Genomic DNA, 144,179 nt, shown 5'->3' with positions numbered 1-144,179 from the left:
GTCAGATGGGTCAAGGGCTGTGGGTTCATCCCTCGACAGGTCTGTGGGTCCCTCATTGCATCTTGGGATCACACCCCAGGTCCTCATCTCTGTTAAGAAGGAGCCCAGTCAAGACCAATTGGGAAGTCAGCTAAGATTGTCCCCCAGTGGTCAACTTGGATCCTGCTAACCCAGAGTGGCTAAGTGATGCTGTAAAACTTTACATCAGAATAGGATAGGTCTGCATGGTGCACTTGCAACCATGGCTGATCTCAGACTCACGGCAAATCTACCGCCAGACTAATCCAAGGTCACTCAAGTGGCAAGCTGGAGCCCAAATCTTTTGACTTTTAAATTCCATAATCTTCCCATAACCAAGACCTACACTTCACAATGGGAGCCCTCATCTAGGCGATAAGCTGTGAAGTGATGCCTGAAAGGAAGAAATCCAAGTGTAACAGGTACTTAAACTGCTTTTGCTGAAAAGCATTGACTCCTCACTTGAGCCCATGAGTTAACTAAAAGCAGGAGAAAAGCTTGGCATCCCCAACTCCATTTTTTTGTTCTAAGTCATTTACTTTGCAGTTACCTTGGGTTCCAGGAAGGACAGAACTGATCTGTCCTCATCATAACATCTTTATGATGAGGGACTGAAACTACCCCTAAGGAACAGCAGAACCACACAGGACAGACCACCCCCAAAATGAGGGTAAGCACCTGGAGCTGGAGTAATTAATTGCCAGCATGCTGGAGAAGGAGTGATCATCTCATGGGAACCAGATTACTCCCCTCAAGTGATGACAGTGATTACAACTTCTCCAGAACTCTGAGAACAAGGACTGAGACGCTGGTCAGCCAGAGTCCACCTGACCAATCTGACCACCAGAACACACCTGTAACTGGGACTGTTTAATACTTATTAATACTTCTCACTCCTGCCCTAATTCATTGTCTATTTAACCCAAAAGCTCATTTATATACCCTGAAGATGGCTGAAGATGAACTGAAGTGTTATCTTCCTGGGGCTGCCCATGCTATGTAATAAACATCCTTTCTGTGCCCTTTACCATGTCTCTTTATTTGGCATATAGGGGGAGAGTGGTCAGACCTGACATGTGGAATCCCAGGCATTTGGGCCTGGGGTCTAAAACTCTGGTTTCACAAGGACTCATTCAACCCTATATCCCACAAGCTCTGTGGCTACAAACACCTTGCTGGGCAGGGGTGGGTGATGAGCAGAAGGATAGAAGCACAAATAAACACAGACAGCTCACAAGGAACTTCAGTACCATGGCAAGACAAGGCAACACTCAAAGGAAAGAACGGTGGATTCTGAGGCCAATGATCGACAAAGAGGGCCTCAGAGAGGAGATGGCATTCCAGTTCCATAGGATAAAGGACAATGATGAGGGACAAGATGAAGACACTGAGAGGCCTTGAATGCCATCCTCCCAGAAGAAGGCAGCCATTGTGAACCAAGCAAGAAAAGATTACGGCCTAAACTGGGTAGTGGCAGTAAGGCTGGTCGAGCAGAGAGAGGAGCTCCCAAGGTGCCTCCTACATGAGTCTAGGGTGTCAGGTTGAGTAGGAAGGGAGGACACAGCCACAATCCTTTTGTGATGTTGTGATATAATTAAAAAAGAACTCAGGGAGGAGATGATCTTCACTCCCATTTCCTGGCACAGAGCCCCTAAAACCCCTGGAAATTCCTGAGTAATAGGAGTACTAGGAGCATCTTTTGTTCTAATACTTGGTCTTTGATTCTGGCTCCTAACACAGAACTCCTTAATCCCTTGGAACTTCCTAGGTGGTAGTAGCATCTTTTGTTCTGAGGTGGCTCTGGGTAGGGTCCTGGATGGTGGCTGGGCACAAGCAAAACCAAGGTGAGATTAACAGCTTGGGACTTGTGACCCTCCCCAATCCTCCAGGAAGGGGAGAGAGGCTGGAGACTGAGTTACTAATCCACCATATCTATGTGAAGGAAGAGTCCTTGACTATGGGGCTCAGGCTGCGGAACACATGGAGGTGTTGGAGAATTGGCCCAGGTGGGAAGACCCACAGATCCGGTATCAGAAGCAAAGTGGGGTGTGAACAGAGGCAAGTGAGTGCTTCCTATACCACTGCATGCTGGCAGTGATCCTAAGCTCGCCCACTCCAAGCAGCAATGATTCAGAGCTTGTGTTTGAATAAACAGGGGAGACTGTGATTTCCTCCAAAAGGAAACTTCCTAGAAAAGTAGTACAGAGCCTGAAACTGCAGCTTCTAGAAAAGACCATGAAGACAGTAATTGAGTATGTCTAAAGTTCACCATGCAGCCCTTCATAGAGCCTCGCATGTTATCTCAGGGCTGATTACATGTACTTTTGAGGTTGTTCTTTTTGGGTCTGTCACTAAGTTACATATTTCCCTATCTTTAGTTTCTCCTGCCAAGTGGCCACCAGTGTACCTGCATTATTTTCCTCCTTCTCTACTGGATCATTTCCTCTAGCAAACAAATGCTATAATTTCTTTTGTTACAAAGAGAGAGAGAGAGAAAGAGAGAGAAATTAAGCTCTCTTGACCCCATATTCCTGCCCCATTTCTCCCTTTCTTTTTACAAGAAAACTTCATGAAAGAAGTATGTATATTCACTGTGTCTGTCTCCCTTTCCATCTCTCCAGGCAGATTTTCATGATAAAACCATTGGCCAATACCCCTGGGGACCCTGATGTTGCTAATCTGATGATTGGCTCTCAGCCCTCATCATACTTAATCTGTAAGTAGCAAATTGGACTCAGGTCAGTGGCCTTTCCTCCTAAAAGCAGAGAGGAAGGAAGAGTTCCAGGAAGGAGGTCATCAGTGAGGCAAGAGTGACCATATCTAGAGCCCAAGGGGAGAGGCTGGCCTCAGGCAGGAGCACAGACAGGTCATTCCTACTTGCAGGAGAGAAGGCAAATGCATGTGAGGGGAGATGTGACCAGGGGGCCCTGGGGAGTTCTCTTCCACTTGTTTTCAGATTCTCATGGAAATAGGAATTAAGGACATTAGTTGAGAATAAAAAAGGGGGAAAAGATGTTAGAGGTTTGAGAGAAAAGGTATGAAATAAGCAGTCTAAGAGAATTGACAAGAGACATAATGTCACCAGGCAGCATTAAGGGCCAGTTGAGTTAGTGATCATCAATTAATGTGAGACAAATCAACATATGTACTATTTATTTACTGCCGCTCACCGATTATCCCAAACTTAATGGTCTAGAACAGCAAATATTTATTATCTTACAACTCCTGTGAGTGAGGAATTTTGGAGTTGCTCAGCTGAGTGGCTCAGAATCTTTCAGGAGGTTGCAGCTCTCATGGGTGTTGGTGAGGGTGTCAATCAATGGATGGCTTGGCTGGGGTGAGAGATTGTATGATGAAGAAGACTCATACACATGGCTGTCATAAGAGACCTCAGTTCCTTATAACATGAGGCTCTGTGGGCTACCTGAGTGTCCTTGTGGCATGGAGGCAGTCTTAGTTCAGTGCAAGGGATCCCAAAAAACCAAACAGGAAAGTCCAGGGCCTTTACTGGCACACAATTACTTCTGATTTATTCTATTTGTTGAAGCAAGTGGCCATGTCCGGGCCACTCCCCACAGGCAAGGACTCACCTCTACCTTTAAAGGGAGGAGAATCTGTGGGCACAGCTTTAAGCTACTGCAGACTTGATGGTGCCAAGCCTCTCATAATCAATCAGAAGGTGAATTCTGCTGAATTTTGACTACTCAGAACTCCAGCAGCTTCTGCAGCAGTACATGGGGGTCCTGACACTGTGGCTCTCCCAGTAGCAAATTTCACCTGGTTCCAGTCTTTATCATATGGCCTCCTAAGACTACTCATTGTCTTTGCCCTGGCACAACTTGGACTTCTCCATGGCCTGCCATGACCTCTGCAGTGCCAACTCTGCTTCATGACTTATCAAATACAACTCTCACCACTAAGTAGCAAATGCTTCCTTTGTGTTTCTTAGTCAAAATTCCCAAGAGAGAGAATGGAATTGGCTCAGCTCCCTTCTTGAGGCAGGTAACACGGGTCCTAGGTCCCAGACCAGGCTAAGGGGTTAGCTGCTGTGGAACAGAATGTCAGCATGTATCCCTCAAAGCCTTCTACCATTTTCATGCTCCCAGGCTTGTGTGCACCCAGTCCCCACAGCCAGCCCTGCCTTCCTCTGTGGGAGGCTGCACTGATGGAGGGTTGTTAGAGCCACTTTGTCAGCCATCACAGGAGCCAGAATAGGCTCTCTAACCAAGGGCATTTGTCCCCTCAGGGCACTTGGTGACATGCCAGAGCATAACCATGACATGTTTTCTTGGACTGTCAGTTTTATTTGAAGATTTCTTTAAAAGAAATTAAGTTTTTAATAGAAAACATAAAGTCTCCAGACTCTATTGTCAGATTTCTCCATATTTGCTCTCCTCCAAGTTACGATTTTCCTCTTCCCTTTTTACTAGAGAAATTGTGAAAGTAGAAAATATGCAAATAACATGAACTAAAGCACATGAAAATATAAAAAATAAACACAAAGAGGCGAATGATAGCCCCTTCCATCCTGAAGAGTAGGGAGTAGAGGGCATATAGAGAGATGTAAATTGTAGGTGATATTTTGGCTGTTGGGCAGGGTGATGATGGGCACTTAGGAGTTTATCATACTATTAATAATGAAGGAAATTAAAATCATGTGAACTAATAATGAAGTGTCATGAATCAAGAATTAAAATTAAGCCAATTTTGAACATTAGCAGTGAGAAAGAAAGAAAAAGAGGAAAGGAAGGAAGGAAAGAAGCAGAGAGAAAGAGAGAGGGGGAGAGAGAGAGAGAGAGAGAGAGAGAGAGAGAGAGAGAGAGAGAGAGAGAGAGAGAGAGGGAGAGAGAGAGAGAGAGAATCCCACACAGCTGGTGGAGAGAGATTTATGGACTGAGAGTCTTGCCCAAGGAGCATCAAATCTTCCAAGCCTGGTACTCCAGCAGACCTGGGAGTGGAATCAGATGGAGTAAGGTGTCTGCAGCCTCTCGATCATGTCTCCCTCACGGGAAGACTATCAGCTGCACTTAGAAACAGCTGTGGTTCCTCAGCACCCAACAAGAACACTGGATTTTCTGTTCGGTGTTTCCAAAGGAAAGGCAAAGAAGGAACAAATGTTGATAGATTCTTACAAGACTTCCAATACACAGGACTTCCGAGGATTTCCCCCAAACTGAACTGTCACAGCCACGTGGTAATTTGGGCCTATGGTAGCAATTTCTGAAGGTCAACTCCAGAACGTTACTTCAGATCCTCCCCCAGGTTACTGTTTGAGCACATACCCTGTCGAGTCTTCCTCCTCAATGTCCCTTGAATCACTTCCCCCTCCATCTCCACACCCATGACTTAGAAGCAACTTTATCTTTTCCAGCCAGGATCATGGCACAAACTTTCCAAATTTCTCAAGCCCCTGCAACCCCGTCTGATCCTGTGACCTTAAAGTACCGCTTACCTGGTGTAAAAGACAATGTCCAACTCCTTGGCACAGCGCCATGACCCTCACTATCTGGCTTCTGTCGTGGCCCACTGCCATTTTCATGCTTCGATGCAGAACTAGCCATAGGAGGTCCCTCCTAACTCCCTATGCCTTCTTACACCTCTAGGCCCATTCTGACTGAAATGATGGCCACTCTATCCTCTCCTGCCTAGCCACACTCATCTACCTAGATAAAGATCAGTAATACTCCTCCAGAAAGATTCAAAGGCTACTCAGTGCCTCGCACTGAATGGAAATCACTGGTTGGCTTCCAAATTCTGTATCTCCTCCACTCCTCCCATTAGAGTTGAAATCTCTTGCAAACAGGGATTGTAGCTTTTACCCTATCTATGTCTTTATTCCCCTTACCTCAAACTCCTTTCCTGTGACCTAATTAGTACCTGAGACATAATAGGTGTTGAATACATGCTTCATGAAATAATGCCAAACTAAACATACCAAGTCATATTCAAGTTTTATAGCTCGCACCTTTTGTTACCGATCAGCTGCCTGGGATCCTTCTGCTCTGCCCAAATAGGAATCCTGAATAGGTGAGGAGAAGCTCCTTCAGTTAGCCCTGACCCCTCATGGTTTTTGTAATGCTTTGCAAACTGCAGCAGTAGACCACAGTGAGCAGCAGTAGGTGGCACCCTCTAGTGCACAGCTCTTGTGCACTAGAGGGTGCACAAATTACCACGTGGCTGTGACAGTTCAGTTTGGGGGAAATCCTCGGAAGTCCTGTATATTGGAAGTCTTGTAAGAATCTATCAACATTTGTTCCTTCTTTGCCTTTCCTTTGGAAACACCGAACAGAAAATCCAGTGTTCTTGTTGGGTGCTGAGGAACCACAGCTGTTTCTAAGTGCAGCTGATAGTCTTCCCGTGAGGGAGACATGATTGAGAGGCTGCAGACACCTTACTCCATCTGATTCCACTCCCAGGTCTGCTGGAGTACCAGGGTCTTGTGCCAGGACCCTTAGCCCTCCATCAACAAGTGTTATAGCTCCCGTGCCTGGAATGTCAGGATCCACAGCCTTGGGCAGGAATGGCAAGTGTTAGAACACCTGTCACTCCTGCTTGGGCCAGCTTCTGGTGCCAGATCTGATGCTGTTCCCACCTCCAACAGCTCCACCAGCACAGCCACTGGCACTGGCTACACTGATGCCCTTGTGGCTGCCAGCTCCAATAGGCTGTTAGTGCTGCCTTTGCTCCACTGTCATGGTTGTCATCCTCACTGCTGCTCCCGCTACTGCTGGCTCCAACAACCACTGATGCTGCCCCATGCTGCTACCAGCTGTGCTATTCCTCCTGCCTCCATAGCCACCTCTTCTTCTTCTTCATTTTGGCAGCTCAGCTACTCTACTAATGAGGAAAATCAAAAGTAGGTAAGACAAAACCACTCCAGGGGAGCCTTTACCAGACTTAATGTTGCAACCCTCAGGGTAGCACAGAAGGGTGTCTCCTGGCTGACTCACACTGAGCTGAATGTCCTGCTTACATGACCAGAAAGGGGGTGTGACAAATATGTCTGCACCAATCCTAGAAGGCCCTTTAAACAAATGAAAAACTATACTTGCACCAGTCACTAATCTGCTGGGCCGCCAAAGGAAGGGCTTCCCCTCTGACCAGGATGAAAGTTTCTACAGGATCTTGTGTTCGTAAAAAGCTCAGTACAAGCTGTTTGCTGGGGCAGTCCCTTCTGGAGCCAGAGTCATGCTTTGGTAGCAAACTGAGGTTGTCATGTAACTTCTTCAAGGTATCTGTGGAGTGTTCAAAGCACCAGTACTGGCATGAGGGCAGTCCAGCTGCCTGGCTGGTAACCTTTTCTCAAGGCAACTGGGCCCCAAGAAAGGGTCTAACAGCTATCATTATGGGGTCAAATCTTCCCAGCCCCCCAGCAGCTCAGCACATTTAAAGGAAAAATTAAACATTAAAAGGGGTGCTTAAAATAAAGGATTCTCATTAACAATGCTATAACAGTATTTAACAGTGCTCTAGCAATGCTTAGCTCCTGCCCCAGTGCCCCAGAGAGATGTGGATCCCTACCAACTATTTCACCTTGGGCTGTTAAGATACAGTAAGATTAAGCCCAGGATGGGTATAACTGACTTCCTTTCTCAAGTGAATGACTCAGACTTAAGCCTAAGGAAAATGTAAAGTTAAGTTTTACCAAGAACCATAAGGTATGTTTCTTTCCTCACCATTAGACTATTTGGGGTATTATTACATTTGCCCATAATATAGCAGTATTAAAGAACTTAAGAATCTCTACCTTTTAAATTTTTCTGTATAAATTTTACATTGCTTTAATATTTCTTATACTTACTTTATAATTTTATACTCAAATGAAATTTAAGTGCACATGCATCTTGATGACTCCTATTTCATGGGTGATTCTCAGAAAATGTTTTCAAGTACAACTTAAACCAAGATAACTTAAAAAGGATAGAAGGAAGTGCTAGAATACCTTGAAAAATAATAAGACATGTAGCCAATAAGAGCCCAAAATGGAGAGTCCAGAGATATGGATTCCAATCTCACCTCTGCCACTTTCTTGGGTCTCCTGGAAAAGCCACTTTACTCTCAAGTCTTCCTTTGCTCATCTGCCACAGAGGGCAGAAGGCAGAGAAGTCCCAGAGCACATCCTTGCTGTGCTTTCAGTCCAACTAACACTTCTCTAGACGCAGTGGCCTGAACTCAGCCACCAGTCCAACCCACACCAAGGAAAGCGAGGAGCACCCAGCTGAGACCTTTATACACACCACCTCCTCTTTCTGCCACAACAATCCTGTGCAATAGCTACAGTCACTAACCTTGTTCCACAGATGAGGAATCCAAGGTTCATCACACCATTCATCAGTATCAGAACCAGGACTTACACCCAGGTTTGTCTCAGATATAAAATACCATACCAACACTGTTTACAGTGGCAATCATTTCATGTCATGTAGAGTGCGGCCGCCACAGAGGCTGTTGGGTTTCTGTGCTGAGTCAGGGATCACCTTCCAGCAGCAGGCAGAGAGGGTCAGGAGCAAAGAGAGAGTCCCTGCTTCTCTCTCCATCCAGCCCTGGGGATATGGAATTGCTGAGATTCTAGCTAACTGAAAGCAGCACCAGTCAGCGTTAAGAAATGTGAAAGTTATCAAGCCAAGGTGTTTTGGCTCCAGCAGCTGTCGGTCTCTGCTGCCCCCTAAGATGCTGTTGGCTCTCAACAGGCCTGTGGACACATTTAAAACCAAATACCTAATGTAACATTACCTTTATAGTAACTCTCTTTGCCTGTTTCAGCCCTCAAAGGGTGGTTGCTAGCTGGTTTTTCTGAAAACATGTATAAAGAACATTTTAAGTACATTTTTTAAAGATTAAGGATTCTGAAAATTGGTAAACAGAAAGAATCATGCATTTATCCTGCCTCTCCTGTATGGACTGTATGTCAGGGTAATTAGTTGATATGGCAATGAATGCTTTTTTTATAGAAGAATTATAGCTAATAAGAGAATGAGTGATAAAAGTCATAATTTTTGCAACACTTAATGAAATAATGGATCCAGGCAGCTGCCACCAGTGGATGCTAACACGATTAGATAAAAAGCTAATGAAGAACTTTAGGATGGCTGGAACTGGTTGCAACACCTAAACCCACTTACCAGTCTGTGTGTCTATGCACAGGACACCATTGCCTTCTGATATGAAAATAGCATGTACAATACAGGTTACTTTTGAGGAATTCTATCCTCTTCCCCAAAACAAATTGCATCTAATCAAATCTCTAGATCTTATTGCCCTTAGGGAAAAAAAGGTGATTAAGCATCCCTGGTATTTTGGTCAGAATAACCACTAAAAGGAAAGTGAAAAAATACATAACTAACCAACCTGCTGGTGAAAAGGAATGATAAAAAAAATAATTAATTCAAAAGAAAGTACAAAAACAAATGGAGAGAGAAGGGAAAATAGAATCAGTGGGACAAATAAAAAACAAAAAGAAAACAAGTTCAAATATTAAAATATAGCCAGTTCTCCTAAATCTAAATGATTTCACTTGAAATTTGCTGGGAGTGTAGCTCAGTAGCATAGCATGTGTTCAGCATGCTCAAAACCCTAGGTCCTATTCCCAGCACCATAAATAAATAAATATGTAATCATTCCTAAAGTAGCTGAAAACAGCAGCACAGTGATATGGCTTAATTATAAAGAACTAGAAAGGTGAAAATAAAAGGACAAGAAAAATGCATGCAAACACTTACCAATAGGAAACTGGTGTAGCTGAATTAATGACAAGCAGAACTCTTTGACACAAAGAAATTACTTGAGACATTACATCATAATAAAGGATTGGTTCATTGGGAAGATTTGGTAATTAGTTTAAATTTCTATATGCATAACAGCCTCAAAATATGTAAAGTAAAAATTGGCCAAAAAGGGAAAATATGCAATCTTAGTATGAGAATTGAATACGATGCTCTTAGTAACTGATAAAACAAGCAGACAAAAATATCAATAAGGATGCAGAAGATTTGAACCTACAATCAAGAGCCTTGTTGACATATATAGAGTACCATGCCTAACAGCAGCAAAGGGTTCTTTGCAAGTGCACGGACCATTCACCATTGACCATTCCATACCCCATAGTCTTAGAGTCTTAGCACCTTTTGCCCATGCAAGGGATTGAACCTGATCCAACATGGGTCAATGAGTCCTTTCCTTGGAATTTGAACTTGGAGTTGGTGGCTGAAAGAAGGAAAGTTTGGTACTTTTCCACCCTACTTTTCTACCATGAAAGCCAAAGAGCAAGCCTCCAGTAAGAAACAAGGTTTGGAGAGATAATCTTAATGCTTTGACTCTGCTTCTGTTATTCCTGAGGCATAACAGTATTCTACCTTTTTTCCCATGAAATGAATTTCAGATACTTGTATAAAAGACTTAGATATATAAAATATACCCTAAGGACACTATAAACATGAAAAATGAGTGAAGCCATGAAGGTAGAGAAGGGTGATAGAACAAGGGGCAGAATCCCAAAGACAAACTCCAATTTTGCCCTGAGTTAGACTTTGTTAGGATTCTCATCTGGGCAGCATGCAAATCACACAGCCAGCTATTAAAAAATGAGAGCAAAGCACACAGCCCAACTATTAAAAATTAAGATGTCATTTATATAAGTCATAAAAAGCTCCTTATCACCACAAGTATGCTAAAGCCATATATAAAACTGAATATTCAGGAATATCATACAACCTCTTGTTTAAAACTGGCTTTGAATGGCCAGCTCTAGAGAATTAGAACTGCTTTTTATTATCTAGGGTCCTCTAGATAAGCACCAATTTCTCAGAATTCTAAATAGAGAACAATATCTGGAGTTAATTAAGGTACGCTGATCTGGTCATTTTCCACAGGGTGGGGGAAGAACTAATGTGTAGTTGGGATAGCAGCAAAACACCAGTAAAAATGTAAGTCATGGATAAATTGAATGCATAATTCTTGGGAGGTGATAGAAGTTTTCTCTTTTTTTAGCATTCTGTTACATTTATATTTGGTATTTCTCTTTGCAAGGCCACCTTGTGCAAAAAATGGACTCATTTTCATGCGAAGGAACCTCCACAGGTAACAGCACTCTAGCTAAGGGTAGTAGAGCTTTTCAAGTCATTCTTGTTCTAAACAGGTTTCGGATTCAGGAAAAAAAAAAATCTGCTCAGAAAGGGGTAGAAAACAAATGTAAAACTCACCTCAGAATTTTGACCATATCTTCCCAGTAAAGAGAGCAAGGGGCTGGGTGTGGCTGAGTAGTGGAGCACTGCCTAGCATGCACACCAAAAACCAACAAAACTGTAAACCAATATTCAATGCTAGTTAGATTTTTTTCATTTTTATAGTGGTTTGGTTATCAATTTTGAAAATGCTTTCTGTGTATTCTTGAATTAAATAAGTGAGTAACTATATCAAGAAGAATGGAAGCCATTGTTATAAAAGGGAATTATAAAATGAAAAGGGAAAAAGTTAATGATGCTTATTTGGAATGATAGGTCAATTTGAACTCATAGCAAAGTATAATTTATGCAAGTTAAACTTTATTTATCCACTTCCATAGACATAAAGTGAGCATGGGTTTATGTGCCTGTTTATGATTGGTTGACATAATTAATGAAAGAACTAGCAGGACAGTAAAGCTGATACAAAGACAATTTGAGAGATTATTATAGACACTGGATAAAGAATTTTACAATCAAATTTATGGGTTATGTACAAACTGGTTAATATCATACAGGGCAAGAAAACCAGAACCTTTGGGCCTTGGGGGCTAGCAGGAGGGTGGTGATTCTTTGTTTTGTTCTGAGGTTTTGTTTTAGTTTTTGTCATTTTATTTTTTTACCTAACAGAAATTATTTGATCTGTAGTAGATAAAAATCTATGTGCTAACATGTAACTATAGAATATTGGCCCTATTCAGTAGTGAATGATGAATCAGACAAAAAGTTCAAGCATCCCACAGGAGAATAAGAAAACCCTTGGTGGGCCTGTTAGCTAGAGACTGGACAGTGCCCTCTCTGTAAAAGCCAAAGATCTGACTGCCTCAAGGGCCAAGAAGCATGGCTACTTCCATAGTGACAAGCACTCAGATCTTGGTTTCCAAATACCATTCTCCACTAAAGTGAACCAATTATTCTTGAAGAAATGGTTAATTCCAGAGCTGGCATAGAAAAATGTATAAGAAGAATCTGGAATATCTTTATGCACCAGAAAGTCAGGGGACACTCAAAGAACTATGAGGAGGTATCAAAAAAACACCTCCTCCTAAGGTGTCCTGGCTTGAAGGGGCTCTCCCTGGCAAAATCTGTTGCAAGATGAGCATCTGAATAGATAATTATAGAAATACATTATAATCCATTGAATAAAGTAAGATTCCACATGTCCTCGTCTCCACAAATAACTGGGAAGGAAGAGAAAAATCTTCCTAACAGTAGAATGCCAACCAGTAAAGGAAGAAGACATAATTAAAAAAAATTTTAAATACTATTTTGTAATAATCATAGTAATTGTTCTGACAAGAAATATTAATAAATGCTAAAACTAGTGAATGAAAGCATGATGAGAAGCGGCACATTTATAGAGTCACAATATTTCCTAACAAATTATTTATTAATTGTGAAGGAAAAAAATAACTTTATAATCGAAAAACTGGCAGACACCACCCTCCATAAATAATCAAAATTAATGTCACCAGAAATGGAACAAGTAAGTCAGTGCCTCCTGACATAATGCCCTGAGAAGGACACATCACTTCTATAACGTCAAAAATGCATATTCTGAATCTACTCATGAAAACCAGCAGACAAACCAATACTGAGGGGGCTGTGTTCTTTAAAAATGTCAAGGTCATGGAAGACATAAAGGACTACTATAGATTAAAGTTGCCCATACTCAGTAACACCAGTGGAGGGGAAACTTGCCTCCTCCAGTGCCTGACACTCTGAATCAAGGACCCGGCTGTCTAAAATATACTCGTGAACACAGGACTGGCATCCTTGAGTTTCTTGCAAGAAATATGAAGTCAAGAAAGGCGACTTCCGTTAGCAGCTGCAGGTCACTGTCCTGAATGTTCTCACGAAGGAAAACACCCTCACACGTTAAACCTCCACGGTTCAAATTCCTAGATGCAGAGTTGGGAGGAAAGGGGACTGTGCTCATCAGAGTTCTTGCTGAAAGTGAAAGGAATGACTTTAGGCTATCTTCAGCAGAAAAACAAGTTTTGAAAGGTCAGTTATTATTACGAGAAGGATGGTGACTGATACGAAAGCAGATACAGTAAAAAGATATAATTACTCTAACTATGACAAGAAGACACAAGAATTTAACTGCAGAAAGAGCTCCTTCCAGGGCCCAGAAAGCTGCTCCCTGCCCATAATACTGAACTATAAGATTGAGAATTCCTTACTATGTTCATTTTCTCACAGTTCCTTTTATTCTCAAGAGGCCATCCCCATCCACAAAGGTTCTGAGAGAGTCATTACCACCCTGGCTACATCCTAACAGGCTGACATAGTCCAAACAACTGCAAACTGAAAAACAATATACTGTTTGCAATTTGCTTTGAAAATATTTTCTCCATCCCTTTTATTATCTTAGGAGCCAATGCAAGCTAGTCTCAGAACATTCCAGAGCATCCCAGGATAACTTGAAGCTCACTCATAGGCCTCTCTGGCATCCAACCAGCCCACTCAGAGGAGCTCTGGCTGAGAAACCCACATTGGCCAGGCAACCAGAACCACAGCCCAAATTGTGCCATAAGAACAAGGAGGATACTGCCCCTGCCAGACATTTGGGTGCTAGACAGACTCATGATTAACCATCACTTCCAGCAACAGTGCTAGACCAAAAGGTACACTCTGCTAGACCCTGGATGTCCCTCCACCACCATCCCCCCAAAAGAATCTTCCACTGGCTTCTTTGAGTACTTGTTCCATGCTCATAGTCCTGAGTGGGAACCACTGTTTGGCAATGCCCAGATAATGTGCCTGAGAAGCAGCCTCAGAGAACAGGGAAAGTGAGTATTCAACCTTTTCTACAGAATGTGGTGTCTTCTTCCATTCTATTAAATTTTTATGGCTGCTGTAACAAATTGCCTCAACTTTGATGGATTAAAATCACACAGGTTTATTGCCTTACAATTCTAGAGGTCAAAAGTCCAAAATCAATGTCACTGAACTGAAGTCAAGTTGCTTCTGGAGCCTCTAGAAGATAATTCATCCCCTTGCCCTGTTCAATGTCTAGAAAACAACTGTAGCCCTTGGCTCATGGTCCCTTCCTCCCATCACTCAAAACTCTTGCTTCTATTGTTACATCACTTAATACTACCTCTGAGCCTCCTGCCTCTCTTATCAGGACCCTTGTGACTACATAGTGTCCACCTGGGTAATCTATCTCAAGACCCTTAACTTAATCATATCTGCAAAGTCTCTTTTATCATGAGAAGTAACATAATGCCAAGTCTCCACAGACATTTTCCAATTTCACTCGGGCAGATTTTTCACTGGACCCACTCAGTTGTTCATCTTTAGCTATGCCAAACTAACCAACTAAGACAGGGAGTGAGTCTGGGGTGTGGCTAAGTGGTAGAACATTTGCCCAACAAGCACAAAGCCAGACAACATGGTAGAAATTTCATTTTTTTACATTTTTAATTAAAACACACATAACACAAAATTCACTATGTTGACTACTTTTAAGAATACAGTTTTGTAGTGTGAAGCATATTCACACTTATGTGCAATAGATCTCCAAAAATTTTTTCATCTTGTAAATGTGAAATTCCATACCAATTTTAAAAAAAACCCTACCCATTCTCCTCTCCGCCCCCACCAGTCTTTCTACTTACCATTCTACTTACCATCTCCATGAAATTGACTACTTTAGGTCCCTCATGTAAGTGGAATCACTTATTTATCTTTCATGGCTGGCTTATTTTTTTCAGCATAAATGTCCTCAAGGTTCACCCATGTTACAACATTTGTCACAATTCCATTACCTTTTAAAGCATATGTACCACATGCATGTTCATTTGTCATCTCTCAATGGATATCAGGTTGCTTCCACTTGGGCTGTTGTGAACAGTGCTGCTGTGTACAAATGTCTCATCAAGACCCTACTTTCAATTCTTTTAGCTATATGCCTAGAAGACCTATTGCTGCTGGAACATATGATAATATGATTTTTCATTTTTTTTAGGAACAGCCATCCTGTTTTCCATAGCTAAAAGCTAAATATTAAGTTAAATATGAAAGTTCAAAGCAGAGTGACTGGGTGGGAGGAGATTTAGAGAAAGGTCAAGGTGACCCAAGCTAATTGCTGAGACCACCCCTCACCTTACCTCTCCTCTTCTTCCTCATGATCTGATCAGTAGGTAACGTCCCTGGATGTACCTCATCACCTTTTATTTTATTAGCACTATTTATTGTTATTAGCACTTTGTCTGGCTTAACAACTTCTGAAATAAGGAAAGCACATGTGATTCTGTATTTTTCAACAGAAAATCTTGCCGTATATAGTCAGTTCACTGGAGGAATGAGGGAGATGAAGGAATTTGGTATTGGTGAGATGATGAGTTTGGAAACCATAGCTCAAGACACAGGCCAATGGGGTTTGTTGAGAATGCAGGAAAAACTTGAATCTCTAGCCATCAACCACCACTCCTCACTGCAATGCAACTGCACTGACCAAGTCCAAGGGCCACTCCCTGGGTCTTCTCTTGACCTCTCAGCTTGACTTTTTTTTCTCATGAAAACATATCTTCTTCAGCTTCCATTGAAGAAGTTCTCCTGCTTGTCCCTCTTCCTCTTCGGCAGCTCATTTGCCATTTCTTTACCAGCTTCTCTTTCTCTGCCCAGTCCCTTAGTGTAAATGACATCTAATATTCTGATCTTGTCACCTTCACAGTCTCCCCTATTAAGTGCATCTATATTCATGGCTTCCATGACCACTTATGTTAATGATTCCCAAATTCACATATCCTACTCCTGCCTCTCTGTGCCTGTGGAGACCTGGCACTATGTTCTGTGATTCCAAGTGTCTACACCTGAATATTTCAGAGGCATCTCAAATTCAACCTGTTCCAAACTGATCTTGTCATCTCATTGATCCCTTCCCCCATCTTCCTACCCCAGCCTTCCCTAGCTCAGTAATTCACCTGTTTCCCAAGACAAAAAAAAAATTGTTTCCCTTGAGCATCATCCTGACTTCAGCACATGTATTCAATCTCTGAGTCCTATCTCTTCTGCCTCCTAAGTCCCTCTCAAATTTGTTCATTCCCATCAACATAGTCACCCTGCAGGTCCTTTTGCCTCATCTCTCCTTGAATCACTCCAACTAGGTTTCCTCCCTGCCCTTTAACCCATCTGCCACACTGGAGTCAAAGGCCTTGGAGGAAGTCTATTATCTTAGCCCTGTCTTCAGGTCATTCACAAATCCCTGTGTGTTCTGGCTCCTGCTCCCCTCTCTGGCTTTATTTCACACCACCATTCCCATGCTTACACTGCACATCCCAGCCACTCTAATCTTCTCTCCATTTCCAGACCAATATTACTCCATCAGCTAGGAACCCTCTCCCTCTCCCCTTCCCATTTTCTCCCCACACACCACCCGGCTCTCAGGCCTCAGCTTACAACTTCTACTTTAAAAAAGAAAGAAATCCTGCCACAAGCCACAACGTGGATTTACCTTGAAAACACAATGCTAAATGAAATAAGTCAAAATTCCCCAAGTCTGGGTGAGCACCGCAAATAACTAATTTCCTATGGTAGCACCTACCACAGTGCATTGTAATTGCCTCTTCACTTGCCTATATCCTGTGTGAAAATAGTATTGTGTCACATTCATAGTCAAAGCCACAGTGCCCAGCATTATAGCTGGCACATTCTACTGGCACATACCTAGCCTCAAATAATGAATGATAGACAAATAGGTAGATAGGTAACAGATGAAGATAGATAGATAGATAGACAGACAGACAGACAGATAGATCATACATAGATGATTGGTAGATACATAAATGATAGATGGAGTCAGTATCAGACTCTAGAGGGCTTTGGGATTTGGAGCCATGACTGCCTGAGATACCTATCAATACATTTTTCTAGTTTATGCTGAAAAATATGAAAGGCCTTTTGAGGCAGATTTCCTTGTTCACAGCTAAATTAGGAATTTTTCCTTGAAATAACAATACTGTATTTTGCCACATGGTGGAGCCAATGCAACATTAGAGAGGACTTCAGAACTGCCATGATGCCATTATCTGACTGTTGAGACTGGGTGATGCTGTGACATCACCCTCTATTGTTCACAGTGGAAGCATGCCTTGGTTACAAAGACATTACTCCAGGCTTGTGTTTGTTTAGTAAGTTTTGGTGATCTCTGTGACTCTGTACTCACAGAAATCATCCCATCTCCACAAAAGGGTGAAATCTGTCAGCCTGTTGCTGCTCAGATGCTGTGTGCCATTGTGAGTTAGAACATACTGGAGAAGCCACATATCATTAATGTCTTCAAAGTAGCCCAAGCCCTTCTCCTGGGACTGCCTTGGCGAGTACAGGCAGGAGCTGGAGAGTGAGGGAGTAGTAGGTCTTCAATCCTGACCAGAGTTCTGCTTCCTATCTCTCACCCTGTACAAAATCCATTCAATGTGGATCAAAGATCTTAACATAAGATTTGAAACTAATAAAGGAAAACAAGAAAAATGCTTCAAGATACAGGAAAAGGCAACAACTCTCTGAATAGGATTCCAATAGTTTGGGAAATAGTAGCAAGAATTGACAAATGGGATTGCATCAAATTAAAAAATTTCTGCCCATCTCAACCAGCAAAAACCCTTGTTCCTTCCTATTATTGCTTATACTCTCTCTACAACAAAATTAGAAATAAGGGCAAAATAGTTTCTGCTGGGTATATTGAGGGGGGGAGAGAGGGAGGGGGCTGAGTGGGTGGTAAGGGAGGGGGTGGGGGCAGGGGGGAGAAATGAACCAAGCCTTGTATGCACATATGAATAATAAAAGAAAAATGAAAAAAAAAAAAAGAATTAAAAAAAATGGCAAGCTGGGTGCCAGAGGCTCACACCTGTATTCCTAGCTCCTCAGGAGGCAGAGATCAGGAGGATTGAGGTTCAAAGCTAGCCTGGGCAAATAGTTTGTGAGACCCTATGTCAAAAATACCTAACAAGAAAGGACTGGTGGAGTGGCTCAAGGTGTAGGCCCTGAGTTCAAGTCCCAGTACCAGAAAAAAAAAGTGGCAGAAGCCAAGAAATAAACATATCTCACAGAAAAAAAAAAAAAAAATTTCTGCCCAGCAAAAGAAACAATTACCACAGCAAAGAGACAGTCTACAGAGTGGGAGAAAATCTTTCCCAGCATTCATCTGGATTAATATCCAGAGTATATAAAAACCTCAAAAAAATTAAACACCATAAGAACAATTAACTCAATCAATAAATGGGCAAGTGAATTGAACAGTTCTCAAAAGAAGAAGTAAAATAGTCAATAAAGACAATGAAAGATGTCCAATATCTTTAGCAATCAAAGAAATGAAAATCAAAAGTACAGTGCTCCAGCAGAGAAACTAAAGTCAACATTAAATCTGAAATATTTAAAGTAGATACAAAACTGTTTCTGCAATGCAGACAATTAAGTGCATTGTTGTGGGTGATGGTTCTGTTGGTAAAACATGTCTCCTGATATCATACACAGCAAACAAATTTCCATCTGAATATGTACCAACTGTTTTTGGAAACTGTGCAGTCACAGTTATGATTGGTGGAGAGCCATATGTTCTTGAACTTTTTGATACTACAGAGCAAGAAGATTGTCACAGATTATGACCTCTGAGTTGTCCATGTATATATTTCTAGTCTGTTTTTCAGTAGTTCCTCTGTCCTCATTTGAAAATATGAAAGAAAACTAGGTGCCTGAGATAACTCATCACTACCCAAAGACTCCTTTCTCGCTTGCTGGAACCCAAATTGATCTCAGAGATGACTCTTCCATGAATGAGAAGCTTGCCAAGAACAAACAGAACCCTATCATGCCAGAGAGTGCTGAAAAGCTGGCCTGTGAGCTGAAGGCTGTCAAGTATGTGAAATGTTCCGCACATACACAGAGAGGAGTAAAGAATGTGTTCGGTGAAACAATATTGGCTACCTTGGAGCCTCCAGAATAGAAGAAAAGCTGCAGGTGTGTGTTGTGATGAACATCTCTCCAGAGCCCTTTCTGCACAGCTGGTATCAGCATCAAACTGAAAGTGATGTTAAATCAAACTGAAGATTAAAAGTTACAACTCATTTCTGCAGTATTGACAAATGCCTTGCACTGACCCACATGCACTCATGTGAGATAAGGCTCGTTAGTATGGTACCACCTTCGCCTTACCAGTACTAGTTCATTTTGATAACTGTGCATTGGCAGAAAAGCAATAGCTACCTGGTTTCTTTGTAAGTATATATAAAGCCACTTGTTCACTTTAGTTAGCTTAATTAAATTTAGTTAGCTTAACTAAATCAAATAAGATGCCTAAGTCAGTTAAAGCAGGCACATGTAACAGGGAATTCATTGTATCCTACCCATCTTGTAGGTACTTAGTATCACAATATTCAAACAGGTAAACAGCTGATAGTGGAACTGAGTGGGGGCATCAGTGTTGCTTTGTATATTAAATTATAGAGGAGCTTGGTTTTATTTTTATATTACAAGTGTAAATAAAAATTCTAAAGAAGGGTGGTATACATGCATATAATCCCAGGTAAGCATGAGGCAGAGGTAGGAGGATCATAGTCCAAAGCCAGCCTGGGCAAAAGCACAAGACCCTATCTGAAAAATAACTAAAGCAAAAAGGGCTGAAAATGTAGCTCAAGTCATAGAATGCATGCCTAGCAAGCACATGGCCCTGAGTTCAATCTCCAGTAGGGCCAAAAACATATATATGTATATCCAAATATTTTCCAATAACAATAACAAAAAAAATGCACTGCGATTACATCTCACTCCAATTAGAGCGGCTATTATCAAGAAAATAAACAACAACAATACAGGCAAAGATGGGAGAGGGAAAGGAAACTTATATACTGCTGGTGGGAATGTAAATTAGTCCAGTCACTGTGGAAATCAGTATGGAGATTTCTCCAAAAACTGAAAATAGAACTATCATATGATCCAGAATACCACTTCTGTGTACATACATACCTGAAGGAATCAGCTCACAACAGACACAAGTGCATACCTGTGTTTATCACTGCACTATTCACAATATCTAACAGATAATGGATAAAGACTATGTGTTATCTATACACAATGGAGTATTATCCAGCCATAAAGAATAAAATCATGATATCTGTGAGAAAATGTATGGAAATGGAGATCATCATATTAAGTGAAATAAACCAGATTCAGAAAGACAAATATCACATATTTTCTCTTATATGTGAAATATAGATTTAAAAAAAAACCAAAACATGGAAGTAAAAAAGGGACTGTTTAGGAAAAGGAAAGAGACGAGGAAAAATGAGGGGTGGACAAGAGAAGGTAATGAGGGTTGAATATGATCAATGTACATTTCATACATGTACGAAAATGACACAATGATACCTATTATTTTGTTCAATTAATAAAAAGTAATTCAACAAAAGGAGAAGAGGGAGGAGGACACAGCTCTCCATTTCAGGAATAGCTAGAGGAGAATCACATAAGTATTTGTAGCACCAGGTGATACACGCTCTAACGGAAGTCAAGTAAGTACTAAGGTGACAGTTCTAATCATTCACTGTTACACTTTTCCACTTAAATTCAAGTCCACATTGCAGGATACACATTAAAGGTCATGCATGTGTTGACATGACTTGCATTTTTGACCAATCCACAGATAGCTGGGTAGAAAGCAGTTGTTCTAAGGCCCTCCCTTCTGAATCTGAGTCAGGAGGCCCTGGCACCCCCACCGGGCATAACCGGGTCAGGGCAGAGCAGGGTCTCTGACACACCCAGCTTCCGGCAGATTGGGCAGAGCCTGAGGACCTAAGCGGCTAGAAGGCTCAGTTGGCACCAGCCCTCCCTACAGCTGCTGGCCCTTGGATGTCAGCTGCAGTGGTTGAGCTACATGAAAGAGAGGTCCTGCCCTCCAGTTCCACCTCTGCTTTTCCAGCCTCTGCTTTTGCAGTTGTCTCACCATTGAGCATAGAAGAATCTCCGTGCTGAGTCAGAACTGTGTGGCCACATAGCTAACCTGTGACTCAGAGCCACATTCTCAGCTCTGAGCCTCCTTTTAAAATATTCCCTTTTTTGGCCCAGGCAGGGTTTCCATAGACTTTCTTTGGAGCTTGACTTGGACGTAGGGAGGTCATTGAAGGACTTTGGGCCTGCTGTTTGCAGCATGCTGACAAACAAGGGTCACAATGTCCACTTCTTCCAGTCTGCTCTACAAACACATTGCCCATGTCCAAGGCAGAGGGTACCAAGTGTAGTCTTGCATTCAAATCCCAACTCCCCTACTCACTGGCTGCATGACCCTGGGGAAGTCATGGAATCTCTTGGTGCCTCAGTTTCCTCATCTGTAAATGTGGAAATAATGGAAAAATATCTCAGTGGGCTATTGTAAGGATTAAATGAATTCGTGTAAAGCATTTGGTGGGACTGGGGTTTGAACTCAGGGCTTCATGCTTACAAAGCAGGAGCTCTACCACTTGAGCCACACCTCCAAAAGCATTTGATATCAGGACATGTTCTCTCAAGGCTACTCCAGTAATGACAACAGAGCAGGGCCGTTTCGGCTCATGCAGAACTCTATCTGGCCAGTTTTATTCTGGAATCCCCCTTGGGTTGTCCCAGACTTTCCCAGAACCACACTGTAGTCTAAGGATCCACCTATGCTACTGTTTTTCCTTCTCCATCTCTCTTCACAGGTGTAAGACCTCCATCCATGTCTGAAGGTGTTCACTACCTTCTGTTTCCTTTATTTTCACGGGAATTACCACCAAAGTCTCTTGTGATTCTAACTTTGTTTTTGGCATTTGCTTCCGGAGGACGCAAATTGGCATGTTAAACAGAATTCTTTGCTACAGGACTTGTCAGAGCCTTTAATAGAAAACTGTTATCTTGTCACTCATTGTGAGGAGAACATTTTCCAAACTCACTTGGTCACTGAAAATCACACATTCAGGGACCGGGGGAGTGGCTCAAGTGGTAGAGCACTGCCTGGCAAGTGATAGGCCCTAAATTCAAACCCCAGTCCCACCAAATAAATAATAAATTATAAAATTGCCATGGTTATAAAAAAAACCACACATTCAGATCCACATACACCACAAACCACCCATCATGAAACTTAGGTTGTCTTGCAGAGTCGAATTGCTAAACATTGAACTTGAATATCATTAAAGTTCCATTGAACTCTGGATTCTGTCATATGGATCACAAATTGTGAAGAATCTTGGTCATTACAACACAACCAGGGCCTCATCCTACAGAGGGAAAATCCTGAGGCCTTCCTTCATCGTGTTAACATCTTGAGCTGTATTTGTAAATCTACTATCTGAGAAGTACAGGGCACTTTATCAATACCACTGGTGTCATTACCCCTATTTTATAGACAGAGAAACAGAGGCCTGGGGAAGTAGACACTTGGCCCAAATCCTCTGTGGAGTAACTTCTTTGTGTCACCACTGAGTCACAGTCAATTTGACACAAGGATAGAAGACCAAAGGGGCTGCTGCCAAGGAAAGGGAAGTGAGATGGGTACCTGGAATCAAGATCCTGGAATAAGTGTGGCCATGACAATACTGGATGTCACTGGGACAGCCCTGGGCCTGGAAGAAAGGAAGAAGTCAAAACAAGAAGAAAATAGCATCTGGTCCCAGGTAAAATAGAGGGAAATATATAGAACCTGTCTCAACAGTCACAAAACAGATGTAGTAGAGAGCAGGGGAAATGCAAAGACCCAATGTGAGTAGGGGAATGTTATGGATCTTAAATGTCCCCAAAGGCCCATATGTTAAAGGCCTTTATGCTAAATGCCATCCTATGGCATTATTGGGAGGCGGTAGAAACTTTAAGAGCTAGGTCACTGGGACTGTGGCATTGAAGACAATATGGGGACCCCAGCCTCTTCCTGACTCTCTTTTCTTCTTTCCTAGTAGCCATGAGAATGAAAGGACATCCTCTGTCACACACTTCCCACAATGATGTAATGTGCCACCCTAGGCCCAAAGCAACAGGATCAAGGGACCATGGACTGAAACCTCTGCAACCATCGTCCAAAATAAACTTTTCCTCCCTTTTAGCTGATTATCTAATGTGTTTTGTCACGGGGATGGAAATCTGACTAGCAGGTTACTGTCATCTGTAACAGCTGGCCCCAACCCGTTCCTGTCCTATCACTGTTCCAGCACCCTGGCCCCTCAGCCCCTTATCTGCAATCCTCCCTTCAATCTATGCACTAATGATTACTGGCTAAGGCAGCCCCCACTTCTTGCCCCAGGGCCACTACCACCTTCCCTGTTTGTGGGTTAGTATCTGAGGTCACTATGGTTACTAACAACAAACTTATTCATTGATTAAGAAAAACAATGGAAGTGGGTAAAGTTACAAAACCTAAGGGCCAGGGAGAACCATGCTCCTCACAAGGTAGCTACCCAAATCACTATTTAACAAGCTCTGGTGACTCTTACACACACTCAACCAGCACTGGGAAACCCTCGTTGCTATGGCTGGTGTGTTGGGGAAAACTGAATCTACAATCACCAAGACTGTAGATTCAGGAGGGCTGGGTGTCACAGTGCCACCTTGACCTCCTTACCATATGAACTTGAGCATATGTCTGGGCAGTTCGAGAATTTCTGCATGGGAATGTCTTGGGGATGAAAAAAATGTGAATGGAAGATAGAGGTAGGGGTGGCTTTAGGAATTAATTGTCTTGTAGCTATTTTTTTGCTCCATAAGTACTTTGTTGTGGCTTAGAGACATTTATGTGAGGGACTTGGGGATACTGCTGATGTGGGGTGGCACCTCTCTAGCACCCACTTGTGCTGACATTTGACTTGATCACTTTCTGTGGAATGTACAAAAGAATACTTCTCGGTATCAGTTCCCTCTTTCAGGGATGTGAAAATAGAGGCTTTGCAATCGCATGTGCCCTTACCAGGCACACGCCTTCATCTGAAGATGACGATGGTGACAGAACCTCAGGTCCTGTCTTTCCCCAAACTATGATAGACCATGCACAGTAGGTAGTATTTCCCCACTTGAGGAGATGAGAGAACTGACAGATAGTATTTTGAAAATGGCAGGGGACTTCACAAATACAAAATATAATTTATCATTAGCAAAGTTGCTATGCACATTCCTTACCCCCAGAGACAGCATTTGGTGAGGAAGGTATAGCAGCTGCAGCCTCTCAGCAAGTGGGGCTGTAATGCCCTGAACTCCAGCAGACTGGAAACATAGACAAAGGAAAGTGCCTGTGCTGTTTGAAGCTTTCTCTTGGGACTTTTCCTCCCTCCTACACCCAACACCAGGGAGAAGACCATCCCATTGCCTCTTCAGCCCATGGGATCCTTCTGCAAGCCTCTCTTTGCTTAGTGGTGTCTAAGAGGCCAATATCACACTCTATAGTCAAAAGGAAAGAATAAACTCTGGAAAACTTCATTTTCCAAAGAAAATGAAGACGCCTATGTGTTAGTTAGCCTACCGTAGCTATGACCACAATACCCAAGAGAACAACCTCACGGGAGGAATTATTTTGTCCCAGAGTTTCAGTTCATAGTTGGCTGACTCGATTATTTTGGGCCTGAGGCAAGAATGAATATCAGAGTGGCAGAACAGGTGAAGGAAGAGGCTGTTCATGGCAGCCAGGAAGGGGGGTGGTGGGTGGGAACTAGGGAACTAATATCCCTAGGGACTTCCTCCAACTAGGACCCAACTCCCAAAATAGCACCACCAGCTGGGGACTAAGTGAGGACCAGCTGGGGACACATGAGCCAGTGAGGGTCATTTCATATATAACTATATATGAAACTGTAACACCTTGCAAACAAACCTGTGAGTTTTTTGTTTTTTAGCACCTCCCTCTACCCCACCAGTGCTAAGAATGGAGCACAGGGCTTTGTGCATGTCAGGCAAGTGCTCTACTACTAAGCTACACCCCCAGCCCCAAACCATTTTTTATAACACTGTGGAACTCATATTTTCTCCGATTTTCTTTGGCTTCAGATCAGAGACCCAAACAGGCTTTCTTCAGCCTCCTCTTGCCATTCCCTTTGCCCTCCTAAACCAGGAAGAGAGGTCCTGGAGACTGTGGTCTAGGGTTTCAGAGTCAGGCTTGCTCAGCCTCCTGTTAGCTGCCAGATTCCTGGACCTTCATTGTCTCATTCCTAAAACAAGGAGGTAAGTTCTCTCTCCCTCTCTCCCCTCCTCCTACTACAAAGCATTGGAAACTTCTACCTGCTTCTGACTCACCTGCTCCCCTCATGACTGGCTGACTCAATGGGAAGGGTTTCCCATTACCACTGAGTATGTGTCTGTCTGCTGCCTGTGGGTTTCCCTGAAAGGTATCCTGTAGTCAGAGAAAGGAGACTTTGCTGCCTCCCCAGGAGACAACATTGTGACTGGGGCTTTGGGAAGCATAAAGAACAGTGTTTCCTCTGATCAAAAATTGGCCCTTGTCCTGCTGGTGAGGACAATTATCACTGTGAGAGATTGCAGTGGCTTCAGAGAGCCTGGGGCCTTTGGGGAGTGGTGTCCTGTATACTCAGTTGCCCTGGAAGCTGGCCAGGCCTACACCACTGAGGGTGTTGACTCAGGGTGTTGGCTTGGCTGCAAGAGGAAGTTCTGGGTGAGCTGGGAGGTTCTTCTGCTTCAGGGCTGCACAAAGCTTCTGATTTGACTGATGGTGAATCTAGTCTGCCCACGCATTTGTTACTAAAAGGACTTGGGAGAGAGACCTCTTCCAGCTGCCAGGGAGGTGGCACTTCCTCCAGAGTTGAGCTGTCCTTGAAGAGATGGGTGGGAGGATGAGAATAGAGTTAGCTCTGCCATACTGGGCAGGTGGACAAACTGTCCTCCAAAAGCTCAGAGCCCAAAAGAAATCAGGGTGGAGCCAATGGAAATCAGACAGTGGAATAAATTAGCAGCTCCTTCATTCTCGGTTGTGACTATTTCAAAAACTCTTGTGCCAGAAACCCCTAAGCTAGAAATGACTGTCTGTGTTCTCATCTCATCCAAGAGTGGCAGGCAGTGTACCCGTACGTTATGCAGCGTACCCAGAGTTGCAAATTGAAGATGGAAAAGGTCCAAATAAAAACAAATTCAGAGACTTTCATTAGAAAGACTATTGCAATAGGAGAGAATGTTCTCATCTCTGAAATCACAAGAATCTCAAAATCAAGCAGAAGAGGGCTTTCTTTTTTATGCAGGCAGAGATAAGCAGAATCTTTGGAGGGAAAGCTGGACAAACAGGGGGAAATGACCCCCAGGGAGAAACTGGAAAAAGCTCTGGCTGTATTCAGCCAGTTCCCAGGAGAAGCTGATGAAATTGGGCAGGGGCACACTCTGCTTCATTTGCTCAGGCTTGGGGCCAGCAGAGTTCAGGAACCTACAGTAAAGAAAGAAACTGAGTAAAGTTTGGTCAAGCAAAGCAGATGGTAAGCCATGAGCAACTGTGGACACTTGGTCAAAGACAAGAATAGATAGTGGCATGGGTTAACACTGGTGGATAGCAATGTTTAAAAAAGGTAAAATCATGCTGGGTGCTGGTGGTTCATGCTTATAATCCTAGCTACTCAGGAGGCAGAGATCAGGAGGATCGCGGTTCGAAACCAGCCTGGACAAATAGTTCTCGAGACCCTATCACAAAAAAACCCATTACGACAAAGGGCTGGTGAAGTGGCTCAAGGTAGTAGGCCCTGAGTTCAAACCCCAGTACTGAAAAAAACAAAGGTAAAATCATGACTCTCATAGATGGATACCAGTGGGAGGAAGGAGGATATAGGGAGAGGGTGAAGGAGGGTGAATATGGTGGGAATATTATGTACTTGTATATGAAAATGAAAAAATGAGACCTTCTGAAACTATTCTAAGTTGGGTGGGGTGGGAGAATAGAAGAGAATGATGAAGGAGGTGAATTTACCTAAGATATATTGTAAGCACTTTTGTAAATGTCTCAATGTACCCCAAATCCAGCAATAATATGATTATAAAAATAAAATAGAGACCAAAATAACCTGGAAGGAGGTTCTAAACAAAAATTTCTCAGTCTCAACATTACAGGGTCTTGTTATACAGCTCAGGGTAGCCTGGAACTCTTAATCCTCCCACCTCAGCTGCCTGAGAGTGGGGATTACAACTGCAGCCTGGTTATCATTCTTTTTGTAGAGAGCTATCCTGGCCCTCATAGGATGTTTAGGACCATTCCTTCCTTCTACCCAACAGAGGCCAGTAGCATTCATTCCCCACTTTGACAATAAAAAAAGTTCTCTCCAGATGTCAAATAGCTCCTCCAGTTGGGGAAGGGGGAGAAATTGGCCCCCAGCTGAGAACCACCAATCTAAACAATGCATAGTTCTATTGAAACTCAAATTTTTCGCTGTTAGCATAGGAAGAAAACATTCCTCCAGTCTGCACTCAGACACACATTTCTCTGGGTATGAGCTGCAAATCATATACTATCTCCCCAGCAGAATGGTGGGAATGACCAACACAGGCACTGTTCCAAATGCTCTCTCAACACTAACTCAATCCAGTTAAATTTGAATTTCAGATCTGCAACACATCCTGGTTCTAGTACAAGTATTTCTAGTGCAATATTTGAGAGCTACATATGCTAAAAATGTTTCTTGTTTACTTGAAATTCAAATTCAACTGAGAGGACTGGTTTTTGCCAAATCTCACAACCCTACTTACGTCCAAATAAATAACTGACCAGTTAACTGTAGAAGCTTTGGTGGCATGGAATCCCTGTGACTAGTTGTGCCACAAGGAGTTACATCATTTAGCGTCTTCTGAGGCTCAGTTTCCTCACGTGAAGACGGTGACAATAGCCGCCCTTTCTCCATAGCACGGATTAGGAGTAAATGAGATAACGTGTGCAGGGCTCACAGGGCCGTTAGGACAGCGGGCTGAATTAACGATGGCTGGTTTAGAGTCCGGCCTCTCTCTCTGATGGCGTACTGACTCACCGGGTGCTTCCTGGAGAGTCACTGCTGGATTTCGCCTAGCACTGCTGGATTTCCTCCCCCAGGAGGTGGGGCGTTAGCAATCGGGTTTGGGTTTGAGCCCCAACTTTTACACCCCGACCCGGGAGAGTCCCCGGCCACCCCGGAAGCGGTCCATAGGTGGCAGCACGGACCCCGCCGCCCGCGGCTGCCCGCTGTCCGGCCGGCGCTCTGCAGGCCGCGGGCTGGCTGCGTCCGGGACCCGGCGCCGAGCAGGCCGGGAGCGGCGGAGGCCACACCCCGCGTTGGAGGCGCTTTCCGCCGCGTGAATCATCGCCCGCAGCGGCGGCGCCCGCAGTCCGCTGCAGCGCCCCGGGCCTGGCCGCGCCCTAGCCGAGCGCAGCGCACGGAGGCCCCGCAACCTCGCGCCCGCGCCGGGAGCCGCACCATGGCGGGCATCGCAGCCAGGCTGGTGAAGGACCGCGAGGCGGCCGAGGGGCTGGGCTCGCACGAGCGAGCCATCAAGTACCTCAACCAGGACTATGAGGCGCTGCGGAACGAGTGCCTGGAGGCCGGGGCGCTCTTTCAGGACCCCGCCTTCCCCGCCCTCCCGTCGTCCCTGGGCTTCAAGGAGTTGGGACCGTACTCCTCCAAAACTCGGGGCATCGAGTGGAAGCGCCCCACGGTAGGAAGCGCGCGCCGGGATGCCGGGCGGGCGGGGTGCAGGCCCCGGGAGGGCTGGGGTGGGGACTCTCGAGCCAGGACCCCGCAGGCCCCCAGGGCCCTCGGTGCTGCTGGAGCCGCGATCGGTGCAAAGGAGGCTCGCGGGGGGCAGCCTGCGGCTGTTTCCCAGGACCCGACAGGGCAGGGCCCCTACATCCCATTCGCAGGTCCGCCAGGGACACCGCCTTTGGGCTTCACAAAAATTCCGGGCGACGTACTGAGGCCAGGGAGAAAGTTTTATGGAACGCTAGTGAGGAGATGGTGGGAAGTGGGGTGCGCCTGCGGCAAGGGGAGGGTGGAAGTGACTATCCGCGATGTGTCTGTCTCAGGGAGGGGAAAAGACCACAGCCTGGTGCCGTCCCACGAAGGATCGTTACGATTTACCCACTCCAGTTTCTTGTTTATCTTTGCAAAGGGCAGCTAGCGAAACTTCACCTAATATTTATGCTGGTAACTAACAAAGGACAGGAAATACTTCCAGAAGCCAGTTCCTCATCATCCTGCTAGCCCCAGTGCTCACCTGGGAACCTCAGGGCCCTCCACATGCCCTATCCTATCGCTCAGGGTGTCTGTTCTCCAACCTCCCTGGCCTGGACACAACTTCTGTTACCTATTCTATCCATCCATTCTGACTCTGCCTGCCAGCTCCCCCCACTACACCCAGAGAAGCCTTCTTGGGGAATCTAACTTCTAGCTTCTTGTCAGCAGAATAAGCCTTCCTGCCCTGCATCAGTACCCCTGAGCCTCTCGGGTCACCTTGTTACCCTAAATCTAGCAATTAGGTAGCAAGGGCTGTAGAAATCACTCTAGACCAGGAGGCCAAGGAGGGGTTCTCTTCCTTGCTAACTTGCTGGGTGACCTTGGGTCAGTCATTTAACCTCTCTGTGCTTTATCTCTTCATCTTAAAGAGGACATGCCTAACTATTTTCTCTTTTCTCTAGGTCACCAGGTGCAGGTCCCCCCCCTCCCCCCCACCAGGCCACCTTTCAGAAGCCAGAGTTCTTTCCTGCCTCATGCCTTCTCACCTGCCAAGCATGCTCTGTCCTGAATCTGGCCCTCTCAAATTCTTTGGGACTTTGTCACAAGTCTCCTCCCCAAAGTAGTCTTTCCTGACCATTCTCTGCATCTCCTCCACGCCTTGTTGTTCTCTATCACTGCCTTCTGCTGAGTTCCTTCATAGCATTTTCTCAGTGTATAAATACACTTACATGGGTTTATTTGTTCTCCTAATAAACTTGAGGCACCAGTGTACTCCCAGTGCCTAGCATGGCTACCGTCCCTTCCCAGCACTCACTCATTCTTTCATCAGTAATTATTGAGTGCTTATTCTGTGTCAGGCACTGTCCTAAATGCTTGACAGAAGCTATTTGTAGAATGAATGAATGCAAAACTATTAAGAACATCAAATGAAATTCTGGTTGTGAAAGTACAAGCAAGGAAATGTGTTCCTTATGCATTTGTATAGCTCTTTACAGTTTACATAGTGAATTCACACTCCTTCACTTATTCTTTCATTAAGTCAATAAGCATTTATTGAGCACCTACTATGCCAAGCATGATATATTTCATTTCTGAATCTGAAGACTTTAGAGGAGGAGACAGAGAGCCCCTATAACAGGTAGAAGTGCCTGAGGGACTTCTGGGTGAATAAATAGAGATCTAGAGCCTTTTCAGGACCATTGCCTAGAGGCAGGTAGACTGGACTGCATAACCAAGAGGGCATTTGGCCCTTATATGCCTATTAAGCAGTTAAAGGAATTGAGGCTTGGGAAAGTTGAATATTTGCTCAGAGGCAAACAGGTGTATGCAGGGTGGAGCTAGGGCTGTGTCTAGCCTGTGTGTGGTTAGAGTTCCCACCTTAAGGTTCACCTCTCTGGCCTATCCTACCTTGTCCAAAACTGCAGGGGCTGGACAAGGGGAACAAAAACATTTCCACCAAAGTTGGACCTTGGCCAGTCATTGGTGACAGTGTCAGAACCATTCAATGGAAAGATGGGGTAGAAGCCAGATTGCTGTAGACTCTAAATTAAGTGTGGTCCAGTAATCTAAGAAGGGTGTCTGAAAAGAAAGGAAAGGAAGAGAGAGAGAGAGAGAGAGAGAGAGAGAGAGAGAGAGAGAGAGAGAGAGAGAGAGCACGCACTGGCAAGTGGGACCTGGGGGTTGAGAGGTTGTTTGTTCAGATGAGAGCAACTTAAATATGTGGGAGGGTGAGTCATCAGAGACAAGGGATTAACAATGAAGGCAGGAGAAGGGTGAACGAGGGCCCCTGAATGGGGAGAGTGGGGCATGTGCAGGGCGGGACAGGGGAGCTGGGCAGGGCAGGAGCCCACTGCTCTTCCTGAGACAGATGTCACAACCCTGCAAGAGGACTGCAGAAAGGGAAGGGGATGAAGCAGAAAATGGCCACAGTCACAGTGTAGTCCAGGACCAGTGCAGGACCACAGTGAGGAGAAAGCCAGCAACCATCCAAGGTTGGCACACGAGATCCCCTAGCAGCCAGGCAGCAGGGAGCACAGGTAGTGTTGTCAGACCTCATTTTTTCCCCTAAGACGCTTATGACTTACGTTCACCTGGCAGAACTCAGCCCCAAACCTGTATGTCTGGTCTCCACGGTCAGTGATTATTATCAACTTCCTCTTCAATAATAATAGGTAACATTTGTGGGGTATTTACCAGGACATGTTAGCAGTTATCTCATTTAACCCACAGAATAATCCTATGTGATAGGTACATTTGTCATCACCAAACACAGATGAGGAAACTGAAGCTCCAAGAGCTTAAGTAACTTCCCAGCATCATAGTACCGGTATAAGTGGCAGGCCCAGGAGTCACACCAAGGTTGTCAGAATCCAAGGCCCAAGCCCTCCACCCCTCTCTTCGACTATTACATGCTGTATTTAATTCAATACCCCACAGACTGTGTACAGGGCTCCATTTTCTGAAGCATCTCTAGACTCCAGAGTCTTAACTTTGACGTCTCTGGAGAGGTTGCCAAAGGATGAGGCAGTTTCTGACACATAATGGAATAATTCTTCTGGGATAAGAGCCTGACCCTTCAGGATGATCATCAGACTGGGCCAAGTACCAGGCCCAGTCTGATCCACCCAGTGGATAAGGGGTTGGCTGAAAGGCAAAAGAACTTTCTCATTGTCCCTGCAGTCCCCAAACAGATGATGGGAAGCATGACAAGAATGTGCTGTGCGTACAGGTTGTGCTTCTGGAATTGTCCCTGCCATCTGAGTCAGGATGGCTGGGGACTGGACCCAGGTCTCACCCAGGGAAGACTCCTGCTTGACAGAGGCCAAGAGGCGTGGGGTGAGGCTCATTTGTGCATCTCTGTAGAGGATGTGAGAACTCCTACAAGCCAAGTTTCCCCCAGCCTTGACTTCCGCCGTGGCTTTGGGGTGGAGGCTCTTCTCAATCAGGAAACACTCAGATAGGGCTGCTGAGGACGGAGTTGTTCAACGTTGGCTTCCCCTGGGCTGCTTCTGACAGTGGTCACTGAGGTTTCAGCGCTAACCCATCAAGAGGCAGTGCAGGAATGAAAAGAGTTTGCACTTGAGACCAGTGAGTTCAAGTCCCAGCACTCCACCACTGATGAGCTGCGCAGCTTTGAACACATCACCTTACCTCCCTGAGCTGTTTCCTCGCCTGTGAGATGGGGATCATATCCAGCTTGAGTTTCCAAGCAAGCTACATGAGATAAAGCTCTGTGCACAGTCTTGGGTTTATAGCAGGTAACGGAATATGTGGATGTTCCAAGTACCATGGCTCTGTGGAAGAATTCACAAGGGCAGATCCAGTTCCTGGCCCTCAAATGTGTGTTAGGAAGACAGGATGACCCACAAGTGTCACCAGATAGTACCCAATTATGTCCATTGCAGAGTACAAAGACTCCGGGATGCTACTTGAAATGATGAGTTAGGGATGGACTAAAGAAGAACTTCATGGAGGAGGTGGCAGGAACCTTGAAATATGGTACAATGTGGGAAAAGGAGGAATTCCATGCAAGCCAAACAACTTGCATGCAGGAGAATTTATGAGGAGCAGCACTGTCACACAGGGTGGGTGAGCATGGAGGGTTTCAAGCCCTGGTAGATGAGGCTGGACTCCATGATGCCAGGGCCAGGGAGAAAGATCATGACGGAGTAGGCTCCATGCAGGTGGGAGCATACAGGGTCCCATGACTACCTTTCTCAGCCAGGACGACCCCCTCATCATGGCCAAAAATGTCAATGGGAACCAAGGCTTCCTAACTGCAGAAGACTGCCTGGTGAGCTGACTACACTCTGTGGTTTTGTTTCCAGGAGATCTGCGCTGATCCCCAGTTTATCGTTGGAGGAGCCACCCGCACAGACATCTGTCAAGGAGCCCTGGGTAAGTGGTGGGACCTGGGGCAAGCTGTGGTGCGTCCTCTGCCAGGTTTGTGGCTGAAAGGGGTGAGGGACAATGTGTAGCTTCTTTCCAAAACTACTTGGTGGCTTCCATTTCAAAAGCTGCCTGGAATTTCTTGTCCCTGGGGTCCTTGCCAGGTAGTTCTACCCCTATCCTCAGCCCTGTGCTGAGGCACACCAGTGGGGCCTCCCGTGTCCCCCTGCACAGAGTAGTTTATGAGGTTACAATATGCTGTCACTGGAAGGACCTTCTGGACTTGCCCTCATGGTCTTCGTATTTCCTAGGGCCAGTATTACCAGTGACACATGAAACTGGCTGTAGGCAGAGGGCTGAATGGAAGCTTCCCCAAGCCAGTCCTGTGAGGTCAGGACAGGGGATGGTGACTCAGTGTGAAGGAATAGGAAACTCAGATGCTCGCTGCTGAGACAAAGCGGAAGAACCAGGATAGGGCATGCTGAGGGTTTGCAGGACAGCTCCCCAGGGAGCACAATGGGGAGGCAGTGCTTATTGTAAATACTGCTGAATGTTCACTTAATTCACACCAAGTAGCTGGATTGGGAGGGTCCCCCTTCTGTCTGAAGCTGAGTTCTGATTTGTTTCTGGCTGTGTGCTTGCTGAGGATTGGAACCCCGGGTTTCTCCAGCTTTTTAAGCCCTTCCAGCAGTGGGGCCTAGAGCTGTGATTTCGAATTCTCAGAGAATCTACACTCAATTTTTTCTTATTCATAATAAATGTGGGCCTATAATTATTGGAGCAGATTATTTGCTCTAATAAACCAGAAACCTGTTCGATGTTATCAGCCTCAACTGGCTCCCCAAGAGTCCATCAATAACAAAATTGATCAAAATTTTACCTCCTTTCCTTGCCCACTTGGCAGAGGTTCTGCTACTCCTGATAGTAACAGTGAAGATTTAGTGAGTGTATACAATTGCCAGACAGTAAACTACGCCTGCAAAAGTCTCTAAGATGCCATGGTTATTCCCATTTTATAGATAAATCTGTTGAGGTCATCCCGTAGGCACACGGGGGCCTGGTATACAAATGTGTTCAAGCTAACCCCAGGGCCTGTGTGTTTAGCATCAAACCAGCCTTTCTAGATGGAGGCCTAGAAAAATGTCCCCCTCTGAGGACTGTCAAGGCCTGTACATATCCTCAGGACAGGTGCAGCTTTTGAGGGAGAAGGTGACCCAGGCTGGGAGGAATAAAACCTGGTTAATCTGACCTTGTATAAAGATTCCTGAGATGTCAGAGTATATTTTTATGTGCAGAAAATATGCCTTCCATCTCTGCCTTTTCTCCTCTCAAAAGATAGAGAACCAGGGGTCATTAAAACCCTATGGTGGCTGCTCCAGGGAAAGCCATTAGTCAGAGAAAAGTGGAAATTAACAGGGCTGGAATTCAATAGACTTTGACTAAGCTGGGGGCTTTGGAGAATCCAGAGACAATCACAGCAGTTGCTAAACACTGCTCCCAGACTAAACATCTACTTCAAAAGTTTAACAACATCTTAAGGACCAAATTGCAGGTGATAAGTACATGATTTAAGTCCTATTTAAATTCCACCAGGCCATTTGAGATAAAATGGGCAAAGCTTAAATTCTTGGGAGAAATTACCCTCTGTATGCATGAAACCAAATAAAAAATAAGTAAAATGTGCCCATTTAAAATTTCTCAGTAACTAGTCTAATATTCAAAAAAATCATGTTATTTTGGCCATTTTATTTTCTTGTCCCTTTAACTTGGAAGAATCTGCTAGATTACAGACAGTGAAATGTGGCTTAAGTGAACTCTTACCCTGATCCTGACTTCTGAACACGGGGCAGTGAAGGGGTGATGACATCACCAAGTCCCAACAGGCTCAGAAGGACAGAACAAGAGCCATAGCAGTGACACAAGGCTCAGCAGTGTCAGTTTTTAGGGACTGTGTCCAGCTTATTTCTGGGAACCTTGGTCTCCCAAAATTTCAGACAGAAGGAGAGTGAATAAGGTAACCCCAAAGATGAATAAAGTAACCCGAAAGACCCTCTACGATGTGGTATTCAGCTAGTGCAGAGCCATTCCTAGTTCCTAACTAGCTGCTCCTCATTCCTTGTGCTTAAAGGTTACATTGCTATGAGATCATCTGTCATTTCACATGACGAGCGAAAACATTGTGGTCGACAGGGTCCGACCGGTACACCACTGTGTCCATTGCATTATTCCATGTACTCAGCCCAAGTCTGAAGTAAATGTTCTCACCCTCATAATGCTGATAAGAAAACTGAGGCACAAAGAGGGAAGGGTACATGTAAGCCGTACCCCTGGGAACCTCCAGAAGAAAGAGCCCTGATCTGATTGTCAGTCCTTTGCTCAGTTGCCTCAGAACTGCCAGGTTGCTGAGCTGAGCAAAGACATTTCCTTTCCTCTACATGCACCATCTGCCCTGAAATGCAGTGAGCCCCGGGGGTGCAGAGGGTGGTGGTGGGTGTCCTTAGTCTTGAACACTTCCCAGCATCCTACTGCCTTTACTGTGCTGCCCAGCACTGGTTAACCCACAATCTTGCAACCTCTTTTCCCAGAAGGCTCAGTTTGCAGGCTTTCCCTAAACGATTCAAACCATGTTTGCAGAGCTGCTCTGACAATGAGCCACCTGCTGTGTAGAATTTGGTGACACCAGGAATGGAGTCAGCAAAGAAAAGTGCGCTATTCTGGAGGAAGAGCAGGAAATACAGGCTGAGCCTCAGGCAGGCTGGTCCTGCAACCAAGTGTGGCTCTATAACTGCTGGTAGTTTCCCAATCTTTCTGGGCCTCTTCCCTAAAATGGGAATACAGCCTGTCTCCAACTTACAATGGTTCCACTTCCAATTTTTCAGCGTTACAATGGTGTGAAAGGCATACCCATTCAGGAGAAGCCATACTTTGAGTTCTGATCTTTTCTCTGGATCACAATATGTGGTCAGACACCCTCTACACCCCCGGGGCTCACTGCATTTCAGGGCAGATGGTGCATGTAGAGAAAATGAAATGTCTTTGCTCAGCTCAGCAACCTGGCAGTTCTGAGGCAACTGAGCAAAGGACTGACAATCAGATCAGGGCTCTTTCTTCTGGAGGTTCCCAGGGGTATGGCTTACATGTACCCTCTCACAAATGCTGGGCTCTCAGTCAGCCACACAATCTTGAAGGGAAGCGATAGTATTCTACAGGGTTCTATGCTGTATTCAAATAAATTGCACGAGATATGCATTACCTGATGTATCTAACTGTCTGTTATACAATACGCCTTGTGTTAGGTGATTTTCTCCAACTGTAGGCTAATGTAAGTGTTCTGTGCACATTTAAAGTAGGCTCAGGTAAGCTAGGATGTTCAGTTTCTGACTTCAGGCAGTTTCAACTTACAATGGCTTTATTAGGATGTGGCCCCATGGTAAGTCGAGCATCTGTATGATAACCCCCCTTTTCAGGATGGAGAAAAGTGAGATTAATATGGGCAAACATGGGTGGCACATTAGAATCCTGAACAAATTGAAGGGACCATAGGTTATTAATCAGTCCAGCTGTGTGAAAAATTCTCTCACCAAATTACAGAAGAGAAGGAAGATGGGGAAGAAAGGGAAAGGAATTAAAAAGAAATAAGTTAGGTTGAAAGCCAGACTGTTGGCCTTTGAAAAGCTCAGAGTATAAGGGTGGAAGTGCCAAGGTGGGGGCCCTGAGTTTGGGTCACACATAGGTGATAGCAATCAGAAGATGGAGAAGCATGTGGGGAGAAAACAAACAGGAAGAGGTCAGTTGCACACTCTTCAGTTTTGGAAGTTGAGCTTTTAAATGTTTTAAATAATTTTGAAATGATAAAATTTTAAATTATTACTTTTTTAAATTATTTTTTTTGACAGTACTGGGGTTTAAATTTAGGGCCTCCCTCTGGCTAGGCAGGCACTCCACCATGTGAGTCACTTCCCCAGCCCTAAAATCACTTTTATAATAGGTGGTCTTAAAATTTTAATAGACCTTATGCTTTTAGAACATTTTTAGATTTATAGAAAAATTGAGAAGACAGTACAGAGTTTCCAGATCCGTTTCCCCTATTGCTAACACATTAGCATGGTACTTTTGCTATAATTAATGAATCAATATCAATCAATACAATATCAATCAATCAATACATTATCATTAAAGTCCATGCTTGATTTAGATTTCCTTAGCTTTTACCAAACCTCCTTTTGCTGTCCCAGGGTCTCCTTCAGGATGGTACATTACATGTCTCTGTCATATCTCCCTAGGTTTCTTTTGACTGTCTGTTTCTCAGTTTGTTTGTTTGTTTTTACTTGTTTTTGATGATTTTGACAGTTTTGAGGAGTATTGGTTAGGGATTTTGTAGGATGACCCTCTAGAATTTGTAGGTATCTCTTTAAAAAATAATGAACATAGTTTAAAAAGAGACTAAAATATAGCCGTTGGCTGATTTGAAGGAGGAAGTGGATCCATTCTTTTCTCTCTTAATAAGACTACTTCACCACCAACCCCAACCCCAGCCTCACCCGAGCAGAGGCCCCTCCCAGAGCACAAGTAGGTGCCCCTGAGTCATCCTTTCTCTGCTTGGTGTCTGTTACACATGCTCTTTCACAGCTCTTCTCCCCTGGGGGTGCTGTCAGCACACTGTGCTCCCAGTGCTTCCCAGCTGCGTCTAAGCTAGCTCAGAAGCAGGGAAGAGGTGAACTGCTAACCTGAGGCCTTTGTCCTGCCCTGGCTGGCCCCAGTTTGGCCATCAGCTTCATGCGATGCCTAAAGGACAAATCTGTCCTTGGGTGTATGAATGGGGTGCTGGACCCCGTCAGAACTCCATTACTCCCACCCACTTTCTTCTGAAGCCGTAGGGTGTTTCAGAAGCCATAGGGTGCCCAGCCAGTGGTAGGGGTGTTACAGGATTCCAGCCTGCTCCCTATGGGCCTGTAGGACAGGATGGGACTTTTCACTGTCTGTATGCTCCCTCACCTTTTCTACCAGCTACATGTGGCCAGGAGCCACGCCACACCCCAGTATGGCCCAGTCGCCTCATCTCTTGAGATGAGAGAATTGGATCAGATTTTTCTAAGGCCACACTTGTGATATTCTGTGACTTGAAAATGTGTGACCTTCTCTACAGCCCCCAGAAGAACCTCCACCACCGCTTCAGCTCCACTCATGCAATAATGTCTCCATTGCAAGATCCATGGAGCCTTGTTCAGCATTGGTCCCCAGCAGTATCAGCCACAGAGACGGTCCTCATCCAGGGTATTGGAAAAGAAGGACCATATGTCCGAATAGCACTGGTGGGGTCCTAGCCAGTAACACTGTGTGGACAACAGAGCCTTAGGAGGAGGTGGTCAACATTGCCTCTGGCTGGCCTGAGAGCAAATGACCTGGCCAGCAGCTGTGCAGTGAGGCAGGCTAGAGAGCAGTGTCCCAACAGAACTTTAGCTGGGCAGTGGTGGCTCACACCAGTAATCCTAGCTACTCAGAAGGCAGAGATCAGGAGGGTCCCAGTTCGAAGCCAGTTCCAGACAAATAGTTCTCAAGACCCTATCTCGAAACAAACAAACAAACAAAACCATGAAAAAGGACTGGTAGAATGACTCAAGCAGTCAGAGTGCCTGCTTAGCAAGCTTTAGGCCCTGAGTACAAACTTCAGTGCTGCCAAAAAAAAAAACCCCAAAAAACCAGAACTTTAACAATGGTGGAAATGTCACCTGCACTGCTCTGTACAGTAGCCCCATGTGGCTGTGGAACACTTGAAGTGAGAGTGATGCAACCAAGAAACTGAATTTGTACATTTAATTTCAATGTAAGTAGCAACAGGTGCCTTAAGGCTATTGGACTGGACAGTGGAGGCATAGGTATCTGGGCCAGGTGTGGTGGTGTAGTCTATAATCCTAGCTATGCAGGAGGCATAGGTAGGGGGTTCTCAATCCAAGGCCGGGCCTGGGGAAAAAAGTTCAAGGCCCTATCTGAAAAATATCTAAGGCAAAAAAGGTCTGAGAGCCTGGTTTATGTGGTAGAACACCTGCCTAACAAGCTGGAGGCCCTGAATTCAAACCCTAGTACCACCTAAAAAGGAAGGGAGGAATGGAGGGAAGGAGGGAGAGAGAGAGAGGGAGAGAGAAAGGAAGGAAGAAGGAAGGAAGGAGGGAGAGAGGGAAGGAAGGAAGGAAAGAAGGAAGGGAAAGAAAAGAAAGAGAGGGGGGAAGGGAGAGAGAGAGAGAAAGAGAGAGAGAGAGAGAGAGAGAGAGAGAGAGAGAGAGAGAGAGAAGAAAAGAAAGAAAGAAAAAAAGAAAAAAAAGTCTTCTGGTAGCAAATAGTGACCATGTGTGACTGAGGGAGGGGGTGATATACCCCAGCCTACCTTCATCTCCCTCCCCTCTTAATGTGTTTACTTCTGCAGGTGGGGAGAGAGGGCAAGGCAGGAGATGGCCTTTGGGTCTTTTGCTGCAGGAGGCTGAAGACCTCATGTTACTAAGGGATCATAAGTAACGTGTATGACCCTCCTGGCCCTGATGGAAGTAGTGATTGTACATGTGTGAGGAACTCCAGTTTAGGGTGTCCCTTTTCTGGGCTGTTGCCAGGCTATGAAATGAGTAACAGGAGGGAAGGCCCAGTGTGACTCATCAGCCACGCCGTCACAGGCCTGGTCCTGGGCCCAGTGTGTTTCCTGTAGAAAACCCCACCCAGCTGCTTCAGAGGGGCCCTAGGCTGGCTCTTCTCATCTTTCTAAAACTGAGACCCACAGCTGCCTGAACACAGGGCTCCCTCTCTCCCTGGGCTACCTAGGACAGGAGAGCTATGTGCTTTTTAGGCAGGGTGTTGGGTGTGCTGGAGAGTTAAAATACCATTGTCTCAAGAGGGGTAAAATGTAGCTGGGAGCAGCCTTTAATAGCTTGATCTCTTCATCACTTATTTATTTAGCTGTCCCAAAGGAACAAAACACACAGAACTGAGACACAGACAAGCAGGACCGGAGTAGAGTAGGGCTTCTCCACTGTGGCCTTCTTGACACTTGGGGGTGGATAAATCCCCAAGTGGCTGGCGTATGCATTGTAAGATATTCAGCCACAACCTTGGCCTCTATGCTGCATGCCAGGAGCACCAACCCCAGTGTGATGGTCAACCCCAGTGTGATTTCAGTGTGGACAGCACATTTCCAGGTGTTGACAAATGTCCCCCATAGAGGGAAGATGGGAATGCCCTCACTGGTAGAGGGAGTAAGGCAGGCTATGGAATCCTCAAGTTCCATGGCACCACTGGGAGCCTGGGAGGCTGGAAGGGCAATGGTAGCTGGCAGTGAGTACTGAAGACAGAGTCTGCCTGTGGCCAGCATTGCCACAGCCTAGCCTGGACATGTTACGAGTAACATCGCATGAAGGAACACAGGCAATGTGCAGGGAAGGACAGCATTGTTGGGATGTCTGAGCTTGTGGGAGACAAGTACCAGGCTTCCACTAGCTCTGGGAGGAGCTTCAGCAAAGGACGAGATGGGAAGGAGCCTCCCTACTTCTTGGAGGATTCTCGCTTTGCTCTTGCTTTCTCAGCAGGCCTGATTCCAGCTTCCTAGCCCACGCTCCCTTTCATACCACACATCTGGAGAGCATGGAGCACCTCAGGTCCAGAGTACCCTGAGGTCTGCAGAGAGTCCTGGGCTGCCAGGCACTGGCATCTCTCCAGGTTGTTGGCTCCATTCTCTTTCTGGCACCCCTAGAGGGGCAGGCATTGAATTTCAGACTCCAGGCACTGAGTTTGGGAAGATCCCTGCATTGCTATACCCTGTGTCTAGTATAGAACAGTCAACCCCAGAGTGAATGGCTTGAAACAATGACAGTCAATTGATGATTCTTCTCATGGTTCTGCAGGATGACTGGGTAAGCTGGGTGTCTCTCAGGGTCCCTCAGACAAGGATAGGGATGGAGTTACCTGGAGGCACCCATGCCCACACATCTACTGTGGTCACTGGAGGCTGGAGCAGCTGGGGCCTCAGGCCTCTCTCACATGGGGCCTGAAAGCGGCTGAATTTCTTACCCTGTGGCACATGTCCCAAGAGAGCCTGAGACCTTTTCACAAGTGAAGAGCCTTCTTCACAAAGCATTACTTCTGCTTATCCTGTTTATTTAAATGGAAGAAGGCTTGCCCAGGTTCAAGGGGAAAAGACAGAGGTGCCACCTGTTGATAAGGAGTGCAAGGTTCTGGCTGTACATGAGAGGCCAGAAATAATGTCACTGCCATTTTGGAAGATACTGCAGTTCCTCCGCTTTGAATAATGGCCTTCTTGTCCTTTATCAATGGAGACCCAAGGCTGCATGATGGGACACTAGCCCATCATGATTTGGGGGTATTTTCTGGGATTTCCCCAAATGCAGGTATGTGGGGGACTCCGTGACTGGGTTGATCTTCCAGCTTCTGGACTCCATTCACCATTTCTAAGAAGCCAGGAGAGCCCTGGTTGCCTCTCTGCTTTCAATCAGCCAGAAGGGCCATGAAGTAGGAGTTCAGACAGAAGAAGACAAAACAAAAACACAGTCCTTTCTTTGTATGACTCTTGCCTTAGCCTCCCATACCCACATCCAACCAGTCCATTCGGTTCTAGGTTCTTCACTTGTCCCCCAGCCTCCTTTTCCTCCTATTTCCCCATTAGGGCAGGCCTTAATTCTGAATTTCTGCTCTGGAATCTACGCACCTCTAATTTACTCTGGACATTGTGGCTGCCAGAGGCCCCCTCCTCAGGAAGCAGATGGAAGTGACAGAAGCAAACAACTAAGCGGATAAATTACGTATGTTTTTATCACAAGGGTCCACTGTGATGTGGTGACCTTACCATAAGGGAGCAATCAGGAAGAGGTTAAGAGGGATCCGATAAAGAATGAGTCCCAGGATGATTAAGGAGAGGGAGGTGGAGGGAAGGCAGAAGGTGTCCCTGGCTAGGGAGCAGGTAAGGAAAGCACAAGCGTGTATGCTTTACTGTGCCTGGAGCGTCTGGCACCTAATGGATGAACAGTGAAAAGGAACCTTGGTTAGAATTCCCTAGGGAGTCAGTTTGCATTCCTAACCCGCCCTAGATGTGTAGACTAATCTCTCCAGCCTGGAGCTCTCCACTCACCCAGACTTCAAGCCCCACCTGTCTTTCCTGAATTGTGCCCCCCCCCCCCCAGGAATCTCTTCCCTTGACCTTCCTTCTCCCTGAAAGTGCTCTCACCCACCTCACCCAGTCCCAGTCCTCCTCCTCTAAGCCGTCCCCAACCCCAGTCCCAGTCTTTCCCGTTCAGTCCAGCACTCAGCGCCATCAATCACATTTCCATGTCTTCCTCACTGCCTCTCAGCTAGTGATGGCTGTCCTCCTCAAGTGTCACACAGGCCTGGCACAGAGGAATGAACGAGCAGCCCAGATGCTTGAGACTAGATTGGAGGAGGAAGGGACACCCCTGCCTGAGTGCATAGTGGGGAGGACAGAGATGCTGCCAGGGAGTTGAAGTAAGGGATAAGAGAAGAAACTGAGGGGTGCAGAGGCAGGGAGAGGGCTTCCAGAGTGCCACAGGTGGCACTGGGCTTGTCCTGTCTGCTTTCCCCAAGATGAAGAACCTCTTTGGCCTGTGTTTGAAGTGTGTGGGTAGTGGGTGTCTTCCTTCCCTGAGCATAGAGGCCCTGGGGCTACAACTCACTCATCCCTGTGGCTAGGTTAGACCGAAGCAATAGCCAGACACTTGCCATGTACTCACAAACCTTCCATCCCGCAGGGACTGTCAGCAGGTCATTGCCCTCTAGTGTGAGGAAGCCCCGTATGTTCTGATTCCCTGGGCAGGGGTCTCCCCAACTCCGGTTCCCTTTCCTGTTTGTGTGAAAGAGAGATATAGCTGAAGAGAAAGAAAAGCACACAACTATTACATCTTCCCCTCGGAAAACCACTCCAACAGCCGCAAATGCAAATAGCCCAGATGCATGCTGCTCCCCGCTGTGGTCTAGGTGGCTGCGGCCTGTGCACAGAGCTGACCCTCAGGATGCAAAGACTGGGTTTGTGGTTCTGGAAATTCACTGACACAGCCCTGAATGACTTTATCTTTTCAGAAGAGGGCCTCGGAGCTTAAAGGAGCCATTCATAAGATCTGTCTGAGAGTGCCCTGTCCTCAGGGGAGGATCTGAGCACAGCCTGTGCACCAGGGTCCTGGCTGAGAGTTTGGGTGTGGAGAGAAGTCTGTGGATACCAGGGGTGCTCATGGTAGAGCCACAAGGAGGGTCAGCCCAGTTGGAGACAATTTGTCCTTTCTTCTAGGTAGCCTGAGGGAGTCAATAGGATGAGGACTTGTGCCTAACAGCCAAAACTCCAGCTTTTAACAAACAAATTGGAAGGGGTAGAGAAAATCTGGATTTTTGGAGGGCCCCCTGGAAGCCCATGTGTAAAATTCACTTAAGTGATCTTGGTGGGTGTCCCAGGGTGAGCCAGAGAGAATGTCACTAAATAGTTGTTGAACAAGTGGCTAAGTCAAGACCTAGATGCTATCTGTCCCAGACAGGAAACCCAGGGAGAGCCCACAGCCAAGATATGAAGGGGAAAAAACTAAGGTCCACAACTGCAGACTCTGGAGGACAGAGAAGAAGGGTTGACTCCTTAAGAACCCATTGCCTTGTGTTCTAGAGGGGACAAAGCAGAGAAAAGACTGCAAAGTGTCTTGCAGTTCTCAGGGACACGAAAGGGGACTCAACAGCCCGCCTGGAGGTTTGGTCAGGTGGAGGAAGGGAGGTCTTGAGCAGATGCATTTGTAGCCAGGATCTGCCCAGTGCTCTTTCTTTGCCTTTATTTATTCGTTTGGACCCCTCCCCCTTTACTTCTGAAACATTTTCTGAGGATGAGGATGAAATGTGTGCTCAGTGGATCCAGGTCCTTTCACTCCGGCCCCCATAATCTCCTACCTCCTTCCTCCCACCTTAGCCACAACCCTTATGACCCCCAGCAGCCTCACCCTTTCCAGGACAATGCTACCAAACGGGCCAAGGTTTGCACATAATGAAAAAAATAAAGTTCATACGAGGGTAAATGACCGGATTAGGACACATATCCACATTTTCTGACCACAATCATGCATCCCCACCACATCAGCCCTACTTTCTGGTGTCCCTCACCATCCAGCCTGACCAGTGTCCCTGCCCAGAGAGACCACTGGGTCCATACGCTTGGTGTCTAAGGTTTTCAGCCCATGAGGCTTGTGGGTCGCCTGCCTGTTTCGTTTGTTCACTTCCTGCTAGCACAGGATGACAGGGAGGTGCCTGCCTGGGATAATGTGGGAAGCTGGAGGTGGGGGGCAGGGGTTCAGGGACCTGGGAGGAAGGTGCACAGGAAGGGAGAGCCCAATGGACTGGGCCCAGGAACAAAGCCAGCTACAGTGGAGTGAGAAGGCAGCCAAGAGCCTAGTGTCTGAGGAACCCTGACAGGATAGGATCAGGGCCGATGCCTGGAGGCGAACAGGTGTGGGGGAGAATGCCAGATGGGTGAGAAGCAAGATACAGAAGGTCAGGTCTTTGAGCCAACCAGCATGAACCCTGCATCCAGAAAGACACATCCTTTACAGGGATTCCAGAGGTCCCCACTGAGGAAGGCAGGAAATCTCAGTGCCAACCCAAGCAAAAGATAAAAGGGCAAGTCTGGCTTGCCCACCTCCCGTGGGTGATTTCCTTCCAACAGTGCTGGCTCCAGAATCCCAGAACTGTGACTCTCCTATTTTCCTCCCTAAACCTGCTTTCAGTCATTTTTATATCACAACTTTTAAATCCAAGGGTTCCCTTTCCATGAGTATTTGAAGTCTAAGTCTGATCTCTGTATGTGGAGAGACAGGCATAGAAACCAAGACTAAGCAAAAGTAAGGTTTGTGACAGAAGAGGGCAAGAGACCCCTGAATCCCTATCCAGCAGGCAGCCCCTGATGGACTAAGCTGGGGCTGGTATGGCACCAGGTGGGCCTCTCCCACGTAGCAACAAGACAGGAAATCCCCCCAGTGTTCAGGCTGCTCAGGTCAAGTGTCTTCTGGAAAGAAGCGTGGCTGGCGTGGGGCAGCCTGGGTGAAGGAGTGATCAGTCTTACCAGGCCAGCTGCCAGGACCTTTGCTGGGGGCTCAGTAACCTCCAGGCTGAGCATGGATGTATCCAGCAGCAGCCTGCTGGAGGACATGTCGCTAGCATCCAGCTCCCACCCCTGGGGACTCAAGGAGTCTGTCCAGTGGGCAATAAGTGCCTGCTATGACTCTGCTCTGACCCTTGTCCCTGCCCTGCTCATGTCCAGGGCACTGGACAAACAGAGGCAGTGTCAGGCTCCCAGAGTGAGAAAGGCAGACGAGAGATGGTGAGTCAGAGCTGTGCAGGAGCTGAGCCAGAATTTGTTAATGTTTACATGAGCCTCATTCCTGGGGAACACAGGCCTAACCACACCATGCCATACAAAACAACATACCCTGAAAAGAAAAGCAGCTAGTTCTAAAAAAAAAGACTATCCAGGAGGAAGAGGGTGTCCAAACCCGGAGAGAAACAAAAGTCACAGGTGCTGTCAGAAGCACCGGGTTGGAGCAGGTGGGCCTGCCCATAGCGTTGCTTCTAGAGAGCCGTGAAAGAATCTCAGAGGGAAGGTCTGGTTCTACCAGCTTAGCTTCCTGAAGAACTCAGCAGGCTGAGACAGCTGCAAAATGTACCCCTCAGTATGCAATCCAGCATTTTCAGTGGGCATTATGGGGCACTGGCCATGAGAGATGTCAGCAAGTGGGCTCCAGTATCAAAGTCTGAGAAGCTTACATTCTATGCTTCCCTCCTCCGCCCTGGGAAGTCACTATGTGAATTCCTTTAAAGAAGTCTCTGCACTTGACCCGAGTAGCTTTGCCTTATTTGACCACAGAACATTTTCTCAAGTAATACCTGCTCAGTTCTTGAGGAACTAGTTTCTACAGAACATAGTTTAGGGGAGACACTGGAATGAGTCACTTGATTGGCTATTTGTTATTACTTCAATGTGAACCAATTATTATGAAGGACTTCTATCAAAAATCATAATTTTCATTTAAGAATAACTGATACTAAGCTATTTTTTTAAAAAGGAAGAAAAGTATGCTGATATAATCTCAATTCAGATAACCACACTTTCTCATTTTGGCAATGCTGTGAGAGGAACAAACCTGAGGCCTCATACACATGAGGCAAACTTATCACTGAGCTACCAAATCCCCAGATTAAATCACACCTTTTGAACTCTGTGATATAAAAGTTTAAAAAAAATGGTATCTCAGTGTAATTTTATTTTACATCACTGTTATGATGAGTGAGGGAAATACTTTCTGATATATTTGAGACATCCATTTTCCCTTCTTCTGTTAACCCCATTTATAGCTTTGACTATTTTTTAGTGAGCCTGGCGTTTTTTATAAGCTAGAAAATTTTATCTTTGGTCTGACATCTAAATCACATTTTTCTACACTTTTTTGCTGTGACTTTGCTTATTGTGGGTTTTATTATGCATTTTTTTTACTTTAATGTATTTAACTTTATCTTAGCATTTTTAATTTAAATATTAACTTATCAGCAAAATTTTATGGCTTTTAGATTACAATTAGATAGCCAGTCTGCACCCTGAGATTATAATAGAATTCTCCATTGTATCTTCTAGAACTTTTATGAATTCAGATAAATATTACACTAAATATTACCATAACATGAATATATTAAAATGTGATATAAAAAGTGTACAGATAAGATAAATTGCTAGAATATTTAGAAATATATAAATAATACACATAAAAATACATTTTAATGTATAATAATGTTCATGTATATTATTCCATTTAGAATTCATTATGTTTTGGTTTGTTCTGTTTAGAGGAGACAAGCCCTCTCTATGTAGCCCAGGCTGGCCTTGAACTCGTGATCCTCCTGCCTCAACCTTCTGAGTATTGAGATTACAAGTGTATGCCACCACACCTAACTTAGTAATTTATCTCTGTGACAAGATCAGTTATAACTTGATTTATTTTTTCCTGATGGCTACTCAGTTCCGATTCCATTTATCAACAATTTTATTTTTATTAAATTCCAGTGTTTGGAATTGTTTCTGGACTTCCTAGTCTGTGTCATTTACCTATACTTATATTTATATTTATGTACAAGTACTGTACTATTTTAATTATTGTAGCCATGTAGGTGTTTCAGTATTTGATAGAGGCTGACTCCCTTTTCTTTTAGGATTTTGTTAGATTGCTTGAGACAGGATCTCTCTATGTAGCCTGGGCTGGCCTTGAATTCCCAATCCTCCTGCCTGAGCCTCTGAATGCTGGGATTACAGATGTGCACCACCACACCCATCTCCTTTTAGACTTATTTTTCTGGCTATGATTCATATTTAATTTTCCTTATAAACTTGGGAATCAGCTAAATTCCACATTAAAAAAATCTATTGCTAATTTTACTGGGATCTCATTGTTTATAGACTAATTTGAGAAGAAAAGGCATTTTTATGATAATGACTCTAGACTACTTTTAAAAATAATAGGGTGGATGATTGTCGAAGCCCCTGTGGGCAGGCTCCCACACACCCCTGGGGTTGTTAATAAAGGTCAACAGCAGCTGACCAGGGCCAGTCAGCTAGTCAGAGGAGTCCTAAACACGGTTGGAGTTGAACAGCATGTGTCTGGAGCCTTCTGGAATCAAAGTAGGAATTACAACTGAGCTCCTCCCAAAAGACAGCCTGGATCTGAATTGGGAGCATCTGTCAGGATTCTAGAGCTGGAAGTAGGACTTGTGCAGTGCCAGCCTACGGGAGCTATGCCCCGCAGTCAAGGGACACAGCCAACTGGAGCAGAGCCAAGCTCAGAGAAGGACCCAAGGAAGACATGCCCTAGCCTACCCTCCCCAGCCCATGTGTCCATATGTTCCTGGCTTAATTGGAGAAATTCATAGGTGGTAGTATTTTATTTGCATAAATAAGCTATTTGTCATGATTTGTGATGAACAGATGGTGGTTGTTTACTTGCACAAATAAGACATAGAGTCATTCTGCCTCAGCATTTGCACTCAAAACGGAGCAAGTTGCTGTTTTATGAAATGTTTATAAAATGTTTTATAAACATGTAGCCCAGGCTCCATGAGTCAGAAGTGGTGGCATACACTTGTAATCTCAGCATTCAGAAGGTAGAGGCGGGAGGATCACAAGTTCGAGGCCTGCCTGGGCTACATACATGCTGTTTTATAAAATGGAGTCACTCGTGGCAAGCGACAGCCGAAAGCTAATGTTTTATACAATATGGAATAACTTAGAGCAGGGCACAACCTGATGTCCATGCACAGATAACCAAACAAAGATCGACTTTGTACCTGCATGACAACCGGAAAGCCCACCAGGAGAAGAAGGCAGGAGTTTGGATGGTTGGAGGTACACAACCGAGGCGCGCCACGGTCCGGATAGCCATTTCACCCTCCCTTCTGCCAGTTTCATCTTGTATGACTGGAGTGCAGAGCCAAAACAAACGCACAGGGGACATACTAGTTGCTAAAGTCCAGAGTCTCTTACAGATGTGAAAACTGGAACTTCTTTGTTTTTTCAAGCCCCAGTCATGTGACAGCATTCCAGGAGAGGCCTCAGTCATTGAAGTCACCCTCTGGGGCTTTCCTGCTAAAACCAGCTAGAGCCATAAGTTCTTTGTAGTATTTGAGTTAATCTGGTTATCAGGCCCCTCCCGAACAGGCAGGCGGTTTTATCCAGACCTAGTTGTAACTCTCCCAAACAGGCTTTGTTGAGAGACGTGGGTGGACTTCTCCAACTAGGGCATCTGTCCAGGAACAAGTCACTGTGTGATTATCTAGAAGATAGGTGTTTCCATCAATTCCTTCAGGGGAGGTAGACTCTAACCTTAATGGGGAGAACCAAGGACTTGAACACTCAGCAGGGAAGGGTGGGTCTGCGGCTGGTGAAGTTGTATAATAGAAACGTGCTCGTGGATGTGGCCCGTCCACTAGAGTGAGCACTGCAGATGCTGACACAAAATCGGGTCACTTCTCAAGGACAAGGGTACTAGGACAACATCCTTTTTGAATCAGGTGAATTCTAAATTACACCAGTTTATTTGCCAAAATAGATCAGGTAGGTTATACATTAAAAGCTTTAATGCACAAGCAAAGGTGATGAACATTCACGAGCCGGGGCCTTTGGGGTGAACCACCCAACCCCTAAACCTGTGTGCCAGCTATGAAATAGGGTGCTGAAAGCATGAACCCTGAACTGTTCTGTGCCAATGAAATGAAATGATACTGAAATAATATGAATGAAACATTTAGTACAGGGCCTGATACATCACAAGCCTTTGTGAATGCAAACTTCTGTAATCTCTGTGCAGATCTTGTTTCTGGAAAGCTTCTGTGAACAGATATTCAAAGAAATTAAAAAAAAAATTAGCTGAGTAACGAGCTTCCCAACTTGGTTCAAAATATTTTGCTGATTGGCATGAGAGAGAAAGTTAAGGATACAAGTATGAAGTAAGACTTCAAGTGCTTCCACCTTATTGGAAATCAAGACATTCTTCTTGTGACCGCTAAGGCTCCCTCACTCAACTCCAGAATTTGGAAAACAGCTTGAATCTTTGACTATAAAATGCATATAACATGAGCTAGGCTTGGTGGTGTGTGCCTACAATCCCAGCACTAGGGAGGCTGGGGTAGAAGGATCTTGTTCAAGGCCAGCCTGGGCTATATAGCAAGACCCTGTCTCAATAAAACAAAACAGAAAATGCATATAACTTGGATCCTTTTGCCCTCTGTGATCTCAGTATTATTGTCTTGCCTGTGCAACGACAAACCTTCCTTTTCTCATGGTGAATTACCCTGTATTAGATAGGTGACATGTTTTAATATTTTGTGAACCAGTGGGTATTAGGTTAATAAAATACAGAATTTAAAGGAGCTGCTAGTACATTCCTCCCTAGTTTTAAATTTGAATTACAGTTGGTTGTTCCCAGTGGGTCTCTCCTTAGTGAAAAAAATCAGTCACTATCAAGGTATTATTGTGGAGGTTTTTTTTGTGGTACTGGGGTTTGAACTCAGGACCTACACCTTGAGCCACTCCACCAGCCCTTTTTTGTAATGGGTTTTTTTCAAGATAGAGTCTCAAAAACCATTTGCCTGAATTGGCTTTGAACCATGATCTCTGCCTCCTGAGTAGCTAGGATTACAGGTGTGAGCCAGTGGCACCCAGCAAGGTATTGCTCTTAAACAAAACCTAGGATTTGGACGCACGACCTCCCATTTTTCTACTCCATAGACTTCTTGAGCTTTATCTGCTTCATCCCAGAAAGTGATTAAAAATAACAATAATCATAAGATTTATGTGAAATTCAAATAAAAGGTGTAAAATGTTCTTTGTCGACTTTAAAATATTACACAAATGTTCTATGTTTTAAGTTGCTGCTGGTGCAAAGGACATAGGCTAGACGTGGAAAAGTCCAGACCCTGCCCCTTCCAGGTAACTTAGTCTAGTGCACAGTTCCATCACCCAGGGAGCATCCTAGGAGCATGAATCCTTTCAGAGGAAATAAGTTAGCAAGGAATGAAGAGACAAGAGACCTCCCACCAGGATAGGCAGTAGGTTTGCTTCTGGGAAATGAAGGAAGAGAGCAGAAAGCCATGAAACATGGCCACTGACTTCTGGGTTGTGGCAAGAGCACCCAGGACTGGTGGTGAACAGTAACCTGAGATAGGTACACAGATCTAATATGAACATTGACCTAGATATATGACCTACACACAAAAAAAAGTCCCACTACTGCAGCCAATCCTTCATGCATTTGGTCAGAGTCATTGACCCCTAAATAGCAGTGTGGTCAGCTGTGACCTCCAAGATTATAAGAGCAATTGACTGGTCCCACAGACATACTTTATGTTGTATACATATGCCTGATATAAAAGCATGGGTTCTTGGGACCAAGGGAAACAGAACAGGGAGGACATTGAGATAGCCACTCTGAGATCAGACAGACCTGGGCAGCTCCTAGGAGGATGCTCAGGGATTTGATGGGAAATTGTATAGGAACTGTAGGAGTAATTGATTCAGGACTCCTATTACCAAAATCCCACTAGCCTTTCTGCCTGTGTGTGTTGCGGACAGACTCAAATCTAAACAGTTCACAAAAGTCCTAGAAAATCTCAAATAAGTTGAATGACAATAAGAATCTCAGGCATGCCTGGTTCCCAAAGATGTACTAAAGCCATGGAATGACCTGAGGTTTGAGGAAGAGGATTGGATTGAAAAAGAGGCTTTGATGACCCCAGCACACCTGGTGAGCTGGGCCTGAGGGATGGAGAGTATGATATGGTTGGAGTGGGAGAGCAACAGATGCTCCAAAAGGTGGGAAGGTCATCTGTCTTTTTGATCACCAGGTGTATATGAGCACCCTGTGGAAATTAAGTGGAAAATCTCCTACAGATTCCATCCCCACCATTCAGGGACTCATCAGCTTCTTCTGCCTAGACAGAGTTAAAAATAATCACTGCTAAATTTCTCCTCTGATTTCATAGCCTCAACATGTCAGACAGTCTCTAGTTTGGTTTTTATATGGCCTCACTGACCCCGAAGGTTGCTGCTGAGATCTGACAGGTCTCATTTCCCTTACCTGGAGTTGTTTGTTGGCAGTGCATGTGAGCTCTCTAAGCCTTGTTATACTGCGTTTTAACATGGAGGTGGGCGCTATTGCATGGAGTAAGTGAAATAATGAAATTAACATTCCACATACAAAGCACTCAGTTGGTAATGGCTCTTGCCCACATTCCCTTGGCAGTATAGCAGCACGAACTTGCAGCCCTGCATCACGGGTAAGGAAACAGGGAAGTTATCACAAAAAGTGCAGAGGCAGGTGTGACTGGCTTCAGGTATAGCTTGATTCAGGGACTCAGTAATAGTCATTGCCAGGACTGGTTTCTCGCTCTACATCTCTCAGTCACTCTTCCTTTGCACTGGCTCCATTTTCAGAAGGCAGCCCCTCCTCAGAAGCAGGATGGTATAACCCAACAGACTATGCATCTTTATAGACTCAGTATAGAAAAGGGCACCTGCCCATTCTCCCAGAAGGCCCAGTTAAGGCTCTCTACCCCTCATTGACTCTGGCTGGGTCACAGCACATTCCCCAAGTCTTCCACTGAAGCCAGATGAATATTACATAGGTTGCCCCAGGCCTGCTCTGGAATTGGGGGCAGAGCTAATGCCACCCACCACACTGAAATGTGCAGACTGAGACTGCAAGGAGGGCCTCAGTGTTACTAGGAAAGCAAATGACTGCTGAGTGGAAAACTACAGGTGAATTCATAGCACAGCATCACCCACACAATTTCAGGACTAAAAGGATCTAACTTCCTTTGGTTACCTCCTGAGTAACTAGGGAGGATTTGTCTCCACTCAGCACAGATTTGTCATAGCATATCCGGGCCTCAAACTGCTGTGTGTAAACACATCTACATGTCAACAGGACAATCTAGTTCAGGAACCATCAGGATGCTAAGAAGTCAACCAAAATTTGAAGGACTCAGTAAACTTTTAGAAACTTGACAATTAGTAAAAATAAATCTGACAATGGATTAAGCTCACTGAGAAGATTTCTTATTATCACCATGGGACTGAAGAAAACCTCCTCATCCTCTTCCTAGCCTCAGCCCCTTGTTGGTATTTTGTGGAAAACATGATCCCTCCCTGCAAACCATCCTGTGCTGTTGCTGAACCCAGTTGCTTATAACTGCCAGAAATGATCATGGTGCTGGCTGTGCTGAGCACCTGCTGTGGGCGGATGAAGGCTGCGCTCTTTACACATTCCATCTGCACAACTTATACTCCTGTGGTCACGCTGCCTAATGACATCCACTCCTTGTCTCTGAACCCCTCCTCCAGGGAGTGTGCAGCATTCCACCCCTTCCCATCCATCACTACATTTTCTCCCTCTCATCAAGCTCCCCTTTAAAGCCTCTTTCCACAGGAGCCTCTGCTGCCCAGTCAGGTTCATTCACTCCACATGTCACAGCTCCTGTGACCAAAGACACAGTTCAGCCACCCAGAGTTCTGGATCTTCCAGGGAATGAACTTCCCTTCTCTACTTGGCCACCGACCCAACAAAACATTCCTTCCTCAGTATTGTCTTTAAAATAGCTCCCAAGCCCTCTGACCTCACACTAGGATGAGGAATATAATTCTGCTCTTCTGGTCATGGATTGTCTTAGACTTCAAGTCCCCCGAGGCAGCGATGAGACAACCTTCTCCAGGTACTGAGACCTGATCAGAGCTCTTTACACTGTGTCCTCAGGTGATTGCTGGCTGCTGGCAGCCATTGCCTCCCTTACCTTGAATGAAGAAATCCTGGCCCGAGTGGTTCCCCTAGACCAGAGCTTCCAGGAAAACTACGCCGGGATCTTCCGCTTCCAGGTAACCTAAGGGATGACACAGGTTTCTTCTCAATGGGTCTAAATTCCTTGACTGAGTCCCCTCAGTCCCTGGTGTCAGCAGGCTCGTAAGACCAGCGCTGTTCTGCAGAGGAAGCTCCCAACCTGCCCATGATGTGGGAACCCCCCCACCCCAATAGCCATGGGGGGCCTCAAGACATGCAAAGAGGTGGGTGGAGTTGGATGTTCAGGAAGTCATTCCCAAGGTTCTTTTTAAAGTTGATTATTTGAGGCTTGAGATAAAATGTTAAAAATTTCCTCCTTTCATGGTATTAAATGAGAAATAATATGTTTAAAAGAGACACAGGTAAGCCTCTGTCCTCACTTGCTTCCTGAAGTCTTGCCTGCCATAGAAGACTGAAGGGGCATCTCCTCCGAGGATGGGCTCAGAGGACCCACAGCAAGAGGCAGGGAAGGAGGTAGCCAGAGGTGGCTGAGGCTTGGAGTCCAAGGGCTGCTTCCAACGCCTCCATGTCCCTTAACCCCCTTGTCCTGCAGTTCTGGCAGTACGGCGAGTGGGTGGAGGTGGTGGTGGATGATAGACTACCCACCAAGGACGGGGAGCTGCTCTTTGTGCACTCAGCCGAGGGGAGTGAGTTCTGGAGCGCTCTGTTGGAGAAGGCCTATGCCAAGTAAGTGACTGTGTCCTCCCCAAACACCATGACCCCTGCTGCCCTGGGGCAGCTCCAAAACAACAGGGGCTCTTCAAGGACTATTTTGAGGGGACTGCCTGTTCTATAAAAGGGCTACTTTGGCCCAAATTGAGTTCTAAATTCAAGGAGCTACTGTAGGCAGGGTGCCTGGCCTCATGATGCACTGATCAATGACAGCTACTGCCATTTTTAGCCAAATGCACTGGGAAAAGTTATGGTGCTGATTGTGCTGGTTTTGAGAAGGAACTCTGCCACCTTGGCAGGTCCTATTACATTTTTATCAACTGTAAGTAGCAGAGTTTTGCTAATGGGGAAAACTGCTCACTATTGAGTAGGATGATTCCTTGTCCAGGAAATATGGTGACAATTGTTTTCTCCATACTCCTTTCAACTGCTTTCTGCTCAGCTTGTCCAGAATTGAGCTTGTTCCAGGCCCAGCATGACAACCCTCTCCAACCTCAGCTGGCCGGGCTGTGTGTAAGGCAGAAAGTGGCTTTCTGTTCCTTACAGCCCTGTGCCAGGAAGGGTTCACATCCCCAGCAGAGAGAATCTGGGGCCCAGAGCTCAAATTCTAGAGTTAGAAAGTCCCCAGAGCCCAGCATCAGTAGTCAGGAGCCAGGAACCTGCTTGCGCTATTGAATTGTTGTCTTTTACTTTAAGCTGTAAATGCCAAACAGCCAATTAACAGACCTTCCCTTGCGGGTCAGGATGTAGAAAAAAATCGATGCTGGAGACCGAATCAGCTTGTCACTTAAGTCCTATCAACTCTAAGGTTGTGTGGGTACTTCCCAAAGTGCCATGGAAATGGTGACTGTGGAGATAGACTTTGCCTTCCTGGGTACCCCAAAAAGAATGAGAGCGGAGGGTCCCATGAGCTCCAACCAGGGAGGGGCACAGGAGTGGGACAGGGTGGTACTTTAAGGGATGACAGTACCCACTGTGTCAGTGATAGTGGCAGCATGCATTCCCCTCTTGTAGGGTCAATGGATGCTATGAAGCGCTCTCGGGGGGTGCCACCACCGAGGGCTTCGAGGACTTCACCGGAGGCATTGCTGAGTGGTATGAGTTGAAGAAGCCTCCTCCCAACCTGTTCAAGATCATCCAGAAGGCTCTGCAGAAGGGCTCTCTCCTTGGCTGCTCTATCGACGTAAGTTGGTGCTGTTCTCCTTAAAGTCACCCCAGTGTGCTGTAGCTGAAGGGAGGCCCAGAAGGTGCCTGAGGAATGCGGCTGCCCAGACTGATGACATTAAGTCATTCCTTGCCCACCATGTTGCTCCTCGCCTGAAGCCAGGGGTTGCTAGGCAACAGCCCTGCTGTATGGGGTGCAATTGGTGGGGTGATGGAGCCTCCAGCCCTTCCCTCCCCAGCCCATTTCCCATTCTAACCCTGCTTGAATCACCCCTGCCCCAGACCACAGAGCTCTCTGCTCTCTGCTGGTCCTGACACCTTCTCCACCTACAGGGCACAACCTTCCCCTCACTCTGTCCCAGGGTTGATGGGCGTTAGGGAGGACACTGGAAGGAACCATTTTCTCAAAATACCTTTGGTGGCAAACCTCCCAGGGGATGGGAGGTGAAGGATGTTTTGTCCCCCGGAGTCTCTAGACAAAGACCGCGCCCAACAGATGGGAAAGTCATTTGAACTCGGGCTGGAAACGATCCCAGCCTATAAGCCATGCAGCTTGGACTGAGCCAGACCTGGGAGCATGGGGCGATGAGTGCATCTGGCCCCACCGATGCTGCCTGGATGTCTGTCCTGAGCCCCTAGGCCGCCCGAGGGCCCTCTCTCCAGGGTGCGCCCCTTCGCGCCCTCCCCAGCCAGCAGACATCTGTGAATGCGTGTGCACCCTCTCCCAGAGGGTCACAGGTCGCCTTATTATCTCTGGTGGCTCCTGGCGGTTCAGCATCTGAGAGCGGCATCGGGCTCCTCAGGGTGCCAGAAAGCGCAGCTCTGCGCCTGCTCCCCGGGGTTCGATCCCTGTGCCGGGGTGTCGTTGTCCCTTTGTAGGACGGGAGTGAGCCCCCGCGCGGCGGCGACTGACTTGGCTGTGTTTGCAGATCACCAGCGCCGCGGACTCGGAGGCCGTCACGTACCAGAAGCTGGTGAAGGGACACGCGTACTCGGTCACCGGAGCCGAAGAGGTAACAGCGGACGCAGAGGACGGGGGTCCTGCTCCCCTAATGGTGGTTGCCCAGAATGCGGCCCCGCGTTCCTTAAGTTTAGGCAGTCACGGGATCACGGTCCCTGCCCCAGCCCGCCCCGACCCGGCGCCGCACTGCCCCCTGCTGGCGGCAGGGGAGGCTCCAGGCATTCCGTCCTGCTGTAGAGTTGCAGTATTCTCTTTACCAGTGCTTTTCATCCTTGTAATACTTTTGAATTTGATCTCACAAATTCCAGAGTTCAAGCGTGACTCTGACTTTTGTCAGACGTGTGGTCTGGCAAGTTCCTTGGACTTGCTTCATGTCCTCATACTTAAACTGGAAAGAATAATATTATTTGGTGAGGTAGTTGTGCTGATTCAACCAAGTTATCTGTGACATGCTCACCTGCCTGACATTGTATGCAAGTGGGGAGCTGCACTTCCTTTGCTAACGTTATTACCATAAATGTTACTGAGCAGTTCAAGTTCACTGTTAAGTACCAAACCCAGACCTGACTCCAGGTCCTCTGAAAGTCCAGTATTCTTTTATTTAACTTTCATTCTTTCTTTTATTTTTTTCATCCTTATTTTCATTTATTTTTAACTAGGGATCAAATCCAGGGCCTGCATCTGCTGAGCAGGTGCTCTTCCACTGAGCAGGTGCCCCCAATCCTACTAACTTGGTTTTTTCAACCACCCACCACATCTTTTTTTTTTTTTTAAGAAAAAGCAAAGATTTATTAAGACGCCATTGAAAAGGAATAGAATGATGGGCAGCTTTGTTGAGGATCATAGCGCCACACATCTTTTTTTATATTGACAATTTTCAAGACTACAGAAAAGTTGAAACGACAGCATAATAAACATCCAAACCCTATGGCCTAGATTCAACAGTTGTCAACATTTTGCCACATCTGCTTTATCTGTGGTGTGAACTTTTTATCTGAGCCTTTTGCAAGTACATTACAGAGGCTATGACCCTTCACCTCTAAAAACTTAAAAACTTACTTATTAATAAGGACATGTTCTTACATGAGTCCATTGCGGTCATGCCCAGTGTTACTTCATCTAATATACAGTCCACAGTTACATTTTCCCAGCTGCTCAAAATGTTCTTTCTAGAGGCCCAGTCTCCCACCCCAACCCCAATCAGGATTCAGTCAAGATTCACATGCTAGCTGGGCCTGGCGGAGCAGCCGTGGTCCCAGCTACTCAGGAGGCTGAGGCAGCAGTATTGCTTGACCCAAGAGTTCAGGACTAGCCTGGGCAACAGGCCAGTTTTGAGATCCTGTCTCAAAACAAAACAAGATTCACATGTTGCATCTGCTTGTTTTCATCCATGTTCTTTCAGCAAGGGGTATAGCTTTTCTGAGCATGACAAAAGTACATACTATGTCAGTTAATTACCAAGGTGTATGGGTGACGTGCCAGTCACAGACCACAGAACAAGTGTGTTTGTACCTCAGGCTGATAACAAAGATTGAAAAGCCCCATTCCTCCAGGAACTAGATCCTGGGAGCTTTAATTTACATTTTCCAAAGCTGGGCAGCAGGGAGGGGTCTGGGGGTCAAGCCCCCTCCACCCTTCATGATCCTTCTTCACACATGGATCCACTCCCCTTCACTCGTGCTGAAGGCAGATTTGGGTCTGAGTCCCTCCAGGCCTGGCTGGCACTCAGCTTCGCCCTCTTCTTTCATTGGATTCTTCAGGTTGAAAGTGCAGGAAGCCTCCAGAAACTGATCCGGATCCGAAATCCCTGGGGAGAAGTAGAGTGGACCGGCAAGTGGAATGACAAGTGAGGCGGGTACAGGGTGTGGGTGGGCTGGAGGTGCATTCTGCTAGGAGACCCTGCTAAAATGGAGAGAGGAGACACCATGGTGTGCTGAGAAACAGGCTCTGAGGGCACCGGCCACACCAAGTGGGCCGTGGGCAGTGGCCCTTGGAAGGTCTCTGCACGAAGACATTACTCCAACACCCTGGAGTACGTGCATCCAGACCTACGTGCATCCTTTTCTTACCTCATGGTCCATCCCTTCCCCAGCTCAAATCCACCCTGCTATTGGACCTCCAGGGAAAAAATGCATCCTTATCCCCTAGGCTACAAACTTTGTACCAAGAATATACCGTGTCCCTTTGTTGATCTGCTGTTAGGCCTTCAACTGTTTGGGGTAAATGCTTGATTGAGCTTCTCCCCCTGGGTCCTCCTGCCCTTTCCCAGACTGGTACCTTGAGTTCTTCCACTGCTTCCCTGGCCTGTCTCAGACAGCCTCAGTCTCGGCAGAAGAATACCTGCCAAGGCTTCCTTCCAGGTGGACTGCAGAGGCTGGGATGAAGGGCTCCTTGTCGTATTTTCAGTTGCCCCTTAAAGAGTTGCCAGGCCCATCTCAGCTTGGGCAAGTGATGCTCCTTCATCTCTCACTAATGGGCTGTGTTTAGTTTCTGAACTCTTCCTTGCACCATCTTCCAAGAGAACAAATCTTCTTGCCTTGCTCCCTTGTTTGTACCTGCACAGGGTTCTGATCTCTTTCAAGTGCTTTGTAAACACTTCAGTGGGCCCCTAAGCCAGCTGAGGGTGACTCCTCCCTTTCTGGGGTCTGGGTCCTCAGAGGTGAGAGTGGGAGTCCTGTTCCTCAACTTTGATGGGTTTCAGGGAGAAGTCACCATCATACACTCATTCTGCTTTCCAGCTGCCCAAACTGGAACACTGTCGACCCTGAGGTGAGAGAAAGGCTGACCATACGACATGAAGATGGGGAATTCTGGTAAGAATAGACTCCAGGGAAAGATGCATCTGGAAAATTGCTAACAAGACTGTTGGCCAGAAGGACACATCAGCATGGGCTTTTGGCTTTGTTGTTTTAAACTCACTGTAAGACCTTGAACAAAAAAATTCTTAGGGCTGAGAGGCATAGCTGAAGTATAAAAACTCCTGCCTAGTCAGCTTCAAGACCCTAAGTTCAAACCTCAGTACCACCAAAACAAAACAACAAAAGGTCTTAAACCTCTTCAATTTGTCCATCTCAACTGTGGGGTTGACAACCTGAGCAACTGTAATGTTCAGACTCCAAGAACAAACAGTGGAAAGATGGGGCCTTTCTCCCCTACTTCCTAGAGTCATCCCAGCCCCTTAAGAAGAAGGACCCTTAGTGGGCTGCAATGGACTCATAGTCCGTGTGTGGGGCTCTTTGAGGATTATCTACTTGGACACAACTCACAGTTTACCCTCATGTTGTCTCCTCTGATATTCATGGCTCCCATTTTTATAGATGAGAGCTCTGACCTCAGAGAGGGTTCAATGCTTTGATCAAAGTCTCCAAGCTAAAGAGTGACAGTGCCAGGACTGGAATTTGGGCCTTCTGATTCTGGACCTGGTATCCACCATTGGGCCCCATGCTCCTGCTCCGCCTGCCCTTGACTGGCTCCTAATCTGGCCTTAATGGAAGATCAAGTCTGGCCACTATGTCCTGCTGAAACCTGGGATACTCTGTCTCTGCTTTTGCCAGGATGTCTTTTGGTGACTTCCTGCGGCACTACTCCCGCCTAGAGATCTGCAACCTGACCCCTGACACCCTCACCAGTGATACCTACAAGAAGTGGAAGCTCACCAAGATGGACGGGAACTGGAGGCGGGGCTCCACTGCAGGGGGCTGCAGGAACTACCCCAGTAAGTGCTTCCATCACTGGAGTCATGGCACCCTTGCTCTATCCAGGTATACATGCGACGCCCAGCTTCCACTCACTGGGGCCATGGCTCTCTTCGTTCTCCCTGAGCCTCTATCTTAATCCCCATACTTCCTCCCTTAGAAATTCTCTGATCCTGATGACACCCGCCAATTATGGAGCATACATTGGGCACTAAGAACTGTCCTAGGGCCTTTATGTATGTGGTTCCATTTAATCTTCCCAACAAACTTCTTTATTATCATCTCCATCTTTAAGACCAGGGGACTGAGGCTTAGAGAGGGTAAGTGACTTGCCCAAGACCACACAACTAGCTGGGATTTGAACCCAGGCAGTCTGAATGTGCAGTCACTCTTACTCTGGTAGCAGGTCATAGTAATATTTCTATCCTCTGTTGCAGATGAGGAACTTGAGGCTCTGTGGTGTACCAGGCCCACAGAGCAAGTAGCCAGACTGGGACTAGCTGACCAGTACCTCCAGTTCAAGAATGCAGTCAACAAGTGGCAGTTCCAGAGGCCACCACTGGGAATATACCTGTCCTACCCTTTAGATCAGGGTGGGCAAACACTATCTCAAGGACCAGACAGTATATACTTTTGGCCCTGTGGACCACCCAATCCCTACGGCATCTGCTCACCTCCACTGTGGTAGTCCAAAAGCAGCCATACATAAATGAATGGACATATAGCTGTGTGCTAATAAAAATTTATAAAAGCAGATGGCAGCCTATGGGGCCATAGATGTCATTCCACACAAAGTGATGCCCTCAATTCCACCACTGGAGGTGTTCTATTAGGTATGGCAGGTACTCAGCATAATTACCTTCAAATAGGACTTTCTTAGATCCTTCCTGAAAATGGCTTTTGAGAATAGGAGGTTAGAGATACCACAGGGGTAGGTAAGGGGTCAGGCCGGAGGGACACAGAAACTGAAATTGCACACAGGGTGTCCCTGGCCTCTGAGTTTACTGAGAGGTAGTTGCTAACTAGTGTGTAGGGAAAAGACACCAGCGCCCACTCTTCCCAGGCCTCTGACCTCCCTCTTAGAGCCTTGTGTGGAGAAAGTACCACCAGGGGGCACCAAGACAAGCCAGCCCAAGGGCAAAAGAGAACTGCAAGGGAAGTTCCTAATTTAGGTCCTAGCGAGACTCAGACTGTGCCAGGAGCTCAACAGCCTTTCCCTACACTGCCCCAGGGTTGGTGAACCTTCCGAAGAACTTCAGAAGTCACCCAAGGAACTATTTCCTCCTTAAGGTCAGGCCGTCCTGCCTCCAAAGCCCACCTCCACTGGCCCATCCTGCCAGGGGCTGCAGTCCTCTCCCACCCTGGTTCCTTTGCTCCTGTCTCCCTCCATCTTCCCCCTTTTCATCCATCTCCCAGCAACCTCCAGCCCTGAGTCCAGGGCCTAGCACAGAGCTCTTCCACCCCCATGCACAGCTGCTCAGTGCTGGGCCCTTTTGCCCCTCTCTGCTGCAGACACCTTCTGGATGAACCCTCAGTATGTGATCAAGCTAGAGGAGGAGGACGAGGACCAGGAGGATGGGGAGAGTGGCTGCACCTTCCTGGTGGGCCTCATCCAGAAGCACCGGCGGCGGCAGAGGAAGATGGGCGAGGACATGCACACCATAGGCTTTGGCATCTACGAGGTGTGGGCAGAGCAGGGGTGGAGCTCCATCTCCCTTCCCTTCTCCCTTGGCTGGTCTCAGCTTGGTGTGGAGACCCACCCCAGAGGCAGAACTGAGGATGGGACAATGGACAGGGACCTTAGCCAGGCAAAAGCAAAGTCACAAGCCTGACTCAGTTTAGCAGCAGCTCACGCAAGAAGTCTCCAAAGCTGGTCTGTGTCTCCAGGGCCTTCCCACCCCTCCCCTGGGCCCCCAGAGCCAGCCTCCGGGAGTACCACATATTCAAATAGCCTCCATGTCCCTTTTTCACGTCCCCCAGGCCTGGCTTTCTGGTTGGCCCTCCAAACTCCAACAAATGAGGAGACCTGAGCTAGAACAGCATTTTCTGGCCCACACTAAGGAATATAGTAAGGACTAGACTGAGCCACCAGGTCCACTGGGCAGAGCCCAAGAAAGCCATTGGCCTAGGCAGTTGTGAGCTCAGGACAGGAAAGCAAAGGGGCATTATGCGCCCCCTAGGGCTCTGCTGGCAAGAGCCCTGCCCCCACAGACACTCTGGCGGCCCATGGGTCCTTCTTTCATTCCAGCCACGTGAGAGCAAAGCCCCACTCAGCAGGCGCCAGAGGGCAGCCTTATTATTGCTGCCTCCCCCTTTTACGCTGTGGGCCAGGTTGGGGCTGGGAGACCTGGTCTGATGGGTGGGGCCCCTTTCCCTGCCCCTCTCTGCAGCACAGAAAAGAGCTTTCTATGACCTTGTTTGGCAGTGAGAGGCGAAGGGAGCAAGGAAGACCTCCAGGGCAGGTGGCAGGGGTTTGACAGGTGGAATCCAGCCCCATGTTCAGTGAAGTCACCTGGACAGCCTGAAAATGGCCACAGAGGAAGTACTTACACCACGGGAGGTGGCAAATACTACCAGCAAGCTGGTTTCCAGCACACTCTGGGAACTCAGACAAGGTGTCAGGGAGAAGGCTCCCTGTGCTCTCTCATCACTGGTTATGTGGCTCCACCAACGGGCCACTGACCTCAGCCCTGTCCACCCTCCAGAGAAATGGAAGTGGACAAACACCATCAGATGTGAAGATGGTCAGGCGCCAGTGGCTCACGCCTGTAATCCTAGCTACTCAGGAGGCAGAGATCAGGAGGATCGTGGTTCAAGGCCATCCAGGGAAATAGTTCCGCGAGATCCTATTTCAAAAAAACCCTTCACAAAAAAAGGGCTGGTGGAGTGGCTCAAGGTAGTCTCTGAGTTCAAGCCCCAGTACTGCAGCAAAAAAAAAAAAGATGTGAAAATACACATTTTCAGACACCTAGTCTCTGAAATGGAAGCCAAGGACTTCAGACGTAGGGCAGAGTAGCCGTAAGGAAAATGCAAGCTGAATTGTGCCACAACACACACTCAGAAATCCAGTTATGGTCTTTTAGAGTTGGGAGGGACTTTGGTGATCATTTGGTCTCGTTTTAGAGATGAGGAAACTGAGGCTGGAGAGGGGAAGTGACTTACTTGAGGAAATACAGACTGAATGAGGCTGACAGAGGCCTGGTGCTGCCTAGGTCAACCCTGCTTTCCCCAGGTGGGAGGTGGAGTGTGGCCTTTGCCACAGCTGGCTGGTGACTGTGAATAAATCACCAGTGCCCTGTTCACCTCCATCCCCATTTCTTGTTCTCTAATTGGGAGTAGTGGTAAGGACACTATTGCCAGGTCATAAGAGGCTTGTTTCTCCTCCCATTGTGGTGGGAGTGCTTTGAGTTCGTTGGAAAACAATTACTATGTTTTAGTGGCAACACTAGAGCTCCAGAGACAAGGGTACCGCAAAGGAGACAGTCATGGTGCTGGCATTTTCATACTATAACTCCCAGAATCTGAAGTGGTTTTCCTTTATTTTGCAGGTTCCGGAGGAGGTACGTCTGGCATAAGCCAGCCCTGTCCCAGGGGGCTCAGGGCACCAACATGCATGACCCTTAAAGTGCCAGAGCTCAGAAGTGCTGTGGAGCTTGGGATGTGGCTGGGGAGCAAGTCCTCACCCCCTCTCGGGCCCTGCAGCCCTGTGGAGTCGCTGCAGTTCTGGATCTCGCTATGCTAAGCTCAGGATGAGGAATGCTGGGAATTCCCTGTGGGGCTCACTGCCTCCCTGTGACCCAGAAGAGCCTGTGCACCGTTTGGGTGTAGGCAGACAATCCCCAATCCTCAGGCTGCAGAGGCTTGTCATGGAGTCCCATGTGGCTCCGAGAACAAGCAGGAAGACTGTAAGCCAAGGTGGGAGCACCGAGAGGAAGACCATGACCCATTTCCCAGGCTGTCTGACTTGGGACAAGTGACTTATGCTCTCTGCTCTTCAGTTTCTTTTTCAGTCAAAGTGGTCAGCCATCAACCTCCCTGAGCTGTTGTGGCACGAATTAATCATGTCAGAGCACTTAGTAAGCCCACAGTTATTCTTAACTGACGAGATGCACAGTAGCCAGTGACTTTAAAGGCGAGTTAGTAAGTCGGGGTGGGGAATACAGGACCCATATGTAGCACGCTTCTTTCATGGGAAGGCAGTGTGGCCCATAGCATTGGGCTTCCTTGGGCACTGCATGTGAGTTCTGGCCTCAGCCTTGGGTTTTATCTGGACCCCCTTCTCTGTCCTGGATCTTGTCTTTACTTTTTTGTGGTAATGGGGTTTGAACTCAGGGCCTCATGCTTATTAGGCAAGTGCTCTACTACTTGAACTATGCCCCCAGTCCTTTTTTGGGTTTTATTTTGTTTTTGAGACAGGATCTCAATAACTTTGCCTGAGCTGGTTTTGAACTCGTGATTCTCCTGCTGCCACCTCCTAGGTAGCTGGGATTACAGACATGCACCACCATGCCCAACATCGCCTTTACTTTTCTTAGTATGCCATACGCTACATAGAACTGAGCCAGATTCCTGCTTTGAGTACTCTAGCCCCACTAAGCATCACCTAGAAGATGACTGAGGGGCTCCATGTGGAAAGATGGCATCTCTGCAGAGGCGGGTGGATAGGGTCTCCTGTTGCTGATGCCTCTGAGTTCCCCAGTAGCCACTGGTTGTTTTTGATGGAGAGCTTTTCATCCAAAGTGATCCAGATATGTTACTATCATCTCTCTCTCTCTCTCTCTCAGTAAGTAAAAATAACACTTGTTTTGCACTCCTCCCCCCATCCATTTCTTTGTTTATTCATCAGTTAACTGGGCAGACCAATATCCACCTTGGCAAAAACTTTTTCCTCACCACTCGAGCCAGGGAGCGGTCCGACACCTACATCAACCTCCGTGAGGTGCTCAACCGCTTCAAGCTGCCCCCCGGGGAGTATATCCTGGTGCCCTCCACGTTTGAGCCCCACAAGGATGGGGACTTCTGTGTCCGGATCTTCTCTGAAAAGAAGGCTGATTACCAGTAGGTGGCTTGGTCCCTTTTTCTGCCCAACCTGTCCTCTTCCCAGACGCTGGTCAGTTCTTCACTTCTCTGGAAACCAGTGTCTTTTTCTATTCCCTGCTTTGACAGGTTAGTGTAGGGACTGGGTGTTCTGAAGAATTTTTAGTGTTCTACTTAGGGAAGCAAAGAAAAAAGCCCCCCAGGATACTTTGAGCTGGAAAGGGGTGGCCAGAGAGTAACTTACAGAATTGAATTTCACAGTCATATCTCTGAATTATCAAATTGTTATTTTCATTTTAATGGCCCAGACTAAATTATCCGTGAGTTCATACCCTCCATTTGGAGATCACTGGGCAGTGCTGGCATAACCCTTGCTTCCCCAAGCCAGAGGTCTAGAAGAGCCACCAAGGGTACGACAACCTCGATGATCCAGTCTCCAGAACCTCCAACTACTGTAGTCATGGGGTCTCCGAGGGTCCTTCCCCACATCCTGTCTGGATCCCAGCTATTTGAGAACTCTTTTTGGCTGATATCGTTGCAATTTCCTGCCACTGTCCCTGTGGCCTCAGTTCACAGTGGCTTCTGCTACTTTTGCCACTTGTCTCAACCATGTGAATTCACTTGAATACTTGATTGGCAGAGACAGAATCCAACCTTGGGTAAGGAAAAGGAAGTTCATGGAAAGGCTCCGAGGACTCTGGCACTGACTGAGGAACCTGGGTTACAGATGGGAATAGCTGGAGTACCTTGTGCCAAGGATCCAAAGACTCCACAGAGTGTGTCCAATGGTCTGGGCTCAGGTCAGCCCCTGGCATGTCGGTTCCCACAGAAGGAAGAGGGAGTGGGAGTGGGAGGAAGAACAGGGGATGGCCTTTCTCAAGACAGTACATGACAGAGATATAATTTCAATGCCATCCAACTGCAAGCCAGTAAAAGTCCCTGGAGTGTGACTCTAGCCCTCCTGCCATTGTCAGGCTCTCTAATTTTTTATTTTATTTTATTTTATTTTTGCAGTACTGGGGCTTGAACTCAGGGTCTACACCTTGAGCCACTCCACCACTTTTTTGTGATGGGTTTTTTTCAAGATAGGGTCTCATGAACTATTTCCCTGGGCTGGCTTCGAACCAAGATCCTCCTGATCTCTGCCTCCTGAGTAGGTAGGATTACAGGCATGACCACAGGTGCCCAGCAGACTCTCTACTTTTGCTAAAAATTACCATGGGGAAGAAGGCTTCCTCTTAGCTCACTGGAGGAAATCGGGTGTGGTCAGGTTAGTCTCCACTGACACAGAAATGGAAACATGACCCAGTGTTAGTGGAACGACACTGTTGTCAAACCCTGTCCCTTGCGACCAGCCACAGCCACAGTCCCAGGGAAGACTTAGTCCCCTCAGCTCTCTCCAGGGTGTTTCCTGCCCCTCAAAGCTGCCCAGTGTTCCATATTCCAGTTCTCAGCACTAGAAAGTCCCTCTGTCCTTTCTCCTGAGGGATCAGCCCTGCAGACAGGCTCTTCATAGCCTAGTTTAAGACCCCAGACACTCAAGGAAAACCCTCGTAAGCTTAGCTACCCTGAGTGGAGTAGTAGGACCCACTCTGGGCACAGGGACTGTGCGTAGGATGAACTAGCCTCTGCCTGAGCACAGTTGAAATTACACACAGGCTCCACACTGCCCCTCTCCAGCCTGAAGCAGGACAACTAGGCAGTGGTTTATATGAGGCGATTCTCACTAGGAAGGTCTTAGCAGTGGCAGAAAATGTTCTAAATGAAAGTTCAAGGCTATTCCTTGGGACTTGAATGTAGCTCAGTGGTAGAGGACTTGCCTAACATGGGCAAGGCCCTTGGTTGGATCTCCAGCATTGGAAAAAAAAAAATTTTTTTTTTTTTTTAAAAAGCTGTCTCTTGAGGCCAGAAGCTGAGTGAGTTATGTAGAATGCCAGCTCTACATGACATGGGAAGTATGCTATTTGAGAAAGACTGAAGACTGACAGACATCATTTCTGCCCCAATTTCTGCTATATGGGGGACACCTTACACCAGAAACCTGGGATGCAGAGATCCCCACTGCCCACCTCTTGCTGATTTTTGTGGGGATGTTTTGGTGGTACTGGGGTTTGAACTCAGGGCCTCACTCTACACTTAAACCACTCTGCCAGTCCTAGCTTGCGTTGGGTTTTTTAAGATAGGGTCTTGCGAACTATTTGCCCAGGGTTGTCTTTGAACCACTATCATCCTGATCTCTGCCTCCCCAGTAGCTAGGATTACAGGTGTGAGCCATCAGCACCTGGCTCTTGCTGATTTCTGCAGTACTTCCTATTTACCCTCACCTGCCTTTCAGTGACACATAATTTCCTTCTATTTCCAGAGCTGTGGATGATGAAATCGAGGCCAGCGTTGAAGAGGTACTTGTAACTCCTTAATTCCACTTACTCTGTCCTAGACGCCCAGAGAGCAGAGGAACAAAAAAGGACCACAAGGGTTTGGGAGGCTCCTTGGACCCCGTGAACACGGGTTGAAATTGAGGATACAGCCCTGAGCTGGGGATCTAAGAGTCAGCTCCCCATATGACCAGAGCTGCACTGGGGGCCAGGGCCAGTCCTTCTCCTGCTATATTAGGGGAGAGTTCACCCATATGCGTGGTGGGTATTGTAAGGAAGGACAGGACACCAGCGCTACACTGAGTAGGTGTACTCAGTGTACTTGTTACTCCCCTTGCTGGTCTGGCTTTTCTCATCTATAAAATGGACATGCAGGATAACAGGATTTCTCAGGTTTCCTAGAGTTCTAAGAATGTAGTTCAATGGTAAATCCTGAAGAGCTTTAACCAAAGGTTAAAGGCCCAGTCTTAACAAATCCAAATAGAGGAAGGACAGCACCAAACAGAGAAAGGGGTTCTCTTCTCTCTCTCTGGGGACTTGAGGTGGCTTTCCATAATGGACTCATCAGTGGCTAAAGCTTGGTGCTTGTCTTACGTCCACAGTGGGAGTTTCTAAGGACCTCATAGACTGTGCTCACTAGCTACGACCAAAGTCCTTCCTTAACATTCCAGTTAGTCTTTACACTTCGAATTCCTGCTAGGGTAGATCATAAAAGGTCACTTTGGATATTAAAGATACCTGTATAAGAAATTAATGTGTAATTCCTTCCCACATAGCTTGCATTCCCTCTTGTGTTATAACTAGGAAAAAAAAAATCTTTCACTAATTCTCCACAGTGTCCTTTATTCCAAAGCCCAATACCCTTAGAATTCCAGTCTGAGCAAGAGGTAGATATAGGAAATTCTGAAGGGGGAAGGGACATTGCCGTGAAAGAGAGGGTGACACCTTGCTGTCACTCTTCACTTTGACCCACTGTTTCCTGTTTCTGTGCCTCATCTTCCAGATTGATGTCAGTGAGGAAGACATTGATGATGGCTTCAGGCGGCTGTTTGCTCAACTGGCAGGGGAGGTAGGTGTCCCCCAGATTCTGTGCTGACATAAAGGGAAGACAGTGTTTGTCCTAGAGGAGACTTTGGTTTAAGAGGGAAAGGAAACAAACTGAACAAAGGCAAAGAATTGTTAGACATAGCCTGGATCTTAGCTCAAACCTGCCTTGGTCTCAGCCTTCCACACACTGCTAGGGCCTCCATATGTGTTCCAGATCAGCTCTGGCTCTGTTCTTCCTTCCTTAGGATTCTTAGTCTCAGCTTGAGGCTGTTTTATTTCCTCTGTCCCATGCCAAATGAGGCATGAAACTCAGCCCCTTATCCTTGATTCCCATAAAAATACTTGGGGGAGATGAAAGGGTTTCAAGACCCCTGAAATGCAAGCAGCTTACAATAGAGTATGACTTCCTGTTCTTGAAATAATCCCTCAGCCTTCCAGGCCTAGTACAGGGTTGTTCAGCCCTCGTTCTTTCCAACAACTCCAAAAGCAAAGTCACCCTTCATTATGTGGAGGAATTTAGCTCTCTGCAGTGTCACCACCAAGCACATCTGGGTCCCCCTTTGCTTAGTCAGAGACTTGTCAAAGTGCTAAAACTAGGTGCTACCTGCTGCATGCCCCCCCACCTGCCTACTTCCCAGTGATTAAGTCACACACCCCCACACCAGGAAGGCAGGAATGACGACAGGCAATCTTGGTTTTAAACACTGGGGCCTGTCCCTTGCTTATACAAATATGCCTAAGTGAACAGAGATACCTGAACCATTTCTGGGGAGCCCCACATAATGGCCACAGAGAAGGGCTGGGCTCTCTTGGAGACAGCTGGTTTTAAGCAGTGTTGCAGGAAGCCTCAGATCTGAGTTGTTAAGGATGAAGAAGGCATCCCAGACAAGACAATGACCTGCCAGAACAAGGTTTAGCAAGACCATGAACAGATTCCCAACGGCAGAGACATAGTGACTGAACTCTACCTACAGCATGCTGAATTTTAAAACTATCCAAAACATGGGCCAGAAATGCAAGCAAGACCCATCTTAAGGTGTGGCTGTGCTTTACCCAGCTCTCATAGGGAGCCAACAACAATGCTCTCATTGTCCACAGGATGCAGAGATCTCTGCCTTTGAGCTACAGACCATCCTGAGAAGAATTCTAGCAAAGCGTAAGTGTCCCCTCCCTGCAAATCTCTCATCTTGCTCTAACCCCTGTGGATATGAGGCAACTCCTTCCATGTGTTGGCTGCTATGGCTGAACCATCTCACTGTACGTAAATACTGCCATTGCCACTACTCTCACTGCCAAAGAATTGGCTAGAGGAGGATCTGAGTGATAGGATAAAAAAGTACAGAGTTTTGTAGGGTCTAGAGACCAAAGATCAAATACAGGGTTCCTCTACCTACTAGCTCTGTTATTTAAACCAAGTTATATAACCTCTGGTTCTTATTTTCCTTATCTGCAAAATAGACAGACATACTATGATTTAACCTTTTCTCAGTGGTTGATAGTGGCTATTATGGCAACTAGTTGGTAAGAAAAGGCTAAGTCAGCTCAAATAATGGGAACTGGAACACAGTCCTGAGTTTCCATGTCCTCTGGCTGTGTTTAGGAGCGAATCGTTGACGTTGTAAGTGATGATGTCTCATTAATTGGCCAGAATGGAAAACAAATGGACCCTCTTAGACTCAAGCTCAGAGAAATGTCTCATCTTTCATTTATATTTAAATGAGCTTCATCCCACCATTGCTTTATTGGAAGAAACATCACTTCGCTTTAGCTTGAGATCCAAACCAACAAATTCAAGACTTGGGAAATGTCTGCTCTCAGTCCAGGCTAGAGAGACCCATAAAAAGTGGGTAAAAGTGGATAGGGTCTTGAGAATGAGGTGGAGCCATGATTCTCATAAACTTTTTCAGCATATAACTCTCCCTTCCTTCCTTCCTCCCTCCCTCCCTCCCTCTCTCCCTCCCTCCCTTCGTTCTCTTCTTCTTTCCTTCCTTCCTTTTTTATTTTTTTGAGACAGGGTCCCACTACGTAGGCCAGGCTGGCCTCAAACTCATGATCCTCCTGCCTCAGCCTTAGAGTGATAAGATTACAGACATGTGCTACCATACCTGGCTTATAACTATTTCTTAAACAAAAATATATCAAAGAATTGATTGTTCAATTCCTTTAATATTGATCACCACTGGGGAGGAGGGAGAAATATACTTTTTCCCATCAAATTATTTATAAGAGTCATGCAGCTTTTGGTAAGATAGCATCCAAGGAACAGAGCTGTATACAGTATCTGGGTCAGAAATCAGTACACAGTGTGATATCCTGAACATCAGCCCTAGGGATCATCACAAGAAATCCTGTGGACTTTAAGGGTTGCCATTCTCTCTGACAACAGACCAGATGGGCACTTACCTTACCAACCCCTGGAAATAAAAATAAATTCTCCTTTTGTAGCCAAAAAAAGTCTAGGGCCAACTGGATCTTCCATCCCAATATATGTGCACTTCAGAGAGAGCAGAGATAACTGCCCTCTGCCTGTGGCCTCAGAACTCCTGGTTGCATTAGAGCATCCGTGATTCACAGAGCACTCAGCCAGGAGAGTCAGGATAGCCAGCTGTTAATCCAATGCAGGGCTTCCCCAGGGTGGGCCTCGGCATGCACTCTCCCTCCTCCAACATGGGGGAAACAAGAAGATGGTGTTTATCCTTGTTTAGGCACAAGTGAGGTCACAGGTTCTTCAGACGCAGCTGGAGGGTGAGGACAAGTCAAGGCTTGCTTGGTTCAGCCTGCTCCTGGATGGGGGATGAACATTTGCTTCACATGTGCCTCTGAGCACAGCCCCCTCCCTTGCCTACCTGGTGACTCCAGCCTTCTGCCCAAGGGCCCAGCACACACACAGCCTCATGTCCACACCCAAGAAGGGGTTGATACCCAGAAGGACAGTTTGGACCTGTGCAGACTATGTTCTGCCATTTCACAAGGGGAAACCCATTAACCAAAAGAGTTGCTCCTCATGAAGTCTGTGGAGAACCAGATTCATATGTGTGACAAGGGTCTCATATCACCTGCCGACTCACCTAGCAGAGCACAGTGGCTCCTGAACAGATCCTAAGTCCTCAGGGGACACCAACACTCCATACATGCCTGCAAGTGGACAGCTGAAACAACCATCTGCCTCTCACAGGTCACAGCCGACAACAAATGCATGTGCCCTCTGGATTTGTTTTTCCTTGCCCAGCAACCACAAGCAGCTTTCCATCCTGTGAGCACTTAAAAGTGGCACACACCTGTAATCCCAGTACTTAGGAGGCTAAGGCAGAAGGAGCTCAAGTTTGAGGCCTGCCTGGGCTACACAGACCCTGTCTTAAACAAACAAAAACAAAAGGTGTAGTCATTCATTATTCTTTTACTTATGTATTTAAAATGCTCTTATTAGAAGATGGTTTGTCCATGACAAATATACAAAGAAACCAGGCAAATATAACACATCCTCTGTGCTGTCCCAATATGGCAGCCCATTGCCACATGTGGCTATTTAAAGCAATTTAAGTGACTATTAATTATAGTGGAGGGCACAGAGAAAGGACACTTCCAAATTTGTAGAAAGTTCTAGTGGACAGCACTGCTTTGGACGATTTTTCTGTCATACTTACTTTATCTTTTAGGCCAAGATATCAAGTCAGATGGCTTCAGCATCGAGACCTGCAAAATCATGGTGGACATGCTAGATGTATCCTTTGATGTGCTCCAGAGAACAGAGACTGGGAAGTTTAAATTCTTACTCCAGAAAGTTCCAGCACATTGCCCCTGCCCCTACAATAGCCAGACTTGTGCGCGGCTCTAGGACTCTCATCTACACAGCCTCTCTTCCTAGGGAAATAGAGAACCCTCAAATGAGGGACAGTGAGATGCCACCTCTCCACCCATGTCCATGGCTCGGAGTGCAGAGCAGCCAGCCTGTAGCAGTTGGTAAAGGAAATCCCTGACAGTTCATCAGCATCTCTGCCCAAAGCAGGCTGGGTTGTTTCCAAAGCAACAATGTGTCCACTATTGCCCCTAGGACATTCTTCCTATTACTGTTTCTTATGTAAATCTGTTTCTTTGATTAAGATTTTCCTCTAAAAAAAAAAAAAGATTTTCCTCTAGATTTATAGGTAAAGTCCTGCCTCCGTGAACATTCTCCTTTCCTTTTACTCTGGTTCCTTCCTGGGCCACCCACCTGTCCCCAAAGCAGACTAATCATGGTTCCCCACTTGTTTCTGATGCTCAGTGAGAACTGATGGCAAGGGACAGTCCAATCTTCTATGATGTTTTATCTAATGGACTCATGGCATGCACCCATTCTGCAGCTACTCTCTCAGAGCCTCTGAAAAATATTGCAAATAATACTCCCCCAATGGCAAGAGCCTAGCCATCTGAAACCCTCTGCACATCATCCCACAGCTTCTTTTAAGCAGGACCTGGGTCAAAATAACCAGAGTCTACAGGAAGGCAGGTGTCTTATCTCACCTTTCCTCCAACCTTTAAAGGAGGTTTGGCAAGTTGAAAAGCAAAGGGTCTTTCTGCAAAACCTCCCTGTGCATGTGCTATGATGACCAGAAGATCCAGTTAAAGGAACGAACCAGGTGACACCATGCCCAAATGACTGCAGAGTCCAGGAGCTTTCCTTAACTGAGGACAGGAGGATGGGAGCGGCAAGCTGGGGCTGAAGGAGTTCTACATTCTCTGGACGAAGATTCAGAAATATCAAGTAGGATCCCAGGAGGGCCTGTGGGGAAGTGGGTGGATCTGTGTCAGGGAATATATTCTAGGCATAACCTTAAGATGCAGCAATTCCTCTGGAGGGTAGAGGAACATTTCCAAGGGGAGGGGGGATTTTATTCATGATGAACGCAGAATGAATAAAGATCTGGGTGGGCAAATGTAAAAACAAACAATACCAGGACTTTGCAAGTTAGGTGATCTATTCCCTGTCTTCACCTGGTCAGTGACCAGAAATGGGAACACCATCAAGGTCTCTTAAAAAGGCTATATGACCCATGTAGTTTGGATTTGTGACCCTTCAAGTATAAAAATTACATAAGACAATAACATGGGCCTATGGCTAGTTAATTGGATGGCCATAAATACTATTAGATACTTTATTTAAAAACAAAGGGCCATTCTAGCAAGGGCAAACTAGAAGCACAGAGCTGGAAGAACTTTATCCTCACTTAGCACATACCACAGAAGTAACTTGCTGCCTGCTTTGCTTTGGGTCATGGTTCTTATAACTATTTTGCATGTTCCAGAAAATTTACCGGGAAATCGACGTTGACAGGTCTGGTACCATGAATTCCTATGAGATGCGGAAAGCATTAGAAGAAGCAGGTAAGACTTCATAGTCATGTCTCCGTTCCTTTGTTTGCTGTCTGTATGGAATATTGAACATTTATTCTGTACTGTGTAATATAAAGGTTGATTGGCAAGCTATGATGTAAAGCTGGTGCTGCTCTAAACAACCACACCCTTCTCATTTCCCTCTTAAAGACTAACTGGTCAAATTGAATGCAATCCCAGAGGCTCTGCCCGCAATACCTTCCTGAATCCAAGTTCCATTTGGAGCAGCCTGGCAGGGCAAGCAGGCCAAGATGACCCTCAGCTGTGTCCCCACCACCCCTACTCCTATGTTCTTCCTTTCTGCTGCAGAGTAGGTTAGGTAGAAACAAAATGTCTCAGCTCAGCCGGGAGTGGTGGCTCACACCTATAAGCCTAGCTACTTGAGAGGCCAAGATACAGAGGAACTAAAGTTTTTAAGACCCCCTACCTCAACGAAAAAAAGCTGGGCATTGTGGTGCACACCTGAGGAAGCATAAAATAGGATTGCTGTCCAGACTGGCTTGAGCAAAAAGTGAGATCTCTCAAAAAGAGCTAGAGACCTAGTGTAGGGATAGAATTCCTGCCTAAAGTCCTAAGTTTGAACCTTAATACTGCCCCCTCCAAAAAAGTCTCAGCTCAACACTTCTGGGAATACCCAGCAGAATTACAAATCAATAAGTAGGATGAATTTGGGGAAGACAGCAGAGTAGGAGACTGAAGTGCTTTGGGGCAAATAAGGCAACATTTTCATTCTGTTAGCTACAGCAGATCCCCCAAATAGTGGCTTAAACGAGGTAACATCTCAAGCAGTCCAAGGCTGGGATGGCTCCTTATCACATTGCTTCACTACCCCTTAGGGACCTGGGACAACTTGTCACTAGCATCACATGCTGCCAACAGGTTAACAGTAGAAGGGCTCCTTACACACCCATCACTTCTACAGTCTGTGGCCAGAACTTTGTCCCAAGGCTTCAGGGGTCTACAAGGGAAGCTAGAAAATGCAGTCTTCATGCTAGGCAGCCATGGACCCATTAAAAGTGCCTGTACTATATACAAGGGAAGAATTAGTATTAGTTTACCACAAACAGTTTCTACTACCTATATCCAGAAAGAAACTGATCTCTAAGATGATTCAGAACTAACTAAACAAAAAATGGAAGACTTAAAGCAGCATGATCATGGCAAAAGAACAGACAAGTCTTAGGTGTTAGTAAGGAAACAGGGTGAAAGCCAACAGTTTGGAAACAAAAGTAACAGCAGAAAGTACTGGCTTTGCAAAGTGAAACCAATCAAGCAACCTAAGACAAAACCAATTGTAATTGTAATTTAGAGTGTCACATGAGCTCCACCACCTGTGAACAGAGCTGCAATCTAATACTTAGCCATGGTTCCTTTGTTCTCTTACCTTCAGGTTTCAAGCTGCCCTGTCAACTCCACCAAGTCATCGTTGCTCGGTTTGCAGATGACCAGCTCATCATTGATTTTAATAACTTTGTGCGGTGTTTGGTTCGACTGGAAACACTATTCAGTACGTGGACATTTGGGAAGGCCCGTTTCAGTTCTTTTGGTATTACAGCAGCCTGTCTTTCACCATAGGTGCAGTCACCTGACCCAGACACATGCCTGTTCAGGAGCTGAGAATGAAATTCCCTCTTTATTAATTTGGGAGAAGAGGGAAGAAAGAATAGCTTATAGCATTCAATGAAATCAGATGGCAAACTGGGGAAGAGGACAATGTGATCTGTGTTTCAGTTCACTCACTTATAACATCCCCTTTTTTCTCCCTCCACAGAGATATTTAAGCAGCTGGATCCAGAGAACACTGGAACAATACAGCTCGACCTTATCTCTGTAAGTCAGCAGCTCACACCAACCTCCTCAGTCTTAAGAGGCTTGGGAAAAGATGGGGGCAAAACAGGCTGCTACTTGGGTGACCTGCTTTTTAAAGTTTTGCTTTTAAATTTTTTGTGGCCCATTGAGGATAAGTCTGTAAACGGTTATAAAAATCCCACAATGTACTTTCACTTGTGGTTATTTCTCAAGTCCAAGAAAACACACTTGGCTCCCTCTTCTTAAGAACTTTGACTGGAGCATAGCACGAGGTTAAAGAAGACTGGGTGGCTACTGGATCACTTAGAAAAAAGAACTGCTGATTAGCTTGTGAAGAAACCTTTAGATGAAATTCAAGTTGGGTTTTTGGAATATCTGTCATTCTTAGGACAGATATACTTAAAATTCAGAGAAAGTTGCTTTTCTCTACCTCATCCTCCCTCTAAAATAATAGAAAATAGGTTTGCCATACCCATATATCCTTGTATGCTCCAGGGTCTGGAACTCCAGCCAGTGCCCATCTCTGAAGTTCTATCCCCATGTGACACAAGGAACAAGAGGAGGACAGGGCTAAGGGTCTGGAAATTCTCTTCCTTGAATTTTGAACTCTGGAGGAAGCCAGCACGTCCTCTGCTTTTTCACTCTGCTTTTATGCCTTATAAAATGCCCTTATCCAATGCTACAGATAACACCAACTTGTTTAAAACTATGCATTGCCTAGGCAATCAATACCCCTGCCCTGAGATGGCCATCTAAAGGAGTCAATACAACTGTGCCATGAAGCATGCCATGTGTCACGTTCTGGAAACTCTAGCCTCTTTATCATTCCTGCTGGGGTTCCTACTCCCCCCATCACTGCCCTCCTTCCCTGTCTACCCATAGTGGCTTGCCTACTCAGTCCACTCCCTTGTTTCCTCTGAGACACAACAGGCACTGGCTTTCACTCACCTTTTACAGGCTCTTAAGAGATCCCACCTCTGGTAACCTTTGCCAAAGAAGATTCCCTGTTGTTCATAGTAATTTTCAACTTTGGCTTTGGATTTTATCACCCTAGAGGCTTAGTAAAAGTTCAGGCTAATTCAATCAGAATATGATTTAAAGTTCCCCTATCATGGAGGAGAGGGTATGAAGGAAATGATGAAGGGGTGAATTTAACTAAGGTATATTGTAAGCATTTTTTAAAATGTCACAATATACCCCCAGTACAATAATGTGATTTAAAAAAAAAAAAGTTTGAATATCACTGCAATATAGAACCAAGGCTGAAAGCCAGTGGTTTCTGGAAATCGACCCCTAAACTAACTTCTGATGTGATGCCCTGAAGTAGAAATGTGAAAATGCTAGCTTGTAAGTTGTTTGAATTTCACCCTTCATGTATTCAGTCAACCCTGAAGTGACCACCTGATTCACACAGTCTGCTCACCTGGGAAAAGTGAGTTCAGAAGTTAGGTAGAAAAAAAAAGTTGAATTAGTATACTGGTACTTAATCCTTGGTAAGATTTCCTGGCATAATAACAGTGTCTTCCAGAATTAACCCAGAGGTGCTTAAATAGACTTTAACTTTAAAAACACTCCCTGAAATGGCTTCTTTCTTCCCACAGTGGCTCTGTTTTTCAGTACTTTGAAGTTACAACCGATCTTCTTGAAGACTTCTTGTGAAAGAAAATTAGCCAAGGACTAAACTTCCAGACACACCCTTTATATCTGGGCCTTAAAGTTATGGGAACATTTGCTTTAACTGATGATTATAACTGAAAATAATACTATCTATTTGAGGTAGCAGAACTTCCACATATCAAAGTAAAAGATTTGCCTATCATACTAAATGCAAGTGAGTTGCTTAACCCTTGAGAAGCTCTAAGAAAGCTTTAAGTCTGTAAATAGTATACACTTTTTACTTTTACACACTTTCCTGTTCATAGCAATATTAAATCAGGAAGAAATGCAGGGATGTGCTTCATAGCTGAGCAAACATTAAATCGATCTCCAAGGCCAAAGGGCCCTTGCTGGGAATATTTAAAACAATTTTAAGTTTAAAAATGCAACTGTGGCATCTGCCACATAGTGGCCTGGGAACTGCCGTTTCCCCTGAGCAAAAGTGGGAAATGCCATGCATTGTGAAGTAGTATTATTAAGGCATCCAAAGAGTCAGAGAGCCAGGAGTGGTGGTGCACACCTGTAATCCCAGTACTCAGGAGGCTGAGACAGGAGGATCATGAATTCAAGGTCAGCCTGGCTACACAAGTTCAACACCAGCCTGGCCTAATACAGCAAGAACCTGTGTCCATTAAAAAGAAAAGAAAGTGCAGGAGAGAAAGCACAACTCCATCATTTGGGTTTAACAAGAGGCAGGTTAAAGGTTTTATGTTAACAATATTGACTGAGGTCTTAACCTCAAGTCCTTGGGCATATTTGGCCTTAAGCATTTATTCTTATAAATACTGAAGAGATTCATGACCAACAGAACAAGTACCACAACCAGGTGTCCAGTTTGCAAACTGGCACAAAACGAGCTGCAGGCCACCTCAGAGCTTTATGTACTTCACCACCACGAATGATTGTGCACAGTTAGGAAGGACATGGCTCAGGAGCTCTTGCTGACACAATACAAGCTGGCTTCCTGACCTTGGGAAAATGCTAGCATTATAAAAGATATTGCCTTGTTGCCTTATCTTCTTCCAACTGTATTGTTAAATAAAGAATTGTCCCCATGCAACCACACCATGCTGTGTTTGTCTTCCTGGAGGGTAGCCCCAGTGGGATGATTTGTAAGCACACACTATAACTTGTTTCTGCCTTAACAAGGTATACTACCTCTAAATTCACATATCCAGAAGGCATCTTACCTATAATTAAATGTAGAACTAGACAATTTTAAATCTAGTTCAGAAACTGATTATTTGACCATAAAGGGCAGCTCTAATTTCTTCTGCCTATTGGTCTCTTTTAAGGAGGCATAGAGACTTAGGTGCCCCTAAGGATGTTCCCTGCATTACTTGCCAGGTCAGTGTCACTTTGGTCAGTTCCCACTGGTATAGAGAACCAGCAAGGAAGCTGAGAAGACACTCAAATTTAGTCACTGGTCTGCTGCTGGTGATCCATGAAAAACCATATGGCAAAGATGTAAGACAGCTTGATAAGCAAATGCTATTTCCTGAGAAGACTAGTAGATGGACTTCCCAAATATAACTAGAATGAGTTGAAGCTCTTCCCACTTCCTGTGTGGACTCTGAGGGCCCAGAGTAGGTTGGAGAGTATGAATAGGGAGCAATCCCAATCCACTAGGGTGTTGTGATCTGTTCAGCAGAACAGGTTTCAGGCTAGGGGTTTGGACTGTCTTAGGGGCAAGGGGAGCATCGGGGAAGGACTGGGGTTGAAGGCATTGAGTAAAGTGACTGAAATGCAGGCAACATGGCCCAGCTGGAGGAGGTGGGTGTGAGGACAAGAGGGACCTGCTCTTGATGCTGAGGGAGGGGACAAGTCTCAGACTCAGGGCAGAGTGGGGAAGAAGAGCAGAGGCTAATCCAGACCAGGACTGCTGTGCTGGGGTCACACCCGTCCTCCACTGAATCTGCAGAGATGACCCTGCTGATGACTTCAGTGTTTTGGTTGCAATAGAAGAGATGGCTAAAAAAGAAATAAGGTAAATACTTATCACTGAAAAAGCAGCAGAAGGAAAGCACCAAGCATCCCGAGTATTCCCACATAATATAAAATTTCTGGGCCCAATTCACAAGGAAATAAATGAACTCCCCTGACCTTTTTGACAGTGGGAACTCACCTAACCTATGCCTTGGCCTCCCCCACCTCTGCCCTGAATTGAGATCTCAGGCTGTCTATCAATTAGGCCCACTCCCCTGGCTTGTGTTCCCACAGCTCCTTCCTGCAGCATTTGAATCCCTCCGTGCTTATCACATCCTGAAGTACTATCACACACCTCTCCCCACCGCCCGTCCTTCCTTCCACAGCCAAGGGCCCGAAATTTCTCATTTGTCTTCTAAAATTGCTTTTTATGACCACTCATCACCTCCTAATGCCAATTCTATGAACACCTACCAGCCCTCATCTCGCAGGTTCTTGCTGCTGCCTTTACCTGTATTCGCTATTCCCTGTCTTTAAGCACCTACATTCCCCTAGTTTCCTTCCACTCCCTTCATATGACACCCCAGTCCACACCCTATGGCCTGTTAAAATTCCTCAGGAGCTCACTGCCTACAGAATCTGAGTATAAAGTTTACACACTCTCCCTTTTAGCATGGCCCATCCTCCAGTTGCTGCATTCCCTTACTTTGCAAAAATCTACAAATTCTATGATAAAAAATATGAATACATCAATTACTGAAAAACAGCAAGCTACATGTTCAACATTAACAGATCAGATAAATGATAGCTTATATAGCCATCTTATCAGCAAATCTTGCTGATACTTATGCAATGTCAAACATAAATTGGAAGATACACAGAACTGTTTGAACAGCATGCCGTTAGTAATGCAAAAAGTTGCAGACAAGACCAAAGAAATATGCCCAAGTGTTAATAGTGCCTCTAGAGTGATCTCTCCCCCAAACCCCCACCTCTTCCTAAACTTTTAAATGTTTCCATGAGGAGCTTTGATACGATATTTTGATATCAAAATAAGTAAAAAATAAAATAAAATAAAATAAAAACAAATGGTGTCCTGAGTTTAGGACTGAGGAATATAAAACTGAGATCATGGTTACCTAATTTTCGTGTCTTCCCTTTTCATACATTTGCATCATTCCTTAATTTACCAAGTGCCTTCATGTTTAGCACTTAGTATGGCTTCCCTCAGTAACTGAAGTACGCAGAGGTAATGGCATTACACCCCAAGTATATTAAGAGGACAAATCTCAGGGAGGCCAAGTGTCCTGGCAAGGTTATACAATGGATTAGTGAAGTGCAACAGCCCAGCTCTAGAATCCATGTTGTACTTGCTTCCTGCCACTGCTGTACTATTTATACAAATGTAGTGGCTTAAAAATCCCCATTATCTTACAGCTCTGTAGATTCAGATCCAACACCAGTTTCATGAACGCAACCTTCTGCAAATGCAGAATTCATCTCCAGGCAGATTGGCAGCGTTCAAGTAAGGCTGAGGTTCCTGTTTCCTTGCTGGCTTTCAGCCAGAGGCTTTTCTCAGCTTCTGAATTCCCTGGTTCATGACCCTCTTCACAAAGCCAACAATGGAGTCCTTCCACACTCCAAATTTTGCTGATTTCCCTTTGGCGTCAGCATTCCTTTCCTTTTCTGCTTTTGAAGAGCTCACGTGATCACACTGGGTCCATGTGAATAATCCAAGCTAACTGCTGATTAGGGAACTTAATTAAATCTGAAAAATCCCTCACAACAGTACCTAGATGAGTGGATTGAATAACCAGGGACAGGGATACAACTGGGATTTAGAATTTTACCTGTTGTGTATGTCTTCTGACCGGTAATTTATGCTGTCATCTTTCTCCATTATCTGAAAAAGAAGGTATGCTTTCTTTCTGTCACCTACCTTCCTTGTTAGAATTTAGCTACTCATAAAAATGTTAAGTAGCCAGGCGCAGGTTGCTCACGCCTGTAACCCTAGCTACTCTGGAGGCAGAGATCAGGAGGATAGCAGTTTAAAGACAGCTCCAGGCAAATAGTTCTCGAAACACTATCTTGAAAAAACCCATCACAAAAAAGGACTGGCAGAGTGGCTCAAGCAGTAAGCTACCTGCCTAGCAAGTGTGAGGTCCTGAGCTCAAACCCCAGTGCTGCTAAAAAGAAGAAAATGTTAAATAAAAATGACCACTGGTTTTTCTCTGTATTTTCTATTAAATTATAGCTCCACTGAGCAAAATGAGTAACATGAACTTGGTGGCATTAACAAAAAAGGTACATGTAGGCTTCCATTACCATGATCACCAAGATCTTAACAGCAAAAAAAAAAACACCATCCAAATTCAGGAACTGCAGAGTTTTCTGTAAGAAATATTTCCCTAATCACATGACGAGCAATCTTATTATAGAACATACATTTGCATTAAGCAGCTCATTACTTTTCAGCTGTGTAAGATATCCCAATGGTTTGTGGCTTTTAAACAAGGTTATTAATGATCAAAAAATGAACAGCATTAAGTGGTTTACAGTCATAAAGTTTCATTTTATTACAATTGTTTTAAAGTCAGCTATGATCTTGACAAATATGAGTAAATCTGAAGCAAGTCTCTAATTTTCAAGATACAAAAGACAATAAATACAGATTAAAATTCATCCTAAAAACAAGATTCTAAATCTAATTTAGATTAGGTAGTGGAGCTTAGTTCAATATTTCAACTATCTGCATAATTCTTCAGCTGCTACAGAACTCATATAATAGTTATTGCTTGCTGACAACCAGCTAACAGTTCTCCACTGACAGTATGACTGTCGAACACTGTCAAGTCCTCTCAAGAGTTGGGGAGCCTGCTGGTGCTGAGGGACGATGGAGATGGGGCCTGATGGCACTGGTCCTTTCCTGCAGGAGGTCTGGTGTAGATGCAGTGCTGAAAACACCCCAGGCAGGAGGGGAAGCAGATTTCCCAGCAGCCCAACAACTGGTCCTATTTCTTGCTGCAAACATGGCTGTCGTTGTACTTCTTTCTGAGTGTCACTGGAGTGGATCTGCCCTAGCACAGCATGGTCTGCTTACTCATTTCCTTCTGCAGTGTCCTCCAGCACCGGTGAACTCTTCAATCCTTCATTTTCTTCAAGAGCGCATTCTTTATTGCTTTCAAGCAATGTTATCATTGAAATAAGTCTTGTGAAATTTTTGCCAAAGCTATCATATTATTTCTTCTTAAGTCATAATAGAGATTAATTCAACTAAAAATCTGTAGAGCTTCAGGCCAAGCTCCTTTGTCTTGGTTTAATTCTTGGGTATAACTGTAAAAGAGTTGAATAAATATTTACATACTACACAGATGTGTGGGAGTATTACAAAATATCAAGAAATAAGGGGATGAGGGGAGGCAATCAAACTAAGAAAAGCACTGTGTTGTGTGAAGCTGCAGGGTTGCCCAAGTGCACAAAGGCTTACTTACATTTAGCACTGTTCTCATGGACTGCTCTGTAAAAGACATCTGAAGGTCACAAGGGTCCATCAACTATGATACTACTACGGAACAGTGAGATAATAACCCGTGGCAGCTCTATGCATTAATGCAATTTGTACAGTTTATTGATCTGAAAATCCAGCTTAAGGAAGGCAAACTGCTAAAGATGGTTTGCACTGTTCCATATGTTCCAGCATTTACAGCACACATCGCTCCTGAAGAAAGATGTGAGATTATACTTTTTTTTGAGACAGGGTCTCACTATGTACCCAGGCTGGCCTGGAACTCTTTTTTTTTTTTTTTTTTTTCATTTTTCTTTTATTATTCATATGTGCATACAAGGCTTGGTTCATTACTCCCCCTTGCCCCCACCCCCTCCCTTACCACCCACTCCACCCCCTCCCGCTCCCCCCCTCAATACCCCGCAGAAACTATTTTGCCCTTATCTCTAATTTTGTTGTAGAGAGAGTATAAGCAATAATAGGAAGGAACAAGGGGTTTTGCTGGTTGAGATAAGGACAGCTATACAGGGCATTGACTCACATTGATTTCCTGTGCGTGGGTGTTACCTTCTAGGTTAATTCTTTTTGATCTAACCTTTTCTCTAGTTCCTGGTCCCCTTTTCCTATTGGCCTCAGTTGCTTTAAGGTATCTGCTTTAGTTTCTCTGCATTAAGGGCTACAAATGCTAGCTAGTTTTTTAGGTGTCTTACCTATCCTCACCCCTCCCTTGTGTGCTAAAGCTTTTATCATGTGCTCATAGTCCAATCCCCTTGTTGTGTTTGCCCTTGATCTAATGTCCACATATGAGGGAGAACATACGATTTTTGGTCTTTTGAGCCATGGCCTGGAACTCTTGATCCTACTGCCTCAGACTCCATTATCACACCCAGCCTCCAGTCACTTTTCACTTCACTCCGAGTGAAGTGATCACACATTGTGTGATGGGGCTTGAGAATGTCCAGAATAAAATGCTACAGACAAAAGTCAATGGATTTAAGGAAGCAAGGGGAGAGTTTTGCTTTAGAATTCTGTGGTTTTGTGTTTTCAATAACAAGGGCTGAGAGGAGACAGTTTAGGGAGGTTGCACAATTCCTGTCTTGAAGTTCAGAGCAAGTCAAAGTAGTAATTCAACTGACAAACTAAACAAAAACCCTCCTCTTTCCTCTTCCAGACAATGGAAAAAACAGGTTTATTTAAAGAGAATCAGGCTTCAGCCCAAATTGACAAACTTACTGGCTGATCAATGTTACATAAAGAATTATTTTTCTTATCTGAGAAAAGTTATTTAACCACTACATTTTCCAGACTCATAACTGAACCTCTGTCTATGAATTCAACATTTATGTGCTTTCCTTTTTTCTTTAACATCAAGATACTAAAAAAAGGTGTGTGGAGGACAATTCTAACTAGAAAAGAATCCCCCAAAACTAAGAATACCTAAACTTAGGACTAAAATAAAAATCTTCAGTCCAGTCAGTTAATTTTGGAGCTTTTTAAGAGTTTTGGAGTCTGATTAACTGTTTCTACACTTGGGGATTAGTAATTCTCCCCATTTCCTTATGCAAAGGACCTCTCTGCTAGAAAATTTAACTCAAAGAGTTCTGTTGTACACCATAGTGACTGTACTTTAAAAACGTAAAAAGTGCTAAAACTTTAAAAACTTGAAAAGTGTGCTCTTACCACACACAAAAGTTATGTGAGGTAATACACATTAACTTGGCTTAGCCATTCCACAAGGTATTACTACTTTTAGAATCATGTTATGCATCACAAACATACACAATTATTTATCCGTTTTTTTAAAAGAAAATTAAAGTAAAAGACCTGAATAAACACCTAGTTTTGAGAGGAAGCACCTTTCCCAGATAAGAAAAGTGCAAAATGTAACTGCTCATTTCCTGTTGAGAAGCAAATGTGAGAGGAATGCATCCCTGGTGCTAAACATCTGGTACACACAAATAGGGTGCTTGGAGACTAACCTTCCCACGTCTACTTTCCTTTGGAAATCTGAAAGCCATTTGTGTATAGGGTTCCACAACCTAATCTTTTACTTCCATTACTCTTTCCCTTTTTTCTGTAATTTCACTTTTCTTTCCTTTCTTTTTTTTTTTGTACATATTGGGGCTGAACTCAGGGCCTTGTACTTGCCAGGCAGGCACTCTACCATTTGAGCCATGCCTCCAGCCCTTTTGTGCTTTAGCTATTTTTTCAGATAGGATCTGGCATTTTTTTCCCACAATTTCAATCTTCTTACCTCCATCTGCATGGCTGTGATCACCGGCATGTACCACCATGCTTGTTTGTTAAAAAGGGGTCTCACTAACTTTTTGCCTGGTCTGGTCTCAAACCACAATCCTCCTGTGATCACTGCCTGAGCAGCTGAGTGAGCCGCTATGCCTGGCCCTTCATTATTCCTTAAAATTTACTTTAGTATCATATAAATGACTATTGTCTAAACCTCAGAAGTTTATTTCACAATAAATGATGCTCTCAGGAAGGCAGCAGTCAAGGTATATATATGAAGTCATTTACACTGTACCTTAGGCAACCCATGGGGAAAGGGAAAGTCAGAAGAGGGAATGCTGGTCAGAATCAGACTGCCAAATCCCAGCACTGGAGTGATTTTTAAGAAATTCCACAGAAAGCAGCACCCCAGCAGAGGATCTTGGGCAAACAGAATCCCTACAGGTGGACTGGATGTCAGAGTAGACCATGTCTGACACCTGATAAAAATAACTACAATATCTATCATTGCCCTGTATTACTCTTATAAACAATCTGAAGAAGCAGGCTTCTCCAGCTCTTCCCACTTTCCTCCCACCACCTGATTACCCAGATAATAAATACTCCAGGTAGATCTCAAGAGAGATCTCTCTCACTCTCACACACCTAACACACCCCCTCTTGTGTACACAGAAGCACCTAAGAACCACCTGAGTTTTACAAAAGAGCTTAATGCAAAGCTTTGGAACATGCTAATCTCACTTTCTCTGGCAAATATATTAATGGGCTCTTGGACAGAGTAGGAATCACTAAAAATGTGGCTGTAAGTCTGCAAGCTGCACTGTATTCACAACACACAACAGATTTTGGAGAGCCCCTCTTTGACACACACACAAAAAGCATAGCAAGTGTTCAAAAAACTTACTCCCAGCAAGTTGCGTGGAACATATCCCTCCTTATCATTAAGGCGTGCCCACCACCACTCGATTTCGTCTTCGTCTTCCCTGCGGATGATCGTCATGCAGTCTCCTTCTTTCATGGGCAGCTCATCGTCATTCTGAGGCTCATAATCCCACAATGCGTAAATGACTCCTTTATTCATTATGCCCATTTTCTCCTGAACTCCTACAATCACAACAGAAAGATACAGAACAAATTATACTACTCAATTATAATTATACCACTCAAATTATACCACTCTTAAGAACTTTAACTATATGAAACAAAGTGAGAGAACACAAGTACTAGCTGGAATGCCAATACTGCATTAAACATTAAATAAATTTCTCAGAGTGGGAGAGAAGAATGAAAATCAGCAGTGCATATGGAACATACAAAAGACACATTAACACATGCTATTCTATCTCAAACTGCTCTGACAACTAGCACCTTATAAGCATTTCTTAAAACTGGTTTTAGAGAAAAACTTTGCCAATCTCGAAACTAAAATATGTGCTTTTCAACTTCTAGCATACTTCTAAGTGTAGTGAACAAGGAACTCTGAAAACATCATTCCTTCTTTACCTGACACTCAGAGCAGACAGAGAAAAACAAGTGTTGTATCTATTAAAATGGTTTCTATCAAATCCCAAATGGAGAAAGAGAAAATAAAATACATTAGCAAGTGTGTGAGAATGCAGACTATGACATTTTAGACACGAGATAAGTCTATGTAATAACTAAAATAATGACAATCTAAATAACAAAGATGCTGTAATCCATATATTGGGGAGGGAGGAAAAAGCCCACTTTTTGGCAGAGTTAACTAAGTTATAATTATTTAACTTTTACCTCTCTCCATTGATATCGTCCAGTCCTAAAGGTAAAGGGCAATGAAATGGCAGTAAGAAACAATCATCAACTGGAGGTAGAGGAAGAGAAGAAAGGGAAGAGGAGAGGGAAGAGATAAAAGGAATAAGACAATAAGGCTTCCAATAATTCAGAGTTAATCGTCATTTTCAACCTTTTGTCCTTGAAAAAGGCCAGAGAACTATCTGCTTGCTTTTGAATAGATTTCTCAACATACATGAGTATTAAACTATTAATTGTGCATCTCTCACTCTGGGCAAAAAAATGAAATTTTCTTTTCCATAAGAGGCCTCTGCCAATCTAAAAGGTCAGGCAAATTTCCAACTTTCCTGTTTAAATAAAAATGCAAAGCTTTCAATAAAACTTGATATAACTAAAATTCCTCAAAGCCTTAAAGCTGGTCCAATGCATTATTTGTTTGAGATGGGAGAAGGGGGTACGAGAGAAATTCTGGATACTTTTTTTAACGGTACTATGGCTTGAGTTCACAGCCTAGTGCATGCTAAGCAAGTGCTCTACCACTTGCGCCACCTTTAGGCTCCTGGATAATTTAATATATTCAAAATAACAACTCAAATTCCAGTTTTCAATAAATCACTAAGAATGGTAAAAAAAATTTCATTGCTTCACTATTTACCAGATTAAGAGTCGCAAATTCATCTTTCCCACCTTTTTTTTTTTTCTTGTTACATTGTTTATTTAAGATAAACAGCATTCTTTCTTTCTGTTTTGGAGATAGGGTCTTGCTATGTAGCCCAGGTTGGCCTTGAAATCATGATCCTCCTGCCTCAAACTCCAGAGTGCCAAGACTACAAGCAGGCACCACCACACCCAGCCTTTTACCTTTTTTGTTTTTGCAGTCAGTGTGGAGAGCTGATTATAAGAAGCCTATGAGAACTGGACATAAGCAAGGCAAAATGCAGCTCAGCTGCTTTTCCTAAGATGTTTGTCTGCAGGCTGAGATTTTCCTCACAGAAGAGGAAAATGCAGAACAGCTGCTTCTTCTAAGTTGTTTAAATTTAGGTAAGTAGGAAAGCAGGTTTCTCCTGTTACAATGTCAGGCCCCACCCCCAGAAATGCTGCTCCACCCTGTTTACCACTGGATATAAAAGACTCACTGAAAGAGGATGGGGGGCTTTTGCTTTGGGCTTTTTGCTTAAGGCTTTTGCTTTTGGCTTTTGGCTTTTCTATGTGGGAGGCTTTGGAAGGGAAAAGAATTAATGAAGGGAAATGAATTACTGAAGGGAAAGTGCTGGAGGGAGATTGCTGAAGGGAAAAGAATTGCTAAAGGGAAACTGATAAAAGGAAATTGCTAAAGGGGAATGGCTAAAGAGGGATTGATAGAAAGTCTACACCAAGAACTTTATACATAGGCTTTAGAAAAGCTAAAGAAAACATAGGACAGTGCAAGTGTGAGGGCAAAGACTTTAAGAGAGATTATGCTAAAGAACAGCTAAGAGAAAACATGGGACAGAGCAAGAGAAAACATGAGACAGAATGAGTCTAAAGAAAGAGACTTTTAAGAACAGAAAAGAAGACTTTAAAAGCAAGGTTTTAAGGAAAGACTTTAGAAGCAAGGTTTTAAAGAACTGTAAAAGAGTAAGGCCTTAAAGAATAAAGAGAGAAAAGAAGCAGAGTAAAATAAAAGAGAGTAAGAGAGAAAAGACACAATGAGAGTTGTATGTCTCCACGGGAGCGCCCAACACACCTGGCCCCAACTTTCTGTCTGTCTGTTCTATGTCCTTTCTGCACCCCCAGTTGCCCCCAGTTAGATTCAGTAATAACCAGGAGTGAGAGAAAGCTTGCTCCAACAAGGGAGTGAAAGAAAAAACTCACTTCAAGTCAGTACTGATGCTTTAACTCAGGACCTCACATTTGCTAGGTAAAAAATTTTTGAGGGGCCTAAAAATATGCTCAATGTCACTGGTAATTTCAGAAATGCAAACTAAAGTCACCATGAGATACTCTATCAATAAAGAGTCAAAGAGCACACCAAAAGAAAAATATGAAAAAACAGGAAGTAGTCTCTATGTTCTTTAAAACTAGAATAGAAAGATAGATTGTGATACAATCATAAAATGGAATAGTATAGCACAGGGAAAATAAACTATGGCTAAATGCATGCAGTGAAACTAAAAAACATAATCATCAGTATGACTTATTTTATAGAAATGTCAAAATTAGACCCGTAAGATCCTATCTCAAAATAACCAAAGCAAGAAAGAGTGGGCAGTGTGCCTCAAGTGGCAGAGCACCTGCCTTGCAAGCATAAAGACCTGAGTTCAAACCCTAGTATAGCAAAGAAAAAAAAAAACCATTAGAGGCTTTCACACACACATAAAAATTATAACTATTTAAAAAAAACCCAAGGAATGCTAAATTTCAAGGGAGTGGTCACCACAGATATAAGAGGGGCCACATCAGGGAGGTGCAGAAGATGTCATAGAGAGGTCATGTTCTGCTTTCTAAGGTGGATACACAGCCATTCACTGTCTTCAACCCATTATCATTACTTAACCTACACAGTGTGTCATAAACACTCATGATATCCCTGATATATTTCAAAAATCTTATCAAAAATCTGATAAAATTGTCCCAAATGTTTTTAAAAATCACATTCCATATCTAAATATAGCTCAAGATGGCCAATAAAGTTAAAATAACATGTTGTGTGTCAATACATCATATGAATTTTAAAATACTATCAAAATATCTTATAGTCTAGAGTTGAAAATATAAACAAAAGTAATCATAAATATCAACAATAAAAACTTAACAGTTGAGGGGCTAAGGGTATAGCTCAGCTGTAGAGAGCTTAGCTAGCATGTGCAAGGCCCTGTGTTTGATCCCTATAACAACAAACACACCCCATCCTCCTAACAAAAAAGTTGAGAAAGATGGAGGGAACTTTCTCACACAGAGCCTGAAAACAGGCAAAGACACCAGGAAACTGGCCAGGCAGAGAAGGCAAGGCCTATCTTTGTAACCTCAGGAGCCTTTCGATGAACTGGGAAAGGAGCTTCTGAAAGCTGGGGCAGTATGTGGTCCTGGGATCTCATTTGTCTTCTCTCCTTCCCAATTCCTCTCAAGCCAAACTAAACAGGAAAATTAACTTCAACTTCTAAGCCTTGAATTAAAAAACTTTCCTAAATAAAAATGGCAACCAGCATATACTCATCTAAAACTTCAACTGTATTTTTTTCTAGGCAGAAGATTTGTCTCTAGGTATAACCTTAATACCTTTTTATAGTAATCAGAATCATGAACTCAAACTCAAGAAAGCATAATGAATAAAGCCCTCCAAAATATGTGTTGCCTTTATTTTATGACAGGAAAACGTGGACCATTTGAATTTATGGATTGATGCTTTACTTCTCTCGATCATCTTAGAAGGAGTAGTTCTGTTAACTTACATGTATAGATCACTATCACTCAATAATATCACTTAATAAATGTAACTTAATAAGGGGGTCATGTGACTGCCCAAAGCCTTAGAACTAATACTCCTAGGTCAGAAGCTACATGAGTCTTTTGCAGTTGAAAATGCCCCTGACAACAGCTGATTCTAGGCATACACACAGAAGCTGTACTATATTTGTACCAACACTGTCCCATTTTCTGCATCCAAGCCATGTTTAGCACAAAAGATTTTTCCAAATAACAAATATACATAGACTTATACTGTAGAGACAGAGGGGGAACTCTTTAATTGCACTGGCCACATACCATAGAGAAACTGGGAGCACTGAGTGTAGCCCTCCTCCATCTCCTCGCACTTATCTGCAGCAGTCTGCATGTCACTGTAGGTCATGGCGAACACAGCTGCACCTGATTCCACCAAAAACTTACACACCTGGACATTATTACATGAGGCAGCACAATGTAATGGGGTCCTGTGAAGTAAGACACAGCAAGAACTAAACATGTTTTTCCACACTGAATGACATCTGTTTTGTAAGTTCTAGAGTCTCTTAGACATTTCTTCAGAAAACCTCTTAAATTGCCTTTTTAAACCAGCTCAACAGATGCCTGAACCTATCAAAGATTCATAGTAACAAAGGAAACTATGATGGAGTAATGGACCACCAGGAGCTAGGAACTGGGTAGAGTGAGAACCAAGGAAATGAGTTTGTACAAAGAACAGAATCAAAGGGACTGAGTCCTAGGTCTGGATTTCCCAGCTTCATTATTTCTGCCAGAGAGGACCAAACTGTCCTTAAACTATAGGTCTTCATGCAAAAATGTGCTTTTAGATATTCCTTTATCATCACCAATTTTGAAGGAATCAAGTTGCACATACAGGCTACCTTTATAGTTATTTTTTAAAACTCAAATTAAATTTGAATTGAAAGTATCTGTCAATTCAATTCATACTAGAAAAGTGACTACAAAACACACACATTTCAATATATTTTAGCAACTGCTTAGCAGGAATTTATCCAATACCATTAAATAGAATCTTTTCCAGCATCCCAATTTTTTTTTTTTTTGGTGGCACTAGGATTTGAACTCAAGGCTTTATGTTTGGTAGGCAGGCACTCCACCACTTGAGCTACTTCATCTCCCAAACATTTAATAATATAAATTCCTTGAATTAATGGTAAAGGGCCAAGAAGACTTAACACCACAATCCAAATTTAAGACAAGCTTAAAAATGTTAACCAAGCTCTGAGGTACCTAAGATGAATTTCTTTATGCTTCCCTCTCCCAATCATTTAGTTCTCTTGGGCAAATGGTTTTTGTTTTCTTTTTCCTTTTCCTTTCTTTTGCAGTGCTGGGGATGGGGTTCAAACCAAGGCCCTCGTGCACACTAGGCAAATGCTCTACCACTGAGTATTCATCCCTAGCCCAGGTATATGGTTTTTTAAAAGAAAAGGCAATTACTTCCCATCTCCTACTTCAGAATACTATTATTAATAACTTAGTAAATATTAGTATAGAGTTTTTCACTGCACAGCTTTTAAGAGTCAAAATTATATACAACCTAAATTTCCAACATTAAGGAAACAAGGACCTTGCAATGCATTAAGAATTTGTTTTGCTTATGCTACAATGCCAAACCAAAAAATTAGACTAAATATCACAGATATAAATATACATTATGATTTTAACTATATTTTCCAAAGCATATAAGAAAAGATCTTGAGGGCTAAGGGAGCTAGGTAGAGCATGTGCAAGGCCCTGGGTCCAATCTGAGCAGCAGTGGGTGGGGGGAAGCTTGAGGGAGGGAAGTACATTAAAATAACCATGGTGTTTATGTGTAGATTGTGGAAGCGAAGATGGCTTGTTTTCCTCTTCTCAATTCTCTGTTTTGTACATTTTCCACAATGGGCACACATTACTTTTATATATCATAAATTTTTTAAATGCAACCACAATATTTCCTCAAGTATTATTTATAGCAACAAAAAAAATTTGAAAAAAACTTAATTACCAATGAGGAGACAGTCATAATAAATGAGTACACATAATAATTCTACTAATTCCATAATAAATTAGTGGAATATGAGGAATATGTGTATGTTATGCATACAATTTATGTATACATAAGAATCTGATACTGTAACTATTTGTATATGAAAAGGAAAAATTAAAATTAAAATACTAAATAGGACTATCATAACTTTTTACAATCCTTTATAGAAAAAGTCAAGTTTTTTGATTTATCCACAAAAGGAACATACAGTATTCCCACTCATCCACATTTTGCTGTTTTCACTTAGCAGAGATAAACTGAGGCCTAAAAATATTAAATCGAAAGTTCCCAAAATAAACAATCCATAAGTTTCACATCACACTGGTTCTAAACAGCATGAGTGTGTGAAATCCTGCACTGTCTGCTCTGTTCCACAGGGATATGAAGCACCCCTTTGTCCAACGCATGCACACTGCACATGCCATTAGTCACTTACTAGCCACGTCAAGACCCAGATCGCTGCCACTGCATTCCAGTGCTTATGTTCCAATAACTCCTATTTTACTGAATGGCCTCAAGGCACAGGGGGAGCAATGCTGGCAATTTTATTACAATATATTCTTACAAGTGTTCTACTTTTTTATTAGTTATTGTTGTTTATCTCCTACTGTGCATAATATATAAATTTAATTTTATCACAGGTTTACAGGCTTAGGAAAAAAAAAACAGCATATATAGGGTTAAATACTATCCTCAGTTTCAGGCATCCCCTGAGGGTCTTGGAATGTATCCCCCACAAATATGGGAAACATTAATGACTCCAAAGTTTAAATCGGCATTTTTAAAATTTGTTTAAGCATGCTAATTATGCACCTACAACTTTATGATAGCTCTTATCTTTATTATTATTTGTTAAACTTAAAAAAAAAAAAAAAAAACTCTATTCACTTCCAGAATTGGAATAACACAGTTGCTACGTAAAATGTTAATTCTTCAAAAATCAACAGCACATTTCTCCAGCTAGATTACAACTATTTCAAGGATATATATTAATGTACTTCTCGGCCTTCCAGTAGCACTACAATATTGCTTATATGACAGGACAGACATCCACAACTGAAGTTTGATAAATATAAAAAAAGATCTTACCACCCATCACTGTCAGCAGCATTTACATTTACACCGAACTGTACCAGGAACTTAACTATTTCTGTGTGGCCTGCACACACAGCATTGTGAAGGGCTGTGATGCCTTCATCATTGGGCAGACTTGGGTCATCAACCTGTAACGTCAATAAGCAGGGTGAGTGTCATTCCAATTTTTTGTCACCTCGACTTTACTACTAACTGGCTTCTGAAGGTCAAGACAACAGAAACAGACTTTTGTGGCATTTTTAAAAGTCATAATTAAAACTTACAAGAAAACTGTATCAAGAACAATTCTAGAAACAGGGCAGACAGAACAGCCAAATTAATATAAATATAAAAAGGTGTTTAAAAAATTAAATTAGTACCAGAAATATATCTTTATATCATTTTTGTTTATTTATCCTCCCAACTTCCCACCACAAATTAGCTTCTAAGTAGAAATTACTTTTGGTACTGAAACGAAAAAAAAAAAAAGGTCAACTAAAAATATTTTAAATAGCAGGCTTCTGAAAAATAGGGAACCACATCTATAATTCAATACTGTATGGTACAAATCCACACATGAGCAATTTTTACAGAAGGCTAATATTCTCTCCAAGAACTTCAAGTGAACATTGAACTTCTGCATCATCCAAGTTTCAGTTACACTTTTAAAATAGCATAGCCTATTTTAGCGCATGCTCCAAGTTTCTTTCCACAACCCTATAATCCCAGAAAAGAAAATTTCAAAACAGAATTTCTCTATAGTAGCTTTCTATTTTTGACTTTAAAACAAAACACAAGGTCATACTTACGAACTTTACTAATTATAGTCATACCTCATAAATAATTCTCTGTAAAAGGTCAAATTCTCCCTCCAAAGATGAGTCAAGGAGTAAGGCAAGAGGGTTGAATTTCACCCTCATTCCATGAGCAATCCGCTCTGAGCCAGTTTTACGCAAGTTTGTCCTTTTGCCCTGCAAAGGAAATGAATGGAAAATTAAGCAAAAGAGACTAACATATAACTACAATAGGAGAGAAAGAGATGAACTAAGTTAATGAAAAAAATTAAAAATACCTATTTAGGGGCTAACAGGAGTGGCTCGAGTGGTAGAATACACCTGCCTACCAAGTGTGAGGCCCAAAATATAGATACAAACATATATATGTGTGTAAATTTATTATACATGTAAAATAAAGAACAGTTTATTCAAGTATTAAATTTAGAAAAGTATACGAATCATAATATGAAGCTTAGTAAGTTTTCATGAAGTGAACTAGGTAACAAAGTGGAAGAACATAACTTTATAAAGTCTAATGAAAGTACACTTGAGAACACAATCTAGCATGAACTAAACTGTGAGTAGAAACTCAATTGGCAAGTAGGCTGACTTTTGTCAAGTACCTCAGCTAGCCAAGACTGGTCTCAAATTCACCTAATTTAGCACACAGCAAGCTCCACACTTTTCAATTGGGCAACACCACAGCTCAGATTCCTAATAGCTAACACAGAAATTATTTACTTAATCCTCCTTATTTCACACAAAAGGAAACTAGGGCACACACGTCCAGTGAGTAGCAGAGCGGGAATTCAAATCCAAGTAAACTGGCTTCTTTGAAGCCCTTGATCTTAACTATGTCATGCTATGGTGCCTCCTCAAACTAAAGCATGTAACAAGATAACAATAAAAACTGCTATTAGAAATACCAGGGAGGAATCCTACCAGTCTTAAAATGTTTTAAAAGTCAGACTTATAAAAAAAGGCATTTTAAAGACTAAATCTAACATTCTATAAAACAGTTTTCTTAAATACGTTCAACAAAGTGGAAATGTTTCCTAAAGTATGATACATATATTACATTTTATAAACACTTTCATTTTATCTCAGATGTGGAACGTCACTGAGGTAAGAAAAAAAATTACATGACAAAAAAGATATCTCACAAATGCACAACAGCTAAAAGGATGTTCCTTGAAAAATAGAAAAGTGTCAGATTGTAAGACTCTGCTAACAGCCTTCATTAGCTGCACAGTGTAAGCAACGGGCCCACTTTTAAAGAGCACATAATACAGCAACATCTGCTTCTCTAAGACAAGAAGGAAAGAGCAATTCACTTTTCTAGGAAGAAAATAACAGCATTCCCCAAAGGAAGCATGATCACTGTACAAACCCTGGTTTCTTTTCTCCTCCTTGAAAGTATGATTTACTTTGACAAAACAACAAAAAAGTAGGGGAAATGACAAATAGCTATATTGAGGTTAGTTTTGGTCGATAAGGCTTAAACTTCTTTTTTTCTCACAATTAAAACTAAAATGAAAACAGAGCTTTAGAACTTAAACAAAATTGCTTAAAAAGTGTTAACCTCTATTTTAAAACTTTTCTAGTTCAACTGTTTTTTACAGAAAAGTTATGTCCACTATAACCAACAAAGTAACTCTGAACAATCTTTACCTATGAATACTATTATAGCTAAAAGATTAAGGGGTCACACATACAAAATACACTTATTTTAAAATGCTATTTTGCTTTTACCCATGTTTCACATTCAGGGCTCAGCATTCTATTTTTTTCTGTGCTTAAGGAAACCAAATGACTTCCAACTAAACTATAAAAAAGCAGGTTTTGTTCATATACTCTGGAGTTGTTCTCTCACCAATTCAAAGTGACATGATAAACTCCTGAACAAAAGCTTTGTATCTAGGAGTGTGGAAGGCATCCCCAAGCCAAAACACACAGTTTTAAAATACCTTAATGCTGGATCAGGGTATTTGCCAGTGACTTTCACACCACACTGAAGGGGAGGGACAGGCTAAAGAGACGCGTATCCCACCCTCTGTCCACTTACCTCTCCCGGCTGTCGCTTTACCCAACCCTTCCAATTTATCAGTTAAGTTTGAGATTTCACGTAACATTTCATTAAAAATAAATTTTGCTGCTGGAAGAAAAGTTTGAAAAAGAATGCTACTGCCAATGAGAGAAGTTACACTATCTGATTAAGCTCAAATCCGGGTCTTTTCAATTCAGTGTAGCTTACCAATATGTGACATCGGCTAGAGAGGAAACAATAAATGTGGCATGCAGAGAGGTAAGAGCAAAAAACTGTTTCCTTCATAAAAGAAAAAGTTTCTTTCAAAAATACATAACTATTCTTTATACTGAATATACTGAATTTTTATAGCACTTATAGATTCATGCTGTGTTAAGGGACTGTACAATAGAAAGGTCAACTGGAGAAGAATGCAAAGATAACAGATTCTCTAAATGGCCATGAAACACGTTACTCACAGGAGGCAGAGGGACCTGCCCTGTGATCTCAGGTGGGCGCATGCGCACAGAGTCTTCTTCAGGCCCTTCAGGCTCCCCGGATGGGTAGGGTGGAGGTGGGTAAGGGGGATACTCTTCCAGGTACACTTCAAGCAAATGGGGAGCCTCTCGGTTTGGTTCTTCTGTGTTACTCTGCAAATTTGTGCTGCTTTCTGGGACTCCTTCAGGCACATAATCAAAGCCTGGAGAAGGAGTTGGCATGTCACTGTTCTCTGTACTGGCACTCCCCACATCCTCTGAGGACAGTGATTCAGGAACCAGAGGGACGACCTCCTGCTCTGGCTCCACATGTAAATATGGATTTGGAATTTCTATGGGGCTTTCTGAGCTGACAGTCACGGAGGTGGATGACTTAGATGGGTATGATGGAACAGAGATGGTCTCCATGGCAGCTATGGTGGTCCTCTGATATAAAAGTTTCTGAATATTTGGCCCATTAGGACCCTCTGGCTCTGTAATAGAGCTACGTTTCTTTAGTGGCCTTGGTGCATTAGACAGTTTCTTTCGTAGGGCTTCTAAGTCAGCATCACTCTGGTTTCGGTAAGGATTAGACAGGAAAGGCAGTAATTTGGTTGGGCTGAGTGGTCGAGGAATTCTTTCATTTTCATGGTTCTCAGTAACTGAAGAAACAGCCTCTGTTTCAGGTTCCGGACTGCCAGGCTTGCCTTGGCTGTTGGAATAAATGTTTTCCGATTGCTGCTGTGGGTTTTGGGCAGCAGCAATCACAGGTTTGCCATATACTAATCAGAAAAGGGAAAAGAAAACAAAGCCCCGATTAGTGCTAATTAAAGTAATGAAAACAGAGGGCAACATCTAAAGCCTCTTTTAATTTCAGTTACTACACAGTATCTCTCAAGCCCAACTAACTTCTTAAATAACAAAAGACAAAGCAAAGACTTCATCTTTCAAATGCTTATTATAGAATCAAAACCCCCACTGACTGTAACATGCCCCATTGTTTTATGAAACAGTAAGAAAACAAAACGTGGCCAAGTATAAGAAATCACTGACTGGCACCCAATGCCGAAATGTGAAAAAGAACCAATGAAGACTGGTAAGCCTCTTGTGTGTCCAGACTAAATGCAAACAGGCACTATCTCACCTTTCATACTGTGAATCAATGTGAGAAATCATATGGCTTACAAAATGAAGAACCACTATCTCTACAAAAGATATTTCCATTTAACATTCAGATTACATCAAAACTAACTCTGAAATTATTATACTAGCAGTCTTTCCAACGACTCATAAGCGGTAGCACATATATTGTTGGCTAATTTCCATTATAACATCTTAAGTCACAATTACATGCTTATTTCCTGACTAGAAAGCTATTTTCAATCAATTAAAATATCATCAATTTTATTCTAGCCCTATAATCTAGCTAATGATTTAGAAAGAACTCAAATGTCCAGAATGTGTAGTTTGTATATAATACAAACTAATCTTAACAAGCTTTCATATTTATAGGGTTTTTTATTGTTTTTTTTGTGGGACTGACGTGTGAAAGAGTGTTGTTGTTTAAAAAACAAGAGACGGAGCAGCTGTCCCATCCTCTACACAACCTCTAGTGGAATATACAGTGAAGACACAGCCTCCTGCATTATGTGACCCTGATGCATCTGCCTTCCATTGGCCAGCCAGTTCTCAGAATGGAGACTGCACTTTATTTGCCCACTGTCCACAGTGCCTACAGCAGTAGCTGACATGGCTCAGGCACTCTACTAAATTCCCAAGTAATAGGAGCCACAGTTCAAACTCTTAGAACAACAGTATCAGTCAAAATAGGGACCAGATATTTTGCTGTCTACTGACAGCTCTGGTGTAGGACCTAAGCACAAAAACTCCTCAGGTAGAAATGAAACCAAGAACCTTACCACTGGCAAAGTGTGGGCCTCTGGGATGCGTCTTTGTCAATGCACTCTGCACAGCCTGTTGGAAGTTTTTTCCTGGAGCCTGATGCTGTGTATACATGGAATATATTGAGCTTGCTGCCACAGTCTGGGGTTTACGGAATGCTGGAAGGAGGGTGTCTTTGGAAGGCTGGGGAGTAAAGGGCCGAACTGCAACAGCAGGTGGACTTTCTTGCTTAGTTACTGAAGAAAGAATTTGGTCTTGGCCACCTGAAGGTACACTAGGAGACAGTAGTACCCTTGGCTGCTGTCCCACTGGCTTGGGTTTATTTCCTATGGATGTAACAGCTGCTGGCATTTGCTGAGGATTTCCATCTGGCTTAATGTCTGAAGGTGATTGATTGGTTTGTCCAAAATAAGGCAAATTAATCTGTTTTGGTTTTGTAGGAACAGGAGGTGGTACTTTCACCACATTTTTATTTGCAGCCTATCGAATACACACACACAGAGACAGAGAGAGAGAGAGAGCCAGTTAAAATACTGTATAACTGGGTATACAGGAAGTCCTAGATAACCTAATTTTACAAATTTGAGTACACAGTATAAAAATACTAGCTCTACATCTTTAAGTCATCAAAAAGTTTTTAAATCTTTGTATTTAATCATTTTTAATTAGGGACTTCAGTGATGCAATGTAATTTTCCCCCTATATGACTTCCTTCTTGTTCTTGCCAAACTTAAGACTTTTAACTTCCATCTTTCATGTTCTCAGGCACTTCCAATAAGTGAAAGCCACTCTTCATCAGAACTTCATGCAATCTAACCAGGTGTGGTGGTACATACCTGTTATCGCAGCACTTGGGAGGCTGGAGCAGGAGGATCTCGAGTTTGAGGCAAACCTGGGCTATAGTGAGACCCTGACTCAAAAAAACAAAAACTAAACAAACAAGCAAACTTCAAAGAGCATCATGCAATCTAGACCAATAAAAAAAAAAAAAATCACCTAACTTACAGTATTCACTCATAACCTGTTTATCTAAAGTTAAGATCCTAGCGGTAATTAATAGTCACCATAAAATTGTTTGATACAGCCTACCTACAGACTTCAAAGAAATAAGATAACTGAACAGCACAAATACTTCGTTTCTTCAACATACTTACACTCTTTAGAGAATTACATAAAACATGACCGGCAAATATGTCAGCCATTCTCCAGTATAGTGTGAGAACATATATGTATTCAAACAACACAACTGTTTAAAAAAACAGAATCCTATCGTATTTTCTAATGTTCTAGATACATTTTATTTCTTCTGTTCTCTCCCACATAGTATTTTATTCCTTCTACAAAATGTACTACAGAACTACCATTAAATTTTAACAACTGGAATATTCCTAAGTACCTGAGCATCCCGCAAGATATCCTCACTGCTCTGGTTTTTCCTCAGGGTACCAAAGGAAGGTGGAGCAGCACACTGGTCCGCTGTGTCAAACATTGAGAAGGGACGTACTTTCTTCTCTTTCTCCCTCAGCAGAATCTCCTCATCATCAACTGAAGACAAAAAGAAAAAAAAAAAAAAAACTTGATATTCAAACAGTCTGAAATAAAATTGCCAATTTGCTAGTAAGTTTTTCTATGCCAAATCTCTCTGAAACTCTGTACCACTAACTCCTTTCCTATTTTTAAGCTAACTTGATAAAAGAATAACTCAAACACTACAATGCTAGTATCTTAGTTCCACAGCTAAATGAAGATGTCACATAAATACAATGTTAAAACTGTCCCTAGCTTTAACACACTAGAAAATAAACTATCTAGAAAAGAATACCCAATATCTTTTAAATGAAAAACATAATGGTGAGGAGTAACACAAATAAACCTCACCTTGGTCCAGGGTATTCCCAGAGCTCTGCGGTATGGAAGAACCTTGATTCGGGAAAAGGTCTGCATTTGAAGGGCTCCAATCAGAGCCAGATGGATGGATTTTAGAGCCTGGAATACAGAAAAATGTTACAAATAACTCAGCATTCTAAAAGTACTTTTGCTGGTTCATTTTATTGTTAAAACTTTTAATCTCTAAACACAGCTTTAAGTTCTATACTCACCAACATCCCAGTAGATTTAGAAAATACTGTATTAGATTTATTTCAAATTTTACTTGAACCTGTTAGTCACAGCAAACAGAAAGTTTGCCTGAACCAGCAAAGATCCATTTTATTATTCTTCATTGTGTAAGAATCATAACTGTCACCCAGAAGACAACTTCCAACCCAGTGTACCTAAGCATCTAAGCCTATCTTATAAACAATATTTTAAGTGATTATGTGCACAAAAAAAGGGCAAAATTGGACTTTTAACCTGTACTTTGACCAGGTCTTTCATAAATCAGTATATTCAGGATTTAAATTTCAAAAGTCATAACTTTTACTTTCTCTTACAGAAACAAAAACAAATATAACTCTTTCTGCAATAAAATCCAAACTATGTGACACTATTGCTTCACAGCCTAGTAATTACGGCAAAATAACAAATACTTTAAAATTAGCCTTTTTTTTTTTTTTTTTTTTGCAATGGTTAGAAGAAAAGGACAACACTGGCTATTACTTTTTACTTCCAGGGGTCTGAATAAAGTAGTTAAGGAGTGTCTAGAAATAACTCTGCTTCCTTTCTCCTTCCATTATAAAATTCTGGCTTTTATCACTCCATGAACCCAAGGACTCCAAAGAATGCAAAGGTTATCAAGGCAAGGAGCCTCTGCTATTTTCACTTTTACACTCTCAGCATGTCTACCTTTACTCTAAAACCTATTGGCAGGCAAATTTTCATGCATAAGCACATACGAATTATGAAACATCATTCATGGAGAGAATGGACTCACAACCTCACTTTTTGGAAAGATGACACTACTCACATTTATATATATATGATCTTTTTATACAAAAAGTTCTTACGTTATTAAAATCAAATCAAAATTTCCTTGGTAACAGGTAACTTTTATTGTTATTTTTGTTTTTGAGACAGGGTCTTGCTATGTAGCCCTGCTGGCTTCAAGTTCACAATCCATCTGTCTCAGTTTCCTGAGTGCTAGGGTTACAAGCACCCCCATGGCAGACAAAAAGGAGCTTTTTAAAACAACTTTCAGTTTTTATTTCATTTCATTTCCTAAGCAGAGCTGTACTGTTTAGAGTTTAAAAATACCAAGGATTTTTTTTTTTAGTTTTTAATATAAAGACAATTTTTTTTAAATTAAACTTGGGGGAAAATATATTGGGGAGGGGAAGAACTAAGTGGGGAAGGACTTGGAAAGAACTCGTTTTTACCTTTACTTTGTAAAGCGGCCCCAGACCGCATATTGGGTAGTGTCTGTATCTTCATTGGCCCCTCTGACGCCTGCATGACGAAGGAACCATCGGGCAGGGCTGGTTTCACCAGCAGTTCGGGCCTGGAGGGCATCCGGGGCATAGTAGATGACTGGATATATGGACCTACAGCAGCCACTCGACTTGCAGCCGTCACAGCTTGCTGGGGAAGATTTCCATCAGATGAAACCTTAGGGGAAAAGCACAGGTCCTTTAGTATTGTAAGTCATATTGGATGATCAAACTCAGAAAAGGTTGTCAAACTCAGAAAAGGCTGTAAAATTTTCCTGATAATCACTTTCAGAATCTAGCCAGGGTCTACAAGAAATGTTCCAAAACAAAACACTCCACAATGAACTCTCACCTGTACTTTATTACAACTACTAGAAAAAAAAGCAGAGCCACAGAGGTAAAAACATTAAAAAGTAAAAAAGCAATAAATTATCTTTTGAGGATCCAAGAATACTGTCTCTTTTTTCTGAGAACACACTACATGATGATTCTGAAGAAGCTGTTAAGAAAAACTGACCTGGCTGGCGACTCATCCTTTTCCCTCCTCCCCAGGCCTCTATCCTGCCCCTCACCCACAACCCCTCCACCCCCACTGTCAAACAGTCCACTTACTGGGAGATTTTCTTTTTGCTGTAGTGCTGCCTTCTTCTTCCACAGCCGGTCCCTCAGCTCATTAACACGCTTATCCATGACTGCCACTTCTGAATTACGTTTATTCAAACACTCCCTCTGTTGTTGCAGCTTGGCATTCTGCTCTTGATTTAATTTGTTTCTTAACTGAATAAAACAGGAAGAAAACAAAGACAGCCAAGGAGTAGGACAAAGAATTTGTCCACCAGGTTAACTATTACATAATTTCTAAAATTATGAGGTCCCCTCTACATACCTCGCCTCCTGGTTTAAAATTAAGTGACATCTGTGCTAGACTGTGGTTATGCCTCAAGTTTCCTGTTTGAGTTACCATAAAGTTTATTCTGGATTCTTTGGGGTTTAGATCTTCCCTCTCCCTCCACTTTAAGGAAAAGCAGCTAAAATCTAGCACTTCCTGCCACTTCTACAAACAGCTGTGTTTCTGGAGCAGCTGTGGCATACCTGCAGTTCCTTGTAGAGGCGATCGAGCTCAGCCACAGCTGACTGGTTGTCATGGTGGCCCTCAATTCTGCCATTCTTGAGCATCTCTAGCTGTCTGGTAAGCTCCTCTACTTTTGACACAGCCAGAACGAGCTCCCTCTGTTTTTGTTGGAACAAACTATTCATCTGTTCAATTTCCTCCACTAGAATGGGAGAGAACAGAAACCATGGTTGAAAAGAAGAGAATGGAATACTTCCCAGGCAACCAGGCTTTATAATAAAGTTTCCAATTAAAAATAAGAGAACTCTTTCAGAAATGTTCTAGAACCAACCTACTTCTTTTAGAAGCAAATGAAATCAACATTTGTCTGTTTCTCTCTGGATATAGACATTTAAAGATTTGCAGAATTTATACAATAAATATTATTACATGCTAAACTCCAAATTTTGGAGATGAAGAAACTTTAGTACTCTTAACCTTAACTTTTTAAAGGTAGAAGGACCTCGAGTCACTAACATTTTAATTAAAATGGTATTGCAATCAGTGGAACTATTCTTACCTTCATCAAATTCTTTATCAGAAAACTACTTTTCCAAAGGTAAATTTCAAACCTTGTCTAAAACATTTAAAGTTGAAAGAAACTGAGAGGAATTTGCAACATCAAAATTACGGTGCATTAAGCCTTTTCAAAAAATTCCTCTTGCCAAACATGGTGGCTCATGCCTGAATCCCAGCTTCTCAGGAGGCAGAGATCAGGAGAATCAGTTTGAGGCCAATAGGGCAAAACATTAGCAAGATACCCTCTCAACCAAGTCAGGTGGTGGCACACACCTGTGATTCCAATTATGAGAGGCACAGGTAGGAGGAACACTCCAGGCAAAAATGCAAAAATATATATATACTAAAAAATAAGTAAAACAGAAAAAGGGGGCTGGAGGCATGGCTCAAGTGATAGAACACTTGCTAGCAAGCTTAAGGCCCTGAGTTCAAATCCTAGTGCTGATAAAAAAAAATTCCTATTAAAAGTTTACAAAGACTCATCTCATTCTTACTAGAAATTTATATAAACTTCCTATACCACTTTGATTTTTTTTTATGCCAAAATAGCTCAGCCTGTAGCCTTTAGTGTCTACTGGGAACAACTTACCAAGTTTCCCATTGCTCAGCCTCTTCTGTTCCACGTGGCCTTTAAGTGCTCTCACTTTTTTTAGCTTGGCTTCCTGATTCTCAGCTATTTCTTTAAGCCTCTTAAGTTTCTCCTGCTCAGCAGCTTGTTGCTGTTGACGCTGGTCTTGTTGTTTCAAAAACTTCAAGCGTTGTTCCTAAAGATGAAAAAAGAAGTAATCATCAGGTACAAATATTAGACAACTAACCTCAAAATAATCTCACCACAAACCAGATGCCAAGACTGAGATGTACCTATAATGTTCTGCTTTCCTCATACATCCTATATGCTACCTTCACAATCACCTGGGAAGTACATCACAAGAGACACTTCGCAGCCCTCCTAGAATCTCTCTGGGATAATGTCCAGGAATTAGTATTTTTAATCCAAGTGGTTCCTGTACAGCAAGCAAGTAGTGATCTTTGAACTAGTTTTCATAAAGTGATTTTAAGAAGGCGCTCATGTTGAGTTGGGAGGCAGTGCAGGAAAGCAGTTAAATACAGAAGATGTGGATTCAAATTTAGATTCAAACCACATACTCCCTATAAGACCATGGGCAATCTATATAGCCTCTTCAAGTACACAGGTCTGTGCTTCTTCATCTGTAAAATGGGGGATAACCAACAGTAACTACATGTTACTCTGGTGAGGATTAAAGGAACTAACAAATGTAAATCTTGCAAATGCTCTTGTAAGCGTTGGTGGCTCACATCTGTAATCCTAATTACTCTGGAGGCAGAGATCATGAGGATCACAGTTCAAAGCCAGCTCAGGGGAAATAGTTCGTGAGACTCTATCTTAAAAAAACCCATCACAGAAAGGGCTGATGGAGTGGCTCAAGATGTGGGTGCAGAGCTCAAGACCCAGTATCAGGAGAAAAAAAAAAAATGTGAATCTCTTATACTACATAAATGGTAACTGCAAAAACCCAAACTGCAAAAAACTTCAGAAAACTGCACTTATGCAATTTAAATTTTATTTTTATTACATTAAAACTTTTAACTAAAACTAAGTAACACACTCACACAATCTATAATCAAAGGTAAACTTCTCAGATCAATATGTATACAGCTGGCAGAGTAGCTTAAGCAGTAAAGTACCTGTCTACCTAGCAAGCATGAGGCCCTGAGTTAAAACCCCCAGTACAGCAAAAAAAAAGAAAAAAACCACCAACAACAAAAGAAACTAAAACATATAAAGTGAAAGTAATTTCCAAATGAGGATCCTGAGGTTAGAAATGCACTCTGCAACATCAACCTTTTTATTTGAATACATGTCCTCACCACTTGTCTTGGAACCTCAGCATCACCTGGGAGCTTGTTAGAAACACAGAAATCTCAAACACAAACCCGGAACATGCATTTTCAATAATACTCCAAGGTGGTTCAAATACATGTCAAAGTTCGAGAAGCAATGAGACACATGACTTTGAAAAAGCTGTTCTCTAGTATTATAAATAGAAGTGAATGCACAGGAACGTAGGTAACACCATATTGAAAGGTACAGTGTATGTTGAAGACTGCCTTAAAGAATCCTTGGTCATTATTTCAAAGCCCCAAAGGGTAACCTGTCAAACCATCAACTATCTACCCCAGATGCAATGAACATATATAGTCACTAAAAGATTGGTCACTTAAGGATACCGAGTTTGTAGACCAGAGAAGGCAAACTATAGCCTGACTTCCAAACTCAACTTGCTATCTGTTTTTCTAAATAAAGTCTTATTGGGACACAGCCACACCCATCTGTGGATACTTACAAAGCAGAGTTGAATAGTGACTACAGAGGCAGCTTAGCATGCAAAGCCTAAAATTTGCATTATGCAGCTCTAAGGAGAAAAGTTTGCTGGCATCTGCTTTAGATTGTAACTCAACAGCTGGCAAAAGAAGCAGCAGTGAGACTGGTTTTGACAGCAATGGAGAGTCTTCTTATAGTAATTTTCCTCACCCAAGCCAGGACTAGGATTAGTTTGTAGGTAATGAATCTACAAATAAAGAAAGCAGCTTATGACTGGTGCCACCCAGCAGAAGAGGACAGTACTCTAGCATTAGTAAACTCAAAAGTTGCTCCTCTATAGCCCCAGGTAGATCTGGCAGCAAAGCAAAAGGCTCTTCATGGCTTTCCTATTTCACTGATCCCCAATACAGGACAATTAACTTTGATTTAAATCAGGTTTCAGTCCACACATGATGGCATGTGCCTGAAATCCCAGTTACTCAGGAGCCTGGGCAATATAGAGACACTGTCTCAAAAAGGAGGGGAAAAAAAAATCAGTGGCCAGGAAAATCTCAAACAACTGGATTGATACTAGGATTTCTGCAATGCTGAAGTAAAAGGAACAAAATACCACACACCAGGTGACCTGAGGATTGAGAATACCAACTCCTACATGGGAAGTAACAGGTAGACTGCCACCAGCGTTATCCATACGCTAAAATGGTGGACTATGAGATCTCTGAAAACAGGACATTACCTTGGTCGCCAGCAGTTGTTGCTGGGCCTCAATCTGTTGCTGCTGGCGAGAAGCCATTTCCTGAAGTTCAGCAAGAGTCAGATCCATCCTAGGGCTGCTAACCTGCAGAAAGAATACAAATGCAGCCCAGTTCACTACAAAGTGACTTCAGAGCCTCCTCCCTCAGTGTCTGTTTATAAGCTTCACCTGAACTGAGCACACCAGAATTATCTCACCATTTTCCTTTCATAATGCTAAAGACCATTAACTTCTGTATTGATATTCACCATACTAACTTTCTAAGATATAAAACATACTAATACACAGACTAATATTCTTTTAGGTTATAAATTTTAAATTAAATAGTTTCAACAGTCAGGGACATAAATGGAACAATTTAGCATTATTCTGTTGTATAGTTAATTTATATAAGGATAGCGTGTTTGATCGTATTAAACACAGTACTGGGGGACTGGCCTAAACTAGAACATAGTCATCAGAACATTATTTAAAAAGATGGTAACACTAAAAAATGCACGATATACTGTAAGGAACAAAGTAAGGCAGTCTACTCTTCTAACATTTATTCGACACTGTCCTACAGGATCTAGCAAGTACAATAAAACAAGACATATACAGGATCATGACTGGTAAGGAAGACATTAAACTGTCTTTACTGATAAACAATATACTCACCTATGAAGAAAATCCTATGGAATCCACAAAAAAGCTATCCAAACTAATAAGTTATTTAGTAAGATTGCAAGATAAAAGCTCAATATGTAAAAATATCCATTGTATTTCTACATATTAGCAACAATCAAGAGAAATTGAAATCTTTTTAAATATTCATTTTAAAAAGCACTAAAAGTCTAGAGAAAAGGTTAGATCAAAAAGAATTAACCTAGAAGGTAACACACACGCACAGGAAATTAATGTGAGTCAACTCCCTGTATAGCTATCCTTACCTCAACCAGCAAAAACCCTTGTTCCTTCCTATTATTGCTTATACTCTCTCTTCAACAAAATTAGAGATAAGGGCAAAATAGTTTCTGCTGGGTATTGAGGGGGTTGGGGGGGAGATGGAGGAGGCGGAGTGGGTGGTAAGGGAGGGGGTGGGGGCAGGGGGGAGAAATGACCCAAGCCTTGTATGCACATATGTATAATAAAACAATAAAAACAATTTTAAAAAAAGCACTAAAAGTATGAAATACGCAGGGATAAATTTAACAGATATGCAAGACTTATACACTAAAAACTCCAAAACATTGCTGAGAGAAAAAGGACATAAATAAATGGAGCAATATACCATGCTCATGAGTTGAAAAGCACAATTACCACAGTAACAATATTAGTTATGGTCTTTGGTCTTTTTTTTTTTTTTTGGTGGCAGTGGTTCTAGAGATAGAACCCAGAGGCATGTCCTATTTAAGAGTCCTTTTGAAGAACAAAAGTTCTTAATTTTGACAAAGTACAGTTGACCAGGTTTTTTTTTTTTTTTTCTTTAATGTATTGTGCTTTTGTTGTGTGTTTTAAAACTCTGTACCTAGCCGGTCACCGATTTTTTACTCTTTGTTCTCTTTAGAAATTTTGTACTTTCAGATTTTATGCTTAAACCTATGATCCCTTTTGAGTTAACTTTGCTTGCAAATGATGTGAGAATCAAAGTTCATTTTTTGCATATGAATATTGAGTTGTAGAAGCAATATATGTTGAAAAGCCTATTTCTCTGCTCCCTTCTTTTGTACCGCTATCTAAAATTGTTGCTGGTAAGTATACTCTCTGTTCTGTTGGTGTTTTTTTTTATTATTATTATTTTTTTGGAGGTGCTAGGGTTTGAACTCAGGGCCTCACACTTGCTGGCAGGCACTCTACCATCAATATCACACTATTGATTATAGGATTTCATAAGTCTTCAAGTCAGGTAGTATAAGTTTACCGACTTTATTCTTTTCAAAGTTGTCTTGGCTATTCTAGATGCATATTCTAGATGCTTGTTAGACTCTAACATAAATTAACTATAGATAGGACAAAGTAAACTAGCCAGTCCTTGATGGTATCAAAAATTCTGAGCTCTGAAAAGAATTGTCTTCAAGGTATATCAAGATATTTGCTTAAATTCATATGTAACAGGAATAGGCACTAGTATATAATTTTCCATTTTTCTAAAAATCATTATAGCAACAAATAAAATCCCTAAAAAAAGAAACACTTCTTCAAACTTGCTCAACATTTATTTTGTTTGGAATTTACGATACAAGCAATATTAACTTCTCACAATAGCAGCCATGTAGAGATCATTAAAGTTAATGCTTTCCATGAAATAAATTTAAAATAGCCTTTAAAAAGGGGCCATTCTTAACCCACTGAATAACAAAGTAACAATGAATAATATTTAAAGTTTAAAAAACAGTATCATTATGGCATATACAAGATGGACAAAAAGCATCCACTTACACCATTCTCCTTTCTTCGATGTTCACCAGGAACTTTCATACCATTTCTTTTTAGACTTGGATCCTGAGTTCTTGGTCCACTCACTATGCACAAAATTCAAAAACTATGCATTAATACCAGCGTTGACAATACTGATCAGTTTGTTTCTGAGTTCTGTTGCTATTGCTGTTTGATATACTTAAGTTGAATGTATATTTTTGGCAATGGAATGAAGGTCTCACAATTCAACTGTTCAAAAATCAGTTACGTGGAACAGTGAATAAATAGTTAGGTTTAAAGGATGTCACATGCCACCTATTTACTAGAAAAATTACCTGATTCACATGAAAGTAGAAGAGTCAACAAAATTAATGTACTTCTGACTCTGCTAATTCATATAATTTGCTTATAGTTGTTCCTCCAAGTTCTCAGCTACTCAGTAATGAAGTCAAAAAGAGCTTCAGTGAAATAATTGAAAATTAAATCCATCCTTCTATTCATTAACACTATACAGGAAGGAACCAATTAAAAATAGGAAACGTGATACTTTGATTGGTTTATTGGAGGCATTCTGTGGCAATTATAAATATGCTAGGACATACATCCTCATGTGTTTAAGGAAAATACTTCCCCTGTTCTTAGTCTGGGAAAGGTCTAACTGAAAAACTGAGCATTCTGCCTTTTGGCTAAAAAGAATTTTTCAAGTGAAAACACATGAGTTTCATAGTACCACTTGCTATATTATAAAAAGAAAAGTATTCATTTAAACTAATGCACTTCTAAAATAAATTAAATTAAGCTCCTATCTATAATTCCCCAAAATTAGAAAAACCATTAAATTGCCTCCGAAGAAATTTTACACTAAAATTTCTCTGAATCAAATGTCTATTATGCCTGTCAGGAAGCTTAGAACAAATTCACATGTTGACTGATAGACAGATAGATAGATAGATCATTAGAGCCAGCTACCACACTTACACAAAACTCTAATGTGTTACTTTTTTTATTTATAAAATACTGCTTGATTCTCTAACAAAAAAGCTCAGGTAAAATGTCAAAATATGCCAGAACAAAAACTTCTATAATTTAAGAATGATGGCTTTCTTTGCTGCCTCTAAGGGAGCACTTAAGTAGTTTCTCCTTAATATAACCAGTGATATAATTAGAGTAAAAAGCAAGAGCTTTTACAATATTTTTGTTCATATCCTGAGTCACAGGTCCATAAACTTGGAAAAAGGGACATGGTACAGCCTCCTAATCCTCAAAGTTGGACTGAACGGGGTTGGTTAACACCTTCCTACAGCAGACTCAAGAGTCCTGCTTTAGACCAATCTAAACACTGTGTGGCACTGGTGTTTTGCAGCAATGTGAAAACAGCTCCTTATTCATAACATTATATCTCTCACATAACAGACATACGGAAACCATGTCTCACTATTGGTAGACTATCCGATAACTTACCCAGCAAGATAACTGGGTACATGAATGGGTAAAATTCAATGTATTAATTAGAAAAGGATATATCCAGTAATGTAAATAAAGGACAAAACAAAAATAAGATGCAAATATCAATTTAAATGTATTAAAAAGAAGGCTTAGAACAAAAATACATGTAAACTTAGGAGTACAAAGACCAGTGACAGTAAAAGGCATGCAAGCCAGCCTGGCCCAGGGGATTTAAGTTCTACTCCAGTCTCTTCCTCAGCTGTGGCCTCTGACAAGTCACTTAACCCCTAAGTGTCATGTCTTCTCATCTACAGAGTAGAAGAGGCCAGACTAAGTCAATTGCGGCCCCTAAGCTCAATTTCATTTCTAATGATCAGGTGCCATATGGACCCTTGCACTAAAACAACAGTAGTAATAAAACTGGGATTTTATAATATCCATTAATTAACATCTGTTACCTACAAGAAAACTGTGCTTAATTTTCATTTTAAAGTTTCCAACATTTCAGAAATACAAAGTAATCCTGGCTTCCCACCAAGAAGGGCACTTCCACACAGATTACAGATAGAAAGCTGCCCTTCTCCCATGTCCTACAAGACCACCTGGGCCCTCCATGTGACATAGTGCTTTCAGCCCACAGCTTTGCACTGTGTTACCTTCTACCCTCTTCTCACCATCATCACTAAGCTGTGTGTGACTGCCTTACTCATTCTCTCCATCTCCAAGTCCTGCTTTCATTCTGGATGACTGCCACCCAAAATTAGTCTCTTAGTTCTGTGACAGAGTCGTCTCCACTCTTAATTCAGGCTTATTTTCAGGGTCCAACCTGAGGAACACCTAAAGCCGCTCCACCTCTAAAATTTCAAATTCAAATATTCTACTTTTTTTTTTTTTTGGTGGTACTGGGGTTGAACCCAGGACCTCACACTTGCGAAACAGAAGCTCTACCTCTTGAGACACACACCCCCAAGCCCCTTTTCATGTTAATTATTTTTTTGATAAGATCTCACGTTTTTGCCAGGGACTGGTCTGGACCTCAGTTCTCCTACCTATGGCCTCCCATGTAGCTGGGATGACAGGTATATGGTACTATGCCCAGCTTATTGGCTGAGATGGGGGTCTCACTAACTTTTTGCCAGGACTGGCCTTAAACCTCAATCCTCCTGATATCCATTTCCCAAGTGGCAAGGATTATATATGCAAGCCACCTCATCTGGCCCTCATTCTACTTTTTAACCACCATTTCCTTTCAATCTACCTACCTCACCCATTCCTCCTCCTGTTCATTAATTGTGACTTGCAGTCTCTGAACACTGTCTACTCTTTGCTCACAGACCCCTCCTATTTTTACCTCCTCCCCACCCAGAATAGCTATCACCTTGCCAATACATTCTTCACCCTGGTCCCACTAACTTCCAGTGAGTTGGGAGTCTGCCTTCTTTCACAATTCACCCAAGCTGCAGAGCTCTACTAAAGAAAAACCACACGTGGTCTCAGGTCTCTTACTTCAGCTGGCCTTGATGCTTTCAGCAACCTGACTGCCATAGTAAGCATTCTCTACTCTTCTCCACAACAGCTCAACCTGCCAACCCACCTCCACCACTGTCACTTTCAGATGACTATACTTCCACTTCAGAGAAAAATGCATGTTTTCATATAAGAAAGTTCTCAACTTGGTCCCACAGAAGGCACAAATTTTAACTGCACTGGCCACTTTCTTTCCGTCCTGTTACAATGTTAGAGGGATCCCTCCTTTTGTCTAAGATGAGTCTCCATCAGGGCTATGGAGACACCTTCTCATAGAACTTACCCTGTCAAGTATTCTCTCTCTCCTAAGAGTTTCACCCCTCTGCTAGTCATGGTAGTGCTCATCTATAATCCCAGCACTAAGGCAGGAGGATCACGAGTTCCAGGCCAGTCTGGGCTACGTAACAAGATTCTGCCTCAAAAGCCTGCTCTACTGACTCCTTCCCACCCACATTTCACCTGGCTCCTCCTCATCTGCCACCTCTCTCCCAGCTGCTCTAACGCATAAAATAAAAGTTCAAATACTTGTTATGATTCATAGAATATTACATACCAATGTCCCTAGTAGGGGCGCGTTCATGACGAAGAAAGAAACGAACTTCATTCCTCTGACTTCCAAAACGCTGAAGAACATCAAACATCCGCTCATTATCAGCAACTGGACGTTCTAGAAGAAATGAGAAGTAACGTTATCTGCAGGTAAAAGACACACATATGTACCGCTTATCCTTGATGCAAATTATGGATGCAGCAAATACTTAGCATCTTAGAATTTTTTTCGTTCATTAAAAGATCTCAGAAAGTGAAGGACCACAGACTTCCACTTACAATCAATGTCAAGCCAGGGTGGAGTAAAGAGGATCAGATCTCAGACACTGTCAGGAGCTCAACGTCTGATCCAGTAGGCTCTTTATCACTGTAGATGTGCCATTCAACTTCCGTAGGTTTCAAAAGTTTCTGTACTGTGCTGATTCAGAGGACCCCTCCTAATGCTAATGTTCTATGGCTTCCAAAATAAACAAACTTTTTAAATAGCCTTTCTAAATACCTTCTAAATAGCCTAATCTTTTTATTTTTAATTACAGTCTTTAATATAAACTATTTCTAAACTATGGTTTTCCTTAAGAAGTCAGAATATCCATTTCCAAACAAAAGGCTACTTATTGCAACGTAAATAATTTGGCTCTTTTGTAATATGATTGCCAGTTTTCAGCACTTTTCTAGAGATAAAAAGGAAGACAACTAAGTACTCCAGTAAATGGGAGATTCAGGAAAAACAATGTAAATTGAGTTCTCTTGAAAAAACCTTCCAGTCTCAGGAGAGGAAGGTGGATATAAAAAGCAAGCCTCCTAGTTCAGAAAGCAAGTGCTAAAATTCAAAGAAACTCCAAAGACACCAATATATTTTTTATAAGAATGTTGAAATAGCCTATGAAAACTCTACACGTTTATCAGTAATCAAAGACACTATCTCAGTACCTTAACTAAACAAGGTGGACAGAGAATGGGGCAGCCAAGTGTTCAGGAGCCAATTCTGTGAATAAACCCTGAACCTAATCTGCTTGGCTGGAACAAACATTAGTTCTGGTTCTATTTCCAGTAACACAACATCCTGAGTTGAAGCAAGCCATACTGGTAGAATTCTAAGATTCCCCCAAAAGGAAAAACACCTTTATTTGAGGAGACGAAATTCTGAGTAGACCTTCCATTCTCCCCTCCCTCCCCACTTCACACACAAAAAAACTGTACTCAAAAAGAAATGAAGTAAAGCCAGGTGGTGGTGGTGGGAAGTAGAATGGAAGGGAGGGAAAGGGAAACCCCAGGTTCCTGGAGCAAAGAAAAACTTTAAAAAAGCAAAATAACTTATAGTCCGTGCTGCACTGCTCTTGAGGGATAGGGTCCTTCTTACACACTCTAGGCACAAAGGTGTTACAGTGCCAAGAGTACTCCAAGGGCAAAAGATTAGGACTCACCTGCACAAGCTAAAAAGAGACGCCTTTAAAGGTTCTCAAAGCTCCTAACTAGCACCTTATGCTCCAACAACAACCCATTCCTTGCCTTGGCATTCATGCCAGTGTGGCTTTGAACTAGCACTCATCAACATCCCCAAGCCTCTTTCTCTTTCAGATGAAGCCTATCCATCTACTATCTGCAGGCATCCCATGATAATACAAACGTCAGTAGACACTTGTGTCGCTTCTCCTGCGTCAAAAGATACTTCTAGGCAGGAAACTCATCTATGCTTTCCTCAAAATCAAGCACATAATAGGCTTCCAAGAAACATTCTCTAAACAAATACATGACTGAACAGTAAAGAAATATGAAAGGAACGAAGGAAGGCAGAGGGGAAAGAAAGAGGTTTAGAGGTTTTAACACAGAAAATGACAATAGGATAATAGGTTTAAGACTTTGGAATAAGAATGGATTTCCTTTTTCAAAGGTGCTGGGAGCTGAACCCAGGATTTTGTGCATGTTAGGCAAAGCATTCTACCAATGAACTACATCCCCAGCCTCAAAGTATTCCTTCCTCTCTCCCCCATCCCTTCATCCCTCCTTCCTTCTCTCCTTCCCTTTCCTTCTTTGCTTCTTTGGCAGTACTGGGGCTGAACTCGGCTTCATACTTACTAGGCAGGCGCACTAACACCAAAACCACTCCACTAGCCCTTGCATGCTGAACGTTTTTGAGGTTAAGATCTCAGTTTATGCCAGGGCTGGGCTGGCTCCAGGATCCTCCTATTTTTACTTCCCCAAACAGCTGGGATTGACAGAGACAGGGTCTTGTGAACTTTTTGCCCAGGCTAGCCTTGAACTGTGATCCTTCCAATCTCTGCCATTCAAGTAGCTAGGATTACAGGCTTGTACCACTGCACCCAGCCTCCAAAGTATTTCTTTAAATAACATATAAGTTGGTCTAAGGTCCAGAATAGAATTTTTAAATGCCTAAAAATTAAGAAAGAAAGGTAAAAACAAAAAACCCAAAAGGAAATATGAGCAAAGGATATAAATACACAATTTGAAAAAATGGAAACGCAAATGACCAGCAAAGAAAAGATGAACACCCTCACAAGTGATTAGAAAAATGCAAATTTAAACCAAAAACTAGTGCTTGGCTATCAGTTTAGCAAAAGTAAAATATCATTGTAAAAACTGTTCATGAAGGATACCTTTAAGAAAAACAGGACAATAAGAACCAATGCAGCCTTTGTGAAGGGAAATCTGGCCGTATATATTACATCCTTAAATGTGTGAACCTTTACTTTTCTCTACAATAAATAGGGTGATAAACATGGATCTAGTTTCAGTTTTTTGCAGACTGCTAACCAGTTTTCCCAGCAGTTTTTATTGAAGAGGCTGTCTTTTCTCCATCGTGTATTTTTAGCACCTTTGTCAAAGATAAGTTGGTTATAGTTGTGTGGCTTCATATCCAGGTTCTCTATTCTGTTCACTGGTCTTAATGTCTGTTTTTCTGCCAGTACCATGCTGTTTTTATTGTTAGTGCTTTGTAATATAGTTTGAAGTCAGGTATTGTGATACCTCCAGCGTTGTTCTTTTTGCTGAGTATTGCCTTGGCTATTCGCGGTCTCTTGTTGTTTCCAAATAAATTTAACTGTAGATTTTTCAATCCCTCTGATGAATGTCATTGGGATTTTGATGGGAATTGCATTAAACACGTAGATTGCTTTGGAAGTATAGCCATTTTTACTATGTTGATTCTACCAATCCATGAGCATGGGAGATCTCTCCACTTTCTATAGTCTTCCTCAATCTCTTCCTTCAGAAGTTTAGTTTTCCTTGTAGAGGTCATTCACATCCTTTGTTAAGTTTACTCCTAGGTATTTGATTTTTTTTTTGAGGCTATTGTAAATGCAATTGTTTTCATATATTCTTTCTCAGTTTGTTCAATGTGTATAGAAATGCTAATGATTTTTCTATGTTGATTTTATATCCTGCTACCTTGCTATAGCTGTTGATGGTGTCTAGAAGCTTTTGAGTAGTTTTTTGGGTCTTTAAGGTATAGTACCGTATGATCTGAATATAGGGATATTTTGACAGTTTCTTTACCCACTTGTATTCCTTTTATTCCCTCTTTCAAACAGCTTTTATAAGGGTTTTGTTTTGCTCTTGTTTTTGTTTTTGGAGACAGGATTGAATTATGTTGTCTCAGGCTGGCCTCAGACTCTCCTCTTTCTGCCTCAGTCTCCTGAGTGCTAGGATTACAGGCATATGCTACCACACCTGGCCTCAAGAGGCTCTTACTTCAGCATTTACCAAAACAAGAGCAGAATTAACTTAAATGCTCATGAATAAGAAAATGGTTACATCAACTGTAGATTATGCAAGTTATGGAAAACTATATGATAATTAAAAAGTGATACAGATTTACATGTACTAATTTGAAAAGATCTTCAAGCTATAAGTTTAAATAGTAAATTACATGATATTGATATGTGATACTTTAACATAAAGAAAAAACAGAAACAACACTATAGATACTTATAAATGCAGAGGAAAAGCCCAAAAAGTTATTTGTTAAAAATCATACATAAACCAGACACCCATGGCTCATGCCTATAATTCTAGAAACTTGGGAAGCTAAAGTCCAGAGGATCACGGTTTCAGGTCTGCTAGGACAAAAAAGTTGAAGAGATTCCATCTCAACCAAGAGCTGAGTGCAATGGAGTACACCTGTCACCCCAAATTACACGAGAAGCTGAGATTAGGAGGATCATGGTTCTAGACTAGCCAGGCAAAAAGGTTCATGAGACCCTGTCTCAATGGAAAAAAACTGGGCATGGTGACACGTGCTTATCATTCCAGCAATGGTGGGAAATGTAAAATAGACATTTTTTGTCCAGGCTGCAATGGACAAAAAAGCAAGACCCTATCTCTAAAATAACCAGAGAAACAGGGCTGGAGCATGGCTCGAGCAGCAGAGTGCCTGCCCAGCAAGCATGAAGCCCTGCATTCAGACCCAAGAACTGCCAAAACAAATAAAAATAAAGTCTTCAGTAATTACACCAGGGGACCAGGGAGTAGACTTGGGAGAGAGACATCCCTTCTGTCTATATGTTTTTCCTTTTTTATAAACAAGAACCTATCTGTCTTTTTTTTTTTTTTTTTTTTTTTTTTTTTGAGACAGGGTCACTTGCTATGTAGCTCAGGCCGGCCTTGAACAAAATCCTCCTACCTCAGCCTCTTCCACAAGTGCTGAGATTACAGACCTGCACCATCCTGCCTTATCTAAGTTTTTTTCTTTTTTGAGTAATACTAGGGTTTGAACTTAGGGCCTTGTAGGCAGACACTCTACACTTAAGCCATGATCCCAACCCATTTGCTTTAGTTATTTTTCAGATAGGGTCTCACTTTTTTGCCCAGGGCTGGCCTTAGACCACAATTCTCTTACCTGTATAACTGGGATTACAGCTATGCACCACCATACCTGGCTTGTTTGTTGAAATGGCGGTCTCACTAGCTTTTTTGCCTGGGCTTCCCTGAACTCTAGATCCTCCTGCTTCAACCTCCTGAGTGTTGGAATTGTAGACATGTGCCACCATACCAGGCCTTCACATAACTTTAATCTAAAAAGCTTTAGAAGAGCTAGACATGGTGGCACACATCTATATCCCAGCTACTTAAGAGGCAGAAATCAAGATGACTGTGGTTCAAGGCCAGTCTGAGCTCCACAGTGAGATCCTATCTCAAAAAATAAAAATAAAAATTTTTTTAGCTGAACGTCAATACCAGAAGGAACCAGCAATGACAAAATCTGGAGGAAGAGCAACAGACAGTGGGCAATACTGGCACTTGGAGTTTAGTGTCAAAACTTAGGTGGGAAAGAACTTAGCATTCCCGTGGAGTATCTGAAAAGCTGCTAGAGGGGGCAAGAAGGAAAACAGCACCAGATGACAGCAAAGACAATGGATCCATAGGGCCTCACTACACAAGGTCGAGAGTTTATATTTCATTTGAACTGAAAGAGAAATCACTGAAGAGTTTTAAAAGCAAGAATGCGAAAATGTCCAATCATTATGGTTTTTGTTTTTTGTTTTAGTGGGACTGGGGTTGGAACTCAGAGCCTCACTCTTGCTAAGTAGGTGCTCTACCACTCAAGTCCCACTCCCAGTCCATTTCGCTCTGGTTATTTTGGAGTCGGGGGTCTCGTGAACTACTTGCCTGGCCTGGCCTCAAACCATAATCCACCTGATCTCAACCTCCCAAGTTGCTAAGTTTACAGGCAAGAGCCACTAGTACCCAGCTCAACCTTCAGTTTTTAAGAGATCATTAGGGACTTCTGCTTTTCATTGGCGGTACTGGAGGTTGAACGTGTGCTTGTTACACAGGCACTCTAGCACTTGAGCAGAGCCCCCAGCCTTTTTTGCATTGGTTATTTTTGTGATAAGGTCTTGTTTTATGCCCAGGCCAGACTGGGCTGTGATCCTCCTATTTGTGCTTCCCAGCAGAGCAGGGATGCAGGTATGCCCAGCCATTGGTTGAGATGGGGTCTTGCAAATTTTCTGCCTACGCTGGCCTCCAACTATGATCCTCTGGATCTCCACCTCCCAAGGAGCTAGGATTACAGAAGTGAGCCACTGCACCTAGCTACTTGGGATTCTTTATGTAAATGATCTAGTTGGCGCTGATGTACTGGGAAAAAGAAGAAATTGTAATCCAGAGAGAGTAGAGCAGACATTTTGGAGCATTCAACTGTGGAAAATCCAACTAAAGATGAATAAAGGTCCTGCCTGGAAGTGAGGGTTCAGCTAACATTAGATGCCATGAATGGTGCAAACTTAATGCAGTGTGTGCCTTGCTCTGAGGACATCTGGCACCCCCTGAGAAGGAAAAGGAAACAGTGGGAGTCGATTCAGGTTGTACAGAAGCAAAGCAGAAATGATGAAAATTATTCCCACACTTACAAAACTCCTTTGGAACCAAAAGAAAGTAAGCTGCTCCAATTTAGAGTTTCAAAAAACTATCCTGAGGGAATGATTTCAAGGCTTACAATACTGCTTATGTCATCATCATTGCCTGCTACACTACAGTTCCTCAAAACTGAACAACTTTCCCTAAAAGCCTACCAAAAAAAAAAAAAAATGAAAGAGAGGGCAAGAGAATCAGAATGCCTCAAATTCTGAATGAAGGAAAGCCTAAACATACAGCAACTGAACACCAAACGTCTGACCATAACACACCAGAAGCTTCCACATTGCACATCCACCACCTGTCTTGACCTTTTCACATTTTACACAGTAGTGCCTCATCTTGTTGCAGAAAAAGAAAACAGCAAAAAGACTTCATGTCACACAACGCTGGCGTGAAAGAACTGCCTCCTGATGGACACGCTGTCCTGCAGTTTCTCTGCAGGTAAGCATGAGTAACGGAAGACAGCAGGACTAAAGCACAAGTTGGTCTCATACCTGAGCCACACCACACCTCAGCCAAATGGCAGTCGCTCTCGCCAGGCTCTTTGCACAGATCCACCACGTCTCTGCATACTGTCTCTGGAGTAACGGGGACTTCTGTGAAGTGCTGCTCACTGTTACTGAGGTACACTGTCAGAAACATCTGAAAACAGAAGGAGACACAAGAGTCACCAGTCCTGCCTGCCAGGTGGGATTCACCTTAGATCTTTTCCTCTAAACGATCTTCACTGGAGGTACAAATGCATAGCACAGAGCCTGGCCATCTCTGGCTGAAGTGGGGTGAGGGGACCTGAGCCCAGTTCCTTGGATTCCTGCCCTTCCACAGGCAGTGCCTACAGAACTCCTAAGACCTCAACAGAATAGTCAAACCAGTGCATGCAGAAGTTCAAACCAAATCTTTTTTCTGCCAGCTTTATTCATGCTATTTGTTTACTAAATACTTAAGATAGTTCTTAGCATGTGCCAGAGCCACACCTCAAATTTATCAATCCTTTCACGATTGGTTAGAGAAAAGTTAAAGAGTGAATACTGTTAAACAATAGAGCACATTAAACAAAAAAGCTGTAGAGTTTCCCAATATGAGCTGAGAAGCTTCCAAACTAATTATCTCAGGTTCTTCCTATTCTGATAAAATGTACTACATAAAGAGACATAGTTCTAAGGCCTCAACTTAGCCAAAAGGCAGCACTTAAACTTGCTATGCAAAAATCATAGTTCTCACAACATTACTTGAAAAAATAAAGATTAACTAAGCTCACAGAATTCTACCCTGCTGCTGCCCTGGCCAAAATACATGGCACACTTAATGATGGAGACAAATAATTTACACTTTAGTATTAAGTAGTACTTTTCCAGACTCTCCACTGGCACCAAAACTTTCTTTGAAATTTATCACTTCAAAAATAGTAACTGTTTTCTTTGTAAATATGAAATTGAAGACATTTATTAAATTACAGAAATACTGTATACATAGTATACATACTAAATGCACTGTATCAACAAATAAAAAGCTACTATGTAATGTAATAGCACCCTGCCTTTGCCCACCTCCTCTTTCATAGTATCTCACAAACTTACATCAACTCTTAAACAGAGCAGGTATTATTTTCTCTTTATAAATGAAGAAAAAGACTCTGAGAAGTGATCTACCTGTCTACTGAAATGAGAAGGTCAAGGTACAATTCTGTTCTTCTGATCTGTCCTCTAGTCTTTAAGCTGTCCTTTCTAGCAGGAAAATAATTAGAAAATGTTCCATTTAACCAAACTCTTTGGTCTTTTACTTTCTGGAAAACTAACAGCTTCATTTACTCAAAAGCAAAATTGCAAATAGAACGAGGACAGACATGTTCCTACATACAGCCCCCTTTTTCCATGGGATTAATACCAGCATTATCAGCAAGTACAGGAGCTGATTCCACTTCTTCTTTTGAGTATGAAGGTCAGTTCTGTGGTGATTTTAATAATTAACTACAGTCCCTGATGCCAGGCCAGTGACTGACATTTGTCTGGATTCCCAGGCAAGAGATCTGATTGGAACCCCAGATCTGTTCATAATTAGACTACCATAGGGAAGGGCACCTCTCTGAAACTCAGCTTCCTCATCTTCGAAATGAGTCTTTATTTAAGCCAGGAGCCGGTGGCTCATGCCTGTAATCCTAGCTGCGCAGGAGGCAGAGATCAGGAGGATTACGGTTCAAAGCAAATCCAGCCTGGTCAAACAATTGGAGACATCCTATCTCAAAAAAAAAAATCACAAAAAAGGGACTGATGGACTGGTTCGAGGGGTAGACCTTGAGTTCAAGCCCCAGCACCACAAAAAAACAAAAACAAAAAAGTAAGTCTTTAAGTTCTGTACAAGCTACCATTTAATAAGTGTTTACTAGGTGCCAGCACACAGCCAATGCTGACAATGTCCTATGGGACCTACCTACACCAACACCCGCCTCTCATTACCTTTACAATCCTTTGCACTTCTATCCCACACTCTGCTCCACCAGTGGCCTCCATGCTGTCTCAGGCATGGTCCCACCTCAAAGCTTTGCACTTGCTCTTCCCTGTATGCCAACATAGCTGACTTCCCCATTTCCTTCATGTCTTTACACAACTGTCCTCCTCTCATTTAAATCTTCCCTGGCCACCCCACCTACAATTCCAACACCACACACACACCCCCCCCATACATTATAGATGTTATTTAACTGTTTTTTTATAATCTGACTGCCCCACCAGAATGTGAGTGTCATATAGTCAAGGGTTCTTGTCTTTGTTCGGGGTTGTAGTTACAGCACCTAGAACCATGTCTGTTATGTAACAAGCATATATAGATGTATGCTTTTAGATGGTGTTGCATTTTACAGATGAAGACAAAGAAGCACAGAGAGATGAAGTAAGTGACGTGCCCAGTTACACACCTTTTAAATGGCAAAGCTAAGATCCAAATCCAAGCCTGATTTCCTCCACAGTCTCAGCTCTACCTACTCTTACTACCTTGTCATTGCCTTCCAAAGCAGCATACAGGTAAAGGCTCTCTTGAATTCAGTCTACACTGTGCCAAGTGTGTCATTGCCACTAGCTATGCCTTTTAGAGTAATATTTTTGCCCACAATATACCATCTTACCTCAGATTTGTTTCATGGTAAGTCATTATTTAGGTACTGCTAGATGGTCTTACATAGAGTACACAGTTTACTCCCTGCTACAGTCATCCTACTTCTGTCTCAACATTCTTTCCATTCAGTCAGTATTTATAAATTAGCTACATATGGCTGGGTTCTAATGTAAAAATAATCTTTGCTAAATAGCTCACACTGCTCACAGTATGAAAGTTCAGAGACAGAGGGAAAGAAAGAGACAGAGAAAAGAACCTTGTCGTGTGGAAAGGGGCACAATGAACCCACAGGGTCCAGCCAAGAATCAATAGCCAAAGCTGACTCCCTCTCTTTCCTATCCTCCTTCTCCCCACTGGCAAACCCAAGGAGAAGCCAGGTAGCAAGAGGAGTACTGGTTCCATCTACTGAAGTCATAGTCCTGAGGCACAAGGCGAGGTAGAGGAAAGTGGAGGTGGGATACAAGCCCATCTCAGGTCTCGGAGAAGAACACACCAAGCAGTGAAAACAAATATAGAAGCCCTTAGGACAGAGCAAGCTGGTCGTGTTTGTGGAAGGGGAGGCCACTGCAGCGGGAGCAAGAGGAAAGGATTACTGGAGATTAATTCAATGAGGCAAGCGGAAGCCAGATCACACATGGCTTTCTGAGCTCTGCGTCTGAAAACTTTATCAAGGACAGAGGTTGTTAAAACAAGTATGTGACCTCACCCTGAGAGTAGCTTGATTCAGTGCATCTGGGATGGGGACTAAGACTTCCCCATTTCTAAGAAGCTCCCAGGTGTGGACCTACAGGTCCAGAAATCACATTCCAAGAACCACTGGCTAAGGCCACAGCAAGGAATTTATGGGGCCACTGGAGGTAAATCTTCAGAGACAGAAAGTAGATAGCGGTTGTCATGGGCTTCAGGCAGGGGAAATGGGGAGTGACCGCCAGAGGGCACAGGGCTACTTTTTGGAGTGGTGAACATGTTCTGGAAACAGTGATGGCTACACTCCCCGTAAGTAAACTAAGTCACTGAACTGCACTACTTCAGAATGGAGAGTTTTATGGTATGTGAATTATATCTCAATTCTTTGGGAGGGGGCCTAAACAGTGAAATAGGATTTATGTCATTTTAAAAAATCACTGATTACTATATGAAAGACTACAGGAAGACAAGCAAGGAAGACCAGTGAAGGAATAAATAAAATATGAGCTACTGTGGGAGCACAGATTGTGGGAAGAGCAAAGGTCTTGAAAATGGCTTTTTTCCGTTACATGCTGAAAGTAGAGCAAGAAGACCCGCTTGTGGGTAGGGTGTGGGATGCGAAAGTAGATAGAAATTTACTGAGATGAGGAAGGAGACAAGTTGGAGAAGAGCTCACAAGACAGGGGCCCGTATGCCCAATTTGAGATGCCCACCAGACATTACTTAGAGTCATTTAAAGTTATAACACTGGATGAGAGCAGCTGGGGACACCTAGAGGCAGAAAAAAAGCTGGATTTTGTGCCTTGAACTAGTCAAATACCATACCCAGAAAGAAGTCCCACAAAGGTAAGGATTTATCAATTAAAAAACAAGCTCAGAGTACAGTGGTACACTAGAAACCAAGAAGAGAAAATGTTTCAGAAGTACCACATGATCAACTGAGTCAAATGAGACTTAAGAGGTCTAAGAAATGAGGGTTGAGTACTAACTGTGGGTTCTGGCTAGATGCTGTCAACTGCCTTGACAAGCACTGAGTAAGGGGGAACAAAGACCTGGCTGGAACAGACTAAGAACCTGAGAGAAGATGAGGTGCAGTACAGATGACTCTTCTGAGGTGTTTTGCTTTAACACAAGCAGAAAATATGGAGGCATATGTGGAAGGAGATAAACAGAGAAAAGAGTGTTTTGTTTTGTTTGTATAACAAGACGGGATAAAAAGTTTCTACAGAATGTCTTAATGAATGGGAATGACCTAGTAGAGAGGAAAAAATGTTGCTAATACTGAATTGCTATCTTTTGCTATCTTCTGTGCTCTAGACCAGCATTAATTATCTGTCTAGTTAGTGATCCCTGGCTGGGGACCCCACAAATGCTTCACACTGCCATTGTCCCATCCTCAATTTTTTTTCTTTGTTAGAGTATTTTAAATTTTTTCATCACAAAGATAAATTATCAAGTGTGACCACTTTTAACACTATAGCACAGTGGCAACAATATGGCAGCTTTAAGTTGTGACTGTATTGTATCCACTGAGGGGCAAAGTTTTACCTGTCCATACCACAGGAAGAGGTGGGATGGAGATAACAAACTGTTACCATGGGCTACAATATCTGTAATTGCTACTTCTCCCTCCTACAAATACATGATTAGTACAAAAGGAAGGCACCACACCTTTGAAACAAACTTTGAAAACTCATTTAATACACTCTTTAAATTTATAGGAATAAGTATGTCCTCAAGTCATAAAGGTTAAACATCACTTACTTCAAATCTCTACACTTATAATCTGACTCAATAATGGGCTTTAATGTGACAACTTCTATTTAAAAATGTTACAGAGAAAGTGAGACATGGCCATGCTTCCAATAAATATTATTTCCTTTCTCCGTTACCTGGAGAACAGATGAGGAAGAGAAGGAGGAGGGAGAAGAGGACAAAAGCCATGAGTAGGAAGAGAGGGCTGGTTAAACTAACCTATCATGTTAACCTGAGAAAATGCAGGCACGCAAAGTTATTTACCTTTTACCTTTGTTTTACAAATCTGCTCTCCAAAATGATAAAAGAATTCTCAAAACTGCAATTTAGTTCCCTGAACAGTAAAACAGAAACAAGATGAAGAAGTTCTTCTTTCTGTTTGGGTGAAGTAGTTTTTATCAATATGACGAAAAGTTAAGATAGAAATTTTAAGGCTTTGCCATCAACTACTCTAGAAAACAACAATTTTGACCTAGAAAACAACAATTTTGACCTAGAATCCATGATCTTTAACAAGAAAGAAAAAGAGAGAGAAAGGTTTCCAGAATCCAATACCCAAACATTTTAGAAGGAAAAGAACAAACAAACATTCAAAAACATCAGTTATGAATTGTTTTGCTACACAACTGTACTCTCCATATCCTCTTATACAAATGGAAAGTATCTGCTGTATACTTCAGAAAAAGATAAAAGGCAACCCCACATACTCTTTCAGTAATTCAAACGTAATCTTCCAAAAACCTAAGGACACAGATCATTTTAAAAGAATGGATCACAAATTTGTTTTTAAGTCCCATTGTTACAGAACCTGTATTCACTGTAAGTAATGCTATGTCACTTATTTAAGAGTGATTCACTTTCAAAGAGAAATTAGTGCAGATTAAAATTTGAATGACCTTTCGAAGAGGAAATATAAAAAACTGGCTAGGGCATTTACAAGAACTGTATTTTGAGTCAGAGGCTTACTTTATTCTTTTAATTTAAAAAATCATATGAAGTCCCATAGAAAGAAAAAAGGAACCAGTCTAAGATGTTCTTTGTCACACACAGGAAAATAAAGCTTTGCCATAAATCCTTCAGAGTTGTCATTTCAGAGTTGTAAATTCAAATTTACCCTAGGTTTACCTAGGCGGGGGCAAAATGAGTACAAGGGGAAAAAATGTTCTTTAAGGAAAAATGAACAATCTTTAATAAGTAACATAAATCCTCCTCAAGTTTCACAAATCACCCCACAAAACTGCCAGGTAATCATGCACATGGTAAATTATAGAAAAAGCCTGAAGGGTTTCTGTATCTGGTAGTTCCTCTGTGGGAAAATACATGTGAACTATTCTTCCCATTTTATATTTTGTTGTGCCCTCATGATGTAAGCTTTCTGGAGAAGGAGGAGGATGCCACAGGGTTTCCTTTAACCAGGTAGAGTGAGACCCCTCTCTTACACTATGACACAGAAAAGGATTTAATTAAAAAACATAAAGACCCTGAGGCCTAGGGTGTGATTAAGTGGTAAAGCACTTGCCTAGTATGTGCTAGGCCCTGGATTCCACCGTCAACAACACACACACACACACGGAAAAAAAACAGCAGCATCAACCAAAGCTTCCTTCAATCTCAAACTCACACATGGACTTTCAGCCAAGCATGATATGGGTTTCAACACCAAAGGGGTTTAGAAATGAGATTCACATCATCTCCAGCCTTCAGAGACATTCTGCCTCCTTCTCCTCACAGAGGAGCTGGCTGACACTCAGGGGGTACCTAACTCAAACAGGCTCTGCCCTAGCTGTGGGTGACACTGCCAGCATCCTGCAGGAATTGTGCTGCTAGGACCTCAGCCCAGATTGTCCCATGTCTCCCCAGTTTCTGAGTGGATAGCCCTAAGGTCTCTGTGAAGCCTCTTTCAGGAGCCCCAGGGTCACTACATCTTTTGAGTCCTTTCTCCTAGAGATACTCCCCAACCTCCCTGATTAGGGGTTCCAACTTTATCACACTGCTTATAAAGGCCTAACATGATTTCTGAGCTGTTTCTCCCACTTAAAGTTCACTCTTGAGGCCACTAAGCTGCCTTTTAAAATCTCTGTGAGTGATGTCTACCAATGTTCTGTTAAGGGTCAATGATATTAAACCTACCTGAACATTAAGTGTACTGCTTCTTATTACTGCATCCTTTTAGCATAAGCCCATGAGTTTCTACAAGCTAAACTTGAGTTGTTTAGAGCAAAATGATATAGTCATATCTGATGGAATTTTTTTTTACATTATAAACTGTTCCCTTGGTCACTTACAAGTTAGAAATTTGGTATTAATAACACATATGGTCTCAGCATCAATTTAAACAATATTCTGTGAAAAATATCGTGGTTATTCATTCACTAACATATAGAACATACAATCATTTTCTAAGATAATCAACACTCAGGAGTCCGGGGGAGGGGGGTGAATACAATAATCATGGTTACTTAATTGAAGCAAAAATTTACTATGTGCTGAAAAACAGTGTTATATGAGCAAGCAGCCTGCTGGGCCTAGCTGTCTGGTAATAATCACTCCATGTATGTAAACAAGTTAACAGTCCTCTCTATGTTGACACTTAAAGATAAATTATTTTATCAAGCTTCTGCTTCTACGTCTTCCTCTCAATCCTAACTTCTTTGTAATTTTATTGTCTTTGATTCATTCATTCATTATATTTATTGAACACTAATGCCACAAGCAGTTTAGATAATGGGGATACAGTGATGAAAAAGCTTTCATTCTTTAGACAAAAAGAAGAGACTGATAATGCACAAATCAGCATGCTATATGAAGTAGGTGGTAAGAGAATCTGAAAAATGAGGAGGGAAAAATGGCTAATTGTGATAGGGAGAAATCAGCCACTGGAAACATGAGGGCATTCCATGAAAAGGCCCTGCAGTGGAAATGAGCTTGGGACTGGACTGTCTTATGACCAGAAAGAAGGCTGATGTATCTAACATACAGACACATGACAAATTAAGGCAGAGAGGGAGGGAACCAAAGGCTGGCTCATGCAAGGCCTTGTCGGTCAAGAATAAGGAGTGTGGGCTTTATGACAAGGGAAGTCATCACTGCAGTCTGCATATTTTGAATTTCAGGGAATTTCAACTCAAGTATAAGAAATGTAGGCTAGGGCTGGGATGTAGCTCGGTGGTACAGCTCTTGCCTAGCATGCGTGAGGCCCTGGGTTCGATCCCAGCATCAAAAAAGAAAAGACAAAAAAAAAAAAAAGGAAATGTAGGCTAAGTACCCCTTATCCAAAATGCTTGAGACCAGAAATGTTTCAGATTTTGTTTTTGGATTTTGAAATATTTACACATAAATAGGGAAACCTTAGGGATAGGACACAAGTGTAATATAAAATTCACGTCTTTATAATTTATACATACAGCCTGAAGGTACTGATACAATAATTCTAGTGCACCTGCATTTTAACTGCAACCTATCACATGTAACATCATGTAGGCACTCAAAATGTTTCAGACTTGAAGCTTTTTGGATCAGGAACACTGCATTAAGACCAAAAACTGGGACTGGCCAAGTGGAAGAGCACCTGCCTAGCAAGAGTGAAATCCTGAGTTCAAAACCTAGTATTGCCAAAGGGAAAAAAAAAAAAAGATCCAAAATAGCCAGACCCAGTGGCTCACACCTATAATCCTAGCTACTTGGGAGGCTTAGATCAGGAGGATCATGGTTTGAGGCCAGCCCTGGCAAAGAGTTCACAAGACCCCATCTTCAAAATAACTACAGCAAAATGGACTGGAGGTGTGGTTCAAGCAGTAGAGGGCCTGTTTCCAAGTGCAAAGCCCTGAGCTGAAAACCCAGTTCTACTAAAAAAGACCTGAAAGTTATTTTAAATTACAGCCTTAAATCACCAAAGGAGAAATACAAATAACCCACACTTTTCCTCACTCCTATTCTCAGAGTAGCTTACATGCTTCTGAAACTCTGTTCCTTAGTTCTGAAGTCACCCCTGCCCTTCTAGAATAATTCAAAGACTTTGTCGAGGAGAGTCCACCCCTACAAAAAAATGTTCTCTTTGCTTCTCAGACAACCACTCACTCCGCTCCCCCGACACACACACCATATTCACTCTACAAATAATAGTCAGATCTTAAAACCCAACAAATCTGCAGTATGTGTCTGTTCAGTGAACTAATGACTCTGTAAGTCAGGGACTTGAAGTACCATGGAAGATGGGAACACTAACAGGAGTCCAGAACAGCAGTCAGTATATGTGTGCATCTAGAAAGGCTGCTCTTTCAACAGCTGTCAAAGACAAATAATCAACAAATAAAACAACTAAAAATACATATTGAATTCTTCACCTCTCTGCAACTATTTTGTGTAAGATTAGTGTTGATATCCTTTCTCCTAAACTGAACAGTGCTGCTTTGCAGGCATGTGTTTTGTTTTATATAAAGTTGATGTTATATATTTCTTCTATGTTAAATTTTGTTCACTACACACTATATTTTTAAGATCACCCATGATGCTATTAGTATAGCCAATCCGTTGTTCCTAGTTCTTTCCTTTCTACCTTCCACTTTGCTAGGGATATGTGGGCAACAATAAACAATATTTATGATACCCTTATAACATGTCAAGCACTGTTCTAAGTGCTAAGAACATAGAGACGAAAATCATGGTACCTTATACCCTCAAAAAGCTTACAGAACAACAAAGAGGCACTGCAAACAGTTACCATGCAATGTGAGAACTTCTTCATAGCAGTACACTAAGGCCCAGTGACAACAGAAAAAAACCGGAAAGAACTTCACAGAAGTACTGCTGGTGCACACCTGTGATCCCAGCAGGAGGGCCATGTGTTGCAGGCTAATCTGGCATATACAGAGAAACCCTCTCTCCAAAAAGAAGTAGTGGGAGGGAGGGGGAGGAAAGAGGGGAAAAGGGCAGGAGGAGATTGAGGAGAGGGAGGAGAAGCAGAAGTGAAAACTGAAGGATAAGTGAAATAAGCAGGAAGAGGACATGCAGGCAGTGAAACGTGATTTATAAAGCCACGAGAACATGAGGAAACCCTGCATGCTGTCTTGCTCTAAAACTGATGAAACATGGATGGGTAGGAGACAGCTGAACAAATGAGGACTCCTTCGATTCTTAACCAACAAGCCACAGAAGTCCTACAAAAACTCAGTAAAAAGTTTTTGTATTGAAACAGCATAAAATAAGAAAAGTTGTTTTCCCACACATGCATACACAAATGGCAAAGTCCAGTGGAGCGAAGCAGGTCATGGAAAGCTAAATTCAAGAGGATAAAACTTGCTGTCAGCCACAGGAAAAAGCATAATATCCTAAGTAAACCCCTTGGAATCCTAACAAGATTCCTGTAGAAGCACGTAAGGAGCTAGGAGCAGACTTTCTGCTGCAACACAACTCCAAGGAACACTGAGGTGGCTCTTCTCCTGGGGACAAGGCACTCACACTACTCCTCTGCCACCACCAGCAGTGTAATAAATGCTGACTTTGATATTTTGAGTCCCATGATCACTTCCACTATGTAGCTAAATCTTCTAAAATGGAAATGTATCCTTGACACAAAAAGGCTGAAATCTACTGAATTAGATTACAAAAAACTTCATGCCTAGTTGAGAAGCTTATGTTTTTATGCAGTATTAGAATTATGGAGAGGGAATTATGGACAATGTTGTTGAGAAAGACCACCAGGCAAGCAGGGTGTTGAATAGATTGAAGAGAAAGAGAGCAGCAAAGGTAAGACAATAAAGAGAGCATGACATTAGTTCCAGAAAAAAGGTATAAGGCAGCAAAGCACCAGGACTGAAGATGAGGTGTCTAAGTGCATGGAGAAAATAGGAAAGAAGTTTATAAAACACCCACACCCTCTGGCTACTGAAAGCAAAACGTATCAAAAATCCTAGATAGCCACCTTTTCAATGAAAGAATTATCCCAAATAGGCTTCTCCTTCCAGGAAAATCAACACATTTTTCAAAAATTACCTACACTGGGCTGGTGGCAAGACTCAAGTGGCAGTGCCTGCCTAGCAAGCCACAAGGCCCTGAGTTCAAACCTTGGTACCACAAAAAAAAAAAAAAAATTACCTACAACTTACAAACTAGCACTTATCATCTAGATCTTGTTGTAATGCAGAAAAACATGTGAATGAAAAGATAATTTCTAAAATTAAAATCAGCTCTGGCCTGATTTTCTTAGATCTTTGCCTTCTTTGTATCGCCAGGAAAATGAAGACATCACTAATTTAAAAAAAAAAAAAGTCAAAGAGCATTTATATGGAAGTAGCTAAAGCTTCCAGGCCAGCGTGGTCATGAGTAGGTTATTCTAAAGCATTTATAAGGTATAAGGCTTTCTTAAGAAACTAAAACATCCTCCATATTTTTAAAGAACATGGTGAGGTGACAGAAAGAAGACTTTCTCTCAAGCCTATGCCCTGTAGCTCTTCCGAGCTCTCAGATGAAATGAAAAAGTCAGTTTCCCTTCATTCCTACAGGAAGGAGCTTGTGGATATGGCAGAGATCTACTTGTCCTGCCTTTGATTCCCAACCCCAGGTACTGAAGAATCAGTGCTACTGATTCTTCTCTCACTTCTGGGCTTCCAGGGTCACTTGGAGTGAGTTAGTACAGCAAGTGGTAACTTGTATTGACTGAGACCACAACCAGCTCCTCTCTTCAGCTGGGGCCTTGGGTGTGGCAAAATGACCTTTTTATTAATGAATTTTCAGCAGTTTTCTTCAGACTTTCCATGTAGTCCTAAGCCTTGCCCAGTCTTTCCCCTTTCCTGAGTCTTTCATGGTAGCACCTTTCCAATCCACTCTCCATACAGCAACAAAGCAAGCTTTCCCAATCAATCAAATTATGTAACTTTTACTATCTAGGACAACTCCAGTGTCTACTATACCCCTTCCTGTGTTGCCCACACTCTTGCTCCTGACAAGAAAATCTACATGCTGGCAAGTCTTGTTACTTAAGTTCCCGTTACTCCTGCTGGCCTCACTGACCTCCAGTGCTTCCCCCAGGCCTCCTTGCCCATCAGGAATTCAGCCCACTTGAAATGCTCCACCTGCAAATCTCCACAGTGCTGAATCCTTCTTGACATGCAGGTCCAGCTGAAATGTCACCTTCCTGACCACTCAATGAAAAGCATACATCCCATCAGCCTAACTTAAATTCCACTTAACTCTCAGTTTTATGTTTACTTTCTGTCAACTCCACCTACCCAGCCCCACTAAGCTTCATGAAAGGTAAGCAACTGAAGGTCGTCCTGTTCTTTTCTTTATCCACGGCACTCAGAACAGGGCCTGGAATACAGTGAACATCACCAAGCATTTGTTGAACAGGTGTGGTCCCAAAACAAGCCATCCAGAAGCAATCAACAAGTTAACAAGAAAGAATGAAGAGGCATGATTTGATGTGACTTCCTCCAAGATCAGTACCTAGTGAATTTCCAACAAACTCACCTAAATTGAGTCACTACTCATTGCACAGACAGCCCAGAGGCTGCAGGAGGAAATACTGTCCCAATACTCCATGCCAACACTCCCTCAGGTGCTGCTGCACCATCTAAGCCACTGAAAATGGCTGAAGAATGAGGACGGCAATGACGACAGCAGCTAGCAACAAACATCTGATTCCTATCCAGCATATCTCCCTGCATCCCTATTCCACCTCTGACCTACATCATGACCTTCAAGCCCTGTTTAAAGGTATCATTGCCTATAATCCTAGCTACTCAGGAGGCAAAGATCAGAGGATAGTGAGGCGGGTTTCATGAGACCCCCATCTCAACCAAGAGCTGGGTGTGTAGCATTCACCTGTCATGCTAAGTGGCAAGCATAAATAGGAGGATCAAAATCCAAGCTGGCCCTCTCCCAAAAATAACTAAAACAAAAAGGGCTGAGCCGGGTGCCGGTGGCTCACACCTGTAATCCTAGCTACTCAGTACTCAGGAGGGATTGAGGTTTGAAGCCAGACTGGGCAAATAGTTCATGAGACCCTATCCTGAAAGTACCCAAAACGAAACAAGACTAGCGGAGTGGCTCAAGTGGTACAGTGCCCACCTAGCAAGTATGAAGTCCTAAGTTCAAAACCCCAGTACCACCAAATATTAAAAAAAAAAAAGGTGAGGGGTGACATACATGACTCAAGTTTTAGAGTATCTGCTTGGCAAGTGCAAGGCCTTGGTTCAAATCCCAGTACCACCAAAAAAGGCAAAGATTTCACTGCAAGGAAGAATACTGTTCAACATCCCTCATACAGAAGCTAATTCCCAAGGCCCTTCACTTTCCCTGCAAATGTGGACGAGCTGAGCTTTCTAGATTAGTATGTGATGGGGAGGGGGAATACCATCACTAAGATGATTCTCTGGTCCAAGGGGAGCATCTGCACATCATTAGACCAATTTTCTCATTTAGTTTGGATTTAAACAAGGGAAGGTATCTGGTTTTTTTTTTTTGGCAGGGGATTGAACCCAGAGACTTGCGTATGCTAGCCACTCTAAGCGCTCACCACTGAGCTACATTCCAGCCCTGGTTTTTCTTTTCCTACTTCAAAAACATTCTCTGAGGTGCAATATTTGAAGTTACCATTAGCCACAACAATATCATGACTACAGATTATTCTGCAAATATATAAAAATATTATAAGCCAGGCATTTTTGATCTTGAACAGAATATCTGTCATTTCTTCAGAATGACCAGGATCAAATTACTTAAACCCTTTGAGCTTCAGATTCCTCATCTGTTGAATGAGAATGAGAAGATCAACTTCACATTGTAATAGGGGATTAGATAGGATGGCCAACATAAATCACTGTGCAATATTAGACAAAGGGCTCTCCCTGCAAGCTCTTGGCCTAACCTGGAAGGGAAGTTAGAGCAGGGCTTCCATTCCAACCCCACCCATCCCACCCCTAACTTACAAGTAGTTTGTCCCACAGGGAAGTTCAAAAAATTGCCTTAACCATCTTTTTATTATTAAATTAGTATTCTGTAACTGTTTGTTCATTATGGTTTTCTACTCTTCTATGCTTGTGCCCTAAGAGATTTTTGGGTGAAATTTGAATAAAGTAGTACTAAGTTATAAATGTGATCCTAGGAAAACAATTGATACATTTCAAAAGTTCAGTAGTTACTGATCACCCAAATGAGCATTTTCATCGATAATTTGGTTCTATTATCATCCAAATAAATCGTGTTTTTAATATACTTTATGCAAAGAAAAAAGCTTAAAAATGACCTGTTACTAAATCTCTGCAACTACTTTTCCTGCTCATCTAATGTTTAGAAATTGCATTTCTTCCATAAGATTTTCTTTTGATAAGACAGTATGCTGTGTTTCAATCACTGCCTCCTTAATATTTCCAACTCTCCTAGAGAGCTCCTAATGACTAAAACTTCTCTTTGCTTTACCTCAAAGAAGTAGCCTTTTGAGGTCTCATCCACCACTCCAACATAAGTATACATTTCTTACATAGTCATATTATCTATGTTTTCTTTTCTCAATTCCAACTGATTATAGAAAAATGTTCTACTGAGTACCTGGCAGGCCATCAAAATACAAATATTTAAATAGTATTTGGCTGATTAAGTAGGAGGTGAGAAGAGCACTCAGAATTCCTAATTGCTTATATTCCACTCTTCTTATTCTTTGAGATATTTGCTGGTAGAGAGAACTAGAAACAGGTTTACAACGCATGAGGAGGAATCATACCAGCAGGTACTGGTATGCAGTGTATTTGAGCAGAAACACAGGAGCTTCAAGAACTGTTCAGTGTTAAATTAGCTTTAGAAAGACTTTTAAGGATTGCCACACATTATGGTAGATTAGCAAAAGAGATAAAGACTGACAGTAGTCCTTAAAAACTCTTCAGAACAGAAAGTTTTATGGGTGTTTGTTTTTCCTGGAGAGGGGGAGGAGATGAAGGGAGGACAGTTCTTCCTAAGACCAGTATATAAATAAATGACCCTCTGTTTCCTTCCAAATAAAGATGCTCTCTTTAATTTTAAAAAACTTAAGGAGGTATACCCTTGCTTAAGATTCTTTATAAAATCTCAATCTGGTTTCTCTGAAACAGGCAAAATTACTGAAAATTTCAATGTGTTTCACATTTAATTAATCAAAGTCACAAGGCAACAGAACTACAGCACATGAAATGTGAGATGTTTTGCACATTTTTAAAAATAGATGATTTAACAGCCCTTGAGAATTACAATTCTATAAAGATAGGAACCTAGCCTAAGAATCTAATCTAAACTTTATTCTGGAATAAAACCTGATCTAAGCCAACGTGCTACATTACTCCTTGATAGAAACAAATTCTTTTAGAACACATCATAATCATATAAATCCAATCTAACTTCAGAAATGTTAAACTTCAAAACATAATTTCAGTTTGGAAAATATATGCAAATAAAACCAGAATTTTGTAAATAATACAAGTATTTAAGCAGAAGTTAAATTATTAGTCTGCAGAGCTGCATAAATGAAACAAAGTCAACCCATAGAAATGTAAAAATTCTACTGATCAGGTGTCAAACTTCTAAAAATATGCACAGTATCCCAATTATTTGTCCTGTACTCCCAAAACTAGAACCCCAACCAATAAGATTATACTTTACAGCACTGAGAAAAACTAGACGTAATTGCAATGACTCTGCAGCACTGAAAGGTTACATGTCATAAATTTACAAATTAAAACCATTATCAGTTCAACTGAGCTTTTTAAAATAAGCTATTATTTCCTGGAAAATACTGACTGTATAGGGGCCATATGATGGCAGTAAGTTTGACTGAGTGTTCAATAGTCACCACCAAGTACATGTGGCTACTTAAACATAATTAAAATTATTTTTTCAAGTTCAGTTCCTCAGTCCCATTAGCCACATTTTGAATGCAGTAGCCACATGTGCCAGGTGACTACTGTACTGGCCAACAGAAACACAGAATGTTTCCAGTGCACCTATGCATCCATGACAAACATGCACCCTGTCCCATACCAAGTGGCACAGGCCATGTTCAAGCCCTCTGACCTTCTATGTGGCACTCCTGAATTCTGTGTGTAGTTTCTGGTATGTAGGGTTTTTTTGTTGTTGCTGTTGCTTTAATCATTTCAGCAGTAGGAACAAACAGAAATTTTCACAAAACTATTCTCTGAAAGGAGCAGCAAATGCTTTTAGAGTTAGTCAAGCTCTAATATAAAACTAGATTTTTGTTGGAGTATAACACTTCACAAAATGAAATAAAGAAAAGATACCTAATATAATTTTCAAAAGGCTGAGTTTTTGCTTTGGATAATTGCCTACATTTGAAAATCAAATGCAATGTGTGGAACACTAAAAAAGCCACACTCTCTTAGTACAAATAACCTCTTTTTTTAATGAAGAAAATAGGAAAGTGTCAAATATGAAAGATTAATCAGTTTCTTCTCACCAAGTTGCAGAAATATTACAAGAGAAGAGAAGCTCCCCATGGCAGGTATCTGAAGAAGAGTCATCACCACTCCCACTTCTGCAGCACCCTGTCATTATCTCTATTGTGACCCTCAATGCTTGCCTATTTATTTTTAGTTAGCCTACTAAAATGCATCTTTCTCTTCTGGTTTTGGATCCAATTATCGCTTTTGTCCCTCTTAAAAGAAAATCACTTAAATCTGTACTATCTGGTCAGAAAACACATGAACACCATTTATTTGCACATTTTTAATATCTAACTTTAGAATGCCTTTCAAAGCAAATCAAGGAAATGTACTTAATATCACAGAACTGTACACCTAAAAATGGCTAAAATGGTAAATTTTTAAATTATGTATATTTTACCACAATAAAAAAGTACACAGAGGAAGGCAATTGTCTACATTCTGAGATTATCCATCTTTTCATAGTAAACATGCTTTCTCTGATATACTGGTTAGAATTTTCCACAGTAATAAAATACAACAAAACCTTGGTCATGTTAAAATAAAAATTCAATCTTAGTAAAAGGTAAAAATGGAAACTATACTCAAGAAAACAGTTTTAAAGGCTGGGGTACAGCTCAGTGGTAGAGCACTTGCCAAGTACATGCAAGGCCCTGGGTTGATCTCCAGCACTGCAAAAAAAAAAAAAAAAGGTTTATTTTCAAGTACCCCAAATATTACAGTATAAAGACACATATTAGGCTGCTAAGCGAAAATTGTCATATTTTTATGTATCATAGCGTAAGAATCTTCTCTTTAACCCATACTGCCAATTCAATAGGTTTTATCCAGCACCTATTCCAAGCCAGGGACTGCACCAATCACCTCTTCATAAACAATAACTCTAATCCTCAAAACCACCCTAAGACCTGGGTAGCATTACCCCATTTTACAGATGATGACACTGAGGACAAAACATTTAAACAAACCAAAAAAAGCGCCTGTGGTCACTGAAGTTAATAGTAGCTCTGCAAAATCCTGCAGGGTTTGTCTGACTTCAAAGTTAAGTGTGCATACCACCACACCACACCAAGTCTGTTAAGATTCTATTCTGACATCAAAAAAGCAATCAGAATGGGCTGGTGGAGTGGCTCACATGGTAGAGCGGTGCCTGCCTAGCAAGCATGAGGCCCTGAGTTCAAAACCCCATACCCCACCCCCAAAAAAAAAAAACAATCAGAAGAACCACACTGCTAAACTGAACTTAGTCTTAGGAGCCTAGTAACTTTTTAAGAATTCTGATGATATGGTATGTAGTTGGGACAAGGAAAACCTCTCTACAATTTTAAAGAAATCTCAAAGGATATCTTCACATGGCATGGAAGATCTTTAAGGAAGAAACCATACTGCAACAACAAACACATGTTTTCTTCTGTTTTTCAAGAAAAATTCAGACAACCTGCGAAAGTAATTTCAGGACAAAGAAATGTAAACTCAAGGAATAAAAAATCCTTCAGCCTTATCCATGGTACACACTTTAATACTGGACATTCACATCACAAATCTAACTTCATAACCAGTTATTAAACCAGAAGATGGAAAATACTACTAACAATTCCCAACTCCTTGAGTCCTAGCAGGACAACCTCCCCCAAACCATCTAAATCCAATTAATCGAGTTGTTATGTTTGCCCAGTACATGAAAGTTTAGGACGCCCTCTATGATACAAGTAGGGGCCAATGCGTAACTGCAAGAAAACCAAACTTTTATCACTCCATTCCACAGGCTGTACAAAAACAAGATAAAAATTGTTTGCTCCCTTGTTTGAACAAATGAAGCCATTAAGGATACGGGATTGCTGCAAGATGATCCCTTTTGCGTGGGAGAGGAGCAAATACAACTTCCACGAGGAAGTCTGCAGAAACCACTGCAACCCGCCAGATTGTGCGCTCCGCTTAAGAAGGGAGACATTGGAGAAATGTCTGAAACCTGCGGTCACCTGTGGCCTGGTGGCCATGTCAAATGCCCGCGGAATCCCTACAGAGCTCACTAATCCTCTGCAGAGGTCTGCAGAAAACAGAGGGGTCCGGCACCGACGTTTTCCTGCGAACTCCAACTCCTGAGGTTGCATTTACTAAAACCGTTTCTACGAAGAGAGTGATTCAGCTGCTCTATCTCTGACATCAGCTCGAAACTCAATTATAAACAAAGCCAACCCTTTCCAAATGTGTTATGTTTCACTCCAGTAAAAAGTTTAAACAATTAAAAAAAAAAGACAAAGTGAAGAACAAGGTTCCCGCTTCCCCTGGTCTTGACCTTCAAGAACCGCGAAAAAGTCAGGTCCCAATCAGACACTTAAAAGTTTCGTGTGGTGGCCCCACAGACTGCTTGACTAACTCCAGGGAAGTTGGAGGCACCCTCCTTGCTTTAGGGTCTCGCCGAGTCCCCAGCCAGGGTCGGGAGCGCTGGGGAATGGGGCCGCTCTCCTCCCCAAACCTCCGGAGGCTCGGATCGCCCGGCCCCGGGCTCCGCGCCCAGCCCCGGGCTCCGCTCCCGACCCGCACGAGACGCGGACCGTCCCCGCCCTGGACCCCGCACACTTCCGGGCCCCGCGCCCCGGCCCCCTGAACGTCCACCCGCTTACCGGCATCATTGTGGACCCAAACCGCATGGAAGCTGGTGTCCAGCCCGCCGCCTGGCCCAGCCGAGGTGTCCCGGGGTCGCGGGCGCGGGGGAGGGGAGCGCGGACGAGGCCGCGAGCGAGGCGGAGAACCTGTTGCCAGGCGGCGGCGCACGGATCTCCCGGCGGACTGGGGACACACAGAGCTCCGAACCCAGCCCCCCGGCTGAGCCCCCGGACGTGGCTTTGTCTCCTCTGCGCTCGCGACGGCCGGGGTTCCCTCCTCCGCTCCGAACCAACTAATCCCTGCTGGGTCCCAGCCAAGCCAAGCCGGCTCCGCCCCCCGCGCCGGGCCGCTTGGGGGAGGGGAGGGGAGCGGATGACTGGGAGCTACTGCGCCTGCGCAGACCCGCAGGGGCGGGAGAGGGGCGGAGTTCTTTTCTTCGTCGCGGGATGAAGGTGCTGTTGGGGGCGCGCCTCCTGGCCGAGCCCGGGAGCTGGAGGGCGGAGCCTGAGAAGAACAATAATCATGGAAGACCGCAGGGGGAGTGCAAGGTGTGGCCGTCACCTCCTCACCAGTCCTGAACTGAGCGAGGTAGTTGAACCCTTTGCTTTCGAAACCGTGAGCCTGAGGTTCGGCGATTGAACCGTGCGGGGAGAGGCGGCCGAACAAATCCGACCCCGGAGGAGACTAGAACCTGACCCGTCCCGACAAAATGGAGATCCGCGTGGTTTTAGGGTCCGCTGCACATCCGAAAGTTTCTCGCTTAAAGGGGCTCGCCAACTTGTTCTCCCTCCTCTATTTTGCCATTGTCAAAATTGTAATTTAAAAGTATGTGTTACTTGCTATAATGTTAAAAAAAAAAGACCAGTGTGGCTAAAGTAGTAGATTTTATGTATATACTGCCACAAAGTAAACAAAACATTTAGGGCTTTAAAATGAGCTTTTCTGCTTGGAACGCCCTACAAACACTGATACAGGGAGATCTGTCCTTTTGAAGGGAGGGGAGCTAAGGCTTGGAAACTGCAGTGACTCACTTTGAAGGCAGCAGAGCTGGTTCCAGAACCCTCTTCCACCATCCAGGGAGGCCACTTCAGGCACCTTAACTCCGGGAAGCTTAGTTCTGCTTAAACTGCCCGTGCGGGCTCACCCAGGATCGTTTCTCTGTTCCTATGCATGATTCTAGAAAATTAAGTGGTGTCAAACGCCTGAAAGTGTAGCTTCAGGAAGGGGGAACAAGCTCCCTATTGCACCATTCCAACTATAATATCTGGAAACACAAAATACAGTTTACCCCTGTACAGTGAATATATCCTAATAAAAAAAATTTTAGAATTAAAAAAATACAGTTCAACAATTAGCGTGCTCAAAAAAAATAGTTTAATACCTCGTGATTTTAAGAGGATTATCCTGAGTTAAGTAAAGGAAATTCATCCATTCAGTAGCAAAATACCAACCATGTGGTGGGCATTCTAAGTACTGGGGAATCCATTAGTGAACAAAACAAAATCCAATAGATAGTAAAGATCAATAGTTAAGTGTATTAATAGTTAATAGAAACCAATTATAGTCATTGGGAAAAACTAGAAGAGAGTAAGAGGAAAAAATAGAAGAGGATATGAAGTGCAATTTTAAATAGAGTAGTCAAGGCAGGCCTCACTGAAAAAGTGATGTAGGAGCACAGACTTGAAGGAAGTGAAGGAGTGAATTTGTGAAAGAAGACTTTCAGGCAGCAGGGACAATAATGCTAACAACCCTGAGAGAGGAGTGTCGCTGGTGTGTTCCAGGACCATCAGGGAGGGTGACATCGCTGATGCACATTAGATGAGGTAAGAGTTGTAGGACATGAGGCAGGGTGAAATGAAGGATCAGATAATGTGGGGCCCTGTGGGCTATTATTATAAGGACTCTGGCTTTTACTCTGAACGAAATGGAGAGCCATGGAAAGGTTTTCAGCAGAGGAGTACTGTGAGCTGACATAGTTTAATAGGATCATTCCAGCTATTGTAAAAAAAAAAAAAAAAGAAACAATGAAAGGACTGGAGGTGTGCTCAAGCAGTAGAGCACCTGCTTTGCAAGCATGAAGCCTTGAGTTCAAACCCCAGTTGAACCAAAAAAATAAAAAAATAAACAGAATGAGAGAGAACCTATAGGAAGCTCTTTCGATAATCTAGGCAGATGAAAGTGGCTTGGGCAAGAGTGATAACAGAGGTTGTGGTGAAAAGTGTTTTGGGTATATTTTGAAGGCTGAACCCACAACCCACAGAATTTCCAGACAGATTAAATATGGACTATGAGAAAAGTGAAGTATTAATCCAGGCCAAATTTTTTATCCTGAAGGATGAAAGTTACCACAAACTAAAATGGATAAGATCATAAGTGGAAGGGATGGTGGAGTGGTTCAAGTGATACAGCACCTGCTAGCAAAGTGTGAGGCCCTGAGTTCAAACACCAGTACCAAAAAAAAAAAGTAAGTGGAACAAGTTACATGAAAGAGATGGGAGAACAGATTGCTTAACTTTCAGAATCTTTACAAAAACAAAAGAAAATCTAATCCTTAATTTTACATATTTGTGGAAAGCAAGTATTCTCTTTGGCAACCTACAATTCATAAGGGGACTATTTTGCAACAACAAAAAAAAACTACCTCATATTCCACTGGTTTTCATTATTTTCTTATATACAAAGAAATCTCAAAAACAGAATCCACACTCATCCAGAAAAAGAATTCTATCAGTCTCTAAACCTCCAGTTTTCAATTAAAAAAACATATCTCATTACCTCCTGAAGGCCAGTAACACATTATATTAAATAATATTTAGTCTGAGTGTTGGCTACCCTGGCTTAGTAATAAAATTATAACAATGAAAATGGAAGCAAGGGCAGAAGAATATAATAATCCAGTTGTATTTCTTTACTGCCTGTTTTCACAAATGCCCTGCCCAAGGGAAGGGAGGAAAGAAGGGACATCAGCTGGCAATTTGTCCTGAAACTCACTTCTAGCCAATTGAGAATTCCCAGCTGCCAAATAACAGGTATGTTTATGTTAAGGGTTTTTTGTTGTTGTTAAATCATAGAAGCATAAAACCTAAGAAACTTTGTGCTTTGTTTTCATTCCCTCAAAATCTGTACCACTCACTTAAGGCTCTCAGATGGATTGCTCGCTGCCTTCCAAGTTTCACTTTATCTTAACTCCCACCCTCATCTTCTTATTCTTTCAAGAGCCCTTTTCTTGATTCTCCCCACACTATAATTCTGCATTCAACTCCAAGAAAGATAAGTCAAATTACCCCAAGCTGGGCGGGGAGGAGCTGTCTTCTCTCTTAGACCTCACCCCACCCAGAGGCACAGTACAATTAACTATCTGTTTGGCTTCTGTTCAAGTGTTTAAGTTCCCATCTTCTTCTCCACATTACTCTTTCCCATTTCCCATAGATGTTCCAAACCTTGACTGGCTCTCCTCTCTCCGAAGATGAACTTCTGTCTTAGTCAATCACATAGAGATTGTAGAGCTCACACTTCTGCCCTTTCGTTCCCTCAACCTCCCATCATGTGTTCTTCCTTACCCTTTGTTGATTTATTTTACGAATACAGTCATTCCTCCGTATCCATGAGGGACTGGTTCTAGCACTCACCTCCAATACCAAAATTTGCAGATGTTCAACTCCCTCACCTAAAAAATTGCTGGGAGTGGGTGGTACACAACTATAATCCCAGCACTAGGGAGGATAAGGCAGGAGAATAGAGGTTTTGAGGCCAGCCTGGGTGACATAGTGAGACCCCATCTCAAAAAATACATATATGTAGTATTTGCATATAACCTGCATACATCCCCCGCTATGCTTTAAATTCCCTTTACATTACTCATAGTACCTGATATAATGTAAATTCCTTTCAACAAAATTAGAGATAAGGGCAAAATAGTTTCTGCCTGGTAGTGAGGGGATAGGAGGGGAGAGGGGGGCTAGGGGGGTAAGGGAGGGGGCGGGGGAAGGGGGGAGAAATGACCCAAACATTGTATGCACGTATGAATAAAAGAAAAAAAAATAATGTAAATTCTTTGCAAATACCTGTTGTATTATTGTATGTTTAGGGAATGATGGGGAGAGGTGGAGTCTGTAGGTGTTCAGTTCTGATGTAATTTTTTTTTTCTGAATAGTTTCACTTGACTATTTTGGTTGAATCTTACTACGTGGGACCTGCAGATATGGAGTGCGTACTGTACTCTTGTGCACCTATAATTTGCCAGGCACTGTTATAGATCTTAGAGGCAGCAAAGATTCTTCCTTCTTTAAGCTTATATTTCTGGGTAGGAAGCTAGACAATAAACAAATGAATGAGGTAATAATAAGCGCTATGGGGGGAACAAGCAAGTAAACCTTAAAGAATAGTGTCTGCTTTAGATAGGGTAGCCAGAGAAGTCCTCTGAGGAGTGAAGTGAAAGATTAATAAGACTTTGCGCCATGGGAATGGTGAGGGCAAAGGGCGCAAGACAGTCTCTCATGTCTGGCTTCTTAAAGGAATAGTAAAAAGGCAGTGTTCTTGCAACTGAGTGGACAAGGAGCATGAAAGAGAGATGAACAATGTAAACATGGCCTGGAGCTTGTAGGACCATTTAATGTTCCAATTGTCCTCCCCAGAACTTTGTCTGTACAGATTTTTTCTTAATGTATTTTTACTTTTAATTGACACATAATGGTAGTACATACTTATTGCTACAGTGTGCATTTCAGTATGTATATACAATGTGTAATGATCAGATCAGGATAATTGGCATATCCATGGCCTCAGACATTTACCATTTCTTTGGCTAGGGAACATTCACAATCCTCTCTACTAACTATTTTGAAAATACAATTAATTGTTGTCAACCATAGTTATTTTACAAGTTTTGTGACCTCCAAATTTATTCAGTTCTTTCCTGCATTCCCCTCAAGTTAACAGTAATCAGAAAGAAAGAAGTAGAGCAGATGTTTATATTTCCTGCCTTAAATACATTTCCTGCTTACCCTATATGGCAAACTTCTACTCATCTTTCAAGTTCCTACCTAAATGGTCCTCTTGAAAGTCCTGTTTGATATTTCTTAAAAAGAGCTCATCGACACCTCATCTACATTTCATACTGCCATGTTGCAGTACCTATCACATGACGTAGAACAAAAACCACATCTGTGTCTCTAACTAGATTCGATGGCAGAACAACTTATTCACTTGTACATCTTTGGCCCTACTATTGTGCCTAGGACATAGTACATACTCAATAAGTGCAGAATTGGGGTACTCAATAAACATTTCCTATTCCTTCTTCTTTGCTAGGTGTAATGAGGTTTGGGCTCCTGGCTCCTGCAGTACCCACAAGCAGGTCTTACTGCATCTGTCCCTCCAATGCATTCTTTATCACAGGGGGTGGCAAATGACAGGTCACATCCAGTCCTCCGCCTGTTTTGGCATTGCCTATGAACAAAAGTGGTTTTTACATTTTTAAATCATGAGGGAGGAGAAGAAAAAGATAACACATAAAATTATGTGAACCTCAAATTTCAGAGTCTATAAATAAGATTGAATTGGAGCACAGCCATGTTTTTAT

The 144,179-nt window shown here is 43.0% G+C and overlaps 2 protein-coding genes, 1 long non-coding RNA gene and 1 pseudogene across 5 annotated transcripts; 3 read left to right on the top strand and 1 right to left on the bottom strand.

The window, feature by feature from the left end:
* Positions 1–18,646: 18,646 nt before the first annotated feature.
* On the top strand, positions 18,647–19,190 carry LOC109676959 (cell division control protein 42 homolog; annotated as a pseudogene).
* A 9,308-nt stretch (positions 19,191–28,498) lies between these two features.
* Capn2 (calpain 2) lies at positions 28,499–78,503 on the top strand. 2 transcript variants are annotated; one of them, XM_020153209.2, is made up of 21 exons: positions 28,593–28,844; positions 33,190–33,259; positions 53,572–53,690; positions 54,206–54,339; positions 55,339–55,507; positions 56,418–56,501; positions 58,210–58,295; positions 59,188–59,262; positions 60,004–60,164; positions 61,657–61,826; positions 63,693–63,704; positions 64,991–65,202; positions 67,544–67,580; positions 68,560–68,625; positions 69,702–69,759; positions 72,260–72,324; positions 73,276–73,344; positions 73,886–73,964; positions 75,364–75,480; positions 75,745–75,803; positions 77,384–78,503. In XM_020153209.2, exons 1-21 carry the CDS (start codon positions 28,608–28,610, stop codon positions 77,405–77,407), a joined length of 2,103 nt encoding a protein of 700 aa, XP_020008798.2. In that variant the 5' UTR covers positions 28,593–28,607; the 3' UTR covers positions 77,408–78,503. The 2 variants fall into 2 exon arrangements, with proteins under 2 accessions (XP_073904340.1, XP_020008798.2); XM_074048239.1 differs by lacking the exon at positions 63,693–63,704 and having other exon boundaries at positions 28,499–28,844.
* Positions 78,504–81,912: 3,409 nt separating this feature from the next.
* On the bottom strand, positions 81,913–138,920 carry Tp53bp2 (tumor protein p53 binding protein 2). 2 transcript variants are annotated; one of them, XM_020153219.2, is made up of 18 exons: positions 138,616–138,920; positions 119,513–119,660; positions 112,648–112,761; positions 109,143–109,225; positions 106,707–106,808; positions 104,216–104,390; positions 103,089–103,270; positions 102,609–102,773; positions 101,946–102,174; positions 100,510–100,617; positions 100,028–100,176; positions 98,649–99,111; positions 96,733–97,511; positions 94,285–94,422; positions 93,467–93,600; positions 90,628–90,794; positions 86,018–86,217; positions 81,913–82,697 (listed from the first exon to the last, which is right to left on the bottom strand). In XM_020153219.2, the coding sequence occupies exons 1-18, from the start codon at positions 138,640–138,642 to the stop codon at positions 82,656–82,658; spliced, it is 3,405 nt and encodes a 1,134-aa protein (XP_020008808.2). In that variant the 5' UTR covers positions 138,643–138,920; the 3' UTR covers positions 81,913–82,655. The 2 variants fall into 2 exon arrangements, with proteins under 2 accessions (XP_020008808.2, XP_073904339.1); XM_074048238.1 differs by lacking the exon at positions 119,513–119,660.
* LOC141413929 (uncharacterized) lies at positions 86,212–99,637 on the top strand. Its single transcript, XR_012438953.1, has 2 exons — positions 86,212–87,924; positions 97,743–99,637. It is a non-coding gene; the product is annotated as an uncharacterized lncRNA (long non-coding RNA).
* Positions 138,921–144,179: the final 5,259 nt, after the last annotated feature.

Source organism: Castor canadensis, chromosome 11 (assembly GCF_047511655.1).
Source record: "Castor canadensis chromosome 11, mCasCan1.hap1v2, whole genome shotgun sequence".
NCBI classification, from domain to species: domain Eukaryota; kingdom Metazoa; phylum Chordata; class Mammalia; order Rodentia; family Castoridae; genus Castor; species Castor canadensis.
The sequence above is the reverse complement of the archived record's forward strand: the minus strand, read 5'-3'. Positions and strand labels throughout refer to the sequence as shown.

Bases quoted from the DNA above. Each gene is read 5' to 3' on its own strand.
- Capn2 (XM_020153209.2), top strand. From the start codon at position 28,608: ATGGCGGGCATCGCAGCCAGGCTGGTGAAGGACCGCGAGGCGGCCGAG. The intron at 53,691-54,205 runs GTAACCTAAGGG...CTTGTCCTGCAG, and splicing joins CCGGGATCTTCCGCTTCCAG to TTCTGGCAGTACGGCGAGTG. The intron at 68,626-69,701 runs GTAGGTGTCCCC...CATTGTCCACAG, and splicing joins TTGCTCAACTGGCAGGGGAG to GATGCAGAGATCTCTGCCTT.
- Tp53bp2 (XM_020153219.2), bottom strand. From the start codon at position 138,642: ATGCGGTTTGGGTCCACAATGATGCCG. The intron at 102,774-103,088 runs GTATGCCACAGC...TGTTTTATTCAG, and splicing joins GCCTCTACAAGGAACTGCAG to TTAAGAAACAAATTAAATCA. The intron at 90,795-93,466 runs GTAAGATCTTTT...CTTACTTCACAG, and splicing joins GCTGCTGACAGTGATGGGTG to GACCCCATTACATTGTGCTG.